Genomic DNA, 144179 nt, shown 5'->3' with positions numbered 1-144179 from the left:
TTTTCCCCAATCTGAGGCCTTGCTGATCTTGTCAGCAGAAAGAGAGCTCATCCCTTGGGCATAGTTATATATGTCAAGCTCAATGAACTAAGGTATAATACTCAAATACCAGTTTGTGAGTTTACCAGAATAAATGATGGCCACAGGGACTAGAATACTCAACCTCCAAGTGACCATTACATATTGTTGCTAGAGGCTGATCCACATGGGATTCCAAATAAGTATCAAAGGTTGTGAGAATAACGTGGAATCAGGACAAGGGAAGCCAGAGGCACTCAAGGTCTAATGGCATTAGCCTCAGATTCCCTGATCCCCTCATCTGTGGGTAAGGGTAGTAGTGCCTATGAAAATAGAAATAGAAAAGTCCTAGGTAGAAAATCTCTCCAACCTTTCCACATTGGGGATTCCCTTCTGAATAAGAGTTTTAGATTATTGGCTACATTTGAATATCCTTTGGAAAATGCTTAGATGTTGAATGCCTTTGAGATTCTCAACTCCTCCTTCTAAGTCTCATATTCCTTCTTAAAATGCTAATAAATTCCATCAAATACAAATCAGTTCTACTGGACTGTAAATTATTCAGACTTGTTCAGTGATTTTGCATATGTTAGCTGTAATTTTAATTTCCAAGGAGCAAACTCATTTTCCTAGTATTTAATTTGGGGAGGGCTAACAAACTGCAACCCCTACATAGTAATAGCACCAGGCTGGTAATACTAAATCCAGGCTGCATTTCATTTGTTATCACAACCAATCTTTGAGATAGAAGTTATTATCCATGTTTTAGTCACAAGAAAACAGAGAGCTTCAGTTAGGACAAGTTACTTGCTTAAGGATGAAATTGGAATTCAAGCCTGGATTTATCTAAGTCAGTGAGTCCTGTTCTCTCTAAAATTAACCCTTGAACAAGTTGAGATAGAAGCACCAACTCCCCGCACAGTCGAAAATTCATGTATAATTTTGACTCTTTAATAGCCTATTGTTGACTGGAAGCCTTACTAATAACATAAACAGCCAATTAACACTTTTTGTGTTATATGTATTGTATACTATATTCTGACAATAAAGTGCACTAGAGAAAAGAAAATATTAGGAAAATCATAAGGAAGAGAAAAAATATTTAGTTTTCTTACGTGAAAGTGGATCATCATATATAGGTCTTTATGACGAGTGGGCTGAGGAGAAGAAGAAAGAGGAGGAGTTAGTCTTGCCATCTCAGGGGTAGCAGAGGCAGAAGAAAATATGCATATAAGTGGACCCTAACAATTTAAACTTGTGTTGTACAAGGGTCAACTGTACTTTGTCATGCTACCCAAAAGTTACTGTATCAAGCTTCTATTTTAAAATTGATCTGAACAAAAGCTTTCACTACTAGGAAAAAATTTGACAACTTCTAAGGGTTTATCCACCTCCAAGAGTGTGTGATTCTCTAATGCTCCTGGCCTTGCTAAACCTCAGAATTGAGATCTTTTTCTAAATAAGTCTGACAAAAATGATTGCTCTTGGTTATTCAGGGGCAAGAAACTCTGCCTGAGTTGTCTTTCTAATTGCCTCTGTTTTTCACTTCACCAACCTTAGGATCTTATTATTACTCGCTGGATCTCCTTACTAATGCACACTGCACCAGATATTGATGTTTCACAAGGAATGAAAGTAACTTTCTAAAGACTGTAAAGGATCTAATTACCTGTATTGACTCTGCCCAGAAGCAACCACAAACAATGCTGTAATTAACTGAGTTTAGCTATAAATGGGAAACGTGGGTGATTTTTATTATAGAAGAATAAAGGCAAGCTCACTAAGCTGATGGGTAGCTTATTTAACATTGTGAAATTTGTTCAATGCTTCTATACTGTCTTTTTTAAAAATCCTTTTCCCTTCTTTGCTGCTTCTCTTTTTCCCTTCTCCCCTTCCCTATTAAAAATGTTTATTTTTTCCCAGTATAAAATTAGATGGTAATCAAAGAACATTTTAGAAAATACAGATTAAAAATATCTATTTTCTACTAATTAGAAATGACCACTTTAACCTTGTAAAATATATTTTCCTTTTTTGTTATTGTTTTGGCGTAGATACATAACATAAACCATTATTTAGGTTTTTTTCTTAAAGAACATCAGTAGATATCCTTGAGGATTCCAGCTATTTCACAGTCTCCTTTTCCTAGAAGAGATGACTTTAGAACAGGCTGGGAGGAGAGAGCCAGGTAAAGAAAGATATGCATGTATGCAAAGGCTGCAAGGGCCACAAATACAGGGCATCGGAGAAGCAAGCAGTGCAGGGGCTGGAATAGGAGGTGCTGGAAAAGGAGTGGTCAGGAGGTGAACAGGGCCAGATAAACATGGGCCCTGAATGCCAAGAAAAGAAATGTAGACTCTAGCCAGAGGCCACAGGGAGGGGATGGAGTGGGTGGTAGCTTGATCGGAGTTCCAGCACAGTGCCTGGCACATAGTAAGGGCTCAGTCAATATTTATCCAATGAATAAATGAAGAATAAATAGCAGCCATGTAGGAAGCTAGTTAGGAAACTCCAGTTTCCTAAGTTTTTAAAGGTCTGAAGTAAGGTTCTCGAAAATATAGATTATCAAGGTACAATGGGTTACAAGAAAGTTAAATAAGATTCCTCTCTCTTACCAAATTTCCCCCTTGCTGGGTAGGTAAGATACTTTTACTTGGTGCCCTTGTTGCTCTGCATAAGCCTCTGTTAGTTCACTTCTCAGATGAAATTGAATCTTCTAGTTTAATTGGCTATTCAATGAATTAGTGATTAAATTAACATGCAGAGAGTCTTTGTGGCTTTAAATGCAAATAAGCATAAGATGAATTTCTATCCTCCATGCATCCCATCTACCAATATCCTATAGATGCCAATGATTTGCCAGGTACTTGCTTGAGGTAGAAGCCCTATACAATAGAAATTTGATATTCTGAGCAAGCAAAAACTTACTCTTTGTGTAATACAAATTTAAAAACTGATTTTAAACACTTCAAGCCATAGGGTTATTTCATTCCTTGTGGCTATTTTAAATCCAGTTAATGACAAAATTGTGAGCAAGATTTAAGGGCATAAACATTTGTAGAAAGAAGCTTGCAATGAAGAATTCTCTAAACCATTTAGGTAGCACGCAACTTTTTTTCTATTTTCTTACTTTTGGTGGTGTTTCTGTATTATTATGTGTTTTAGGCAAAATATTTATTCTCATATGTATCAGAATAAATTTAACCAGCATATCAAACCTGTGATTTTATGGAGGATATTGCTAAACAACACCTAACTTTAATCATTTAAAAAAGTAATAGTCTGGATAACACTTAGTATTAACAAAGATTATGGCTGTGATACATGAATATTTGGAAGCAATTGCTGATCTCAAATTTCAAGAATAGGACTGACTCTTCCTGGATTTCTTAAGTTAATTCTATTAATTTTCTGGGAAGAGTTAAAGTTTATCATTTTATATTGTTTTTAACCTCAGTCAACTGTAAACAGTCTTCACCACCAGAATTTGGGTTTGTGCAGTCCTTAGACATCTCCTCTCTATTCAGTACTCCACTCTACAAAGTACCTACTATGTATGTACAAGGAGCTTATATATACTGTAACATTAGATTATCATATTTAGTTTCTATGTTGAACCAGTAAGAAATGCATTAATATTCCTGTTTTGGAGATGAGGAAATTAAGGAGCAAAAATGTTGTATAAACTTCCAAAATCGTGTAGCTAATAAATAATGAAGCTAAGATTTATATGAAAATCTAAATCAAATGTCCGCGTTCTTAGCAGAGTCTACTCTGCCTCCTCACCAACAAATCCTATGGAATTACCAGGATTTAGAAATTAGTATGTTATAGCTGACGTGAAAAAAAAAATATTCACCTGAGGGTAAATTCAGGACTGTATACATAAGAAGAGAAACAACATTTAGTAATAGCCCTTAAATTTGCATCACACTTTATTGTTTGCAAGCCTATCATGTATCACACCTTCATAATACCTCACATGGGGTGGAAATATGGGCATGGGTACTATTGCCATTTTAGATGAAGAAACAGAATTTTCTTAGGAAAATTACAGCAACTTGGCCAAGGTCACAGCCTAATTTAAGGCAGATTGAGAAGCAGAATCCAGGATCTGACATTGTGAGGTCTTTCTATGCATGGAGCAACTTCTAACAGGCTTGTACTTTAGTAGAGAGCAGGGCTAGAGACACTGTTGGAGTAGCCACCCCAGACAGATTTCACAGCCAAGAAGACAAGACAGAGGATTTGCACACAAACTATACCAGGCCTCATAGTCGGTTTTTTGTTGGTGGAATTTCAAACATCTCACCTACTGCTTATGTGTATCTTTTCATTTATTGATCTGTCTCATTGTTGATCCATTAATCTATCCATCCATCCATCCATTCTTCATCATCGTTGTCATCATCATCATTGACATTATTATTACTACTATTGAATAGCTACTTTATAAAGGTTAATCTATCCATCTATCCATCCATTCTTCATCATCGTTGTCATCATCATCATTGACATTATTATTACTACTATTGAATAGCTACTTTATAAAGGGACTATGCTAGGCTAGGATATGAAGTTATAAAGTCAAACAAGACCAGATCTCTGCTTTTAAGGATCTCATAGACCAAAGGAATAGATAAATATGAACAAATATTTGTATTATAAAATGGCATATCTAAAGAGGGGCAGGAAGAGAGTACAGAGACTTAAGGATGGAACAAGCAACCACTGGGGAGTGAGAGTGTAATGTAGGGAAGGCCCCAGGATGGAGGACATACCTAAAAGGTAAGTAGTTTGAGGTAACTAAGTGGAAAGGATTTTTCTGAGGGGAAGCTTGTACTAAGGCACAGAGCTACAGCATATTTTGGTTTGTTTAGAAAAATACATGTGTTCCTTAGTTATTGGTGAGAAAAGTGTAAGAAAAGGAGGGTAGGTAGTAAGCAGGCAGGGATAGTCCAGAGTCAGAGCAAATCTCACAGCAGGAGGGACTCCAGGAACCAGGAGAACCAATTCTAGAGGTGCAAAGCTCAGTTTGAATGGGTATTATCAAAGAGAAAGTAGGAAATGTGGCAATATTTTGTGTGTGTGTGTGTGTGTGTGTGTGTGTGATGTCAGGGCTCTACTTACTGAGAATGGATAGGGAGGAGGAAAAGGGTGTCAAAGGGTGTCATCAGACTTATCATGAGGTAGAAAGAAAAGTTGCTGGCTTTTTCAGAATTCTTAAGTATTTTTATATTAACATCTCTCCCATCTCCTTAATATTCTTCTTTAAGTTTTATAGTAATGTAACTACATATGGAAAACAAGGGAAAGAAGGATATATACACACACATCACCTATCATTTTGTTCTACAGTATTCACTGTTTTAGCGACAATATTGTGTATTTTTCTCCTGTCTTGTTTTTTTATCTGTTGTTAGAAAATTAAAGGTAAAAGAAAAGAGTTCTATATAATATACCACTATGAGAAATTTTTGCCAGTTATTTCTTTAAAAATAAAAAAGAGGTAGAATACACGGCCTAATAGTGACCCTAAGTGTGTAGTGGTTCAAATGACAGGCTTTGGAGCCAAAAAAGATCAAATACAGAATTCCAGCTCTGACATTTACCCATTATACAATTTATTTTTTGTTGTTCTTAACTTTTTTTTCTGAAACATTGGAATAATATTACCCAACTCACAGATTTGGTTGCAATAAATAGTAAGTTAATTCTTATATCCTTTTCTGTAAAGGTTGTAAGACATTTCTTTCCTTTTTTTTCTAAAACTGATTTATGTTTTTATTTTGAATTTACAAATTTAGCAATGAAAATTCTAGAAGTTTAATTAATCTTTATATATGGAGCACCTCTATTTCTAGCTACTCTACCTTTTATATAAATATATTTACTGACACAAAAGCTTTCTATCAGAAGACCAAATTTTTTCAGCTGTGAGGATAAAGTCTCATTTAGTGTTCTTTTAAATGTAAATCTAGCTGGGAGGAATGAGATACCATATAAAAAGCTAATTGTTTTAAGCAATTTTTGAACAGCGTTATTTTCAACAATACAACCACCCTTATTTGTTGTATTATTTCTATTTTTGAGATTGCTGTATGCAATTGTGAGATTCCCTTCTGGGACAGCGGCATGGTAGCAGGTTGTCATTGTGTAAAAGGGGTTATGATAGAACTGAAGGGACAGCAAAGCTATCAATGATAGTCTGTCATAATCAGTTTTTTCTTACAATCATCTCATCTCAAGACCTCATAACTCCGCGTTCTGATTGTGCCCATTAGGCACAGCAGATGGTACCATTTTACTCCGTGGAAGCAGTGAGCAGAGAACTTGCCTCCAACCACAACATTTGTGAGCGGAAAAACTAGACAGTCTTTTCCCCTCAGTATGCCCAAGCCCTGGCATTTTGTTGCAGTAGGCAAGTGATGTAAAAACCCTTTGATGATCTAGAAGAGGAAACCTAGATACTTTTATTCTAATGCATACTGTTGTGAGCCTTGACTATGAAGCACACTTCCTCTGGCTGAGAGTGTGGGTTCTCAAGCTAATTCATGTTTTCCAACCCTGCTTTGTCTTGCCATAGAAAAGATGGATCAGATATTTCTCCTAATTTTATGTAAGCTGTACATCTTTTCTGTTTATAACCATGGAAGAAAAACAATAACTGTGGCAAATGCAAAGACCTATGGCAATACACACTCTTGGTGCTGATTTGGGACATGTTACTAAATCAGTGTGTGACCTAGGCTATTCTCTTCCTTAGCTAGTTCTCAGATTTCTCCTCTGTGAGAATGAAGGGGTAGGATCACTGATTTGCTTCATCCTTGCCAGCAGTAGCATCCAATGGACTAAAGTGATTAATGTTGGGCCTGTGGCAAGTGCAGATTTTATGGGGTTCCACCTGGTGGCTTTGCTCTATGTTACAGTTCTAAGTGAGTACGGCATGGTTGTACAGAATACAGGCTTTTGAGGCTACAGACCTTGCTCTGAGTCCTGACTTTGTGCTCAATATCCAAATAAACTTGGGCAGCTTCTTAGCTCTTTGTGATTTGTTTGCTTTTCTATAAAAATGGAAAATAATACCTATTATATAGGGTGGTTATGAAGATTAAATGTTAGCACAAAACACAGGAATAAAAGTGAGGGCAGCATTATTAGATTCTAGGGAAATTAAAGTGATAGTTAAAAATAGTGACAACTGGCTGGTAGATGGGGACCTGCTGTGGGTACATGTCCATGAAACTCACTGTCTGTGCATCATATAAAGAGGCCAGCTAGACATAGGTAATATGTGTCTGCCCCTAGGAGAGGAACCAGGATAGTAAGTAGATATCAGAATAGTTGGTAGATACTCACACTTTAAACAGATCATATAGGACACAATGCTAGGATTCCCCAGAGCAGTGACAAGAAGCACCCGAAATAGGTAAAGAAAGAGCAAGACAGCTTGCCCAGCCGGGAACCAGCTAAAAGTCAGGAGAGCCTCCTGGACATGGGGAAATAGTAAAAGAGAAACCCCCGGGGTTCCAAAATCAGCTTTTACTATCTTGGCCACCAAAGAAACCCTTAACTCATTAGGGCCTTGGGCTTGACATACAGAGCTGGCTAAAGATTGCACAGAGATGTTTTTCCAGAAAGAGAACCCATACAAAATTTCACAGGCACCTGAGCTTGGAGCAGCCTCAGCTGGGAGCTATCTTGAGAGCCTAGATACTGGAGATCTACAAACATGGCTGGGGCTACTGCACTGCTCCAACAAGAGAAAGAAGAGGCTGGGCACTCCCATGCACTCCTAGGAGGGTGCTTGCTTCCCTGCTGTGGGCTGCTGTGAGACTGAGATGAAAGTGGACCACATTCCCCATAGCTTCTTGCCCACACTGCTAGACTGGAGGGTACTCTGCCCTCTCTGGTCCCAGGCCCAGGGTGGGTGCCATTTTGAGAGTTTAATGCTGAGCCATACGTCACCCTAGGCCTGAGTTCAGGCTGATGTGGTTGTAGCTGCCACCAGGCCAAGGAGGAACAGGAAGACAAAGGTATCCTATGCATATCTAAGACAATATTTACTTCCCTGCAACAGGCTGCTGTGAGATTGAGACACAAGTGGACTGTATTCTCCATAGCTTCATGCCCACACTGCCTGCATGGGAGGAGACCTACCCTCCCTGACTATAGACTCAAGGTGCCATTTTGAGAGTTTAATTCTTGGTTATCCCCTGCCCTTGAGATGAGTTTGACTTGACATGGTTTCAGCTAATGCCCAGTTAAGGAGGTATAGGAAAGCCAGGCTTCCCAATGCACATCTAGGTCAATACCCAGTGCCCTACTACGAGCTGCTGTAAGACCAAGACTCAAGTAAACTGCTCTTCCCATAGCTTCTTGCCCATGCTTCTTGCCTGAAGGGGCCCTACACTCCCTGGTCACAGGCCCAGAGTGCCATTCTGAGAGTTTAACACTGGGCTGTGCCCCAACCTTGGGCCAAGTTTGAGGTGACATAGTTGCAGCTGCCACCCAGCTGGGAGAGGGACAAGTGAGACAAAGCTCTCCTAAGCCCAGTTAGGACAATACTTACTGCCCTGCTACAGGTGGCTGTGGGACTGGAGACTAGCCCACCCAACCCATCACAGCTTCCAGCAACAACAACATGCACTGCTTGGGTCCCAGTGGGTTGCACCATCATTTCTCCTACCATCACCCATACCACATTAGCTACCAAGGGGCCTAAGAACCCACCCACACACTGGGACCACTGCTCTTACTATTAATTTCTAAGCAAGCCACCTAAAGGCTCAAGAATCAGCCCTCCCAGACTCACAAACACTAGAGCCAGTGTAAGTTGCTCTGGGGCCTGAAAGGACCCCACTGTTACCACCACCAGAGCCTGAAGACTGATTTAGTTGGTGTCCAGGTCACTAGCTTAATTCCACCACAACCTCAACTATTAGCTGTACCCTAAGTCACTGAGGAAATCACAGACAACACTGCCCTGTGTACTGCCAAAATATTCATACAAAGATCACAATACCATGAGCACCCAAAATCAAAGCCACAGTATCTTAACTGAATCAACAACATATACACATCCTCAGGAAAAAATTCTCCCCTATGAAAGCGATTTCAAAAACTTGGAAAAAGTGACTGCTATACAAGATGCACCAAAATCAATGGAGGGACACAGGAAACATGAAAAATCAGGGAAATATGATACCATCAAAGGACCAAAATTGTCCAATAACAGATCCCAATCAAAAATAATTCCTCTTTAAAAGTTCAGATAAAGAATTCAAAATACTGATTTTAAAGAATCTCAATGAGATGCAAGATAAACCTGAAAATCAATACAAAGAAATCAGAAAATCAATCCAGGATATTAATGAGAAATTTACCAAGGAGATGAACATCTTAAAAACAAATAGGATAGAAATTCTGAAATTAAAAAATTCATTGAAAGAAATGAAAAATATATCCAAAAGTTTCAATAATAGACTAGACCAAGAAGAAGCATCTCAGAACTTGAAGACAAGACTTTCAAAATAATCCTGTCAGACAAAAATAAGAGAAACAAAATAAAAAAATGAATGAACAAAGCTTTCAGACATCTGGGACTAGATAAAGTGACCAAATTTACTAATTATTGCTATTGCCAAAAGTGAAGAGGGATCAAAAAGTTTAGAAAACATATTTAAGAAAATAATCAATGAAAATTTCTCATCTATCAAGAAAGTTAGGCATCTAGATACAGGAGACACAGCAATCCCCAGGAAAATACATTGCACAAAGGACCTCACCACGGCATATTATACTCAGAATGTCTAAAGTCAAAGTGAAATAAAGAGTTTTAAAATTAGCAAGAGAAAAATATCAAGTCAACTATAAAGGAAATCCCATCAAACTAACTGTGGACTCTTCAGCAAAAGTATCACAGGCCAGAAGAGAATGAGATGGCACTTTCAAAATGCTGAAAGAAAAAACTTCCAGCCAATGATTTTGTATCCTGCCAGAATAAGCTTTATAAAAGAAGGATAATTTAAGTCACCCTCTGACAAGAAAGAACTGAGAAAAGTTTCCACTACTAGACTAGACCTATAGTAAATGCTCAAAGAGTCCTTAAGCAAGAAATGAAAGGTTAATATTCACCATCGTGAAAACACATGGCAATATACAACTTACAGTTTGTATTAAACAATCACACAAGAGAGGAATAGAAAGATATCAAAGATACCACAGAATTTCATTAAACCACAAAGACAAAACGAAACAAAGAATTGTTTAAAACAACTTGAAATCAATCAATAATAAGCCAGAAACAAAGCCTCACATATCAATATTAACCTTGAATGTAAATCAATAAAATGCTCCACTTAAAAGATAAAGATTGGCAGAATAGACAAAAAGCTCACAATCCAACTATATGGTACAAGAAATTCACCTTACTGAATTAGACTGAAAGTAAAGGGGTGAAAACTATATGGTACAAGAAATTCACCTTACTGAATTAGACTGAAAGTAAAGGGGTGAAAAAAGATATTCCACACAAACCAACCAAAAGTGAGTAGGAGTAGCTACGCTTATATCAGATAAAGCAGATTTTAAGTCAAAAACAGTAAAGAAAGAAGATGAAGATGAAGAAGGCCATTATGTAATGATAAAGGAATCAATTCAGCAAGAGGATATAACGATCCTAAGTATATATGCATACAACATTGGAGCACCTATATTCACCAAACAAATATTACTAGAACAAAAGAAAGAGACAGACAACAATGCAATAACAGTAGGGAGTTTTCATATCTCACTAACAGCACTAGACAGATCATTGAGGTAGAAACTTAACAAAGAAACATTGGCCTTAAATTGGACTTTAGAACAAATTGACTTAATAGACATTTACAGAACATTCTACCTAACAACTAGAGAATATGCATTATTTTCATCTTCACATGGAATATTCTCTAAGATAGACCAAATATTAGGCCAAAAATAAGTATTAACAGATTTTAAAAAATCAAAATCATATCAAGTACTTACTCAGATCACAGTAGAATAAAGCCAGAAATCAATGCCAAGGCAGTCTGGTAAATATACACATACATGGAAATTAAACAGCATGCCTGAATGATCACTGTGTCAATGAAGAGGTATAGCTGGAAATTGAAAAATTTTTTGAAATAAATGAAAATGGAAACACAACATACCAAAACCTGTGGGATACAGCAAAAGCAGTGCTCAGAGGAAAGTTTATAGCATTAAAAGCCTACATCAAAAAAGTAGAAAGATCACAAGTTAATAACTTAAATTGCACCTCAAGAAACTAAAAAAAGAACAAACCAAACCCAAAGTTAGCAGAATAAAGGAAATAACAAAGATCAGAGCAGAATTAAATGAAACACAGATTTAAAGAATACAAAGAATCAATGAAATGAGCAGTTGAGTCTTTGAAAAGATAAAAAAGTTAATAAACTACTAGCTAAACTAACCAAGGAGAGAAGAGCCAAATAAATACAACCAGAAATGAAGAAGCAGACATTATAACTGATACCACGAAAATACAAAAGATCATCAGATACAATATGAACAACTATAGTCTCACAAACAACAAAACTTAGAGGAAATGGATAAATTCCTGGAAACACATAACTGCCTGAGATTGAACTAGGAAGAAATAGAACTCCTGAATAGACCAGTAATGAGTGATGAGTTGAACATTTCCTAACCAAAATAAAGCCCAATACCATATGGATTCACAGCCAAATTCTACCAGACATACAATGAATATCAGTCCTCCAGAAACTATTCCAAAAAATCAAGGAAAGTGAAATTCTCCCTCACCATTGTACAAGTCCAGTACCACACTGATACCCAAACCAGACAAGGACACAACAAAGAAACAATACTACAGACAAATGTCCCTAGTAAACATAGATGCAAAAACCCTCAATAAAATACTAGCAAGTAAAATCCAACAGCACATCAAACAGATAATACACCATGATCAGGTGAGATTTATCCCAAGGATGCAAGGATGGTTCAATCATCCTTCAATAAATAAACAAGCCATCCATTCAATCAATAAATGTGATGCATCACATAGAATTAAGGACAAAAAACTTAGGATCATCTCAATGGAAATAGAAAAAAGCTTCAATATAATTCAGCATCCTTTCATGATAAAAATTCTCAACAACTTAGGCATAAATGGAACATATCTCAACATAATAAAGGCTGTTTAGGACAGACCCATGGCCACATCATACTTACAGGGAAAAGTTGAAAGCATTCCAAAAAGGGGAACAAGACAAGGTTGTCTACCTTCACCACTGTTATACAGTACAGTACTGAAAGTCCTTACTAGAGCAATAAAGAAAAGGAAAAAGATAAAAAGCATCCAGTTTGGAACAAAGTTAGTCAAATTATCTATTCTCATTGATAATATGATCTTACATCTAGAAAACCCTAAAGACTCAACCAAAAAACTAAAAAATTTGAGAAATAAATTTAGTAAAGTTTCAGGATATAAAATTAATGTACAGAAATTAGTAGCATTTCAATATAACAATAATGATCTAGCCAGGAGCCAAATCAAGAAGGTAACCCATTTACAATAGCTACAAAAAAATACCTAAGAATATATTTAACCAAGGCAGTGAAAAGTTTGTATAAGGTGAACTACGAAACACTGATGAAAGTAATCTTTCATGACGCAAACAAATGGAAAAACATTCCATGCTCATGGACTGGAAGAGTGAATAGAATTATAATGACCATACTGCCTGAAGCAATCTACAGATTCAGTGCAGTTCCTGTCAAATTACCAAGGTCATTTTTCACAGAATCAGTAAGAGCAATACTAAAATTCATATGGAATTTTAAAAAAGCCTGAATAACCAAAGCAATCTTAAGCAAAAAGAACAAAACTTGAGGCAACACATTATCTGACTTCAAATTATACTACAAGGATATCATAAGCAAAAAATCATAGTACTGGTATAAAAATAGACACAGAGACCAATGGAACCATATAGAGAATGCAGAAATAAAGCCACATACCTACAGCAAACTGATCTTCAACAAAGTCGACAAAAATATACACTGGGGAAAGGATACCCTATTCAATAAGTGATGCTGGGAAAATTGGAAGCCATGTGGAGAAAAATGAAACTGGACCCATATCTCTCACCATATACAAGAGTTAAGCCAAGATGGAATAAAGAGCTAAATGTATAACTTGAAAATATAAAATTCTAGAAGAAAACCTAGGAAAAATGCTTCTTGACATTTGCCTAGGAAAGAATTTATGACTAAGTCCTCAAAAGCAAACACAACAAAACAAAAATAAACAAATGGGATTTAATTAAACAAAAACCTTCTCCAAAGCAAAAAGAATCAACAGACTAAACAGACAAATGGGAAAGATACTTCCAAACTATGCATCTGACAAAGGGCTAATATCTAGAATCTACGAGGATCTCAAACAACTCAACAAGAGATAAACAAAAAACTCTATTAAAAAGTAAGCAAAATATGTGAACATTTTTTCAAAAGAAGACATGTAAGCTGCCAAAAAACATACTGACAAATCCTTAGTATCACTAATCATCAGAGACCACAATGAGATACCATCTTATACTAGTCAGAATTGCTATTATTAAAAAGTCTAAAAACAAAAGATGTTGGCAATGATGTGGAGAAAAGGGAACACTTATACACTACTGGTGGGAATGCAAATTAGTGAAACATTTATGGAAAACAGTATGGAGATTTTTCAAATAACAAAAAATAGAACTACCATTTGATCCAGGAATTTAACCTCTGGGTATATACCCAAAGAGAAATAAATCATTATATAAAAAAGATACCTGCAACTTGTTTATCACAGCACTATTTATAATAGCAAAGATAAGGAATCAACTTAAGTAGCTATCAACAGAGGACTGGATAAAGAAAATGTGTGTATATATATATGTATATATATAATATAGTGATATATACATGTGACATAAATATATATGATATACACACACCATGGAATACTACTCAGCCATAAAAAAGAATGAAATCATGTTTTTAGCAACAACATGGGTGGAACTGGAGGTCATTATCCTCAGTGAAATAATTCAGAAAGTCAAATACTACATGTTCTCCCTTACAAGTGGGAGCCAAGCACTGGGTACACATGGCCATATAGAGTGGATAATAGACATTGGAGACTACCAAAGGTGAGAGAATGGGATGGGGATAAGGATTGGAAAACTATCTGTTGGGGTGATGGGTACAGTAAAAGCATACTTCACAACTATACAATGCATGCATGTAAGATTCCTGCATTTGTATCCCTTAAACCCTGTGACAGTTACATCTTCTGTATGAAATGTTAAATATACCGTTCCTCAAAAAAAAGATCTCTTCTACTAATCAGATCATTGTAACTAAGCATTAATCTTTACTTAGAAACATGCTGAAATTCTGGTAAAATTTCCTAAACATTCTCTATATAAGGAACCCCAAACCTCTACACTTTGGAACACTGATTTTCGTTCTTAGGAATCTGTGCTTCCCATGTGGGACCATCTCAACCTTTCTGCTTGGAATAAACTCTCTTTAGAAACTAGAAAATAAGGGTGGAGCCAAGATGGCCGAATAGGAACAGCTCCAGTCTACAGCTCCCAGTGTGAGCGACACAGAAGACAAATGATTTCTGCATTTCCAGCTGAGGTACCAGGTGCATCTCACTAGGGATTGTCAGACAGTGGGTGCAAGACAGTGGGTGCAGTGCACTGAGCCTGAGCCAAAGCAGGGTGAGGCATCGCCTCACCCGGGAAGTGCAAGGGGTCAGGGAATTCCCTTTCCTAGCCAAGGAAAGGGGTGACAGATAGCACCTGGAATATCAGGTCACTCCCACCCTAATACTGCACTTTTCTGATGGTCTTAGCAAATGGTACACCAGGAGATTATATCCTGTGCCTGGCTCGGAGGGTCCTACACCCATGGAGCCTCACTCATTGCTAGCACAGCAGTCTGAGATCAAACTGCAAGGTGACAGCGAGGCTGGGGGAGGGGTGCCTGCCATTGCCCAGGCTTGAGTAGATAAAAAAAGCAGCCAGGGTGCTCGAACTGGGTGCAGCCCACTGCAGCTCAAGGAGGCCTGCCTGCCTCTGTAGACTCCACCTCTGGGGGCAGGGCATAGCCAAACAAAACGCAGCAGAAACCTCTGCAGACTTAAATGACCCTGTCTGACAGCTTTGAAGAGAGTAGTGGTACTCCCAGCATGCACCTTGAGATCAGAGAATGGACAGACTGCCTCCTCAAGTGGGTCCCTGACCCCTGAGTAGCCTAACTGGGAGGCATCCACCAGTAGGGGCAGACTGACACCTCACACGGCCAGGTACTCCTCTGAGACAAAACTTCCAGAGGAATGATCAGGCAGCAACATTTGCTGTTCAGCAATATCCGCTGTTCTGCAGCCTCTGCTGCTGATACACAGGCAAACAGGGTATGGAGTGGACCTCTGGCAAACTCCAATAGACCTGCAGTTGAGGGTCCTGACTGATAGCAGGAAAACTAACAAACAGAAAGGACATCCACAACAAAACCCCATCTGTACATGACCATCATCAAAGACCAAAGGTAGATAAAACCATAAAGATGGGGAAAAAACAGAGCAGAAGACCTGAAAATTCTAAAAATCAGAGTGCCTCTTCTCCTCCAAAGGAATGCAGCTCATCACCAGCAATGGAACAAAGCTGGATAGAGAATGACTTCAGTGAGTTGAGAGAAGAAGACTTCAGATGATCAAACTACTTCACGCTAAAGAAGGGAGTTCGAACCCATGGCAAAGAAGTTGAAAACTTTGAAAAAAGATTAGACGAATGGCCAAATAGAATAACCAATGCAGAGAAGTCCTTAAAGGACCTGACAGAGCTGAAAACCAAGGCACGAGAACTACGTGACAAATGCACAAGCTTCAGTAGCTGATTCGATCAACTGGAAGAAAGGGTATCAGTGATGGAAGATCAAATGAATGAAATGAAGCAAGAAGAGAAGTTTAGAGAAAAAAGAATAAAAAGAAATGAACAAAGCCTCCAAGAAATATGGGACTATGTGAAAAGACCAAATCTACGTCTGATTGGTGTACCTGAAAGTGACAGGGAGAATGGAACCAAGTTGGAAAACATTCTGCAGGATATTATACGGGAGAACTTCCCCAACCTAGCCAGGCAGGCCAACATTCAAATTCAGGAAATACAGAGAACGCCACAAAGATACTCCTAGAGAAGAGCAACTCCAAGACACATAATTGTCAGATTTACCAAGGTAGAGATGAAGGAAAAAATGTTAAGGGCAGCCAGAGAGAAAGGTCGGGTTACCCACAAAGGGAAGCCCATAGACTAACAGCTGATCTCTCAGCAGAAACTCTACAAGCCAGAAGAGAGTGGGGGCCAATATTCAACATTCTTAAAGAAAAGAATTTTCAACCCAGAATTTCATATCCAGACAAACTAAGCTTCATAAGTGAAGGAGAAATAAAATACTTTACAGACAAGCAAATGCTGAGAGATTTTGTCACCACCAGGCCTGCCCTACAAGAGCTCCTGAAGGAAGCACTAAACATGGAAAGGAACAACTGGTACCAACCACTGCAAAAACATGCCAAATTGTAAAGACCATCGAGGCTAGGAAGAAACTGCATCAACTAACAAGCAAAATAACCAGCTAACATCATAATAACAGGATCAAATTCACACATAACAATATTAACCTTAAATGTAAATGGGCTAAATGCTCCAATTAAAAGACACAGACTGGCAAATTGGATAAAGAGTCAAGACCCATCAGTGTGCTGTATTCAGGAGACCCATCTCACCTGCACAGACACACATAGGTTCACAATAAAGGGATGGAGTAAAACCCACCAAGCAAATGGAAAACAAAAAAGGGCAGGGATTGCAATCCTAGTCTCTGATAAAACAGACTTTAAGCCAACAAAGATCAAAAGAGACAAAGAAGGCCATTACATAATGGTAAAGGGATCAATTCAACAAGAAGAGCTAACTATTCTAAATCTATATGCACCCAATACAGGAGCACCCAGATTCATAAAGCAAGTCCTTAGAGACCTACAAAGAGAGTTAGACTCCCACACAATACTAATGGGAGACTTTAACAACCCACTGTCAACATTTGACAGATCAGTGAGACAGAAAGTTAACAAGGATATCCAGGAATTGAACTCAGCTCTGCACCAAGTGGACCTAATAAACATCTACAGAACTCTTCACCCCAAATCAACAGAATATACATTCTTTTCAGCACCACACCACACCTATTCCAAAATTGACCACATTGTTGGAAGTAAAGCACTCCTCAGCAAATGTAAAAGAACAGAAATTATAACAAACTGTCTCTCAGACCACAGTGCAATCAAACTAGAACTCAGGATTAAGAAACTTACTTGAAACCACTCAACTACATGGAAACTGAACAACCTGTTCCTGAATGACTACTGGGTACATAATGAAATGAAGGCAGAAATAAAGATGTTCTTTGAAACTAGTGAGAACAAAGACACAACATACCAGAATCTCTGGGACACATTCAAAGCAGTGTGTAGAGGCAAACTTATAGCAGTAAATGCCCACAAGAGAAAGTAGGAAAGATCTAAAATTGACACCCTAACATCACAATTAAAAGAACTAGAAAAGCAAGAGCAAACACATTAAAAAGTTAGCAGTAGGCAAGAAATAACTAAGATCAGAGCAGAACTGAAGGAGACAGAGACACAAAAAACCCTTCAAAAAATCAATAAATCTAGGAGCTGGTTTTTTGAAAAGATCAACAAAATAGATAGACCCCTAGCAAGACTAATAAAGAAGAAAAGAGAGAAGAATCAAATAGACACAATAAAAAATGATAGAGGGGATATCACCACCGATCCCACAGAAATACAAACTACCATCAGAGAATACTATAAACACCTCCACGCAAATAAACTATAAAATCTGGAAGAAATGGATAAATTCCTCAATACATACACTCTCCCAAGACTAAACCAGGAAGAAGTTGAATCTCTGAATAGACCAATGACAGGCTCTGAAATTGAGGCAATAATTAATAGCTTACCAACCAAAAAAAGTCCAGGACCAGACAGATTCACAGCCGAATTCTACCAGAGGTATAAGGAGAAGCTGGCACCATTCCATCTGAAAATATTCCAATCAATAGAAAAAGAGGGAAACCTCCCTAACTCATTTCATGAGGCCAGCATCATCCTGATACCAAAGCCTGGCAGAGACACAACAAAAAAAGAGAATTTTAGACCAATATCCCTGATGAACATTGATGCAAAAATCCTCAATAAAATACTGGCAAACCGAATCCAGCAGCACATCAAAAAGCTTATCCACCATGATCAAGTGGGCTTCATTCCTGGGATGCAAGGCTGGTTTAGCATATGCAAACCAATAAATGTAATCCAGCATATAAACAGAACCAATGACAAAAACCACATGATTATCTCAATAGATGCAGAAAAGGCCTTTGACAAAATTCAACAGCCCTTCATGCTAAAAACTCTCAATAAATTAGGTATCAATGAGACGTATCTCAAAATAATAAGAGCTATTTATGACAAACCCACAGCCAATATCATACTGAATGGGCAAAAACTGGAAGCATTCCCTTTGAAAACTGGCACAAGACAGGGATGCCCTCTCACCACTCCTATTCAACATAGTGTTGGAAGTTCTGGACAGGGCAATCAGGCAGAAGAAAGAAATAAAGGGTATTGCATTAGGAAAAGAGGAAGTCAAATTGTCCCTGTTTGCAGATGACATGATTGTATATCTAGAAAACCCCATCGTCTCAGCCCAAAATCTCCTTAAGCTGATAAGCAACTTCAGCAAAGTCTCAGGATACAAAATCAATGTGCAAAAATCACAAGCATTCTTATGCACAAATAACAGACAAACGGAGAGCCAAATCATGAGTGAACTCCCTTTCACAATTGCTTCAAAGAGAATAAAATACCTAGGAATCCAACTTACAAGGAATGTGAAGGACCTCTTCAAGAAGAACTACAAACCACTGCTCAATGAAATAAACGAGGTTACAAACAAATGGAAGAACATTCCATGCTCACGGGTAGGAAGAATCAATATCATGAAAATGGCCATACTGCCCAAGGTAATTTATAGATTCAATGCCATCCCCATCAAGCTACCAATGACTTTCTTCACAGAATTGGAAAACAACTACTTTAAAGTTGATATGGAACCACCAAAGAGCCAGCATTGCCAAGTCAATCCTAAGCCAAAAGAACAAAGCTGGAGGTATCACACTACTTGACTTCATACTATACTACAAGGCTACAGTAACCAAAACAGCATGGTACTGGTACCAAAACAGAGATATAGACCAACGGAACAGAACAGAGCCCTCAGAAATAATGCCACATATCTACAACTATCTGATCTTTGACAAACCTGACAAAAACAAGAAATGGGGAAAGGATTCCATATTTAATAAATGGTGCTGGGAAAACTGGCTAGCCATATATAGAAAGCTGAAACTGGGTCCCTTCCTTACACCTTATACAAAAATTAATTCAAGATGGATTAAAGACTTAAACGTTAGACCTAAAACCATAAAAACCCTAGAAGAAAACCTAAGCAATATCATTCAGGACATAGGCATGGGCAAGGACTTCATGACTAAAACACCAAAAGCGATGGCAACAAAAGCCAAAATTGACAAATGGGATCTAATTAAACTAAAGAGCTTCTGCACAGCAAAAGAAACTACCATCAGAGTGAACAGGCAACCTACAAAATGGGAGAAAATTTTTGCAATCTACTCATCTGACAAAGGGCTAATATCCAGAATCTACGATGAACTCAAACAAATTTACAAGAAAAAAACTAACAACCCCATCATCAAGTGGTCAAAGGATATGAACAGACACTTCCCAAAAGAAGACATTTATGCAGCCAACAGACACATGAAAGAATGTTCATCATCACTGGCCATCAGAGAAATGCAAATCAAAACCACAATGAGATACCATCTCACACCAGTTAGAATGGCCATCATTAAAAAGTCAGGAAACAACAGGTGCTGGAGAGGATGTGGAGGAATAGGAACACTTTTACACTGTTGGTGGGACTGTAAACTAGTCCAACCATTGTGGAAGTCAGTGTGGCGATTCCTCAGGGATCTAGAACTAGAAATACCATTTGACCTAGCCATCCCATTACTGGGTATATACCCGAAGGATTATAAATCATGCTGCTATAAAGACACGTGCACACGTATGTTTATTGCAGCACTATTCACAATAGCAAAGACTTGGAACCAACCAAAATATCCAACAATGATAGACTGGATTAAGAAAATGTGGCACATACACACTATGGAATACTATGCAGCCATAAAAAGTGATGAGTTCATGTCCTTTGTAGGGACATGAATGAAGCTGGAAAGCATCATTCTCAGCAAACTATCGCAAGGACAAAAAACCAAACACTGCATGTTCTCACTCATTGGTGGAAATTGAACAATGAGAACACATGGACACAGGAAGGGGAACATCACACACCGGGGCCTGTCATGGGTTGGGGCCAGGGGGGAGGGATAGCATTAGGAGATATACCTAATGTTAAATGATGAGTTAATGGTTGCAGCGCACCAACATTGCACATGTATATATATGTAACAAACCTGCACGTTGTGCACATGTACCCTAAAACTTAAAGTATAATAAAAGGAAAAAAAAGGAACTAGTAAATAATAAAAATGAAAGAAAAAAACAAAACAAAACAAAATGATGCCATTAAATTATAAAAGTTTGGCCTGGCATAGTGGGTTATATGTGTAATCCCAAAGCTTTGGAAATCCCAGATAGGAGGGTCACTTAAGTCCGCGAATTCTAGACCAGCATGAGCATCACAGTGACACCCTATATCTGGAAAAAATTAAAAATAAATAAGTAGATAAATTGTAAAATTTTGATATACCAGTAAAGTTACTTCAAAATTAATTTATAAACACATACGCAAGCAGCATTATACAAATTGAATAGTCCTATGTCTAGTGAAGAAATATGCCTGAAAATAAAAACTTTTCCACATAGGAAATTCCAGGGGCAGATGAGTTTAGTAATAAATTATTCCAAACATTTAGGATAAAAATAACACCAACATCACCTAAGATCTGTTGGAGAATGGAAAAAAAGACATATTTTAAAATTTCCTAGGTAGTACAATCTTGACAACAAAATCTGACAAGGATGTTAGAAGAAAGAAATGTTACAGGTTAATAGCTCTCACAAGCATAGATGCCAAAAATCCTAAATAATATTAGCTGATTACTGAATCAAGTTAGATAATGGTGATTTTATTTCAGGTTGTTTCAGCATCCAGAAATCAATATAATCCAGTATATTAAGGAAAGAAAGGAGAAATTATATGATTATCTCAACAGCTGCAGAAAAAAAGCATTTGGCACCACTCAACATCCATTTACATTAAAGTGTTAGCATAGTAAACATAGAAACAAACATACTTAATTTATTAAAGAACATCTACAAAACTCTTATTGTACACTTCCTGATTAATGGTAAAATATTTGACATTTACACCATAAGATCAGGTGAAATACAGGGTGCTCACTGTCATCTCTTCTATTTAACATTGTACTGAAGATTCTAGCCAGCAAGAAATGGCCCAAGTTTTGGAAAGGAAGAAATAACTCATTATTTGTCATGGATAACATGATTATAGGTATGAAAAATCCAAAAGAATTTATTGATCGACTGTAAGAATTAGCAAATGAATTCAGAAGTTTTAGCATTCAAATAACAATTTGCATTAAATTTAGCATATACATATCAATTTGCACACCAGCAGAAAGTAACTGAAAAAAAAGGTAAAACTCTATCTAAGGACTGATATACAACATTTTAGAACATAGAGCACGACACAACATTTTTGAGAGATTGTAAACATATTCAGAAAGAATCCAGATCAAAAGCAAACATATTCAGGCATACTGATAAATGTTAGCAGTAATTATACAGAAGCCACAACCTATTAACTGCTCATCATAGGATAGCTGTCAGGAAATGTCTATAAAAACTTTTATTGACTTCAAAGCTTTGATCATGTTTGGCGGAAAAGGTTGTGGTGTGTCTTGTGAATGTTTAGGACATCAGAGTAGCTGAAGACAATACTAGTAGTCTTCAAACTACAGATGAGGGAGGTCAGGAAAATAGGGACGAATAAATTAACTTATATATGTAAAGCTACCATGGGAATCCAAACAGAAGGTCAACTGACTTAGTCACCTATAACCAAGGCAGTGCATTAATAATTTCTGTCTTTTGATTCAATGCCAATATGTCCCCAGTGCTAGATTTGTGTATATGAAAAGTCATCGGCAGTCAGTTCTCTGACTAATTGAATTTATTGGGTAAACTAGGGCCAGGTAGTGATAAACATCAGGGCAATATTATTCAAAGCGTGGATAAAATTTATTTGCTACTTTTAGGTTTTGAATTTATTGAGGACCTTATTAAGTGTTATGTGCTATACAAGAGGTTTTAGATTCAGAGTATTTGTTAGATATTATTGTCCCTCATTTAAAGATGAGAGGAGACTGAAAGAGGATATGCAACTTATTCAAGATACCCAGATATTTAAGAGTCAAGTTTTGAGTTCAAACTTTCATTACTATGAACATCAGATCTTTTTATTATATGAGGATGCCTACAAGTTTGAAGTATGAGATAAGCAGTTTAGCTCAATATCTTATACATTATTACTACTCAGTAAATTTTATTAGCATTATTAAATATAACGGAATTAGGCACTTCTTGCACTGCTATAAAGAAATACCCAATGCTGGGTAATTTACCAAGAAATGAGGTTTAATTGGCTCGCAGTTCTTTAGGCTTTCCAGAAAGCATAGTGCCCGCATCTGCTTCTGGTGAGAACTCAGGGAGCTTTTACTCAGAGTGGAAGGTGAAGCTGGAACAGACATGTCACATAATGTGGTGAGAGCAGGAGCCAGAGGGGAGGGAGGTGCCACACACTTTCCAACAGCCAGATCTTGTGAGAATTCAAGCAATGAGAGATCTACCCTCCATGATTTAAACACCCAAACACTTCCCATGAGGCCTCATCTCCAATAATGGGGAGTACATTTCTTTTTTATTTTTTTCTGTTTTATTTATTTATTGTTTTGAGACGGGGGTCTCACTCTGTCACCCAGTTTGGTGTGCAGTGGTGTTCACTGCAATCTCTCCCTCCCAGGCTTAAGTCTCAAGTGCTTTTCCCACCTCAGCCTCTTGAATAGCTGGAACCACAGGTGTGTGCCACCACACCCAGCTAATTTGTTCTGTTTTTGGTAGAGATGGGGTTTTGCCATGTTGCCCAGGTTGGTCTCAAACTCCTGAGCTCAAGCAATCCACCTAACTTAGCCTCACAAAATATTGTGATTACAGGCATGAGCCACCATGCTTGGCCTGGGATTACATTTCAACATGAAATCTGGAAGGGACAAATATCCAAATCATGTTAATAATTGTCTCATTGAGAATTTTTTTTTTCTCTCTCCCTCTTTCTCTTTCTCTGTCTCATGAAGCAGAGCCTCAGTCTCTTATCCAGTAAGAATTCTTCTTGGCAGCACATGTTACAAAAAATTGTAAGAATAATGTAAGGCATGGATGAAAATTATTGCTAATCTTTCCTCTCAAGTAACAGTTATAATAATAAGTTGATATTCCATACAGAAGCTTTGGCTAGAATATAGCAAATTATGCACAGTGAGATATATTTCCTCTCTATGGTCCCTTGGTAACAAATCCTAAAAAATGTCTGCAATGCTTTTGGAAGTTTTGCTCTAAAACTCTTTCATTGACTTGAAAGCTTTGATCATGTTTGGCAGAAGAGGTTGTGGTATGCTTTGTGAATATCTAGGACATCAATGGAGCTGAAAACAATATGTTAATAGTGACCTTCAGAATGGAGATGAGGGAGGTCAGAAAGATGAGGATTGTTGAACTGCTTTATTCCTACAGGGTATTAGTCATCCAACAAAACCTTAAATTATTTAATTTATTTAACAGATAATTTTTGTAACAAATCCTGAAAGCATCATAAGTAAACTGCTACTATATAAATTAGTTCTTTCATCTTATTTAGATTAGATTCATGTGTCAATGGATTTACAATAAAGGAATCTGTTCCGACCTTTTGAGAATGTGACAGATTAGGTTGATCAGAAATAATTTATTCCTCATACTTGCATGAACTTTGTAATTTCACCTGAATAGGTATATTTGAAACAGTAGGATGATTATGGAAAATTACAACTAGTTTTAAAAGTTTTGCATAAGCTAGAGTGCTCAGTATGGCTAAGTCAAAAATGTTTCAAATCAAAATAAGGAGAAAAGATGCAAGTTCTATAATATTTGTTAAAGCAATACATCAAAATTATACATTAGCCTCGTGCAAACAAGGAAAATCAAATCTTAAAATTTGGCTCATTATAATTACTCAGTTTTTCAGGCAAATATTTTTGCTTTCTCACTTCTCATTTCTACCTGTCCAGATTCTACATATTTTCACTGCTCAGCTAAGCATCTTCAGCTCCTTTGAAGATGTTTTTTTTTCACCTGCTATAAATATTAAATCTTGTTTTGTGGTTATTTGTATCCCCACAAAAACATGGTTTCTGTATAAATACCTTTGTCATCACTGGAATATACAGGCCTTAAAGACAGTGATAATTTTAAAATTTATTTTTGTAATCCTCAAGCACTAACACAGTGCCTTCCATCTAGTAGGTGTTAAACAAATGTTGGGTTGTTGAATAATCAGTAAGACTACTTTGAGAAAAATGGAATAGAAATTAGAAATCGAAAAGGCAAGGTAGTCTTTTTTGATATTTTTATTTATTTTTATTTTTCATTTATTTCCAAAGCTTATTGGGGAACAGGTGGTGTTTTGTTATATGAGTTAAATGTTATTTTTATTTTTCATTTATTTCCAAAGCTTATTGGGGAACAGGTGGTGTTTTGTTACATGAGTTAAGTGTTTAGTGGTGATTTGTGATCTTAAGCTCTCTGTGGGAAAGCATATTTTTCTTTTTTTCTTTTCTGAAAAAGAGACAGCAATGGATATGAAAAGGGCCATTTGAGATATATGTACAATAGTATGTATGGAATAACAGGAATGATACCATGATATTTCTAATTTACCAATAATTTTCAGAAGAGGAAGGCAATTTTTTATTTAAAAATAAAATTAAAAATAGTATCCACATGTGAATACACACATTGTGGATTGTCTGTGACAAATATATCATCTCTAGCTATCTTTTTTCCATGACACTTCATATTTAGGTAAGCCATAATTCTATTAGTCAGCATATTTATTGATATGGCTTAGATCTGTGTCCTCACTCACATTTCATGTTGAATTATAATCCCCAATGTTGGCGGCAGGGCCTGGTAAGATATGATTGGGTCATGGGGGTGGATCTCCCTCTTGGTGCTGTTTTCATGATAGTGAGTTCTTGTGAGATATGGTTGTTTAAAAGTTTGTGGCACCTATCCAACTCTTCCTTCTGCTCCAGCCATGTAAGACATGCCTGCTTCCCCATTGCCTTCCACCATGATTGTAAATTTCCTGAGGCCTCCCCCGAAGCAGAAGTTGGTATACTTCATGTACAGTCTGCAGAACAATGAGCCAATTAAACCTCTTTTCTTTATAAATTACCCAGTCTCAGGTGGTTCTTTATAGAAATGTGAGAAAAAACTAATAAGGAAAATTGGTACGGAGGAGTGAGGCATTACTATAAAGATACCTGAAAATGTGAAAGCTGCTTTCGAACTGGGTAATGGTCAGAAGTTGGAAGAGTTTGAAGGGCTCAGAAGACAGGAATATGAGGGAAAATTTGGAACTTCTTAGAGACTGGTTAAATAGTTGTGACTGAAATGCTTATAGTGATATGGACAATAAAGTCCAAGCTGATGAGGTCTCAGAGGGAGATCAGGAGCCTATTGGGACCTGGAGCAAAGGTAACTTTTGTTATACATTAGCAAAGAATCTGGTGGTATTGTGCCCCTGCCCTAAGGATCTGTGGAATTTTGAACTAGAGAGTGATGATTTAGAGTATCTGGAAGAAAAAATTTCTAAACAGCAAAGCATTCAAGATGTTGCTTGGCTGCTTCTAACAACCTAAGTTCATATGTGTGAGCAAAGAAATTATGTAAAATTGGAACTTATATTTAAAAGGAAATCAGACCATAAAAGTTTGAAAAATGTGCAACCTGGCCATAAACAGTAGGCCATATGGTAGAAAAGGAAAGCCCATTCTCTGGGGAGGAATTCAAGCCAGGTGCAGAAATTCACATAAGAGGAGTCAGATGGTCATAGCCAAAACAATGGAGAAAAGGACATGAAGGCATTTCAAAGAACTTCCTGGCAGCCCCTCCTATCACAGGCCAAGAAGGCTGGGAGGGAGGAATGGCTTTGTGGGCCACACCCAGGGCCCTGCTGCACTACAGAGCCTGCAGACACTGTATCCCAGCTGCATCTCTCCATCCCAGCTGCTCCAGTTCCAGCTGTGGCTCAAAGAGGTCCAGGTACATCTCAGGAAGCTGCTTCAGAGGGTGCAAGCCATAAGCCCTGGGGGTTTCTGTATGGTCTTAAGCCTTCAGGTTTGCAGAGTGCAAGAGTTGAGGCTTGGAAGCCTCCACCTAGATTTCAAAGGATTTATGGAAAAACCTGGATGTCCAGGCAGAAGCCTGCTACAGGAATGGAACCCTCATGGAGAACTTCTACTAGGGCAGTGCAGAGGGTAATTGTGGGGTTGGTGACCCCACACAGAGTCCCCACTGAGGCACTGCCTAATGGAGCTGTGAGAAGAGACCCGTCATCCTCCAGACCCTAGAATGGTAGCTTTACTGGCAGCTTGCACCCTCAGCCTGGAAAAGACACAGGCACTCAATGCCTGCCCATGAGAACAGCTGCAGAGGCTGAACCCTGCAAAGCCACAGTGGTGGAGCTGCCCAAGGCCCTGGAAGCTCACCCATTGCATCGGTGAATGTGGGATATGGAGTCAAAAGAGATTATTTTGGAGCTTTAAAACTTAATGACTGCCCTGCTAGGTTTTGGAGTTGCACGGGGACTGTAACCCCTTTCTTTTTTCAATTTCTCCTTTTTGGAATGGTAGTATTTACCCAATGCCTGTACCCCCATTGTATCTTTGGAGTAATTAACTTGGTTGTGATTTTACAGGCTCATTAGTGAAAAGGACTATCCTTGTCTCAGATGAGACCCTGGAATTTGGACTTTTGGGTTAATGCTGGAGTGAGTTAAGACTTTGGGGGACTGTTGAGAAGGGATGATTCCATTTTTCAACGTGAAAAGGGCATGAGATTTGGGAGGGGCTGGGGCAGAATGACACAGTTTGGATCTGTGTCCCTGCCCACATTTTATTTCACATTGTAATCCCCAATATTAGTTATGGGGCCTGGTGGAGGTGATTGGATTATGTGGGTGGATTTCCCCCTTGGTGCTGTTTTCATGATAGTGAGTGAGTTTTCCTGAGATCTGGTCATTTAAAAGTATGCAGCACCAGCCCCTCACCCTCCTCCTGCACCGCCCATGTAAGATGTGTGTTGTAAGGACAGACTAATACATTTTTCCTTGTGAAATGCAATCTCTTTTTTAATTTAAGGCTAACAAAACACAATTATTATTTCTATGATTATTCTTTTCTGGACCCATTTTATTTCCCACAATCTGACAGGCACTAGTGCTGTGTTCCCACTTTGTACCTCTTTCTCACAAATCTCGTCTACTTTTGAGAACTCAATTAGCACAATATATAGGTGGCTGCAGTTTCAACATTTATGTTTATCCTAAGCTCGCCCAATATCTGTAACTGTCATCAACAGTGCCACTTGAATGCTCCACTATCATCACAAAATCAGAATCTGATTAAATGGACATTAAGCACCAAGTATGTGCTAGGCACTTTCTAGCCATACCCAGTGCTGTAATCTAATTACACAAACAAAACAAAACTTAAACTTTAAACTTATGATCTCTCCACCCTATAAACCATGTTTTAATGCTATCAGAGCTACGGTATATTGGGCCATCTACTGGGATCTATGTGCTGTACCCAGGATCCCTTAAATATATGAATACATACATACAGATATAAATTTTTAAAATGTAAGTATCATTATCTTCACTAAAAAATGATATTTAGACTCAGAAAATTTCATTTGCCTAAGACTTCATATGATAGAGAAAGGATTCAAACCAAGATCCTTAGGATTCCAAAGTTTAAGCTCTTTACACTATTCCTCACTTCCTCTAACCTCTATTCTTATTCTTAAATATAGGGTAGTAGTGAAAACCATTTACTGGAGTCAGAGTACTTGAGTCTGAATTTTAGATGTCATACTTACTATGCTAGTAACCTGAGGGCATTTTACTTTATGTCCCTCTCCTTGTTTTTAAAATCAATTTTAAGTAATAAATATTATTTTTAGTATAATGGGGCTAATACATACACATACTTCACTAGATTATAAGAATTAAATGAAATATGAAGCATGTGAAATAGCAACTCATACATGATAAGCTCTCAATATATTAATCCTGGAAATCATGTAGTAGTCAGAATGTCTTATCAATTCTTTACTACAATTCTTCTCTATCCATTTCCATCTTTTCAGGTTTGATGTTGATGGTCCAAATGGAGGAGTCCATCATGTCAGATGACTGGTCCATTTTCTATCCTAGCAACCACTTTCAACCCTTGATCTGCAACCTGTTTTGTGCTATACTTCACTCCATGAATAGCCTGCCAGTTCTTCTCTATCTAATTTGACCTTCAGGCCAAGCTCAAGATTACCTTAATCAAATTCTTCTCTAATTAATCCAATCAGAAGTCATAATTTCCTCTTCCTATTGAGAAACCAGAAGTTGACCCTTGTTTTATGATTAGATAGGGTTTAAATTCTTGGGTAGTCTGAACCATGACTGTGACCTCAGATATACACTACTACTGTCTGCACAAGACAGCCTTATAGCTCTGTGCCCACGTTCACTAAAGCACAGATTTCTGTGATCTTTGATTCTCAACAGGCCTTAAGGAAAGATCCTTGGATACTTGGAAATCATTCTCTACTTAGTGTTACCAGTCAATGCTTCATAACAGTCAGTTGTGAGTATGATGCATATAATTGCTCATATTTTCAGAATTTTATGAAAAGAGAGGCTGTGTATTCATGAGGACAATTAACTCTAGCTTCTGTGGGAAACAAACTCAAATTGCAGTGGATTAAAATAATAAAGGTTTATTTTTTGCTAATGTTATAATCCGCAGAGGTTCAGGTGATTTGCTATGGATTTTGGGTGTGCTAACTTCCAGATGATTCAAGCATATTGATTTACATTATGCAGATCTGGAATCTCAGAATCATTCACTTCTAGCAATAAGGTCAGAACAAAATTAGATAAGGAATAATTGAGGCAGTTAATAGCCAGGCCTACATAGTGGTATACCACCCTCCACATTTTATTGGCCAGATATCAGTCACATGACCCCAAACCAACTGCAAAAGAAGCTGAGAAATCATTTTTGCTCTCTTCCCTGGAGGAAGAAATGGGATTGATCTGCATCTTGCTAGTCTCTGACAGGGTACCAATGAAACAACCCTCTTTCCTACTGCCATCCATTCGTACAATTATGCAGCTGTTTCATCCCTGTTCCACCTAAAAATTATATCAGATCTTATGACTGTCCCATTCCAGGGACTATCCCATTCCCATTCCAGATAATGAAACATTAGTTCCAAGAATAGTCTCAGTGTAGTAATCAAAATGTCCATTTTGAAAAATAAAACTGTGAAAATCATTTGAAACTAAAGTTTTCCTCTTCTCCAACTTTCACCTAAGGGAAGCTTTAATTTTCCCTTGTGCAATCTGTTGCATAACTTCCAGCCTTTGTGAAGCCCCAGAATTAAAGAACTATCCCACGATGGCTCTTGAGGTCTCTCAAGTTCCCAATTTGTTTTAAACCAGTCTTGTTTGACTGCCACAAGCTTACTGGTTTCTATTTCCCCACTGGAGGTTCTAGACCAGAACCAACTTCAGCCCTTAGCTTGGTCTCAGACTGGGCAAATGCCCTTCAAGGAAAAATAACATAAGATTATCAGCTCCGTTTCCAAAGGCACTCCTTTCTCTAAAATTTTAATCTAGTCTTTGCTGTTTTCACAGTCTTTTGATGTCTTTAAAATTAGGACTGGTATAATTTATTTAACTTTTTCAAGGCTTGTTTTTTTAAAGTGGAAATCCTGCTTTATTGATTTTTAAATGTTAAACTGATTAAATGTTAAAATTGATTTTTAAAAGTTAAACTACATTTATTAAATTAAATTTCCCCTAGTTTCATAAATCATTTATTGAGTTTGGGAATTTCTTGTATTTAGAGATATAATCACAAAAAGCATTTTATCTAAAGACATTATTCTCATTGTGAAATTAAAGTGATACCTTAGAGTAAAGAGTAGAATAGTGGCTATTGGAAGCTGGGAAAAGTAAGAGGGAGAGATAGTCAAAGATTGGTTAATAAATACAAAATTTACAGTTAGATAAGATGAATAAATTCTAGCATTCTTTAGCATTGTAACATGACTATAATTAACAACAATTAATTATATATTTTCAAATAGCTAGCAGAGCAGATGTTGAATGTTCCCAACACGCACAAAAAAGAAAAATGCTTGAGGTAATGAATATTCCATGTACCCTGATTTGATCATTACATATTGTACCTATGCATTAAAATATCACACTGTACCCCAAAATATGTACAATTATGAGTCAAAAATAATAATAAAAGCAAAAAAATGGTTTCTTTAAAATTAGGTCTGTTCATCTGTAAATATGAATTAATATTTGCAGAGTTATGAAAAATAATATACATGAAAGGGCTTTGGATAGTAAAAAATAGTATACAAATGTGAAGTTTTTTAAAAAATTACAGCATGGAGTTACCTGAACAATCTGAAAAGTGGGATGACTTCCCCTTATACTAATTACTTTTATAAGATATATAGAAATATGGTGTTTAAAGTACGGTCGTGAACACCTTCCCCCTGAACAAAGTCTTCTTAGACATATATTCATTCAGTTCCTAAAAACAGAGAAAACAATGTCATTTATTAAACATACATTTTTAAATCAATCATCTTCAGGTAAATTATCTGACTGAATTTTCACAGTTTCAAAGATATCCTATACATTATAAAACTAAGACAATTCTATACACTATAAAACTAAGACAAATCATTCTGGAAGTTTCCTTCTGGAGTATTACTTTCTCTCAACTACCAACTACATATTGAACGCACAATTGTACTGGTATGTTAGAGATCCATAGGGGAAGAAGGGTCTTAGCAAAAGTCAGTTTCCAGAAGGTGTAGAGACTGCTCAGAGACAATATTAAGAAAGTAGAGGACTAGACATAGGTTATTGAGGACAAAGTGGAAAGGTTTCAAAAGTTGAGGCCTAGGTGAGAAATGGGATCAGATGAGAGAATACAGCCCTATTAGAAGTTGAGAGTCCAGGGGAGAGCAAATGACCTGGAGGTCCTGAGCTTTGAGAGGTGACTAATAGGAACAGGAATGAAGGCACAGTGGAATTCATTCTGAAAAGCTTCAAGGCAGATGGTGCTAGGGTGGCTATGAATGTTGAATGGAGGGAGGAGTGGGTAGTAGATGAGGACTGAAACTAGCTAAAAACAGAATGAGTCCCCTGTGGGAAAGCAACCAGTGTTTGATGATACAACAAATCACAGAAGGAGGGGAGGACAGTCCCAATGAGAAAGCAAGAAACTCCTGTTGACTCATCTAAGAAATCTGAATTCAATACCCCAATTCTTCCGCCACAAACATTCGACTATCACTTATAAGCCCTTAAATTTGGCATAATGTTGCCATTTTCAGCTTCATTGTTTCAGCTATTAGATCTAAAGGAATATCACTGTCACCTGATTAATAAAATATAGTACTTCCCAGGTATGACATTTTAGTATGGCTCTCTTTTTCTTTACTAGAGGTCTATCACAACATATTCATCTCAGTTTCAATGTAGACAATTTAAAACCTTGCTGAGTAATTTCAAGGACATGGTAAAAGATAAAATTATCTGAGAGTTAGCTTAACTGTATTCACTACTCGCATACTTTAAGATCCATGTCTTTGCCTTACTTGCAGTGAGCCTATTTAACCACCACAATTGTATTGCAGGACATAAGGCAAACTATGATCAAACTACCAATCAAGGTAACCAGATGAAGTGTAAAAACGTAATGTTAACTTAATGTTAACTCCACAGTTCATATAAGAACACTTTGTGATATAATTTTTCCTTCTTTGGTTTTAGGAAGAAGATGATTCTAGTTAAATAAGTTTCATACATTAAACTAGGTACATTCAAATACAAATTTGGTCCCAGTAAACATATTTTACTTTTCTAGGTAGCTTATTCTGTTACAAAATTTACAACCTGTGCAGTTAGATTTTCTTTTTAATCTGGCTCTTGTTTTCCTAAAGCATGTGCCATCCCTTCTGCCTAGAATAATCTCCCTACCTATTCTGTTAGAAAATGTTTTTCAGCATTTAAAACTGAATCCAATCATTTCCTTTGTAAAGGCTTCCTTGACCCTCCTATCTCCACTGCTACGTCTCTGAAGTTAATCATTTCATCCTCTGAACAATTTATAGATATATTAAAAAATTACATATATAAATATATATTTTTATCATATTATTTTATAATTCATATACATGTCAGTCTCTTAGTGATTATTCATGGGAATACATTATATTATTTTCATTAGTATATCCACAGAATAGTAACTGTTCTAAGTACATGCTTAATAAATTTTGTTACATTGAACTATGTTTGGGCTTATGGACTAATTTGTCACATCCTTAATTTTAGCCAATTTTGCAATGGTGTTTACTGAAATTAATATATATGGTTAAATAGAGTGCAAGAGAGTCACTAATCAGATATGAAAACTTCCTTAGGGCCATTAGAGTCTAGGGCAGAAAAAAAAAAAAAAAGCATTGCCACCTCTGAAGTATCTCCATTACTAGAGATTTTTTATTGATTGAGAAATTTTTAGTTGGTATATTTCCATCCTCCTTACCCCATTCTTCTTCTTTCTCCTGGATCCTACATCTTCTGGTACTTTTCCCTTCAAAAGTTGGGCATTTCAAAAATGTAAAGGAACCCCTCTTGCCACACACTTAATTAAGAAAAAGATTCTATGTAAGATTGTTTCTCAAACTTGAGTAAAATATAGACCTTTCTTAAAATGAAAAAAATTTCATCTATTACTAGTGTTGGCTTAACTGATATTTGTTATGTTACTAAGATATGTATAAGAATAAGAAAGAGTAGGTACAAACTCATGTATTATTTTAGAACTAAACAAACCGAAACACATTTCTAAATTAAATACATAAATCTAGGACTTACTTAATTAAAATCAATATATTAATTAAATGTTATATAAATGTCACTGTTTGACATTTAAATGTCAATATTGAATTCAATAGTACAAACATGCATTTTCTTGTCTTATGTTTTACTTTTTGTGGACTTAATTTTGTTCTCTTGTACTGCCTAGGCTATTCTGTGTATATTTTCCATTATTACTATCATTTTACTTTCTTTTTTAACAGAAACATTTTTGTAACTATGAAAACATTATTTTAGTGGACCAATTAAATTAATGATGCATAATAAAATATAATAATGGAAAATTTAAAGGGCCATTTAACAAATATTTCTTCATTTTATATTTACTACTCTACGTTTTGCCAGTGAGCTTGTACAAGTTGGTAGAGACAAACAAATGGTTTGCCCAACATATTTGCTTGCAATCTGAACTAACTGTTTTGGCACAAGTCCGTTTGAGTTCAGCATGCCTCTGTTAACATGGTGCTCTGATAACTTTTAACCATCACATAGCACCAAACTGATTATAAACCCAAAAGCAAACCAGAGCACAGAAATCTGTTGGAAAATTAATTTTTAATTTGGTTCTGCAGATGACTCATTTACTCCTGTGTTTTGTCTCCCAGATTTAATGGGACTTTACTGCTGCGTCTTGGAAGTGTCTAGGAAACCTCATTGGGTAGTGTCTCCATCAAGACGTCTTCCCACTGTTGGTCATTGCTATATATAACACACTGTATGATCAAGAAGCCACTTTATTTCTTGACTTGAGAAAAGCACAGGTAGCATAGTAGCATTCGCCACCTAAGTACTTTCGTCTCAAAACATAAAGATTACTGGAACCCTTTTTTTTTTTTTTTTTTTTTTTTTTTTTTTTTCTTTTATTATTATTTATTATTATTAAACTTTAGGTTTTATGGTACATGTGCGCAATGTGCAGGTAAGTTACATATGTATACATGTGCCATGCTGGTGCGCTGCACCCACCAACTCGTCATCTAGCATTAGGTATATCTCCCAGTGCTATCCCTCCCCCCTCCCCCCACCCCACAACAGTCCCCAGAGTGTGATGTTCCTTCCTGTGTCCATGTGTTCTCATTGTTCAATTCCCACCTATGAGTGAGAATATGCGGTGTTTGGTTTTTTGTTCTTGCGATAGTTTACTGAGAATGATGATTTCCAATTTCATCCATGTCCCTACAAAGGACGTGAACTCATCATTTTTTATGGCTGCATAGTATTCCATGGTGTATATGTGCCACATTTTCTTAATCCAGTCTATCATTGTTGGACATTTGGGTTGGTTCCAAGTCTTTGCTATTGTGAATAATGCCGCAATAAACATACGTGTGCATGTGTCTTTATAGCAGCATGATTCATAGTCCTTTGGGTATATACCCAGTAATGGGATGGCTGGGTCGAATGGAATTTCTAGTTCTAGATCCCTGAGGAATCGCCACACTGACTTCCACAAGGGTTGAATTAGTTTACAGTCCCACCAACAGTGTAAAAGTGTTCCTATTTCTCCACATCCTCTCCAGCACCTGTTGTTTCCTGACTTTTTAATGATTGCCATTCTAACTGGTGTGAGATGGTATCTCATTGTGGTTTTGATTTGCATTTCTCTGATGGCCAGTGATGGTGAGCATTTTTTCATGTGTTTTTTGGCTGCATAAATATCTTCTTTTGAGAAGTGTCTGTTCATGTCCTTTGCCCACTTTTTGATGGGGTTGTTTGTTTTTTTCTTGTAAATTTGTTGGAGTTCATTGTAGATTCTGGATATTAGCCCTTTGTCAGATGAGTAGGTTGCGAAAATTTTCTCCCATTTTGTAGGTTGCCTGTTCACTCTGATGGTAGTTTCTTTTGCTGTGCAGAAGCTCTTTAGTTTAATTAGATCCCATTTGTCAATTTTGGCTTTTGTTGCCATTGCTTTTGGTGTTTTAGACATGAAGTCCTTGCCCATGCCTATGTCCTGAATGGTAATGCCTAGGTTTTCTTCTAGGGTTTTTATGGTTTTAGGTCTAACATTTAAGTCTTTAATCCATCTTGAATTGATTTTTGTATAAGGTGTAAGGAAGGGATCCAGTTTCAGCTTTCTACATATGGCTATCCAGTTTTCCCAGCACCATTTATTAAATAGGGAATCCTTTCCCCATTTCTTGTTTTTGTCAGGTTTGTCAAAGATCAAATACTTGTAGATATGTGGCATTATTTCTGACGGCTCTGTTCTGTTCCATTGATCTATATCTCTGTTTTGGTACCAGTACCATGCTGTTTTGGTTACTGTAGCCTTGTAGTATAGTTTGAAGTCAGGTAGTGTGATGCCTCCAGCTTTGTTCTTTTGGCTTAGGATTGACTTGGTGATGCGGGCTCTTTTTTGTACTGGAACCCTTTTTTATTATGCCAGCTTTTTCTGTGTTGGCCAAAAGAATTCCCTGTCTCTATTTGGTCCTCCAAAACATTTTTGTTTCACACAGTCATCCAATTCTTGTCTCTCTTTATGTAGTATTCCTAATTTGTTACGCACATGCAATTAATTATAATTAAAGGTAGGGAGTTATAAACACTGTGAGAGTTTTATAACATAAAGTTGTAGAAGACTTCAGATAAGTGAGAGATTCCTTTCATCCAGGGTATCTGAAAGGGCAACTTGAAATACAGTAAATGAACAATATCCATATCCACAATCATATGTTGCTGTTGTAGTAATTTTCTGGTTCCACTCATCCCTAGCTAGTACTCAGTTTCCTTCTCTTTTCCAACAAATGTCTGCTTAACCACCAGGATTGGAGCCTAAACAAAGATATATGGCAGCTGGCAGCTCCCTGCAAATTACAGAAAGTTTCCCATTCTTTCCACGTAAATGTAGCTCAGCACCAGACTGCATAGTTTGGTAAGCAGGGCACATGCTGATTTTAAGCCCTCATTTTTTCCCCCATGGTTGAGTGCTCCATTTCAAAGCATGACCTACACAATTGCCTATGATGGCATTGACCATGATTCACTCAGACACTGTCACATAAACCAATTTAGATTAATAAAATACAAAAAGAACATTAATGGGGGCTTTGGAAAATTAAAAAAAAATTATCTTTGTTCTATGGAATCTACGAAAAAGGCACTTTGTCTTACTGGACATGAATAAGAAAGCAGATACTTTTCGTTCCTGCAGGTTGATATAATAGGGCCATAAAGTCTTGGGATTAGCTTTAATAGGAAGCTATATTAGTTAGGCTATAACAAACAAAAATGACTCAAAAACAATATGGTTTATTTCTAATTTAAATAAATTCCAAGTTTTTGATTGCTTTTTATATTTTCAGGGATAAAGGAGCCTTACATTTTTAAAAACAGCTTTATGGAATTATAATTGATGTACAAGAAACTGCATATATTTGAAATAGACAAATTAGAAAACTTTTGATGTATATATTTACATGTGAACATTCTAGCTCATTCTAGATTATTCTTTTTTTCCAGCCCCAGATAGTCTTCTCACACACATTTGTTGATCAGTACTTTGCTGAACACTTAAGGTGTACCCTCTGCATATCTCCTTAGTTCTCTTTCTGTGCAGCACTTTCCTTTCTATTACGCTGTTTTGCGAACTCCATCTGCCTGGGTCCCTCCCAGACTTATATCTGATGCCTCATTTTAGAAAATATGCTGGAATCTGCTTGGGTTCCTGCTCCCTGAGCTGCGTCTTGCAAATTCTCTCAAGGCAGTAAACTGGAAAAGTTGTAGGACCCACTTGTTTGTTGTTTTTTAAGGATTACTAACTATCCTTCAATATCTGACTTTTATGTCCAATACATAGAAAACTATTGCTTCAAATATTTTGTAAAATTTATTCATTGTTTCAGAAAGGAAGATATATCTATGCCCTTTCTCCCATTCTAGTTAGAAGCAGAAGTGCCCAGTCTCCTTATATCTTGTGGCTCCTCCATTCTCAACATACAGCTTGCGTGATCTCTATGCTCATTTCTGTCAAGCCATGGAAAGAGAAAGATCCACATGATCCACATGAAGAATCACATGTGAGTACTTTCTGTGAGTCAAGTCTAAAAGTGGTCGCTAACTTCTGCCACATTTTGCTGGCCAGATCTTAATCACATGGCTGCACCTGACTGAAAGGTCAATGGGAAATAATACTCAAACTGTAATTACAGGAAAAAATAGGAAATGCTTTTTGGTAAATGGCTAGCCAGTCTCTAACACATTGTGCCTTTATAGGCATCAAACATATATTTTACCTCTCCTCCCACAAAGTACAAGATACTCATTTCATCTCATGGGAGACAACCTGTAGTCATATACAGTTATTTATGATCTTCCAGTACTATCCTCTTCTCTTCATCAAGCCTGATTATTATCTCTAATAATCCTGCAGCATTTGAAGCAAAAATTACTTATTTTCTGCTCTATATCCACTCAATAAATAGTATTGGAGCAGGGATGGGATAATTAAAAAGAAAAAGTAAAGAGTAGGATTTCTACTACAGTCAATAGTGCACCTAATAAATGGAGAAAATTCCTTGATTAGACTTATATTTTGCCTTCTGAAAAGAACTTTTTCACTCCGTTTTCTTCAGGCTGACTTCTCTGTCTGAGTATTTCCTATTAATTTCTCCAGCACCTTTCATGGTGACATCTTATATTTATAACAGCCTATTTTAAGCTAATAACAACTTAATCATTGTATATATTAAATATGTATAGCTTTTTGTGTATCAATTATACTTCAATAAAGTGAGCTTATTTTTTTAAAAAAAATTAGTATGTTTATAGGCAGATGAAACTATCTGGAAGCAAATAAGTTTACTATATTTTGAGGAAATTGAATTGCTAAAGGAGCCGTGAACCAATACAAAAAAAAAAATGCCTTGACCAGTCAAGGCTTAAAAATCTGGAAGACTACAAGATAAGGAAAGAGGAGCAAAATAACTACAAAAACAGACAGAAAACAATGAACAGAATGGTACTGGTAGGTCCTTATCTATCAATAATTACTTTAAATGGAAATGGATTAAACTCCCCAATCAAAAGACATAGAATGGCATAATGGATAAAACCAGATCCAACTATATGCTCTCTACAAGAGATTCACCTTAGATTTAAGGACACACAGACTGACAGTGAAGGGATGGAAAAAGATATTTCATGTAAATAGTAACCAAAAGAGGGCAGGAATGGCTTTTGCCCTCTTAGAGGGCAAAAAATAGATTTAAAGTTAAAAACTGTCATAAAAGACAGAGAGGGCTATTATATAATAAAAAAGGGTCAATTAAGAAGATATAACAATTATAAATACATATGGACCCAATATCATAGCACTTAAATATATAAAGCAAATTTTTATTTATAGATCTAAAGGGAAAAATAGACAGCAATACAATAATAATAGGAGATTTCATCCCATTTTCAATAATAGATAGAACATCCAGACAGAAAACCAGTAAGAAAACAGGAAACTTGAACAACACTATAGACCAAATGGTCATGACAGATGTATACAGAACATTCCACCAAACGTCAGCAGATCATACATTGTTCTCAAGGGTACATGGAGCATTCTCCAGAATAAAGTTTATTTCTAGATATAATTCTAAAGCCTGATTCATTTTTATTTTTGATTTATCATCCCTATATCTGCCATTCACAATAATGATAGTTAACTGGAAACCATTTGAAATAGTTTGTAGCAATAATACACACTATTAGGCCATTGTTGCTTAAAGCCTGTTTATAATCTTATCCTTTACTGTTTGAAGTCTAGAATTAATCATCTTTCCCCTTCCCTTTAGGTCCTAAATTCTGGAATCTATATATTGTCTTTCGATTCTGACTGAAAACTGACTTTTAAATAGGCTAATCTCTTTCTTCCAATGATTTGTCAGCAAAGCAACAAATAGTAGCAACACATACTCACATTGTATATCTTTTCAACCACTTTTCCTAATGTTACAGGCTCATAGTCTACCTTCTATATTACTGAAGCATTTGCTTTATTAAATGTCTTTTTTCTATTGTATACCATAGATCACTATTTTTTTCAGCATGTTTTATTATTAATCCAACTACAACTAAACCAGTCCTATAAAGTTTAGGTTGTTCTTGAGGCATCATTCCACTTCTGGTATCAATATTTTAATGTAAGTCAGTAAAATAATATAATGGCTCAAACAGCATAACAATTTATTTCCCTTTTACATAAAGTTTAAATAGGTATTCATCATTGGAAGTGGCTTTCCTGCAACTGGCTTGAACCTGGGCTTGCCACATACAGTTTCTAAGATTGTGATGCCTTTCTTAATCAGTTCGTGGAAGGAGATAGCATGAAGACACACACATAGGCTAGACGTGGAAGTAGACAAAATTTTGCCCACTGTCTCCTGGCCAGACTTTAGAGACATGCACAAATTTACCTATAAGGAAGGCTAGGAAATACATACAATCCAGTGGTGTCATCAGGAGAAAGAGCTAAAAATTTTAGTGTATAACTAACCATTTTATACACAGAAGCCAATACTATGGAAGATAGAATAGGAAGACAGAAAAAACTGGATCTTTCTTGACTTCTTTGAGCTACTGGATCATGTTTCACCATATTGCTAGACTGAATGTTTGCTAACATTCCTTTTATTGTTGAAGGTGATTTCAGTTGGAATTCTGCTACTTGCTATGCCAAATCTTATGATTAATGCAATTGCCAAATGAATTTCCCATTAATATCAACTAACAAACCAAACACCACCTGCTGCCTCCCTGTTATCTATTTGTATGATGCACAGTATGAATGTTTGATGCTTCAGTTGCCAATGAGTACCTGATAAAACATCAGGTCTGCATCCTGAGAGATTCAGCTTGGTCCAAGAGATGAGGCTTCAAAATACATGAGACAAATGTTTGGGGTAGTCTAACTCCGAGTCTGAAAGAGACCTTGGAATTCATGTTTATTTGAGAGTCAATCTTGTAGTAGGAATGTGGTCTGTGATAATCCACTAAGGCCTCAGTATGTACTGCCACACTTTGAACTTTCCTAGAGCAGAAGAATTTCCACAAATTAGTCCCTGGTTTAAACTTGACTCTTGTTTTGTTTGTTCTTTCCATGTTAAAGATCATCTGAGCCTAAATCACACTTCTTGATGATAACCAATCTGAACTCAGACCTTCAACTAAATTCAAAATATTCTAAGCATTAACTATTGAACTAAATTCAAACCAGTCCTGGGTCAAAATAGAGCAAAATACAGTTCCTACCTTCTGATGTCTTCCTTATTTTATTTCCTTTATAAGAATAGAAGGAAGCACATTTTACCATTTCTTTCTTCTGTTTTGGGGAATAATTCATTCATTCATTCCTTTAGTTAACAAATGTTTACTAGATGTCTACCATGTAGCAGACAATCTGAAATGAACTAGAAAAAAGCTAGATTAAGTTACTTCAATAAATCACAGGGAAAAGCACTTAGAACCTTTAGGCAATGATTGTAGAATGATGTAGAATGATTGTATGATATTATGGGAAAAGCACAGGCTTTGAACTCAGTTACTACTGAGTTTAAACCTCAGTTCAATTTCTTACAGGTGATGTTAATTATGAAATTAAGCAATCCTTTTCTGAGCTTCAATTTCATTTGTAAAATGGAGCCAATATTTATATTTCAGGATTAGGCTAATAGTTAAATGCTAGTAAAAAAGCTTGACACAAAGTAGGAGTACAATGAATATTCCTTCCTTTCCTGTTTCCTTTCTTTCTTCCTTCTGTCTCACCTTCCCTCTCCTTTCTTTTGCCTTCTCTTCTTCCTTTCCTCTTTTCTGTTTTTCTTCTTTCTTTTCCGACATCCTAATTTTCTTTTTTCAGGTAAACATGCTAATTGACTAAATTCCCATCCTCCAAAATTACATTAAAATCTCAACAGTACTCCTTAGCACAAATGCCCTAGATTATATGCCTTTTGAATACACTATTAATTGAACAATTTAATCACTTTGAATAATATAATCAGGAATATAAATAAAAATACATTTTATGAGATATGTACTTTCTTCTCTTCCTAAACTATTACATGGATAGTATCTTCTGATTCTAAAAGTAGCACATCAATGAACAATTTTGAGTATGTCCATTGCCACTTCCCAGACATATCTGACAGGTATAACTCATGAAGAATATTTAGACATTCAAACTAATAAGCACAAAGGGTTGAACACTAAAAAGATGGTAGGAGAAAATATTTTAAACAAGATGCAGAAGAACATGAGATTTCAGTAAAGTCAATAAACTTGTTTGTTTATCTAATTGACCATTCTTTATTTGAAATACTACTAGTTTGATTTATTTCATTTTAGTAACTATAGCAGATAAAATGGAAATAAATGGGTTTTTCTTGACTCAATTTGCTTTTATTCATCTTGAAATGCAGTATTCATTTTAGTGCTTTAAAAATTTAGTCTAGCCAGCAAAACCCTCCCCACAAACACCTCACCCCCACTGCCATCACCAACAGTGTAAGGGTATGCAGGAACATTGCTACCCTGCTCCTGACAGTGCCCTGTATGTGTACCCTGCTGCACTGCCATGGCTATTGGCACACAAGATCAAGCATAGATCATGCTGCCACCACCCTGTTGAAGTGCTTTGGCCAGCACCATACATCAGAGTGTTATGGCCAGCAGACCAAAAATACCTCAGTCTCTTTAGTGCAGCGGTTTCCTAACATCAAGGGGCCAGAGAACAAAACTAGCATCCCTGTACTACCACCCAGAGTTAGAGCACATAGCTCAGGAATGCCGAGCCAAGCCTTGGCTCCCTAAAATCTTCCAGAAATGAAGCTAGTCAACTGAACCAATCTTATACTGCAATTCAATCTCCAAGGTCATATAAGAAGACAAAAGCAAACAACCTCATCCAAAGGTCAGCAACTTCAATAACTGAAGGAACATTAGCCCACACACATGAGAAGGAACCAGTACAACAACTTTGGCAACTCAAAAAGCCATCATGTCTTTTTGCCTCAAAATGACTGTACTAGTCCCCAGCAATGTCTCTTAAACAGGCTGAAATGTCTGAAATGACAGACATGGAATTCAGAATATGGGTAGGAACAAAGATCATTGAGATTCAGGGGGAAGTCAAAACCTAATCCAAGGAATCTAAGGAATGTAATAAAATGACATAGAAGCTGGATCATGAAATGGCCATTTTAACAAAGAATCAAACTGATCCAACAGATTTGAAAAACTGACTTCAAGAATTTCATAATTCGAGTATTAACAGCAGAATAGACCAAGCTTAGGAAAGACTCTCAGATCTCAAAGACCAGTTCTCCAAATTAACTCATACTGACAAAAACAAAGAAAAAAGAATAAAAAATAATGATCAAACCTCTGAGAGATATGGGATTATGTAAAGGGGACACATCTATGACTCATTGATGTCCCTGGAAGAGAAAGAGAGAGAGCAAGCAACAGAAAAAACATATTTGAGGATATCGACCATAAAAATTTCCCCAGTCCTCACTAGAGAGGCCATAATTCAAATTCAGGAAATGCAGAGAACCCCTACAAGGTACTATACCAGATGAACATCCCCAAGACAAATAGTGGTCAGATTCTCCAAAATCAAAATGCAAAAAAAAAAAAAAATATATTAAAGGCAGCTAGTGAGAAGAGGTAGGTCACCTACAAAGGGAATCCCATCAGGCTAACAATGGACCCCTCAGCAAACACCCTACAGTCTAGAAGAGATTGGAAGCCTATACTCAGAATTTTTAAGGAAAAAAATTTTCAAACAAAAAACATAAGCAAAGCAGAAATAAGACCCTTTACAGATAAGCAAATGCTAAAAAAGTTTGTTGCCACCTGACCTGCCTTACAAGAGATCCTTAAGGGCCTGCTAAACATGGAAAGGAAAGACCATTACTAGTCACCACAAAAGTATACTTAAGTACATAGATTGTTGATGCTGTAAAGCAACTATACAATCAAGTCTGCATCATAATCAACTAACAACACAACAACAGGATCAAATCTGTACATATCAATACTAACTTTGAATGTAAATGGGCTAAATGCCCCAATGTAAGACACATAGTGGAAAGCTGGATAAATACGTAAAACCCAACTGCTTGCTGTCTTCAAAAGACCCATCTCACATGCAGTGATACCCATAGCCTCAAATTAATGGGATGGAGAAAAAATCTACCAAGCAAATGGAAAGCAGAAAAAAGCAGAGGTTGCTCTTCCATTTCAGACAAAACAGAACACAAACCAACAATCATTAAAAAAGACAAAGAAAGGCATTACATAATGGTATACAGTTCAATTCAACAAGAAAACCTAATTTTTCTAAATGCATGCACCCAATACAGGAGCACCCAGATTCATAAAACAAGTTCTTAGATACCTATGAGGAGACATAACCACAAAATAATAGTGGTAGACTTCAACAGCCCACTGACAGTATTAGACAGTTCATTGAGGCAGAAAACAAAGATATTCAGGACCTGACCTCAATATTTGACTAAATGGACCTAACAAACCTCTCCACCCAAAAGCAAAAGAATATATATTCTTCTCATCAGCACATGGCACATACTGTAATATTGACCACACAATCAGACATAAAGCAATTCTCAGCAAATGCAAAAAATACCTCAAAATCATACTAGTCACACTCTCAGACCACAGTGCAATAAAAATAGAAATCAATACTAAAAAGATGGCTCAATACCATACAATTACATGGAAATTAAACAACCTGCTCTTGAGTGACTTTTGGGTAAACAACAATATTAAGGCAGAAACCAAGAAATTCTTTGAAGCTAATGAGGACAAAGATACAACATACCAGGATCTCTGGGACACAGCCAAAGCAGTATTAAGGGGAAAGTTTATATCACATAGCATTAAACCACCAGCATCAAAAAGTTAAAAAGATCTCAAATTGACAACCTAACATCAGAGGAACTAAAAAAAAACAGGCAAACCAACCCCAAAGATAGTGGAAGACAAAAAATAACCAAAATCAGAGCTGAACTGAATGACACGGAGATGTGAAAAACCACACAAGATCTCTGAATCCAGGAGTTTATTCTTTAAAAGAATAAATAAGATTGATAGATCATCAGTTAGACAAATAAAAAATAGAGATTGAAATAAACACAATTAGATATGATAAAGGAGGCATTACCACTGACCCCCCAGAAATACAAACCAAACACCCAGAGACTGCAAGGAACACTTCAACACACACAAACTAGAAAACTTAGAAGAAATTGATAAATTCCTGAATACATACAAACTCCTAAATTGAACCAGAAGAAACTGAATCCCTGAATAGATCAATAACAGTTCCAAAATTGAATCAGTAATAAAAAGTCTACCAACCAGAAAAAGCCAAGGACCAGTTGAAACCACAGAAAATTCTTCCAGATATATAAATAAGAGCTTGTATCATTCTGCTGAAACTGTTCTAAAAAGAAAAATGAAGATCAGGAACTGCTCTCCACCTCATTCTATGAGGCCAGCAGCATTCTGATAGCAAAACCTGACTGAGACACTGCAGAAAGAAAACTGCAGGCTGCAGGCTGCAGGCTGATATCCTTGATTAACACAGATGCAAAAATCCACAACAAAATACTAGCAAACCAAATCCAGCAGCACATCAAAAAGGTAATCCATCATTATCAAGCAGGCTCTGCCCCTGGTGTGCAAATTTGATAAACATGGTAAATGAATAAATGTGATTCATTACAGAAATAGAACTAAAAATCAATCCACATGATTATCTCAATAGATGCAGAAAAGGCTTTCAATAAAACTCAACATCCTTTCATGTTAAAAACCCTCAACATCTAGGCATTGAAGGTACATCTATGACAAATCCATAGCCAATATCATACTGAATGGAAAAAAGCTGGAAGCATTCTTCTTGAGAAAGAATCCACTCTCACTACTACTATTCAATATGATATGGGAAGTTGAATAGCCAGCTTGATCAGACAAGAGACAGAAATAAAAGGCTTCCAAGTAGGAAGAGAGGAAGTCAAACCATCTCGGTTTGCAGGTGATATGATTCCTCATACAGAAAACCCCATAGTATCTGCCCCAAAGCTCCTAGATCTGGTAAACAACTTCAGCAAAATTTCAGGATACAAAATCAATTGCATTTCTATATACCAACAATGTCTAAGCTGAGAACCAAGTCAAGAACACAATTCCATTCTCAATAGCCACAAAAGAATAAGATACCTAGGAATACAGCTAACCAGGGGGGCCAAAGATCTCTGCAAGAATTACAAAACACTGGCAAAAGAAATCAGAGATGACACAAACAAATGGAAGAACATTCCATGCTCATGGATAGGAAGAATCAATATGGTTAAAATGACCATACTACCCAAAGCAAGGTACAGATTTAATGCTATTCTTATCAAACTAACTATTGACATTCTTCACAGAATTAGAAAAAAACTATTTTAAAATTTGTACAAAGCCTAAAAAGAGTCTGAATAGCTAAAACCATCCTAAGCAAAAAGAACAAAGTTGGAGGCATCACGTTAGCTGACTTCAAACTATACTACAAGGCTTCAGTAACTAAAAAAGCATGACACTGGCACAAACACAGACACATAGATCTGACAGAATAGAGAGCCCAGAAATAAAGCCACACACCTACATCATCTAATCATCTACAAAGCTGACCAAAATGAGCAATGGGGGAAATGAATCTCTATTCAATAAATGATGCTGGAATAACTGGCTAGCCATATGCAGAAGATTAAAACTGGACCTCTTCCTTACAATATATAAAAAAATCAACTCAAGATGGATTAAAGATATAAATGTAAAACCTAAAATATATAAAATATAAAAACCCTGGAAGATAACCTAGAAAATAGTATTCTGGACATAGGTCTTGGCAAAGATTTCATGCTGAAGATGCCAAAAGCAATTGTAACAAAAACAAAAATTGACAAATGGGACCTAATTAAACTAAAGAGCTTCTGCACAGCAAAAGAAATGATCAACAGAGTAAACAGACAACCTACAGAATGGAAGGAAAAATTGGCAAATTATGCAACCCACAAAGGTATAATAACCAGAATCTATAAGGAACAAAAACAAATTAACAAGCAAAACACAAACAATCTCATTAAAACGTTGGTAAAGGACATGAACAGACACATTTCAAAAGACAACATACACATGGCCAACAAGCATATGAGAAGATGCTCCACATCACTAATCATTAGAGAAAGGAAAATCAAAACCACAGTGAGATACAAAGTCACACCTGTCAGAATACCTATTTATCAAAAGTCAAAAAATAACAGGTGCTTTTGAGGTTGTGGAGAAAAGGACACACATACACTGCTGGTGGGAATGTAGATTAGTTTAGCCATTGTGGAAAGCAGTTTGGCAATTTCTCAAAGAACTTAAAATAGAACTCTCATTTGACCCAGCAATCCCATTATTTGGTACATACACAAAGGAGTATAAATTGTCCTACCATAAACACACATGCAGGTGTATGCTCCTAACAGCACTATTGACAAAAACAAAGACATAGAATAAATCTAAATGCTCACTAACAGAAGAGTGGATAAAGAAGATGTGATACATATACACCACGGAATACTATGCAGCTATAGAGAAGAATAAAATCATGTCTTTTACAGCAACAGGAATGTAGCTACAGGCCATGATCCTAAGTGATTTAAGGCAGGAAAAGAAAACCAAATAGCTCGTGTTCTCACTTTTAAGTGTGGTGATAAACATTGAGTACACAGGGACACAAATAAGGGAACAATAGACACTGAGGCTTACCCGAGGGTGGAGGGTTGGGGGGAGGATGAAGATCAGAAAACTACCTGTTGGGTACTATGCTTATTATCTGGGTGACAAAATAATCTGCACATCAAACTTTCATGACACGCAATTTACCTACATAACAAACCTGCACGTGTACTCCTAAATCTAGAATTAAGTTAGAAATATAAATAAATAAATAAATGTCAGTGGAACACACACAGAGAATTAAAATAAAAATTGAGTCTATAATTATATATTATCATATGTATTAAGTTGGTGCAACAGTAATTGCAGTTTTTTGCCATTACTTTCAATGGCAAAAACCGCAACTACTGTTGCACCAACCTAATAGTATCTTATAAAGAATTTGGCCAGGCACAGTGGCTCATGCCTGTAATCCCAGCACTTTGGGAGGTTGAGGCTGGAGGATTGCTTGAGTTCAGGATTTGGAGGGCAACATAGTGAGACCCTGTACCTACAAAAAGTTAAAAAATTAGCCGGGTTTCAGCATCCCTGTAGTTCCAAGCATGAGATTTTGTTCTTATTTTTTAACACATTACATATGAAATGCATGAGTGGCTGAGGTGGGAGGATTGCTTGATCCCGGATGGTCGAGGCTGCAATGAGCAGTGATTGCACCACTGCACTCCAGCCTGGATGACAGAATGAGATCCTGTCTCAAAAAAAAAAAAAAAAAAAAAAATTTGTGGGGGTAGAATTTTTTTTTTTTTTTGGCGGAGTCTCGGTCTGTCTTCCAGGCTGGAGTGCAGCGGTGCAATCTCGGCTCACTGCAAGCTCCGCCTCTCGGGTTCACGCCATTCTCCTGCCTCAGCCTCCAGAGTAGCTGGGACTACAGGCGCCCGCCACAACGCCCAGCTAATTTTTTGTGTTTTTAGTAGAGATGGGGTTTCACCGTGTTAGCCAGGATGGTCTCGATCTCCTGACCTCGTGATCTGCCCGCCTCGGCCTCCCAAAGTGCTGGGATTACAGGCGTCAGCCACCGCGCCCAGCCCCTTGTGGGGGTAGAATTTTTTGTTGTTGCTAAATGTCACCTCAAATTAAATCTTTAATTTAAAAAACCTAAGTTTTTATCAAGTTGTGTGAATTGCTTTGACACACTCCAGATGAAAAGTGCTAAGTATAATTAGATGTAGATAATTTGCATATGCTAAAAATTATGTTCAAAGACCACAATGATATTTTTCTAAAATTTGCACTTTGGAGAAACTCCCAAGATACATAAAACATAATGTATATAGCTTAAGAAGATTATTTTTATTACTTTCTATTTCATTTTGGAAAAAAGTGGATGTTTTTATTATCGTTTGAGAAAGGAAATGATATTTTCTTAAAATGCTGTTTCCTGTGATATATCACTTCATATGTAATGTGTTAAAAATAAGAACAAACTCTCATTAAGATTCTAGTGCTGTTATATTTAAAAAGCTCTATTTGGGATCAAAAACGATAATTTGCTGAGCTTTATCTTAAACATGCTTTTAAGGGACAATGGACCATGACTGAATGAACTGCATTTCATAATGTTTGAAGCCAAAGAAATCTTCGTTATATAAACAAGTAGAACTAAGAAATATACCTACATATGTAATATTGTTTTAACTGTACTTACATATCTACATATACAAGAGAAATAAATAATGGAATAAAATGCAAAAAATATTGACTGTGATTGTGCTAGATGATGAAACTATGAGATCTATTTTTTCTACATTTTATATTTGCCAAACTTCTTGAAAATGCATCTGCATGAATGTATACTAAAAAAGATAAAAAATATCCCCTCTTTTGTCTGAGTGGTAAATGAAAACTCAGAATTTTATATACGCATTGGCAAAAGCACTTATGATTTACTAATAACTCTAAAAATAAATTATTTTCTTTTTTGCGACTATATCTTGCTTCTTCATAAAGTGGACAGTAACATACAGATTGGTGAAGAGAAGGTCAGAAAATTGTTGCTGTTCAGCTATAATAGTTCATATTTGTTAAGCACTTACTCTAGTAGTCTATATACAATAACTCAGTACTCAGAACAACCCTATAAGGTAGTACAACTTTTATGTCCATTTTATAGGGGCAGAAGTTGAGGCACAGAGAGGTTAAGAATCATGCTCATGGTCACACAAGTAACAAATGGCAAAGCAAGAATGAATCCAGGCACTTTGACTTCAGGGCCAACAGGCTTATTATGCCTGCCACTTACCAAATGTCTACTATGTGCTTTGCACTTTTGATTATGCACCATTGCTTAATGGAAAGGATGATGACCTCAGATCTAGATGGTTCTGGGTTTAAATTCCAATTCCAATAAGTTCAAGAGATCTATTGTACAATGTGGTAACTATGGTGAATAACAATGTATTATATTCTTAATAATTGCTAAAAGAGTAGGTTTTTAAGTGTTCTTACCATAGAAAATGATAAGCATGTGAAGTAATGCATATATTAATTAGCTCAATGTAGCCTTTCCACAGTGTAGACATATTTCAAAACAATGTGTTGTACATAATAAATATAATTTTTGTGAATTAAAAATAATACATGCATCATAAAAAACAAATTTTAACTTAAGTATTTACATGTTATATGTCTTTAGAAAAGAAACCCAGCCTCTCAGCCTGTTTCTTCATAAATAAATGCAATAATGGTACTATCTGATAATAAAAAAGAATAGATTTGAATTACATATTAGGTACGTACACACAAAAACTCTGAGGCACATTAAGTAACTTCCCCAAAGATCATACCAGTAGTGAGTAGTAGAGCCACAGTTCAAACTCAGGTCTGCTTGATGCAAGGCAGCATGTGCTACAGAGTTTCAGAGAGGCTGGGGAATCACTTCTAGTTGACAATGTTCACTGATACTTTCATAGAGAATATTGAATTATTTTAATTTTTTAGTTTTATAGCATGGGTAATAGAGTTCTTTTAGTCTTACAGTGTAAATCTTATGTTTAGTCTTAGAATATTAGTGTCTAGTCTTACTGAAGAGTTTTTAAAATCTTATAGCATGGGAAAAGAGGCATAGTGAGAAATTGTGACTTAACTTTTCTATAGTGATCTCTTCAATGTCCTAACAATTGCTCAGTTACTTATCTGATGTAATTTTCACCACTACGGAGGGTGGATAATATTCATCAAATTTTACTGCTAAAGAGCCTGCAGCTCAGAGAGAACCGATGACTGCTCAAGATTACACTTCAGATAAGCTGTAGAACTAGTACTAGACCCAATAATTTGTATTTTTCAGTAAGATTTGAAAAGCCATGAATGCAAAGTTAAGAGTTTGCCTCCCAGCATACAGTGTCCCAGGGATCTGCTACAAATGTTTCCTACTTTCTGCAAATATGACCATCATTTTCCTTGCTGAGACCCATAATTATAGCCTTTTCAGTCATGCTTGTCAGCCCAGTGTTCCAAATCTTGTTTTTTTCTAGTTCTGCTAACTTTTCTGTATAATAAATGCCAGGCAGCACTAGCTAATTAACAAACAGCAGACAATGCATGTTGATACATAACTCTTACTCTTCCAAGCCCATATTTACTTCCAGTGACTTGTGACCTCACTGTGAACCCAAGTGGCAATAAAGCTACCACTGTGATTAGGGTTAGAATAAATGTAATCTGCTTAGCCTTAGTTGAAACTGTGAAAATCTTTTTCATCTTCAATTATTATCTATTTGGCCCATTTCTCTGGGGGGCAAGGGGCTGTCTAATCTCTCAGGCTGAGCCTCAGGAGTCTGTAGCAACAGGAAAGAATGCCAGATCTGCATACCAAAAACTGGAAGTCTGGGCCATAAATCTAAGAGGCCACGACCCCAGTGGGGGTAGAGATAAGGAAGTTTCAGGAGCATGCTTGTTTGACAGTTATTCTCTAAAGGAGCTGCTTTCAAAATGGATCAAGAAAAGTTCCTAGCATTGTACAATTTTTCTAAGTGGAGGAGAATAAATAAACTGTACTACCTTTAGAAACAATACATAATGTAGAGTAAACTGAGACACTGCAGAGTGACTGAGGAGTGACCTAGCTAATTGAACTATTGCACTCCCAAGGGTTCTAATGTCAGCAAGGCAAATATGTGCCTTGGAGACTCACAGGCATTATTCCAGAACTGCCAAGAGTGTTGAAAAATGTGTTTAAGAAGACCATATGCCCAGATTAGATTACCTTGGAGGAACTCAACTTTAATCAGTAAATAGTAAAGTTTTGGCCAAAGTATCCTTGCCTCAAATGGAGAAAGCATTTGGGCATGGAGACTCATGCTTATAATCCCAGCTATTTGGGAAGCCAAGGCAGAAGGATCAGTTGAGGCCAGGAGTTCAGTCCAGCCTGGGAAATACAGAAAGACCCTGTCTCTACAAAAAAGAAAAAAAAAATTGCTGGGCAAGTTTGCACACAGCTATAGTCCCACCTATTCAGGAGGCTGAGGTGGGAGGACCACTTGAACCCAGGAGTTCAGGGCTACAGTGAGTTATGATTATACCACTGCATTTCAGCCTGGCTGACAGAGTGAAACACTGTTTCAAAAAAATAAAAGGTGAAATCAGCAGCAAACACTTGTTCCATGGGTCTTGGAGTCTGCGATGTCTACAACCCTGATATTCCTGAGACTAATAGTACCAAGCAAGTTGGAAGAATTGGTGCCTCTTTTTGGATTTATCATGGGATTATCAACCTCAAGCAGCCCAATAGCCATGTCTAGGGGTCCTCAGGTTTTTCTTATGTCTCTATTCCCTCTAACATAGACCAATTTGTGCAACAATATACCTTGCTTGGGAAAGATGATTGATTCCAGCAGTCTTTATAAGTATCTCTTTTCCAAGGTGAACTGGTGGAATGAGGAGGCACCAATCATCTGTATGGTTTTGCAAAGATCTGGGAAACAAACTCTGATCAATATAAAAACATCGCCAAACACCTTTAACTGGTAGACGTGAATCTAATAGATCAGAACTAACAGTTTATTTTTCTTTCATAAGAAAAAAAAAATCAAACAACAGCAACAACTAAACCTCCCATCTTTTCTCTTTGCCTGCATTTTCTATCTTTGTTTTGAGTTCTTCTTAAAGTTCTAAATATAGGGTGGTCATTAGGTGACTTGGGGGAAAATGGTAGAAACCAGCCAGTTTTCCCTTCCTCCAAGGTTGCCCCTAGTTCAGCTCAGCTCACTGAAAGGATCTTCCAATATTAATACAATTTAAGAATTCCTGCTCCCCATAGGTCATCTATTATTTATTTCACTAAACACCTAGGTTATTGTTGAGGTTAAGATATGTCAGAGCTTGCACATCTATAGGCAACATAAAATTTCAGTGCTATTTAAATACTTCTTATATGGTGAGTGAAGGTGGGGAGCCTGTATTAGTGTTTTTACACTGCTGATACAGACAAATCCGAGACTGGGCAATTTATAAAAGAAAGAGGTTTATTGAACTCACAGTTCCACATGGCCGGGGAGGCCTCACAATCATGATGGAAAGTGAAAGGCATGTCACACATGGTGGCAGACAAGAGAAGTCCTCCAGGCCTGTGATAGAGGGGGCTGCCATGAAGACCTCTGACATGTCCTGGAGACATTTTCCCCACTGTCTTAGGGATTAATATTCATCTCCTCATTACTTATGCAAATTTCTGCAGCCGGCTTCCATTGATAACCAGTTTCTATTGATAAATATTTAGGTTGCTACTAAAAATAATGCTGCATTAAATATCTTGTGCATTTCTCATCAGAAAATGGGGTTTTCTTTTCTATCGCATTGTTAGGCTGCAAATTTTTCAAACTTTTATGCTCTACTTCTCTTATAAAACCTAATACCTTTAATAGCATCTAAGTCACCTCTTCAATGCTTTGCTGCTTAGAAATTTCTTTTGCCAGATACCCTAAATCATCTCTCTCAAGTTCAAAGTTCCACAAATCTCTAGGGAAGGGGCAAGATGCCGCCAGTCTCTTTGCTAAAACATAACAAGAGTCACCTTTGCTCCAGTTCCCAACAAGTTCCTCATCTCCATCTGAGACCACCTGAGCCTGAACCTTATTGTCCATATCGCTATCAGGCTTTTGGTAAAAGCCATTCAACCGTCTCTAGGAAGCTCTAAACTTTCCCACATTTTCCTGTCTTCTTCTGAGTCCTCCAAACTGTTCCAACCTTTGCCCCTTACTCAGTTCCAAAGTCACTTCCACATTTTCAGGTATCTTTTCAGCAGCACCCCACTCTACTCGTACCAATTTCCTGTGTTAGTCTGTTTTCACACTGCTGATAAAGACATACCTGAGACTGGGCCATTTACAAAAGAAAGAGGTTTATGGACTCACAGTTGCATATGGCTGGGGAGGCCTCACAATCATGTTGGAAGGTGAAAAGCACATCTCACATGGCAGCAGACAAGACAAGAGAGATTGTGTAAGGAAACTCTCCTTTTAATACCATCAGATCTCGTGAGACTAATTCACTATCACAAGAATAGTACAAGAAAGATCTACCCCCATTATTCAATTACCTCTGACTAGCTCCCTACAGCAACATGTGGGAATTTAAGATGAGATTTGTGTCGGGACACAGCTAAACCACATCAGGGCCCTGGGGGTATACATTTTGCAATAGTTTTTTTAGGAAGCTGCTATGACATTATTATCAAAAATACATAAAGAAAGTTTAATTGATTAAGCTGTATATTTATGTTTTGGGAAGCTAGCACTTTTTAAAAAGTAGATAAATAGATCTAAGCATCCTTCAAAATCAAGTTGCTAATTTAAAGTTTTCAATGAAAGACTTTGTAAACCAAGTTGAGCAAGTCTTCCAGAAAGTAGCATACAGAGACAAAAAGAATGAAACATTGTTTAAAAAGTCTTAATGGTGTCCTAGAGTTAGACTTTAAAATTTTTGAGAGATTGAGAACAAATAAAAAGAGAGATAAAATTATCAAAGAAATAATGCAAGAATGCTTCTGCTAAATGAAAGGCATCTGTGTCCAGATGGAAGAGACCACTTGGTGACTCAAACCAAGATGTGTTAACTGTAAAATTTCAAAATATCAAGAATAAATAAAAATAAATAGTAAATCCTTAAAGATTTTCAAAATAATTACATATTAATTTCATTAATTTTAAAACCAATCCATATATATCCTAGATAATTTAGAAAAGTATAAAGAAGAAAAATGTTTGTTCTAGTTATATGTATAATAATGTACATATATTTATAAAATCTGGATAATTTATATATGTATGCACATATATATGTAATTTTATATTTAGCTTTTTTCCAAATAATACAATAGCTTGAATATTCATTCCATTAATATTCTTCATAAACATGATGTTTAATGGCTATAAAATATTAAATTTTATGGATATGACATTGTCTATTTAACCAGTTTCTATTGATAAATATTTAGGTTGCTACTAAAAATAATGCTGCATTAAATATCTCATGCATAAATCTTGGAAAGACTGCCTGATTATTTATTTGGGACAGATTCTTAGAAGAGGAACAACTGTTTAAAGGATACTTACTAGTTGTTGGGTAATTACACCTATCTTTAAGACCCTTCATGTATATGACCTGGTTGTTTTTGAGAAGGTGCTATCAATTTAGAGAAGATACTCAAAGGAGGTTAAAAGGGTGTGTGAAATAAAGGGATCAGGCTGACTCTGAAATTAGTGGCAGAGTCAGTAAGGGAATGCAGCCAGATAACTTCCACACTAGCAGTCTTTGTGCACTCATCTTACCATTGCTTTTTATGGATGCCAGTAGCAATGTTCAAGCTTCTTATAAAAAAAAAATAAAATAAATAAAACAAAATGCCAGGTAGCTTACTGCATTTCAGGCTCAAAATTGTTGCCAATAACATAAGACATGGTCTTGCATGATTCATATTTTTCATTGTCATTAAAAGACTTACTGAGTGCCTGTACAAGACATTAAATACAGTCTGGCATAAACAAGTATGGACCATTTCTTGAGCATGCCAGTATCATGGAGCAGGCTGCACCTTGTGCTGGTAGGGTATATGCTTCTGATTTCATGGGCACAGTCAAAGAGGAGGGCAACAAAATCTACAAAAAGAATGCTGGCGAGAGGTAGAATGGTGAAATGGCATACATATAAACTGCTATTACACAGGCATGCTAAGCAGAGACATGACTTCTTTCAGACTCAAGTAGATTTATCATTTAAGATTTGGTTTGGCTGCATAAACAGAAAATCCAACTCACCAAAAGGTTAAACAAAACAATGTATTCCTCTCACACGTAAGTTCAGAGGTTGGGATAAGAGGAGTGAGTGTCCTATTGCAGTAGTAACTTTATTTTATTTTACTTTTTAGAGGCAGGGTCTTGCTATGTTGCCCAGTCTGGACTTGAACTCCTGGGCTAAAGTGAACCTCCCACTTCAGCCTCCCAGTAGTTGGGACTGCAGGCAGATGCCAACATGCCCAGCTTGTAGTAATTTATTTTTGAAGATTGATCTCGGGGTGGTAAAGGATAGGAAAAAGCAGGGGAAACTGAATCAGGAAGATGTCCTTAGGGAAGAACTACTTGATGAGATATTAAGAGGGACTGAAATGACAGCATGAATGAAAGAGACACTGGAGAGAAGAATTTGCAAGTTGGCATCAAAATGGAAAAGTAGGGCACAAGCAGAAAAAAAGTGAAGATGATATCAAGGTTTGGATATTGGTGACCCTGGTGGGAATTTCAATCCAAATTGGGGAGAGATAGTCAATTCCCTTTCAGGCACATGGAGCTTGTCCTCATGAGCTAAGCCAGGGCTACTGTGGCAGAGACACTCCAGGACAGCGTGAGTACCTTGTCTAACTGGTTTTGGAGTGTCAGCCTGATCATGCCACCCATGAAATAGTGCGTTGGTTCCCTTAGGAGGGCACACCTCTCAGCGCTGATAAGATTAGTGTGATCAGAATGAGAAAGGTTGGCTAGAAAAATACTGAAACCTAAAACACCCAGCACTTGGTGGCCAGACAGGAAACTTCATTGTCTCTACACATTGAATGCTGACACCTGGAACAGGAGCCACTGGAAATCCTCATCCAAGACCTATTCAGTACACATTTGACTTTAACTTTGTTTTCTTCTTTTGATATCAATAACATTTCCATAAAAATGAAATAAATATAGAAAAGCAGGAAAATATATAAAAAAGAAGCAATAATCTCACTATCCAGAGATAAACTCTAATATGTGGGTACATAATTTTCTGTACCTTGTTTCCATCAACAATGTGTGCGTGTCTGTGTAAAATGGAAATTATGTATTTTATGCTAAATTGGGGACTATAACTTTTTGTGATTTGTTGACCTCCCATTTAAAAATGTTATGAAAAAAATTGTGAACATTTTTCCAGCGGCAATATTTTCTTTAACATTGTTTATAAAGGCTGTATAATGTGCCAGCACATATGTATACCATTACAATATTTAATCTCATGTGTATTTAGGGAGTTGTGATTTTTTGTTTTCATAAGCAACACTGCAATTGGAATTCTTAAAGCTAAATCGTCACATACATCTTTAATGATTTCCTTACCATAAATTCCTAAAAATGGAATTAACGAAGGGCACATGCATTTTAAGGTTTTTGATACATATAACCATATTTCCCTTTACCAGCTTTTCCTTATGTTAGTCCCACCACAGGATCATTTTTTGCATTCTCATCAAAATTGGATATTTTTAGTACTAAAATATATTTGTCAATTTAAAAAGTAAAAAATGGTATTACATTATTGCTTAATTTTCATACTTTTATTACTATCCTAGTGAAAAATACACTTTTCACATTATTGGCTTTTTGTTTGTCTTGTGTGGTCAATTGCTTATTTATATCTTTATCTAATTTAGTGTTTAAAAAATTATTAGAACAATTTAATATGAGATATATTTCCTTTTGCCTGTCTTAAATGTTGCAAAATTGTTCTCATTCTGAAAGTATCATTTGTCTTGCTTCTGGTAATTGTTAATGTCTACACATTTAGGTTTTTTTTTTTCTTTTATTATTTCTGCCTTTCACATAATATTTAAAGGTCCTTTCTCCACAATAATAATGCATAGATATTCACCTTTTTGTTATAATAGTAATTTTGTGAAGTAGCGGAAATGCCGTCAGGATTTTGTCTGAGATGGGTAACAAAGAGAGAGGAATCAAGAGTGACTGAGTTTTTGAGCTTGGTAGACTTTGGTGAGGGTGGAACCACTGACCAAAAACCAGGAAAACAGGAAAGGGAACAAGTCTGTTAGGGTAGATAATGAGTTCAGTTTTGCACATGTTGCATTTAAACTGTCTGCCAGAAAGCCTGGTAGAAATGCCCAACAGGCAGTTGGAACAAGGGTATGGAATGTGGGAGTAAGGTTGTGTTTTAAATACAGATATAGAAATCATCAGCAGATATTTGATAGTTTAACAACATGTTCTTTTCAGTGCATATCCTGGGCCAAGCACTATGCTAAGCACTTCACAGAATTTTATTTGGTCTTCTCAAAAAAAATAGGAGGTTAAAAGTATTATCCTCATTTTATACATGAAGGGACAAGCATGCAAAAGTTAAACTACTTTACAAAGTTCTTATGACTGGGTAGTGGTAGAACTTGAATGTGAAATCACGTAAGCTCACCTGATTCCAGAGTTCCTGACCCCATTTGCTCTATTGTCACAGGAGTGGATGAGCTCAAGCAGGGAAAGTCAGAGTCCCAAGGATGAAGAATAGCAAACTTCAGTGGATGGGCAGAAAAGAAGGGAAGTTGTGAAGGAGTCTGAGAAGAAGGTCAGAGTGGAAGGCAGAAGGCCATGTGTATACATGCTGATGCTTTAACCAGAATGGAAGCATTTTTGATGGTAGGGACTTATATCTTATACACTCTTTGAGATAAACGTGAGACCTTTATTCTGACCCTGATCCTCAGAAAAGTCTGTTACAATGCTTTGTACATAAATATTTCTTCATTTATGCTGTGGTGGTCTGTCAGTAATTTTCTTGCGTTAACCTTCTGAGGTAGACCCTACCAGTCCCTCTGTCATCACCCATTATGGAATAGGGGTTCATTCACTGGAGAGCCTCAGTACTATCCTATCGCCTTCTCCGAGAGCAACAGGAGTAGACTCCTTGTATATGCTCTCTATGTGCACTGGGTCAGACCTCTCCCCACAAATGCACAGCATGCCACTTTTACTTGTGTTGACTTTCTGCCTGAGTTGGTGAGAGATTATGGGATATATCCTTTTATCTTTGAATCACAGATTTTTCTTTTCTTCCTTTATTGGCTGTTTCCCTGCATAGTTAGGACTTTATCAAATGGATATAGAATCAATCTCTTTTCTTTATAGCCTGAATATTTAGTAGCATAGCAGAAACAAAGCTACAGTAGAAGCCTGGACCTGGAATTTATCACATGCTAAAGGAGTGTGGTATAGTAGAAAAAGCACAGATTTAGGAATTAGTGGTTACGATTCTCATGCTGTCACTCCATATCTGTGACTTTGGAAAAATTATTTAAATTATTTGAGCCCTATTTCCCTCATTATAAAGTGAAGCTACTTGCTACAGAGTGGTCGCGAAGATCAAATAAACTTACCAAGATAAAGGGCTTAGCTCATTGTAGGTTCCCAGGATAAGGAAGTTGAAATTCTAGCACATACAGAATCATTTTTCTCCATGTTCTCAGATGCTTGCCTTTCGGCCATTCCATAGCTTATTTCCACTCATCCATGTTAGATGTGTTAGTAGAAAAATAAGCCCTGTTTCAGCCATGCCTGTCTGGCACAGCTAAGGCACATAATTTTAGTTGGTGATAAATACACTGCTGAAAATGGTTTAGGTCATACTCTGGTTTTCTTGATTCATACTACTGGTGGGTTAAAAAATGCACTTGCAATCAGTTTCTCATGATAACCCATAAATATCCTATTGTAGTCTTTCTTTCTGGAAAAAAATCTAGCCAGAAATTTCTCATAGACTGAAGAGTATTTATTTCAAGAACATCCCATACAGAATCCATCTTGGCCTCTCTCCAAATAACCCGAAAGTTGCTTCCTACTTCTAGACATCTGCTGCAATCCTGAATCAATACTAGATGACTCCAGTTACAAGTTAGCGCAGGTTTCAGACAAGCCTAGTGGGTAAAGAGAGAACTTTTTGAAGACAAGAAAGAAATAAGCTGCAACTTTAACTTGGCAGACCTATTTATTAAAATTGTGGTTTAGGAGAATTTTCCAAAGCCCCTATAGCTATAGATCTCATTTGAGAGCCTCAACTTCTCCTCCCTTTTCTTTAGGAATTAATATTTTTTAGGAAAGTCCTGGCTTGTTCCTGTTGTTTGGTGTAATTATTCATAGTGCCCTCTTTCACTCATAAGAATCATAGTTTGAACAATAAAATATATGGTCATTTCTTCCAGGCCTTTTGCAGAGTAAAATTCATCTGTTTTAAGATATATTTCTTGTATTAATCTAAGAAAAATTAAATTATCTTTTCTATAACAGAGCCCTTGGGACCCCATCTTGCAATCATTTACATATTTCTTCAGAGCAATAATTAAAAGCTCACATAAGCTAATGAATAACTCCCCATGGCTCTCTTAATGGCAAAAGCAAATAATGTAACTTCACAGGGGCTCACCAAATACAGCAGCTCTAGGAGGAATACATGAGGGTTTGTCCCTACAAGTTTACATTTGCAAAGCAATTTGCAATCATTGTAATTTTTCCATTTCATAAGACTAAGTACTCATATTGGACAGAAAGGGAATGGAGACTAAGAGAAACCTAATGCTGTGCCTTCTGGGATATCATTCTTGGCTTGAATTCTGAGCACTTTGTGGTCTTACACACCTTTTACAAACTTGAGTCACCAGCCTTCCCGACCTTGGTGAGAAGATGTGCTGTGGTTTAGCAATTTGAGGGTAGTAAGCTCGTCAAAACATCACCAGAGATGTTTTGAGAATTACTGTGGAGAACGGGTTTCCATGGTGCAGTGTGGCTGCTGGGAGGGGGACGAATGGCACAGCTGTTCTCTCCATGGGGAGGAAGCACTGGCTCTTTTGTGTCAGAAAAAGCTGAGATCCTCCTGATAATCCTAAGCCGTCTTGACAGGTGTATGTTCAGGTTGGGGAAGATAGGTTCTGAAGAAGCATCGTAATTGCAGGGGACAGGGTTGAATAAAAGAGGAGGCAAGAATGGTCTAGCTGCTTGATAATATCCTTTCCATCTACTCACTATCTGGCTTGATCCAGTATATAGTTTGTCCCTGGCTCCCTGGGTCCCTGTCTGCAGCCTAGTTCTGAGCGTAGGAAATAAGTTCAAAGCAAGGAAGGGGAGTACATGAAGGTTTGTCCTCCAAAAAGAATGTTCTTGGATTGCCTTTGTCTCGTGGGAAAATGTACAGCAGCAGAGGAAAGAATAGCACCATGAAACCAGAGGAGAACTATGGCATCATGTTTGCTTTGAGATGGCCTTTCTTCCAAACCTAAAAGAGGAGAGAAAACATCACCTCTTTGGCAGTGGTGCTCTTGTGGGGTGACTAGAATCAACTAGGGTGTCACTCCTACCAGATGATGTCTAGAAGACCCAGAATTCTGATATTTTAGAGTCCAAAGGACTTTCCAGAGATCTTGCAACCTAACTCCCTCATTTTACCCAGGGGACTTTCAGGTTCAGAGACCTAGGCGCCTTTTACAAAGATTTTACTGAACTGATAGGCTGGGGTGCTTACCAAGCTACTGTAATCTAAAAGCCTTAAAAATATAAACCGAGAGTAATTTCTTCCCACTGTGAAGAATGATCATGAGACCTAAATGAGTACGGCTGGAAACAAACTGCACATACTTCCTGCCTGGCCAAGGAGCTTGCTCACCATGGTTGACTGCTGTCCTTGAGAGAGGAATCTCCTACCCCCAGAGAGGCAATAAAACTGAAGCTTCAGGATCCCTTCCAAGGCCCTAGACCTAATTATATGTTTTTGATTTTGCATTCTTTTGCTCAAAAAGCTACTTCCTCCAATTTTATCAGCTTCAGGACCAGAAATCCTGAACTTTGCCTTGCCTGTCCTACCTCATAAATCCAAATGTCTGATGTTCCAATATGCTCTTGCTCAAAAGAGGAGAACAGGTAAGGGTGAGGATGACTCTGCCGGGACCAGGCTTGGGAAAACAGGCCGGGGCTGGTGAGAAAGTTGGGTTAGGTATAATTTTGAAGGCTGGCCCACAAGATGTCTCAAACTCCTACCTCGTTTCTACCCCAGGAGCTTGTTGGCCAGACAAAGCCTGTCTCTCAGATTTACAGACCGAGGATTTTAGAGCTGGCAAAGGTCTCATTTTGTCATCCTCCCTAATTTTGCAGGCATTTAGAATGGCTTAAGCATCTTGGGCTCCTGAATTCCCCTCCCTGGGAAGTGAGGTGACATTGTTGGCTAATTCTTTAAGCAAGTAGAGTATTTGTCTCACTTGTTAGATGTAATCTTATTGGTGTTGTCCCTGCATGGGTGGAAACCAGTAAATGAGGCCTACCCAGCTAAGCACTTCAATAAAACACAAACGACTGCAATTCTACACACTGTCACTTAGTGTCCATTCTGAGCAAAACTTCTGAGTTACTCTCTGAGGAAAGATGAAACTGCACAGGACAGTGCCTGTGGACAGTATTTTAAGCTTGTCCCTCATTTCATGTTAATAGCTACCATTTATTTACCACCTACTATGGACCCAGCATTTTATCAACAACTTCATTTCTATTTATTTATTTATGTATTTATTTACTTTGAGATAGAGTCTTGCTCAGGTCACCTAGGCTGGAGAGCAATGGTTTGATCTTGGCTCACTGCAACCTCTACATCCCAGGTTCAAGATATTCTCCTGTCTCAGCCTCTCAAGTAGCTGGGATTATAGGCACCTGCCACCACGCCCAGCTAATTTTTGTATTTTTAGTAGAGACGGGTTTCACCATGTTGGCCAGGCTGGTCTTGAACTCCTGACCTCAAGTGATTCACCCACCTCAGCCTCCCAAAGTGCTTGGATTACAATCGTGAGCCACCGTGCCCGGCCATAAGTATTATCATTCTCCTTTAGTTGATGTAGAAACCAAGGCTCAGAGGTTATGTGACTTGTTCCGGTTACACATCTTCAGCATCCCTCTGCTTGTTTGGGGCATGTGGAGGCTAAAGTTTAGGGTGTGTCAGGCCAGAGGAGGAAGGCAGAAAGACAATGTCCTTGCCAAATCTCCTTTCTCCCTTTCACACAGGCCTGTGTTTAAGTTCTAGTTCTAACACATACTAGTTATGTGTGCCCTTGAGAAAGCTGCTGTTAATCTTGGTTTCCTTATTTATAAATTGAAGAAAATAACCCACTTCATAAAGCAATTGAGAAGACGAAATGATAGAATGTGAGCAGAGCTCCTTCACAGCACATTCAGGTACAAAATAGCTCATTTTCGTATAAACTGCTCACCCCCTAGCCCTGAATGCCAAATTTCTCATTTTCCTTATGTCTTTACTAAATTGTCTCCCTCTTACTGAAACCTTCCCTGGCCACCCTATCTAAAAGGCAAACCCCATACAATCTCTTCACATCCCCTTTCTGCCTTATTTTATTACCAATTAATATATGACAAATTGTACTTATTTTGTCTTGTCCTGTCTCCACCCACAAGAAGGTAAATTTTTCTGAGGCCAGTAGGCATTGTCTGCGTTAGGAGGATGATACGGAAATCCTAACGCAGACAATGCCTACTGGCCTAAAAAAAATTTACCTTCTTGTAGGTGGAGACAGACAAGACAAAATAAGTACAATTTGTCATATATTAATTGGTAATAAAATGTATATTTGTCAAATGAATGAAAACAAACAAAAACAACAACAACAAAAAGTTGGGAACCTATGTTCGAATTTGGTTTTTTTCCTTACTATTTGACTCTGGGTCCATTACTTAAAATGTCTAGTCCTTAGCTTCCTCATTTGTAAAATAGGAAGAAAAATGGTATCTATTATTAAGACAGCTGGGATGATTAAATGACATAATTTATAAACCCTCTGGCATATAGGGAGTGCTCAATAAATGTTTGCCATTATTATTATTTGTAATAATCTGACCGATTGTTAAAACTGTCTTTCTGTGCAGCTCAGAGTTTTTAGGATATGAGAAGAGGCTAAAACTCACGAGTGCCCTTGGCATTTTCGGCCCAATTGTCCTCCTTGTTAACTGATTACCAGTTGAATGGGTGTGAAAAGTGCTCTGTGTTCACACCTCCAAGCTGCTGAGAGGTCAGCATTGCCATTCATTGAGAAATAACAGGCTGTGGGAGCTCAAATGACTTACTTATGGTTCCTCAACTTAAAAACCAGGGCACGCAGGAACCAAGCCCAGCCAGTATTGGGCTTCCTAATACTGTACTTTCTCTCTCCAGTGTGGGGTGGTTCGGAAGCCTGTGACTTCAGACCTGTGTTCATCGGGGCCTTTCACCGGCCATCTCCCGCAGAGTACTTTTTCGCAATCAGTTTTATCGCAAGCAAAACGTGGAAAATAAGATCCACACCTGACAAGTTTGTGCCCAGGGTCACAGGCGAAAACACCTCTTCGGAAACTCTAAAGCGCCGGATAAATAAGCGCTGCAACAGGCAACCACACGCGAACCCCTTTCAGCTGCCAGTCCCGGGACTCGCTCCTGTCTCCTCCCCTCTCCAAGACCGCGGAGTAGGAAGGAGGATTAACCCCTGGGGGAGGAGTTCCGCCCCCCCAGCCCCCGCCCCGCCGCCCACGCCTCTCTCTGCACCTACACTTGAGCTCCCCAAGTCTCCCTCGTGCGCAGAGCCGAGGCTGCGCTTCCCTGGTCAGGCACTGCACGGCTGGCCGGCCGCCAGGATGCAGGCCCCGCACAAGGAGCACCTGTACAAGTTGCTGGTGATTGGCGACCTGGGCGTGGGGAAGACCAGCATCATCAAGCGCTACGTGCACCAGAACTTCTCCTCTCACTACCGGGCCACAATCGGCGTGGACTTCGCGCTCAAGGTGCTCCACTGGGACCCAGAGACTGTGGTGCGCCTCCAGCTCTGGGATATCGCAGGTGAGCGCCGGGGGAGGGGGTCAGGGGGCTAGAGCGCCTCGCGGCCAGTTTCCAGTCTGGAGGCAGCGGCTTGCGGCCAAGCGTGAGATTAAAATCACTAGGTCGCGAGGCAGTTTTTCCTGGTGGGCTGGAAACTTAGTTTCAAAGAAAAGAAAAAAGTTTGAAACTTCAAGTGCATTCCCTGGCGCTTTTGGGCTATTGCTTTAGCTCCTTCCCGCACGGTCCCCTGGGATCTCTCTGCCCAGAACAGGCCTCCCCAGGGAACCAGAGGAAGATTGTCTGCAATTGCATTCTGTTCTCCACTCCAGCTCGTTTTCTGGGCGCGGGCATTTCTGCCAGTGACGCAGCCCAGTGTCACGCACGTCCTTCCGTGCAGGGGCCGACCGAGGGGAAGCCCCTAGGCTGGTTCACAGCGGAAACCGGGATAGTTCCAGGCTAGCTGGAGTTTGCCCATTCCTGTCTTCAGTGGCTCACTTTATTTCAAATTTTGTCACCTTTCTCTCTGCCGTTAAGACAAAGGAGTTTGAGGGTTTTTGTTTTGTTTTGTTTTTTTTGCTTTTTGCTTACAGTAAGCCAAGTACTTTTGTGTGTATATGTCAGGGGCAAAGTATTCTTTCTCCCTCTCTTTCTGTATTTCTCTCTCTCTGGCTCTCTTGTCTTCTGTGAAAAGGAGGTTGTGTGTATATTTTAAGGCCATTTTTATGTAAGGGCCTAAGATAGCCTTATGATTTCTTGATTTGGCCCTAAAGTTTTCATTGAGAGATCTGGAAAATGAGAGGTTGTTTGTTTTTGTTTTTTACAGTATTTAAAATCAGATTTTGACTCCACAGGTTTGTACCAGAAGTTAGGCCTAGTCAAAAGTGAGGGTGCAATGTATCTACTCCAAGTGTGAATCCTTGGACAAGGCTGTTTGCAACCTGGTCATGACCAACTCCTCATTACAGATTTTAGCCCTGCCACTAACTAACCTGTTCAGTGGCTTTGGACTAGTCTCTTCAGCTCAGTTGCATCACTGTTAAGTGGAAAGGAGTTGGGCAAGGGTCAAGGATCTTCCTGCTCAGAAGTTTTAAAGTCTTCTGGGATTCTCCATGGGAACAACTTCAAACAGTCTTATTTCATGGTCTGTGACACCAGGAACCTTTCGTTATAAGTGCTGGACCCAAACTAGCCACTTCTGTTTCAGAAAATGGATTCATTTTAGCTGATGCATTTGATTGGAAACTCTTTATCATGGCTTGAAACCAGAACAAAAGTGGAAAATTTTTGAAAGGGCATTTGTGATCTGGGGACTTCATGCCTCTTTAATCATGAACTGCCAGGCCTTTTTCTTTTAGTATGTGAACAGTGAACAGATTCATGCATTTGGAGTCATCTTCAGCTGCTCTAGTAGCAAGGGGGTTATCAGAGAACAGAAAATGTTATCAGCCACTGTTGGATGGGGCTTTTTCATCTAAAAAATTTCTCTCTGTGTACTTTCTTGCTGCATGTCATAATGTCTGAAAACCCTTCTGGCTGCCCGAAAGTCCTCAGGATTCAGATTTAGAAACAGCTTACTGTTTAAACAGGGATGTAGCTGTAATTTGGACTTTTATGTACAATCCAGGTAACAGCATGACAGCAGAGAAGTTCTATGTCTGTAGATTTCAATCTCCTCACATAAACAGAAGAGATGGAAGGCTATAGTGATTAATAGCTCAAATTCCAGAGTTGAACTGCCTCCGTCTGGATCCTTACTTTACTCTGCATGTAGTAGGCAATCTTAGATAAGTTCTCTAACCTCCTTGTTTTAGTTTCCTTACTTGTAAACAGAGAGAATGCTTTCTTCCAATAGATGACAGGTAAGCAACCAACAGTGCTAGCTGAAGGTGATCATGCCTGTTCTCTAGGAGATCTGCAAGGATTATTATCACACTAGCTACCATTTTTTAAGCCTGTATAAATGCTAGGCAAGAAGGATATGATATACAAGTGCTTATTAATTCCTAATAAATTGTGATCCCAATATTACATATATATTTTGTCCTCAGGTTATCACCATTTTCAGCAATTTAACTCCCAAGCTCGAAAGCACTTCGTTAGCCATGTTTGTAGACTGAAGTTGCAGTGAAGACTATAGTCACAGAAGTCTGTATAAATAAGAAATCTGAAGTCTTGGGAAGTTCTTTCTACAGATATTGTGGTGGTGTTACGTTCAACATCTCAGTAGAGGAACTTGTTTTTCCCAGAGCTCTAATGCTCAGTGGTAACCTGTCTTTAGCAGCCTTAAGCCCAAAGGCCCTGTTAGCTGAATTAGAGATTGGACAGCAGGCACAGTGAATTGGGTGAAAGCTAGGCCACTGTGGGAAATGGTTGGAACATGCATGTGCTCCACGTTTCATGGTTTAAGCTGCATAGGGAGCCATGTGGGTTAGGAGTTCATGTGAAATCCAGCCTCAACTGCCCACCCAGACTCCAGTCAGCCAGGTGTACCTTATAGTACTTTCAAATCACAGCCTGTCTGTCCACAGATAAGAATGCATCTCTCCCTCCTTAGTGTTCAACTCTGGTGTGTCCCCAGAGAGAACAGGTTGTAGAGGTTAGTGGGCCTAGCTTTGAGAAGGTTGTGGGTGTTCAGTGAGATAGAGAAGACCTGCACTGTTCTGATAGGATATCATATACATTTGTTATTAAGGGAATCTTGGCTCAGCTAGACTCTTGATATCATTTGGTTCAATGCCAAATAGGGCCCTTTTTAATCCACTAAATTCCCATGATGTATCTCCTGTAGCCATGTGGATTGGCCAGTCTGATCTTGAAAGACTCCAAAAAGTATCTGTGGGGTCTTGTGAAGTAGGCCTTGAAACAAGGTGATAAATCCCACCAAACCCCATAGGGGACAGCAGTTGGCCTGGATTCCAGTGATTCCATGCTAGAGGGTCACCTGGGTCAGCTGTGTGTTCAGAGGCTCTTGATAGAGTCAGAGAAATGAAATAACTTTGCCTGAGGCCACCCAGCTAGTAGAGGAAGAGCCAGATTTGACCCGGTTCTGTTTGACTCAGAGTCAAGCAGTGCTGTTTGCACTTGCTGGCCTGTGAGTGCCTGGCACACAGCTGGCCCACAGGGATTATGCCTTCTTCCTTTTTAAAGGTGTTGTTTCATTAGTAGGTGGGTTAAACTTATCTTCTCCTTTCTAACTGGATTTTTGATATTATTAAGTACCACTGTGCATTCAGTGAAAAGGAATGAATTAAAATCTATTTCTGAAAATTTTATCTTGATTAGGATGTGAATTTATAGAGTTTTTAAAAAATAGGTCAATTAGGGAAAATGAAAACAAAAAGTTCACACTTGAGACTCCACTTTTTTATTACTCTCCAAATCCAGAGACTATAATTGCTCATTCACCCTTTCAAAAAGAACTATACTATTTTGTCTAGAACTCTTGATGTGCTTTGGGACTCTGATGCAGGCATTGGGACATTTATAGGGATAGTAGCTAATATTTCTTAAGCCCTTATTCTTATGAATGTCCAGGCATATTTAATCTATAATTTCCCAGTATAATAGCTGGTTAGGCCACTAGAATTTAAAATTGACCATTGAATCTGTTTTCAAAAGATTTGCTCTACTGTCCTTAATTTAAAAACAGAGGACTTCAGACATAGTTTAAATATATTCTAAATTATAGATACTCTGAAAATGTAATTAGGCAAACTGTGAAACCTTGCCAAACCTCAATTGCCTCATCTATAAAATGATGATTATTTAATTTTCCTGTGATACTTATTTTATCTTTTGTAGTCTCTGTAAGCAAAAGGTTATATTATCACTGTCCTCAGGGTATAGGTAGCACATGGTCATTTATTCCAGCTTCTTTACTTACTAGCTTTGTGACTTGTGCAAGTTACTTAGCCTCTGTGCTTTGGTTTTCTGTCTGTAAAATGGGAATAATAACAATACCTGCATCTTAGTATTTTTGTAAGAATGAAATGAGTTAATTTATGCAAAGCTGTGCCTGATACATAATAAATGCTGAATGAGTGTTAGCTATTATTCCTGTTGTCATAATTGTTATTATTACAGACTATTTTCACATACATTTTCCCACTTCATCTCCCCAGCATTGCTGAGGGTGTAGACAAGCAGATGGTCCTAAACCCAATTTTATTTAAAAAGATAAAAAATGAGAGAGGTAAGAGAGTTGCCTTAGATCATAAATGGCAGAGGAGAATAGGAACAGTCGGCCTGTTTAGCTTCAGCTTATTTGTATGAGCAAGATAACCAAGTCTGTTGGTAATCAAAAAACCCAACTCCAGTTTTATATTGCTATAGTAGAAAATAAATTAAGTTGGCAGACAATTTAGAGAGTGTTTCGACTGTTTCTTTGCCATGTAAAAGTTTGACTGCAGAGCTCTGCTAAATAACAAATGTCTCTAAATACTTAAAATAAGATCTACCCCATAAGAAAAATATTTCCACTCAAGGCACAACTATACCAGCTTCCCTCACCTAAGCCATGTGACATGGCAGCAGAAGAATACATTAACTGTCCCATAGACAAAGTAATAGGATGAAGGCAGCCTGGGCCCAGTGTCAGGAGTCCTTGGGCTAACTGACTCTTCACACCAGCAACTCGGACACTTATTTGGGTCACAGTGATATGTTGTTTTAGAGTTTGTAAAGTTCTTTCAGGTTGTGAAATTCAACCAAATATAGGGTTCGGACTTAACTATCTCTTTAGTACCGATTTCTAAAAGACTATTTCTTCAAGCAGTTGTACAAGATGGGTCTTAAATGTCAAAGTAGTAGGTCTAGGAATGTAGAAAGAGCTAAATTTGGCGATGAGTGTGTCAAATAAAACCCCCCAAAATGCATATCGAGTCTGAGCCATGCTCCACTGGGCAGTTTATTGCCTTGTTTCTAGCCTAGCTAATTACAGATTTTCTAAATGCCACGTGAAATAACATGCTATGTGCTTACGGGTAACTAATGTGTACAGTGAGCAAAAATGGTGAACTTTCAAAGTAGGAATGAGGGATATATGGAGAAAACGCCTGAAGGCAGGACATGTCGTGTTGTCTGGGTTTTAGAGGACTGATTCTGATAGAAAAGCAAGTAGCAGCTTGACCAAGGAAAGCTAAGGCATTTGAGAGTGGGAGGGGATTGGAAAAAGTAGCTCTATATGTGTGATTGGTTTCTTCAGCAAATATATGTACGTATATATAAAGTGCCTGGTATGTGAAAGTACTTAGGTGAGGGAAAAACAAAGAAGGATAATAATTGAATAAGATTTAATTCTTCATCCCAACTTCATCAGCATGATGACACAAAAACAAATCACTGTAACAATAAGTAAAGAGCATTGATAGACGTAACTTCAGAACACTCTCATGGTGCAGAGATGTTGTCCACACCTCGTTCTCCTACTCTCTGAGACTAAATCTGAGGAAGTTGACAAAACCTCAGGGCTAGTGTGATGTTTCTTGTGCTCTTACCTAGCACCAGTCATTCCCTGTGAGTGTGCCAGGGCTGCACAACTTGAGACAGAATTTCATCATCTGGCCCTCTAATTCGATCTCCTTTGCTTGAGGATCTCATGCATTCCCAGGGCTTTAACTCTATGCAGATGACTTTAAAACTGTGCCTATATCCTTGACTACTCATGAGCTCAGGCTTACAATTCCATCTTCCTGCTGAACATCTCCTCTACAGTATCTCACCTATACTGCCTGTGAACATATGCATAACAAAGTGTGTGAAAACAGGATTGTTTTTTCTATTAATAAAGTAATATGTGCTCAGTGTAGCAAAGCTGGAAAACAGAAAAGAAAAACAAGAAAGAAATACAAACAATGTATGCATATTTGCCTCCACTTAATGATAAGTAGTAAATGATGCTATTTGTAAGTCTAAACTAGACATTTGTCCACATTCACCGGACTTTCTAGTTTGTGTTAACCAGAATACCTTACCCCCAGTTACTTAGACTTGAAACCTCTGCCATCTTTTCTCTTTTGACCCTCATATGTCACCAGTCTCCAAGTCAAATAGTACATATGCCTCTCTTTTCCCACTGCCATAGACCAGAGACAGCACTCTTTTACATGCCTGTTCTGGATCATAGCCTCTTAGCTAGCTCTAATCTCTGCCTCCTCCAGTTCTCAGGTGTATGAAAGCCAAATTTATCTTCCCAGAACATCTTTCTTTTCTATTGGCTATAGATGACACATGCTGTGATGAGAACAATGGAGGGGATGATAATAAGGTATTAGGGGGGCTGATAATTAGAAAATTAGAAATAAGATAGATCCAAGTCATAGAGAGATTGAGGAATGGGTTTGTGAAATCCTTGAATTTAAGAAGTGACTGGAGTCTTTGAGGCCTGGTGAAGTCAAAAGGAAACCCAGGATGTCTCTCCTATTGTGGTCTTCTTGTGAGGAACAAAGAAACTGTCATTAAGGGCTCAAGTGCTACTTAATTTTTTTGTTTTATTTTACTACATTTTATATAAAATGCAGTTTTAAAACTTGAAGATTTGAGAAATATAAGATCTTGCCTGAGAAAATTTATTAATTCACTTGATAAGCAGAGAAATTTAGGGGTGATCGAAATAGGTTGATCTTTGCTCTTACGGACTTTTAGAGTCTGGTGTGGCATAAAGATATTTATTTCAAAATAATTATTTAGGCATTGAAAAGTGATCTGATGGGAAAGTATCAGGTGCTAAAAGAAAGTCAACCAGGGGGCTTACCCTAGCCATAACATGGAGATGAGAAGACATCATGCGGGCTTCAGTAATCTGACCTAGCTGAAGATTACAATGTGTGAGGAAGGGGGTGTTAAGAGGGATGCAGCACACAAATTAGGAAAGGTCATATATGCCAAATTAAGTGTTAAGAATAGTGAAAGTGAAAATTCCTTACATTTATCAGTTTATCAAAGCAACATTTGCAATTTAAATACCACAGTAATTCTAACAAATAGGTCCTCTTACTTCCAGTTTCAAAAATGAGGAAGTTGCGCCAAGCATAAGTAGAACATGACACCTGGTACATAATTGTTGCTTAGTAAAAGTAGTTTGGTGTTAAGCAGTCACTGAGGTTCATACTAAAGTCATCACTCATCTGGTAAATTTTTGAGAATAGATGTTTTGAGTTACACTTAGAATCCTTTCTCTCCCTCTTCTGATGATTCACTTTGGAGATTCCTTGAAAGCTTTCAAACCATTGAGAAGCTTTATTTATGTTACTTTCTTAGATTCTGGGATGCATATTCCCAGAAGAATACGGCAGACCTATTGCTCCTGGGGTGGGAATCAGGTTTGTTCCAGCAAGGGATGATCCTTGTCTTCTAGGATGGTGAACTAGACTGATGTCCTTCAACTTGGCAAGGTCAAGTCTGAGACTCTAGCCCGGAGTTCTTAATAATTGAGTTTTACTCATTTTTTCAGCTGTTCAGGAATTTAAGAAGTTATGTGATCTTAAATTACTCTTTGAAAATAATTCGGGTTTTAACTTCTACCGTTCTCTCCTTCCTTTCATTGCCCACTCTCAAGTACTAATTAAATTTTGTCTTTTCTACCTTGTAAAATAAATATCTCATCCATCTTTTCAATAGCCACATCTTCTTCACAACTCGCCGGAACTGTTGCAGCAGTTGCCTCCTGCCCATCCCCTCCTCCAGCTTCCCTGCCCATCAGTTTGTAATCAATAGTGGTGATACCCCTCATCATGGTGTTTGTTGTTCTCCAGTTGATATTCTCATTTGGGACCCATCAGTGGAGCCACAGCATTTTTAGAATTAAAGGCTGAACTTTTTAGCATGGCAGTCAGGACCATCGTAACTGTCACTCATTTGTCATTCATTCCAGTCTTATCTCTCACATCTATGATTTTTACATTCCGGATATCTTACAGTGGCCCCAGTATACCTACCTTCCCCTTTATGCTGTGGCTCACACAGTTGTCTCTGGCTAAAAAAAAAGCACATTCCTCTTGTTAACATAGATAACTCCTATGAGTCCTTTTCACTCTATCAATATCACCTCCTCCAGAATGTCTGTTGAAACCATGAGACTCAGGGAAACACTTTCTCTCCTTCCATAAAGTTCCATGATTACTCCAGATAGAAATAGTTTACTATTGCATTGGAATGTCTTTTTCCTCTAAAGTGTATCCCTGGGTCCTAACATAGTATTTGGACATGTGGTAGGGACTCAAGTAGTATTTGTTCAATAAAGTTTTTCAGTCAACTATTGCATCAGTGCCTTAATTCTAAGACATATCATTGATCTAAATATTTCTTCAATAAAAAAATAGACTTCTGTTCATGATTGAAAAACTTCATAACTTTATAAACATTAATATATAAAAGTATAATTTAGAATTGAGAAATATGGCAACCACTTTTCTTAAGGAGACATTCTATTTTCTTTTCCAACCATGAAAACTGGGAAGTGTCCTTAAATATCATTCTTAAAAGCTGTGTTTTTGCATTTAACAGTCTCCATAATTTGAAGTGAAATGTCATTCATTTGGATGTCAAATGGCAAAACTATATCTTTTTTATAATTTAAGGGTATATTATATAAAATAATAACTTTGTGAAAGGTAATTTTACAGAGTGAAAACCCTGAGTACTCATCAAAACCGTATCAGTCATTTTATGGATGAGCAAGCTTGATCTGGAAGGGAGGTGACATTAGTTTCTCAGGCCCACAGAGCTTGTTAATGGTAGAATTAGAACCAGAACACAAGATTACCTGGCTTATAACCAAGGAAGCTTGAATAATTAAAAACGTATTTTTTAACACTAGGTGTTTGGGTGCTGTCTTCAGCATTGAGTTACAATGATGATCAAATTGGGAAGGCACCCAGCCCTGTGGAAGTTCATGCAGTGGAGAAGAGGAGATAATGGCATAGCACTGGGGACACCCAAAGTCATCCGCAGTTTGGCTTTAAATAGCATTTCTAATATCATTTTCTCCCTCCCTCCATGATGAGGTCTAAATTTCAACCATTTGAACTCCTTGCCATTCCTGGTTCATTTCCGTGCTTATTGCCTCTGAGGCTTTGCTCCTGCTTGCCCTGCTGGTTCATGTGTCCTTCCCTTTGGAAGCACGTCCAAATCCTACCTGGTGTCTAAGACCTATCTGAAAAGGCAACTCCTCTACAGAGACTTTCCTAGTTCTCTCTGTCAGTAGTAACTTCTTCCTCCCTTGAGTCCCATGCAACTTTTCTTTCCCTTGTTTGTAGCACTTCTCTAGTTAAGCTTTGTGTTACAGTTATTTTCTACCTACCCAAATTTCCTTCATGATTTTTAGTAAATCCTGCCATGAGTTATTTGCTGCATAATTTAATGAAATTACTATAGAGTCAGCAAAGAAGTAGAGAAGAAGAAACAGCAAGAATGAGGAGAACCTAGCAAGGGCAGGCTTTTGGAAGCAAGAGGTAGACAATTTAAGAAAAGGATAGTTAAAAGTTTCAAATGTGTTATGACTTTTTGCTCTGAGTCTCTGCTTTTTGTAGTTGTGTTATTCTGATGTATTATTTAACCTTTGTGCCTTGTCACTTTTATTTAAATATAACTTTCAATTAGTTTATCAGCCTTGCATAAAACTGCTCTTTTAAGAAGAGTGATGAAAACTTATTGATTTACTTTATTTTTGGTTAGACTGTTTTCCCTATAACATGCTATAAATAGCCACCAATTATTAAGTGTCAGGCATAGTTTTATGCATTCATATGCATTATTTTATTTACAGCTCATAATGAGCTTAACTGATGGACACTGTTATTAACCCTACTATAGAGATGAGAGAACTATACACAGGCCAGAAAACAGATAAACAAGCTAACAAGCACAGAAAACTTTTCAGAAGTCTTACCAATAGTAAGAGGTCATGCTGGGATATGCACCGAGATTTGTCTAACTACAAATCCTATTTTCTAGCCATGCTATTCTACTGTTTCCTAATGCATTATAAACAGCATAATAGTTTTTACATCTCGTGGGTTGTTATACATTGCTTTTAGAAGGTGCTCATTATATATTTTAAAATAGTAATTTATTAATTTTTAACCTGTATACTTTTGGATAGATCTAATTATTGAATGAGTTGAATTTTTTGCATGCATCATTGCTGACACCATATGGTTGGTTTGACTTATTAACAGTCATCTTCATATACTACTTTTAGGCAGGAAAACCACTGTGCCTGAGGGACAGAAGTCTCTAGTTTAAAAATTAAAGCTAAGAATAGCTGTAGTGCTTGTTGGTATCAGAATACAAAGATTTATATGGTGGTAGAAGGATCTGTATGCATGTATTGTGTGGTGTGTGTGTCTTAAAAAAAAAATTACACTTGACTAGCGGCTACAGCACAAGTTCTCAAACTTTCTCAGTTCACCGCATCCAAATCCTTAGTGTTTTGGATTTTTTCATTGTGCCTCTAGGCCAAAAGCACTACCTAACAATCCTGTTCATTAAATAGCACCAAACAACTTAATAAGTGTTATGTTCTAACAACTTAATAGCCATAAGAAAAAAAAAAGAGAGCATATAAATTAAAAGAAAATTATTTTTGTTTCATTGTTAATCTCTACAGTTTACTACAGGCATGTGTATGGCTTTGGCCATGAAACACCCTCTCAAACCTTTGAGCCAGAGTGGATGCCACTACCATACCACCGTCATTTCCTTTTTCACATTGATTTTCACATGATTTTTGCTTTTCATCACAGAAACTTCCAAACTCCAGTTTCAAACAGATATAATGACATCAAAAGGAATATAGTGTTAACACTGTGAACTACCTCAAGCTAGTAGTTCCTGGGGTGTCTAATGGATCTTGAGTACTACCGTATTTGCCTTGAAAATTTAAAATATCCTGTTTCACCCATGTGAGTTCACCATGGCACCCCCCAGAGCACCTTGGCATATATTTTGGGAGTTATAACTCTAGAGGAATCTGGAAATTCCTTAAGAGTGAAACCTTTAGAGTCCAGGATCTCTTGGGGGTTATTTATAAAATTTTATTTAATGGCTGCTGACTGGTATTGTCTCAAATGCCAAATAATTCAAAAATAGGTTTTTTATGTAATACATTTGAGCTTACAGTTCAGAGGTATTTTAGGTTGTTTATTTAATTATAAACATGAGATGCTGGTACTTCTGTCTTGATTCACTCCAACCTCTCATCCATGACTTGGTTTCCTTCCTTCCCCCCCTTTATCCACTGTTGCACCATACATTGCTAGATGATCTTTTATCTCCATCCACATGAGTTATTTGCTTAAGCTGGTAGCATTGGGCTCCAGTCTAAAATTATTCTGACAAAAAATCTGTTGGGCTACTGTATTAGTACTCATTTTCACATACACACATATATATCACATGCACTGCCTTAAATTTAAATATACATTCAGAATTTAATGAGAATACTTTCGAAAATGTATTTCAAAAGTAGATCACTGTAATCCATCCACCTTTTGTTCTATAAGGTAATTATGAACAACAATAAAGCCAATATTTACCTTTTATGCCATTTTATTCTCTTGTTCACTTTAGCTTACTTAATTCAATGTACTTCATCTAGCTTTATCTTCTTGTTGAATAGAGACAAAATTTGCCTGTAAGAGGTGATAACTAACAGTAGGGTAAAATAAGAGCCATTGTTTATGGGGGAACTAAGGAAATTGCCAAAAGAGTTTGGGTGGTTCTGAATTGTGAACAGATATTTTTCAGATGGGATCTTAAAAATGGCAAGTTCAGTAGGCATAAAAGTAAATGAGTTAGATCAAAGATCTTCTTTTATTCAGCCTACACCTTTTCCTGCTGGAGTTCCCTCTTGCAAATAAGAAATAAGTATTAATTGTTATTTCATTATGCAAAGAGTACTTGTATTACTAGTTCCATTCTATTCTGGAAGTGCATTGTGAGCATAAACTAACAGCCTCTCAGGATACCTGTGTTATGAAGACACTGAGTATAGTAATTGAGTAATTCTACACTGGACTCAAGGAATCAACAGTGTAATTGTGGACACAGGCTGCACAGGTTTGTAGCACATAAAAAGCAGTACAAGGTAGGGCCTGATCAAATGGTTGAGTGAGTGATCCAGTTAGTCAGTGCTGTGGGAATATGGAAGAGCGAAGAGATGAGTGTGAGCCCAGGCAGTCATAAAAGTCTCCAAGAAGGTGGAGCTTGGGTACAACCTTAAAGAATGGGTAGAATCTGGTTAGGTGAAGGATGAGGGAGAGGGCACCTTTCAGTGGGAGTGGATTTGCCATGGTATGGGAGTAAGTGGAAGCAAGAAGCAGAACTTAGTAGAGCCTAGCAAGGCATAGGTTGAGACAAAACCTTGACCTCATTCTGAAAATTAGCCTTTAACTTGTAGATCTAAGTGTGCAACCTCAAAAATCCCACAGGAGGTCAGAGGGTGGAATGGAATCATCATGAAGGCAAGGATTTTTTTCTAGTTATTAGAACAAAACTAGTAACCAGCTGTATGTTCTAGTTATATGTTCCTAGTTATAGTTCTGGAAAATTATAGGGATTAAATTTTTTTGTTAAATGAATGAATGAGATTAGACGAGATGAAATTAGACAATCTTAACTAAGGTGATTTCAGTGGGAGTGGAAAGAAAGTGATGAATGCAACAGACCAGACATGACAGAAAACTCTTAAATACCTAATAAGCCTGCAAGTATCCATGGGGAGAGGAGTAAGGAATTAAGAATTATTCCTTCACTCAGCATGGAGACCATATTGAATGCTTACTATATAGAGTGCAGTGCTTGTCACAGGGGCTGCAGAAATTTGGTTCTGGCTATAGGGTAACTTGTTATTTTGTAGGGTAAGATTGTACCAGGTAAGTTCTAGGATATATACCTAGGTGACTTGGAAAAATGGTGATTAATTTATATGTTTCTGTCATTGGTTTGATGGGACAAAGTCATGAAAACAGATGAAAGAGTTTCTGAACCACCACCAGACTGTCAGATAGGCTTTTATTAAAAACTGGAAATAACCACCATCACTAGGATGTCAGCCTGACTCTGATTTCAGTATGTGGGTTTCCGCTGAGCTTTCAAAACCAGCATAAGCCATTATGATGTCAGTGTCCTTTTGACCATTGCAGAAATTATAGTTTGATTTTTTTCTTCTAGATTATTGTGCAAGGTCCGTATTTACTGTTGATTATATATTTACTTTATGTTTTCCACACTGTTACTCCCTAGAAATATAGAGAACATGTTGGTGTCACTCTTAGGTCTACTGATTGTTCTATGACCTCAACACATGTATCATTTGGATAGAGTAAATTGATTCCAAGGTAGTATTTCTTAAGAAAATGAGAATGATTATGAAAGCATAATAATCCAGGCTGAAACTTGTTACAACAGATATGCACAATAATGTTAATTTTCTCCTTCAATAACCATCTATTGATTATTTACTGGAAGTTGGATTTGAGTATAGAGTAAGTTCATCAGTATGCAGCACTAATTCACAAATACACGATAAGGCATTTTAGAGGAAGAAGGAGCCTTAATTTGAATTTATTTCCACCATAAAATCTTGAGCTCTTATTGTATCCTAAAGGTGGAGAAATAAGCCTCGGGTTTTGCAATATTGAAACATGGTCAGTCTGCTCTCCAGGATTTTCAGTGCCATGGTTAGAGATCCAAGCATGAATGCACAGCATAATAAGTGTCAGTGGTGTAGAATTTTTAAAATTCTGTGGGTTCATAAAGAAGAGATTCAGTGATTCCAGCTGTCAGGACAGGGAAGTATGCACAAATGTGGTGAAATTTAAGGGCACGTTTGAAGGATGCATAGGATTTTATTGAACAGAGTGGGAGCAGAGATGAGGAGGGAATTCAGGCTTTGGGCACAAAGATGTAAAAAGGCAAGAGAATCTGGAAAGTAAATTAGGATGCATTTTAAAAAGAACAAGTAGTCCAAGGGACTTGGCCATGGAGCACTTTGAAGGAAGTGACAAGAGTTTGAAAAAGTGGTCAGAACCAAAAATGTACTACATTACATGACACATCAATGAAGGTGCATTTTTCTTGGGCATATAAGAGTCACTGAATAGCTAAAACAGCAGAGAGTAATGGTAAGATTTACCTTTTGATAGTGGATTCTAATGGAGATAGAGGTTTTCTTTTCTTTTTTCTAAACTTTTATTATAGATTCAGGGAGATACATAAGCAGGTTTATGACATAGATGTAGGTATATTCCATGATGTTGAGCTTTGGGGTGCAAATGATCCCCTTACTCGGGGAGTGAGCATAGTACCCAATAGTTTTTCAACCTTTGCCCCTTCTTCTCTTCTCACTCTAGTAGTGCCTGGTTTCTGTTGTCATTATCTTCATGTCCATGATTACCTGATGTATAGCTCCCACTTATAAGTGAGGACATGCAGTATTTAGTTTTCTGTTCCTGCATTAATTCACTTAGGGTAATGGCCTCCAGCTACATCTATGTTGCTGCAAAGGATATGATTTTATTCTCTTTTTTTGGCTGCATAATATTCCATGATGAATAGGTACCACGTTGTCTTTAACAAGTCCACCATTGATGGGCACCTAGGTTGATTCCATGTCTTTGCTATTGTCAGTAGTACTGCAATGAACATGTGAGTGCACATGTTTTTGGTAGAATGATTTGCTTTCTTCTGGATATATACAAAAGAATGGGATTGCTGGATTGACTAGTAAGTAGTTCTGTTTTAAGTTCTTTGAGAAATCTCCAAACTGCTTTCCATGATGGCTGAACTGATTTTCATTCCCACTAAAATGGTATATGCATTCCATTTTCTCTGCAGCCTTGCCAATATTTGTTGTTTTTTGACTTTTTAGTGAATGGTAAATCATTCTGACTGGTGTGAGATGGTATCTAATAGTAGTTTTGATTTGCATTTCTCTGGTGTTTAGTGATATGGGATATTTTTTCACGTTTATTGGCTGCTCATATATCTTCTTTTGAGAACTGTCTGTTCATGTTTTTGCCCATTTTTTTAGTGGGGTTGTTTTCTGCTTGTTCAGTTATTTAAATTCCTTATATAGTCTGAATAGTAGACATTTGTTGGATGTGTATTTGGTGAATATTTTCTCCCATTCTGTAGATTGTCTGTTTACTCTGTTGATAGTTTCTTTTGCTGTGCAGAAGCTCTCTAGTTTAATTGGTTCCACTTGTCAATTTTTGTTTTTGTTGCAATTGCTTTTGAGGAATTAGTCATAAATTATTTCCCAAGTCTGATGTCCAGAATGGCGTTTCCTAGGTTTTCTTCTAGGTTTCTTCTAGCTTCAGATCCTACATTTAAATCTTCATTCTATCTTGAATTAATGTTTCTATATGGTGAAAGGTAGGAATCTAGTATCATTCTTCTGCATATGGCTAGGCAGCTATCCTAGCACCACTTATTGAATACGGTGTCCTTTCCCTACTGTTCAGTTTTGTCATCTTTGTTAAAGATGAGATGGCTGTACTTGTGAAGCTTTATTTCTGGTTTCTCTATTCCGTTTCATTGGTCTATGGGTCTGTTTTTGTAATATTACCATGCTGTTTTGGTTACCTTATAGTTTGAAGTTGAGTAATGTGATGCCTTTGGTTTTGTTCTTTTTGCTTAGTATTACTTTGGCTATTGGTCTTTTTTTTTATTCCATAAGAATTTTAGGATAGTTTTTTCTAGTTCTGTGAAAAATGATGTTGGTAGATTGATAGGAATGGCATTGGATGTGTAGATTTTTGGGGGGCAGTGTGGCCATTTTAACAATATTGACTCTTCCAACCTATGAGCTTGGAATGTTTTTTTCTTTGTTTATATCATCTATGATTGTTCTTAGTAGTGTTTCATAGTTCTCCTTGTAGAGATCTTTTACCTTCTTCCTTGGTTAGATGTATTCCTAGGTATTTTATTTTATTTTAATTAATTAATTAATTAATTTTGCTGCTATTGTTAATGGGATTATGTTCTTGATTTGGCTCTTAGCTTGAACATTATTGGTGGATAGAAATGCTATTGATTTTTATACATTGATTTTTGCATCCCAAAATTTTACTGAAGTCATTTATCAGTTCTAGAAGCCTGAAATTTTACTGAAGTCATTTATAGTTCTTGGAGTCATTAGGGCTTTCTATGTATAGAATCATATTGGCCATAAAGAGAGATAGTTTGACTTTTTGTTTTCCTATTTGGATTTTTTTATTTCTTTCTCTTGCCTGATTGCTCTGGCTAGCACTTCCAGTATTATGTTGAATAGGCACAATGAGAATGGGCGTCCTTGTCTTGTTCCAGTTCTCAAGGAGATTGCTTCTACTTTTTGCCTCTTCAGTATCATGTTGACTGTGGATTTGTCATCGATCACTCTTATTATGTTGAGGCATGTTCCTTTGATACCTATTTGCTTGAGGGTTTTTATTATGGAGGGATGCTGGATTTTATCAAAAGCTTTTTCTGAGTCTATTGAGGTGATCATATGGTTTTTGTTTTTAATTCTGTCTATGTATTAAATCACATTTATTGATTTATATATGTTGAACCAACCTTGCATCCTTGCACTATTTGATCATAGTGAATTAACTTTTTCATGTGCTGTTGGATTTGGTTTGCCAGTGTTTTGTTGAGGAATTTTGTGTCTATGTTTATCAGGCATATTGGCCTGTAGTTTTCTTTTTTCATTGTGTCTGTCAGATTTTGGTATCAGGGTGATGCTGGCTTTCTAGAATGAGTTAGGGAGGAGACACTTCTTGATTTTTTGAAAAAGTTTTAGTAGGATTGATACCAAGTCTTTTTTGTATGTCTGGTAGAATTTGGCTCTGAATCCATCTGGCCTGCAACTTTTTGGTTGGTAGGTTTTTTATTGCTCATTCAATTTTAAAAGTCATTATTGGTCTATTCAGGGTTTTAATTCCTTCATGATTCAATCTTGGCAGATTGTGTGTTTCCAGGAATTTATTCATTTCCTCTAAACTTTCTAGTGTGTTTGCAAAGAAGTGTTAGTAACAGTCTCTGATAATCTTTTGTATTTCTATGGGATCAGTTGTAATGTCACCTTTGTCATTTCTGATTGGGCTTATTTGGATCTTCTCCCTTTTTTTCTTTGTTAATTTAGCTTGTTGTCTGTTGATCTTGTTTATTCTTTCAAAGAACCAACATTTGCTTTCATTGATATTTTGTATGTATTTTTTGAGTCTCAATTTCATTGTTCTGCTCTGATTTTAGTGTTTTTTTGTTCTGATGTTAGATTGTCAATTTAAGATCTTTCTAACTTTGTAAAATTAGCCATTTAACACCATAAGCTTTCCTGTTAACAGCATACCAGAGATTTTGGTATGCTATGTCCCTGTTTTTATTTATTTAAAAGATTTTAAAAAAATTATCCTTTATTTTATTGTTTATCCGAAAGTCATTCAAAAGCAAGTTGTTTTCATTTCCATGTAATTGTGTGGTTTTGAGAGATTTTGGTATTGATTTCTATTTTTATTCCACTGTGGTTCAAGAGTATGATTGTATGTTTTCAATTTTTTTCAAATTGATTGAGACTTGCTTCATGTCTGGGCATGTGTTCAATCTTTCTATGTTCTGTGCAAATGAGAAGAATGTTTATTCTGTGGTTGGTGGGTAGAGTATTCCGTAGATGTCTGTTAGGTCCAATCAGTAAATGTCAAATTCAAGTTCAGAATTTCTTTGTTAGTTTTCTGCCTTGATCATTTGTCTGATACTGACAGTGGGATATTGAAGTCCCCCACTATAATTGTGTGGTTGTCTCTGTCTTTTCAGAGGTCTAGAAGTACTTGTTTTATGAATCTGACTACTCCAATGTTGTGTGCATAATATATTTAGGACAGTTAAGTCTTATTGTCGAATTGAGCCCTTTATTATTATGTAATGGCCTTTTTGGTCCTATTTGACTGTTGCCAGTTTAAAGTGTGATTTATCTGACATAGGAATGACAACCTGGGCTCTTTTTTGTTTTCTGTTTGTGTGCTGGATCTTTCTCTAATCCTTTACTTTTAGCCTGTGGGTGTCATTACATGTGAGATGGATCTCTTGAAGATAGCATATGGATGGGTTTTGTTTTTTGTTTCCAACTTGCCATTCTGTGCCTTTTAAGTGGGGAGCTTAGGCCATTTACATTCAAGGTTAATATTTATGTGTGAGGTTTTGATCTTATCACGAAGTTATTCGCTGGTTTGCTTTAAAATATAAGTTTCTATTGTGTGGTTGCTTTATAGGGCCTGTGGGCTCCGTACTGAAGTGTATTTTTGTGGTAGCCAGTATAGTTTTTTCATTGCTATATTTAGAACTCCCATAAAGATTTCTTATAAGGCTTGTCTAGTGATAACAGATTCCCTTAGGACTTACTTGTTTTGAAAGATTTTAAAAATCTCCTTCACTTACGAACTTAGTTTGGTGGGAAATGAATTTTTTTTTTTCTCGAGACAAAGTCTTGCTCTGTCGCCCAGGCTGGAGTGCAGTGGCACAATCTTGGCTCACTGTAACCTCCACCTCCCAGGTTCAAGTGTTTCTCCTGCCTCAGCCTCCCAAGTAGCTGGGACTGCAGGTGTGTGTCACCACACTCAGCTAATTTTTGTATTTTTATTAGAGACGGGATTTCATTATTTTGGCCAGGCTAGTCTTGAACTCCTGACCTCATGATCCGCCTGCCTCAGCCTCCCAAAGTGCTGGGGTTGCAGGCATGAGCCACTGCGCCCAGCTGGGATATGCCATTCTTGATTGGAATTTCTTTTCTTTAAGAATGCTGAAAATAGGCCCCCAGTCTCTTCTGGCTTGTAAAGTTTCTGCTGAGATGTCCACTGTTAGCCAAATGGGGTTTCCTTTTTATGCAATTCGGACATTTTTCTTTAGCTGCCTTTAAGATTTTTTTCTTTAGCATTGATCTTGGACAACGTGGTGACTATATGCCTTAGTGATGTTCATTTTGTATAGTATCTGGCAGGTATTTTCTGGATTTTTTTGTATCTAAATGTCTACCTCTCTAGCAAGGTTAGGGAAATTTTCTTGAATTATCTCCCCAAATATGTATTCCAAGTTTTTAAATTTTTCTTCTCTCTCAGGAATGCCAAAAATTTGTAGGTTTGATCTTTTTACATAATCCCACATTTCTCAAAGTCTTTCTTCATTTAAAAAATATTCTCTTTTTTTATGTATGTCTGACTGGGTTAGTTCACAAGACCAGTTCTCAAGCTCTGAAATGGTTTCTTCTGCTTGGTTCAGTCTGTTGATAAAGCTTTCAATTGTATTTTGAAGTTCTTTAAGTGAGTTGTCCAATTCTAGAAGCTGTGATTTATTACTTTTTAAAATTTATCTCCTCCTTCATTTTCTGGACTGCTTTAGACATTTCTTTTCAATCTTGTATTGGATCTCATTGAGCTTCCTTGCAATCCATGATTTGAATTCTTTATCTGTCACTTCTGAGTCTCTATTTTCATTAGGGACCTTTGCTGGAAAGCTAGTGCAATCATTTGATGGTGTCACTGCATTCATATTTTTCATAGTATCAGGATTTTTGTGCTTGTTCCTTTCCATTTGGAAATTTTGGCACTTCTAATTTTTGTAATTATTTTCATGTTTGTAGGATTTTTTTTTTCTTTATTTCCCTATCATACTATTGCTATTTTTTTCTTTCTTTTTTCCTTTTCCTTTCCCCCACTCCATAGGGTCTTTTGGTTTTGCTTTTGTAGCCTTATGTACTTATTTCTGCAGGTTTTTTATTGGGCTGTGCAGTTTGACCTATAAGTCAGTAGACAGTGCTTATGCATGATAGCAGGCTATGGCCAATGTGGCTAGGTATGTACTTGATCCTTGTTTACTGGCGGAAGCTCTCTGTTGCCTCAGGCAATGGGCTGATTCTTGGAATGCGCAGTGGTCTGAGCTCCCTGCTCAGCCAAGGGGATTGGGGGCCACAATGGGTGGGGCCAGACCAGGTAGGTTCATCTACAGGTCCCCTAATGGCAGGTGCAAGCAACTGTGCTGAGGGAGAATCTGGGGGGCAGCCACCAAGTGTCCAGTTGTGTACCTCGGCATCAAGCTGGGAAATCTCCTCCGCCCCAGCTGCATGGGAAGAGTAGCAGCCTATAAACCCCTAATCCAAGAGAGTAAGTGCTTCAGATGCCTAGAGAGTTGCCTGGATGTAGAGCAGAGAGGCTATCCTTGCACCGCAATCTTTTCACAGGAGGGGTGGGATGGCTCAGGCTGCCAATTCAGGTGAGCTGGTGCTTCTAATGGCTGGAGATTTGCCTGGTCATGGAGCAGAGTGCCTTTTTGCATCATGGTTTATGTTCAGGACAGGTGTGGTGGCTCAGGCTGCTGAGCCAGATGAGCAGGTGCTTTGAATGCCCAGAGATCTGCCCTGGTGTGAAACAGAGTTAGCTTCCCAGCACCAGGCTAACTGCACAGGATGAGTGGTGCAGGTCAGACTACTGCTCCAGGTGAACAGGTCGTCTGAATGCCTGGATATCTGCCTAGCCATGGAGTGGAGAGGGACTTGCTGTACCACGATCTATGTCTGTCATGGGTGGGGCAGCTCAGGCTGCTGGTGCAGGCAAGTGGGTGCTCCAAATGCCTGGATTTCTGCCTGGGAGTAGAGCAGAGAGGGCCCTGCTACACCACAATCTCAGGGGAGCAGGCTGGACACCTGCAGATTGGTTCCAGATTGCCAAGCTGGCCCTAGATACAAGTATTACTGCCCAGTAGAAACTGCAGCTTTATCAGCTCTCCTCCTGTTCCAAGGCTGTGACAGAGGAGAACACAATTCTAGCACCTACTACTGAGGGGCTTTCCACAGTTCTGGCTGTGGAGGCTCCTACGCAGCTCTAGAGTGAGTGCTCTGGTCTCTGGCTAGAGATTAAAATGAATGGTTGCCTTTCTATGCACTTGGATTAAAAATGGCATCCTGATCTTGGTCCTGGGTCTGGGAAAATGTCTGCAGCTGTTCCTCACGTCTTTCCCTCACAATGTCTCCAAGAAACTCCACAAGTTAGCTCTAGGGCTTGGGAGAAACAAAGTGCTTTCCCTTGGCATGCTTTGCTGGGATCCCCAAAGGAAAGGCAAGTCACAGAGGGAGGCTTTCTGCCTCTCTCACGTACCTGAGATTCTCTCACTTTTATTAGCTGAATGCCATCAAAGGGGCTGTTTGCCCATGTTCCCCTTCCTGGGATTTGGGGTGTCCTTCAATTTGGGTTGTCCTGGTGGATTCCCATTTTCCTTCTTGATATAAAGCCCACACAGTTGGTCTTTATGCACTATCTTGCTATTTCCATGTGGCTGAGGCATGCTAAAAGGCTCTAATCTACTGTCTTGGGGGAAGAAAAGAAATAGCAGTTTTAAGACTAGGTCATACACTAACATCACTTAGAGATGGCTTAAAAATACAAATTCCTGATCTCTGCACAAAAACAACACAATAATGAATCTCTGAGAAGTGCAACCCAACTAGGGATGGGTATTTCTTAGGTGCCAGAGGTGATTTCTTATGCTGCCAGAATGGCAACTGCCTGAAGACTTGTGCTTACATTTATGTTTATATTTGGGGAGAGAGACATTGATGAGAGCCTAGATACTGAGATCCCCGTTTAGGGAGCTGCCAGGGGTCCAGGTGAGGAGCAACGAGGGGCTGAGGTGGAGCAGGAGCGGTGCTGGGGGAGAGGAGGGGTAGAGACAAGGGCTACCTCTGAAGTAGAAGTGTTAGTTGGATACTGGAGCCTCTTTGGTTGAAGGAGTGAGGAGGGAGTTAGAAGATGACTTGAAGTAAAAATACTGCTAGATATACATTTTAGCTGTGATGCTTGTGTGTATTTTTAGCTGAGTCTATGACACCAAGTGGACCATTTCAGGCTGTTGGAACAGAGGGCCAAAGTTTAATCTAAGGCAAGAGGAAGGGGCCTTTGAGATCAGCCACACCAAGTTCATTTTATAGATAAGAAAACTGAGTCTCAGGGAGAGAAATACATGTTTCTGAGCCTGTTCTGGTAACCAGTAAGTAAAATTAAGACCATGTCTTCTGACTTTTCAAGTTGGTGTCTTCTGCTGTAAGATTATCTAAATAGTTCCTGCAGCCATTATATTAACTTTTGTGATTTGGTTGATTGCTTCCCCATTTAACACCCTTCGTAGCTGAAAGCTGAATCATGAGCCACATCTACACTGCTATGAAGTGTGTGTTTAAGAGCATTGGGGACCTATGTGGAAGTGGATTATTTTCAGTGCAGTAATCCAGTGTGACAAAACTTAGTTTAGAAATTCCTCCTGGGCAAAAACTGTATTTCCAGCACAAACTATAGTGCTTTAGCCACATTAGCTATTCCATAAGTGTGTGTTGAATAAGTGATCTAAAACCAAGGAAAGTTTTTGAATTATAGTCATTTTTAAAAAAGTAAATTTAACTATGATGAATTCATCAGGTCTCTACTTTGCCCAAAAGTCGGCACTCACTCTGAGTCACATGGTTCTCATTCTTTGAATAAGAAAGAGCAAAGAGGACTGTCAGGTGACAAAGGAAGGAAAAAATGTGAGTGCTAGAAATGCTCTGATCTAAGTGTGACCTCTTGCTGGAATGCCAAAAATATAAACTTTCCAAGTGGCCTGGCTCAGTGACCTGAACATATAAACATCTTTTCTTTCTAGAAACAAGCTGTCTTCTTCTTATTTCTGATCTGACACACATACATTCACAAACTCAAACACACACATATATATACACACACACACACACACACATATATTTTCCTTTTTGATTCTCTATGAAGGTATAGCCTATGTATTGCTTTTTGTATGGTCTTAAAATAACTCTTTATCATATATTTAAAGTGCAAAATCTTTATTCTTCAGGACCGCCTTATTCTACTATGAAAACCTCTGGACAAGCAGATTATTGAATAACCCATGACTTTGCTCTTCATCTGATTATATCCTTGAAAGAGATCATAAGACATCCTTTAAAAGCCTAAAGGCCTTGGAAGTTCTGAATAATCACAGAAGGCTTTTTTCCCGTTTTTCTGAAATGTCATGGCCACCCTGGGCAGTATCAAAGGAGATCACTGTTTGCACCAGGAATTTAAAAAGAAAAAAAGAAATTTAAAACTTATTTGGGAAAACTAAAAGTTCCTCTGTGGCTTATGTGTCATGTGGATAGTATTTTGCCCCTTTCCTTCATTGACTAGACAACTGTGGGATAAAAAAATTCATCTCTGGTATAACCCAAGTAAGAAATACTGTAAGATTGTCATGTGCTGGCTGTGACAAAATACTCTTTTTTTCCAGTGATACTTGCTTGTGCACACAGGCTCACACACTGGGACCAGAGCCCTCGACCTTCGTTCATTTTCACTAAGTGTTTAGGGAGCCTTCTCTTACAATTTCAATGCTACTACCAATGTAAATATAACCATCTACAAAACAGCTTGCTAACTTGAATCAAAACTTACCATTATAAAGTTTTTAGCTCAAAATTAAGGGTAAAGTGTTCTTCTTAGAGATATGTTAACCTATATTTTCCTAGATACATCCCAGTTTTAGCATTTTACCCTTTCCAAGAAAAGTCGACTTGTTAAATACACACTTTGTTTTAATTTATATAACTTTATAAGACTCTTAACATAAATAAATTCCCAAATCAGAATAAAAAGGCTTTGTCTGGTCACATAATTCTGGGGTTTTGACTTCAGGAAATACAAGTCTTCATTAGCTCCTGTCTTCAGCAACCATTAATAGACAGAATTAGAAGTAGTAGGATTTTGTTCATTTTTGTTATTCAGCTGAAATACTTGTAATTTTTTTGTCACAAACTCTGATCTGAAACTCTGATTTCAGAACTTGTGCCATATTGTCTTTCATGTTACTTAACATGCTGCCAAAAGAGAAGGAAAACTCAAGTATAAGGTACTATACTGGGTGCTTTGCATATATTAATTCACTTCATCCACATGGCAACACTCTGCAGTACGTATTATTATTACCAATTTGCAGATAAGGAAGAATAAACTTAGAGTGCTTAAGAAACTTGACAATATTCAATCAGAACATTAAGCATCAGAGCAAAATTGATTCCAGCTGATTCTAATTCTAAAACCAATCCTTATCCTAAACAACAACAACAACAACAACAACAACAAAACTTATTTAGTGTTTTGCTGTAGGAGAGCTTTTCTTATTCAATAGGTTGTAGAGTGTTTAAGGGTAGAGACTATCTAGTTTACTGTTACATCCTGAGCAAGAGTCCAGAAACTGGCATCAATATAATAGATGTCCAATAAATATCTGTTCAGTCAAATTCAATGGGATGATCCTCTGGTCCTGGTATCTAAGCCTGCAGAAGAGAGAGTACAAGCCTATAATTTAGTAGTTGAGAGTATTTAATGTTGGTAAAAGACTGTGAGCTCTAGATTCAAACAGCTCAGGTTTGAATTATGATTTCTTAAGCTTACTATCTGTATGATTTGAGAATGTTACTTAGACTAAGTCTCAATTTTCTCACTTTAAAATGGGGGTAATAATTGCACCTTAATGATCACTTATGTAAATCACATTTCTCATGGTTAGTAAACATGAATGAATGATAGCTAGTATTATAACCTTTAATTGGACTAGATGGTGGATCACTTTTAAACAAACTCCATAATTTTGTTATTTATTATGTTTATTGTTTAGAATCTTTCTTCCCATTAAAATGTAATCTCCATGGTGGCAGGGATTGTTATGTTTTAATCAGAGTATCCCAAATATTTAGAACAGTGTTGCCCAATCGAATGTTCTATACTGATGGAAATGTTTCATTACTGGCATAGTCTAATACAGTAGGCACTAGCGACATGCAGTTACTGAACACTTGAAATGTAGCTAGCTAGGGTGACAGAATACTTGAATTAAAAATTTTGTTTAGTTTTTGTTCATTTAATTTAATTAGCCATATGTGGCTACTGGAATACTATATTTGCATAGGTCTAGAATATTACATGGTACACAGAAATTTCTCAGTACATATTTGTTAAATGAATGAATTCCCTTCTGAACTCAAAAATCAAGAACAAAGCTGCATGATTGCATATTTAGTTCATTCTTTAAAGATTATCAATAAAGATGAAGCACTTTACTGATTGACTTGCTCATCTTGGAGGCTTCATGAAGTTCTAATATGATTCAGTTTGCAATTTTAATACATTTTTATTTTTATTTCTTTTTGGTGTCAGGCCAAGAAAGATTTGGAAACATGACGAGGGTCTATTACCGAGAAGCTATGGGTGCATTTATTGTCTTCGATGTCACCAGGCCAGCCACATTTGAAGCAGTAGCAAAGTGGAAAAATGATTTGGACTCCAAGTTAAGTCTCCCTAATGGCAAACCAGTTTCAGTGGTTTTGTTGGCCAACAAATGTGACCAGGGGAAGGATGTGCTCATGAACAATGGCCTCAAGATGGACCAGTTCTGCAAGGAGCACGGTTTCGTAGGATGGTTCGAAACATCAGCAAAGGTAATGTGACTTTAAATAATAAGCTTAATATAAGCAAGGTTCACAAAGAAAATGGCACATAATCATCACCATCGTCATAATGATAATAATATGTTTGTTTAGTGATTTATGGTTTTCAAATTGCTCTAAGCTCTTTCTCATCTCAGTGCAATGAGTAGGTAAGGCAGGAATTATTATCTACAATTTAAGATCATTGTGGCAAGAGGAGCAAAGCAACTTGTACAAGGTTACAATAGTAATAGATGATAACTGTTTGCTTTTTGAGGTCTTACTATGAGCCAGGCATATTTTGCATGCATTTTCCTATTTAGTCCTCACCACAACTTTATTAGGTGAGTATGGTTTTATAGTAAAGGCCTTATTCATGTGTTAGTTAATTTACACAATCAATATTTAATATGTTCACCTGTACATCAGGAATTGTGCTTGCTCCTAGGAAAGAAAAGATGGCAAACACTACATTGGGCATACCGGAATAGTGGGGTAACAGAGAATAGACAGCAAGCACAAATGTGAAGAACACAGCATAGCTTGGCCATGCTGTTTCCCCTGGATGGCAGAAAAGTGGCAGGAGGTGGAGCTGAGGCAGGGCTGGAAGATGAAGGACCCTGTATGGTGTGATGAGGATAATATACTTCTCATTGTTCCCTCATGTTGCCATCTGATATGTCAGGTGCCTGGCTTTTGTTCTACTCTCTTTTTGTTTTTGCCTGTATTTTAAAAATCTCAGTATCACAGGAGAAAAAAAAAAAAAACTTTCATGGCAAAATTTGAAAATCCATAAAAAACCGTAACTAAAATTTTAAAAGAATAACCATTTTTGCTGTATTTTCTGATTTTTGTGTGTGTGCATATAATTACATTATTAGGATTGCATTTTACATGGTTTTATATCATGATTTTTCCACTTTTATTCAAATATTAAATGTTTGTAGAGCACAGGTACTGCGCTAGTTTTTGGGATTCAGCTGTGAATAAGATAGCCATGGGCTCCGTACTTATGGAGTTCACACTTTGGCCTTATAGTGAACATTTGTGCACCTCATTAGCAAATGGTTTGAAAATATTGCTGGAATGGTCATCATTCCAATAGGCTGAGGAGGAACCTCTAATAGGTTTTCTGCTGGAAAGTAGAATGGTCCAGTTTGCCTTGGAGAAACTATAGGAAGACGGATTGGAGGGCGGTGGACCAGGAGACACAGTGGCATGGTAGTTACCATGTTCTATGGGAACATAATGAGACCTTAAGCTGGAGTAGTGGCTATAGATAGGAAAGAAAACCTGGATTTGAGAATACCACCAAATTACAAAGACCAGCACAATTAAGCAAGCACTTGGATTGGAGACGATGGAGAGGAAGAAAAGGGCAGTGGTGCCACTTTTTCTGTCACAGTGGGATGTTCTTTTGTTTGAACCATTCCTGGAGAGCCTTGATGCCTGTCTCCTTGCTCTTCTGTCACTAGCTTTTATGTTTGGAAAGTTGTTATTGCTCAGTTGCCAGAGTTCTTGTCTTCCTTGTGAGGCCCGAGTGTGCCAGTGTGCTTTTCCCTTTCATTCTATTTAAAATTTTGATTTCCCCTGTTTCTTGGGATTCTTCCTTTGGTTCAGGATACATTCCCCATCATTTTATATTTCTTGACTCTCATTGAACCTCTTTAGTTTATGTGGTTGAAGGATTTCTTGCTGTGAGGGGAGACAGCACAACTGAAAGGTACCATTAAGTTACAGAAATTTAACAAGCATGGTATCTTTTTGTAGTCTATTTTCTTTTTCTTTTTTTTTTTTTTGAGACAGAGTCTTGCTCTGTTGCCCAGGCTGGAGCGCAATGGCGCGGTCTCAGCTCACTGCAAGCTCCTCCCCCCAGATTCAAGTGATTCTCCTGCCTCAGCCTCCTGAGTAGCTGGGACTACAGGCACCCGCCACCACACCCAGCTATTTTTTTTGTATTTTTAGTACAGATGGGGTTTCACCGTGTTAGCCAGGATGGTCTCGATCTCCTGACCTCGTGATCCACCCGCCTCAGCCTCCCAAAGTGCTGGGATTACAGGCGTGAGCCACTGCACCTGGCCGTCTATTTTCTTTTTTGAATGTTAGCTGTTTTTTTTTTTTTTTAAATTCCAAAATGTGGGTAAATTCACTTATTTTCATTTCCTTTTAGCGTCACACTCAATTTCACTGCAAAGTTCCTGAGTATTCCTTCAAATTGCTTTCTTTCAAAAAATGTCACTCTCAGCTCAGAAGCCTCCAGGCACAAGGGAGAAAGAGTAGGACTTTGAGAACTCCTTTTCTCTGTTGATTACATTACATTGTAAGTGCAAACTAGGCTGAATGACCCGTATTTACATGGGGAGAGGAGTCTTCTGTTATTCATTCATTCATTCAATCAATAAATATTATCAAATACCTATTACATGCCAGACAAATGTTCTGGGCACTGAGAATGTAGAAACTTATGAAGCAGATAAAACCTTGCCTTCATGGATAAAAACAACAATAAAACATAAATAAAATATACAGTGTGTGATAATTATTAAGTGCTAATAAGAAGAAAGGGAAAAAAGAAAGGAAGAGGCCTGTGAATCTATAGGGAAGCTTGAAATTACCTGTGAGTCAAAAGACCTTCTGAAGACATTTTTCACCTCACTCTGACATTCCTTGCTCAACCACTATAGTGTTAAACTGCCTGATTAAGGATACAATGTTTAGTACCTTTAGGACTGGCTGACCCACCTTACTTAGGTACTGGATTTCTAATCCTCCAAATCCCTCTAAGTGTGAACTTTGAAGAGAAGCTTTGTACGGTGTTGGGGAGGGGGGGACATGAGATTTCACAAGCTAATATAATCAAGAGAGTACAAGGCCTTACTGTAAAATATAGAAGGCACGTTCAACATCTCTTTTCCTTCTATACATAATGCTATTGAGGTTGTCCTTCTGAATGTCTTAACGAAAACGGCTTGCCTGTGCCAGGTTAGTATTCAAAGTCAACACTTAGAAGCTCAGAAACAATCCTGCAGCATTGACAAACTGGAATGTCAAACTTTTTAAAAATTCTTTTAAAAGATCTCTGATAAAGTTCTGCTAACTTTCTGACTATAGTATTACAACATTTACAAAACTGAGGCCTAGATTAAACTGTCTGCCTGAAGCAGAGATGGTAAATTTTGGGGATAGCTATGAATTCCTTCCTTCATTTTGAGATCAGAGAACATTTCCCACAGGTACCCTTCTTTTAGACAGTCAGTCTTCTAAAAATTAGAGTCCCTTTGAGTGACGACATAATGTCTGGTGATAAATACCTGATTTCCTTTCTTCACATTGCTGAAACTTCTGAGTCAAACTTCTGGCTTTGTCCCCATGGGCACATCCAGCAGAAATCCTTCAGGTATCATCATCAGCTTTGACATCTCTGCAGTTGAAACTTGCAGGATTTTAGATGAGTTAGTCATTGAAACCAGCCTCCATCTTACCACTGACCCCACTGCTGAGGGAAATTTACCCTCTTGCTCTTCAGTCCTATGGAGTAACTTTCCATGAGAGTTTTCATGACTAATGCTGTTGCTGGAGCAATCACGGTAGCCCCTGCTGGCAAGTGAATTAAGAGAGAAAAAATAAAAATTAAATACATGTTGGTGTCTCTGGTTTTTCACATTATCTCTTCCAATATTAAAACCAAAGGAAAGAAAATAGTCTTTTCTGAGTCATATTCTTTGGGTTTTAACCTTTGCATTCTTTTGCTTTCTTGGCTGTATTTCCTTGAATTCTCTCTGTGGATTCTCTAGGTGATGTATAATTGGGGTAATCATGTGTCCCATTTTGCCCCCCAAATTCCTGGTTTATACCTGCTGTTCCAGCATAATTATTAATAATACCTTCATTTTTAATTTGTAATTTAAATTTACATGGTCACCCTGTAGATCATGAGCTCAACTTATTTTACTCTCTACATCATACTTTAGCTCTAATAATGGATATTTTAGTATTCCTGTGCCCATATCCCATTTTTATAATCTGCTTTGGCAGATCTGTTTCTTTAGGGTAAAGACCCTGCCCTTCTCTTGTTAGTATATCTTCAGGGCCCATTTCAGAGGCTGACTGGGTTCTGCTACCTGCTGAACAAATTACCTGATACATTCTTGGTGCCCATTGCTTGAATCTCCATCAGTTGCTGTTTTTGAATTCACTCTCTAATCACACCCACTCACCTTCTAGAGCTACTGTGAACATTAAGAGATAATGTGGCTGGGTGCGGTGGCTCACGCCTGTAATCCCAGCACTTTGGGAGGCCGAGGCAAGCGGATCATGAAGTCAGGAGTTCGAGACCAGCCTGGCCAACATGGTGAAACCCTGTCTCTACTAAAAATACAAAAATTAGCCGGGCTGGCAGCGGGCACCTGTTAATCCCAGCTACTCAGGAGGCTGAGGCAGGAGAATCGCTTGAACCTGGGAGGCGGAGGTTGCAGTGACCCGAGATCACGCCATTGCTCACCAGCCTGGGCGACAAGAACAAAACTCCATCCCCTGTGACAAAAAAAATAAAAAAAAAGAGATAAATAATGTATGTGGGGCCCAGATGCATAATATCTGTTCCCACCACACGTAGACACACACTTTGCACACCCTACACCATTCCTACTGTCTCTACCCACAGCCCATACGCCGATCTAGCTGTGATGCACACAACAGCCATACTCTGCTGAAGAGGTCTGTTTTTGTGTCTTAGCCCTTTCCAGCCTGCTCCATTCTGCTCACTTAATGGAGTGGATGAGGTGTGGCTATGCTCAGAAATACACCACCACAAACACTAGTGTAGGTGGGAAAGAATGGAGCAAGTTGTACCTATGCAATAGAGGGGACAAAAGTCAAACTCACAGAAAGAACCTCCAGTGCCTCCAGCTCTTGCTCCCCTACCCCAGTCCTACTCCTGACAGATATCCTTGTTTCTTTCTATGCTATTTGTAGTGACTTTTTGGACCCACCCTCTCTCCCAGAATGTTCTAAGAGCAACAGGTGCCCTGGGAAGAAGCTTTCTTATGTTAAATTATACTCAATTTTTGCCTCTTCTTTGAAGCTAAAAATAAAAATGTTAATGTGTATCCTTCTGCTGAGAAAAGGCATATATCCAATACTGTTCTCTATAAGATGGTATTAGTTTCTTTTAGGGAGAGGAATGGATGTTTCACAGTGTAGTGGATATTTCTCGTGTTGTTTGGCTTTCTAACAACTGTTAAATACATTTGCTATCTTTGGGGAATTTCTAGCCGTAGGAAGCTCACCTCTCCAGGAAGAACTCATGGAACTTTCTTTTTTTGCTTCCTTTGCAGCTAGGCACAGGCAGATGAACTAGATTCCACCAATTGTAGGTTGTAGGCATCCATCTCCAAATAATTTAGATGAAGTTATAAGATATACCTCCACTGACTTAATTTGTCACGGCACATTTAACCCTGTATTTTTAGCTGATCTGATTTGAGCTCGTTATACTTAGGGACATAAAGGGCGGGCCCGATTTGAAATCTAAAACCAGAGCAAACTTAGAATCATAATATACAGGAAATGATGCCTGTGTTTAATAGTGATTTCACATAATGTCCACCAGTCTGTAGTACAACTATTTGAATCATCACTTCTGACAGATTATTGATGCCCTACATGAAGAATGAAAATTGTTTTCTGAAGTTGGGAATAGGTGAAGTGTAGGAGTCTCAAATTCAAGCTAGTTATCTATTTAAGGATCAATATAAATTAATAACAATATTTTATCTTCAGCTAATCGATTCTCTAGAGGTTCCCTACATCAATGCTTATAATTTACTAGACAATCTGAGATCCAACCGTGACTAAGATACTGTATAATAGAATAGAAATGAATGATCAGAGGCTATAACCATAGTTTAGTTTGTAGAAGGCAGGGTGTTGTATATGTCATTCTATTCTGCATGGTTCATATTTTCACTACTTAGAGCTCAGATCTTTCCTGTTTCATGTTTGGACAATCATAATAACCTGACTCCAGACTTTGCTCAAAGTAGTGTTTTGCATGCTGTTAAAAACTTAACCTGCTCAAGGGATGACTTTGATTTTGTCACTGCCTAGTTCAAGAATCTTCTGATTTAAATTTAGACAAACTATGATCGGTGGGCCAAATATGGCCTGCCCTGTATCGTAAATAAAGTTTTGTTGGAACTCAGCTGTGCTTATTGGTTTACATGTTATCAATGGCTGCTTTTATATTACAACTACAAAGTTAAACAGTTGTAACAGAGACCTTATAGCCTGCAAAACTTCAATTATTTACCATCTGACCCTTTATGCTTCAAAGTTTACCACTGATGTCTCAAAATAAGAATAGCTTCTCTTTAGTGAACCACTGTTCTAGTGGCTTTACATACATTTTAGCTTATCCTTGAAATAATCTTGTACAGTAAGTACTGTTACTTTTTCTGTTCACAGATGAAGCAATTAAAGTTTAAATTAGAGAATGACTAGTTAAAGATCTCATTGTGGTATGTAAAAGAGTCAGGATTTCAAGTTAGATGTGCTGACAGAACAGCTTAGCCACCCAGCCACCACATTGCACTACCGTATAACCTTTTCTAGTCTGACCTTATATAACAACTATTTATTGAGCAATTGATACATGGTAGACCAGGGACTGTGATAGATAAATGAGTAAAATGTGATCCTGATCTCTAGGAGTTTAAAGTCTAATGACAGATATACAGATGTGTAAATACGTCTTCCAAGAAATGTGACAAAATGAAGCAATTCACATGGAATTGTTGGGTGAGTTGGATAAGGGAAAGGCCTTTTCTCACATGTACTTTTCGTCTAGCCATTGTAAGAACTACCTATCTTTTTCTCATTTTTCTGCTTTTGTCCATGATGGTCACGCTGTATGGGATTTATAATGCAGTGGACATTCTTTGTCTGTATTTCATTTTGCCCAACAAAGTCCAGCTCTGGATGTGAGAGAAGAAACATAGAAAAATATCGTGGCTTTAGTAGTAAGGAGTCTTTAGAACTCAAATTAGAATCCCTGATTCTGATACTCTGCCCCCAACAAATAATTCTTGCTCTGGCTAAGTATTAACTCTTTCTTCAGGAATTGCCTGACTCCAACACATTTTTCTACAGATACCTATGGAAAAGGACTTAAGCAATTCATGACACCATGGGCTGGCTGTAAAAGAGGATCCATGCTTCAGTGCACAGGATGCTCCAAGAATCTCTTGAAATTATGTGTGCAACTTTAATTATTTGTAGAGAGGGCGATCATTTATTGCATACTAACAACCTTCCAGGCATTTCACAGCTATTATCACTAATTTCTACAATAATGAAGCATTATCCCCATTTTCCATGTAGAAGAGTTGTGGTATGATTAAGGGACTTGCTCAAAGCCATGCAGCCTTGTGTCATGATTCTGACCCCTAGCTGTCTGGTCAAAGCCCACATTTTCCATGATCTGCGAAAGTGCTTCCATGCTTCTCAGCAGTCTTTCTCAGATTCAGAATTCCTTGTGACCCTAGAGCTGAGTCTAGTTGAGGAAAGTCCTGTTTTTCTGAGGTCAGAAGGATGCAGTCACTCAGAGAGCTATCTATACCGTGGCCTCATCTGTCTAGGCAAGGACCATCCATCAGAAGAGAGGGCTGAACTGTACTATATGAGCTGGGCTGGCATATATCTATCTCCTAGGTAGTACCAGGCATGTCGGTTGGACAGAGGACACCTCTTGAGGAAACCTGTAGAGGCCATATGATTTATGAGGGTAGGAAGGTAGGAGAGGAACACAGACTTGTAAAATCTGTAGAATTTCCAAAGGCAGAGAAGGAAGGAGAAAGGTATTCTAGGCAGAGGAAACAGCATGTGAAAGGCACGGAGTTGAGAAATAACAGAAAATGCTGACAATGCTGAGGTTCAATGAGGCTGAAGTATAAGGTGGAGGGGAAACAGAGAGCAAAGTTTTGCAGTGTGTCAAACCATGTCCATTAGCATAAACCCTTCCCGCTGAGAATCCTAATGGACTGTGGAAGTCTGAACTCAAAGATTCAACAGTTTCTTAGTAATGTCCAAAAATCAAAGGATGACCATATTTGATTTTTATTAAAAGACAAATGCCAACTAAATAACAACTCTTACGAAATTCGTGCCTTTTCCTTAGAAAATTTGGCAAATCCTAATATAAGGCGTAGGGTTTTTCAACCTCAGCACTATTGCATTTGGGGCCAAATAATTCTTAGCTGGGATTGGGAGGGAAGAGTGTGTATACTGTGCAAGGTAGGATATTTAGAATCATCCCTTGTTTCTACCCACTTAAGATCAGTAGCACCTAACACCCCAATCAGTTGTGATACTCAAACATATCTCCAGACATTGCCAAATGTCCTCTGGTTGGAGGGGCAAAATCACTCCCCACTGAGACCACAATTAAACCGTCATCAAAAAATTTGTCTTGTGCCCAGTTGGTTCTGCTGTTTTCTAGGGGGTAGGGACAGAGTCAAGTCTGCCTTGATTCTATCTGAGAAAAAAGAATCCTTGTAGGCCTGTTTCCATGAGTCTGTGGGAGGAAGAAAACATCTAGAAAGTAAGGCGTGTTATCTTTGAGCCTGGATCTTTCCTCCTGGATCTCTATCTCTAGCCATGGACTTGTTTCTAAAACTTCAGACTTCCATATTCTTCTGAATCTCTACTTGGCTATCATTCAGAGAACTCCTCAAACCCAACATATCTGAAACGGAATTCATCAGCTTTTCTGGAAATATAATTATCCAATTTGGAGACCTACATCCACACAGACACTCAAGCTGGACACCATATAACCAGGTCACACATTCTTTAGAAACCCCTCATTCTTGAGCACAGAAGACCCCAATAGTGAGATTTTTTTTCTGCTTCTCCAAGCCTATCTCTACTCCTTCCATTTATTCTATGGTTGTGTTAAACTGTATCAAGTCCCCCATCACACCTTGGTATTTCCCCTGCCTGGAACATGCTTCCTAGCTTTATGCACCTGTCTCTCACTCTTCCTTCAGGACTTGGCTCTAGCATTACCTGTTACAGTCTCTCCTATACCTTACCATGCTATGTTAAGATGATTTCCTTATGGGGCTGGCCCCTGCACTGCATTGTGAATCCTCCTGGTCATTACCCAGCACAATGGCTTGTGTGCAGAGAGTAATCACTTGGTCAGTGTTTATTGGATGGAAAAGAATATTTTGATGCACTGCCTTTTAAGGAATCTTTCAAAAGATTATTTTATTCTATTATTCTTGGCCCTGCCCGTGCGGGGTATTTATGTCCTTAGATAACTGTGTAGAAGCAGAAAAATTAATTTACTGCTGTAGTTCCCAGGAGGACTCCACATTATGTAACTCCTTTCATCCAGAAAGCTCTTTAGAAACTGCACAGGAGGGAGATTGTAGTGCCCTGCAGTGTGGATGGAGAAGTAAAGAAGAAAAATGAAGGTGAGGGAAGCTGCACCCCCTACCTTAATGCCTTGCCTTGGGCCCTTGACTGAGATTTGCAAATTCTTTGCTTGGCAGTGCCACATAACATTCCATAAGAATCTAACATTAGCTTGTGCACTGAATTATGCAAGTCATTCCTCCTTCACACTCCAGGACCAGAATATAGCAATTTTCTTCACTGAAATTCTTATAATCCTGTTTTACATGTATCTCTCATTTGAGTTTTAGCTACTGTCATTTGAGCCACCTGCAATGGCTGTCAAATTTGTCTTTTTTACTAAGAAAGAAACAGAATTCTGGAGAGGATTTTCGATTATTTTCATTGGTGAGACCAGGCCTAGACTTCAGATCCAGTCTAGCACTCTATCTATTCCATGACAGTGATTCTTGTAAAAGTTGTGCATCAGGGACATGTAAGGAGCTTGGTAAGATTGCAGGTGCCTTGGCCCTATTCTCAGAGAAGTCTAGAGGGGCTTAGAATATATGTTTTTGGAAAACACTCGTTTGGTGATTTTGACTTGCACCCTGGTTAAGATGCATTGTGTTGTAATTTGTTAACTCATTTATTCGTTCATTTATTCATTCTCCAAGTATTCTTTGAATACCTACTACATACTCTAGTAGGCAGTTTGCTAAACACTGGGGCACTGATAATACAGGACACAGTTTCTTACTAGGTTTAACTCCCGGAAGACACCCAAATAAACAAATATTTACAATACAGTATGAAGTTTCAGATAATTTGATGGCTTTTACAAGAGCAGTGAGAGCAGCTGAAGAAAAAGCTGTTACCTTCACCTGTGAGTGATGCAGCTTCTTTGGTGTTTAATCTGGGTTGCCAAGAGTAAGAGAGGCCTCAAAGGAAGACTGAAGGGAAGCACTGAGAACTCCTTTTTAATGGATATTGTGCAGCGTGGCATTACGAACCCACCTTTAGGAATTCCTGGGTATTTCATTTTTAGAAAGCAAAAACAAGCTTCTCATCATTTTTCTAAGATATCTAATCAAGAACGTGTTGTTACTGCCGAGTTACCTGTCATTATCAGTCATCATAAAATTGTCAAAACAAGACCACAAGAATCTTAATATTAAGAATAATAGGCCGGGAGCAGTGGCTCACGCCTGTAATCCCAGCACTTTGGGAGGCTGAGGTGGGCGGATCATGAGGTCAGGCGATCAAGACCATCCTGGCTAACATGGTGAAACCCCGTCTCTACTAAAAATACAAAAAAAATTAGCCGGGCACGGTGGCGGGCGCCTGTAGTCCCAGCTGCTCGGAAGGCTGAGGAAGGAGAATGGCGTGAACCTGGGAGGTGGAGCTTGCAGTGAGCCGAAATCGCGCCATTGCACTCCAGCCTGGGCCAACAGAGTGAGACTCTGCCTCAGAAAAAATAAATAAATAAATAAATAAAAATAATAATAATAATAATAATAATTGTATGTATAAAATGCATGTTTAACAGGTCTTGTGATAAGTGCTTTATTTATTTCATTTACTTCTCACAATCTCTTATGAAATAGGTGCTATTACTATGCCCATATTGTATTTTAAGGAGCTGAGACTTAAAGAAGTTGAACAATTTACCGAATATCCTATGGTTAGCAGGTGACAGAGTCAAAATTAGAACCCAACTATCTCTATTCAAATCTCTTCTTCCCTATTTTTTCTTTTTACTTCTCTGTGTCTAAATGATAGTCTTATATTGCTATTTCTTGATTTATTAGATTTCTACATACTCATGAATAATTTGCTTTTCTAGATGAGAATTTAATTTTCTTACCTACTTCCCCGACTTCCCCATCTTTTCAGTAAAATTCTATCACTACTTTTGATTGAATCATGACAAAAATAGTGGTTTATATCATTAGATATGAAAATATTATTCACTCACATAATTTGCTGTCTGTGCTTATTTTCAATGAATATTCCTTAATGTTTTAAAAAATTTCCATTATATTGTTTATTCTGTTGAGACTGGTTTTGTCTTGGAGATCTCCATCCCAGAATCCTCTACTTTCCTTATGCAATTTTTTTTTGAATGCTCTGTAGAGCCAGCACACGGCTGTAATCCTGGGACTTCGCTTTGACATTCTTGTGTGTGGGATTGCCTGCTCCCTGGATTCCAATTATTTGTCCTGTTTTGTTGGAACATAGCCTCCTGCTACTGCTTAGGAAAAGCTGAATGACATTTCTGGGTATTTGATATCTCCAGATATGTATTTTCTAACCCTCACACAATTTTAACTCTCTAGATGGGTATAGATTCCTCAGTTTAAAATAATTTCCCCTTATAACTTGAAGGCATTGCTTCAGTGTAACATAGCATTTAGCATTACTCTTCAGAAGTCTCATACCATTCTCATTCTTAAAGCTTTGTGCATAAGCTGTTTTCTTTTGTCTGGTAGTTTTTAGAATCATCTCTTTACCCCTGGTAATCCGAAAGTCCACAATCCTGTGCTCTATATAAACCTTTGTTCATTTATTGTTCTGGGCCCTTTGTAAGCTCTTTCAACTTACAAACTCATGTTCTGAAAAATGTTATTTCTTTGATAATTTTCTTCCCATTGTTTTCTGTGTTCTTTCTTTATGAAACTAGTTTGGTGTAACCTGAGCTAAGTCTATGAGCTTATGATTTTTTCAGCACTTTAGCAATTTTTGTTTTATTCTGTTTACTAGTTTGCTGCAATTTTCCAGTCTTTTATTATAATTTTTAATTTCAGCAATCATAGTTTTAATTTTGAATAACTCAATCTTATCCTGATTATTCTTTTTCAAAAATCCTAAGAATGAAATAGTTTATTATATCTGTGAAGATACTGAATTATTTTTCTGAAGATTTTTCTGATCTTTGCATTATCTATTTCTTTAGAATTGTTTTTTCAGTCCACTTTTGTTCTTCTATTTTATGTTGATGGTCCCTTTAAAAATTTTGAGAGCAAGGCAATCAAAAGCAGATACTGAGCTCTGTGTGTCTAGGAAGGCTTGTTGAATAGTGGCTATGGTGAGTGTTGATTTATGGGTTTTGCTTTAGGTTGGTTTTCACTGGGGACTGCATGTCAGTTGTTGAAGGTCTTTTCTCTATAGAAAAACTCTTCTTTCCCACTAAGGGTGAAGATGTTAGAGTTCTTAGTAGAGGGAAGGAGTAGCCCAGCTGCCATATTTGCAGCCTTTAGTTGATTATTTTTTCCATCTCCATACCACCTACAGGGGCATGCTAGTTGGTGTCTCTTGAGTCTCAAGTCTCCTTTCTTTAGTTTATTCAGAAGATAAACCAGAATTTGACTTGGGGTGTAAATGTCTGACTGTTGGTATCCTATATGGAAGAATGGAGAAGGGACAGGGTTGATGTACCCATTTGGACTTCCAACCAGTCTCCCTGATTTCAACTACAATTACTGTGTAAGTGTTGAGCTTCTTGGATTTTGAGGGAATTAATTAGCCCTACTATTTTCCATATCTCCCTCTATACACCCTTTAGACCATACTATCTATACTCTGCTAAACCTATTACTACTTCTCTATTACTTTTAGATTTCTAAAAATGTATGCAAATCTTTTGAATGCTGATGCACATGTTCTCATTCTTTCCAGCTTTCTACTTTTAAAAGAAAAGCAGTAGACAAAGGCACTGTCTCTTCTGTCAGAACCAATAACTTTCTTGATCTTCAATCCTGGGCGGAGTGGCTTCCTTGTTTTAGAAAGGGTTATGTTACTAAGACATGTTTGCCATCTCCTTCTCTGTTACTTTACTTTTTTAGTATTGATTTTGTCTGACCTCTGTTTTGTGGTCCTTTGCCTTCTCTGATGTGTCTTGTTTGCCACATTTGAAGCGCCCTTAGATTTGTGGATGACAGTCCTACCCTCCCAAGGCCTCCTGTTTCATCTCCATCTACTTCACTGCTACCGAGATATTGATTTCTTGAGAAAGCCTGCTGAGACTAGGGGGAAAATCAATATCCCATTAGACAAAAGTGAGGAGCAGTAGCAGCTCCTCTGTAGCTTGTCTGCGGACCTAACATGCTAGGGGAGTGCTCAAAGGCTGAGTTAGCCTGTGGTGTCCAGAGATATCCTAAAGTGATGGAATAGCCCTAGGGACGATGTAGAAAAGCCAATGACAGAAAGCTCAAGATTTGTAAATGCATTTCCTTGAACTAAATGAAGTGGAGTCACTTTTTGAGAATAATTTTGCTTGTCAAAGCTTGCTCCGGAGGAAAGAAATTCTTGAGAACTGTCATAATTCCCGGTCACTTTGAATTTTCTAGTGTAAGTAAAATTGTTGGTTAGCTGTAAGACAAATTATTTAGCTTTCATTTCCCCTGGGGTTCTCAAAATGAAAGGGGAATGACAGCACTGAGATGCCAGGATACTATGTGTTTCTGAAACATTATGTTGTAAATCCCATTTTTAAATACCATCCCAAAAGGCTCATTATGGTAGCTCTTCCTGGATGAGTCTCTTTAAAAAAGAAGAGTTTCTTTGAAAGACTATCATCACCTTCTGTTTCATCTGGTTATAAGTTTAGATTTTGTGTTTCACATTTTTGTAAAGGACAGTCATGAGCAGTAAATGCAAACTATCAAAGTTGAAAGAGATCTAGCATTACCACAGTAGTTGAAACCCATGTTTAACCCCCAAAGTAGCATGCCATTATATATCTTCTCTACCATTTGCATGGAAACACAAGAATATTAGATTTGGCGAGCACTTTAACTTAACCTGTGGTCTAAGTACTTTACTTTACGGTTTTATCTATGCATTTATTCTTCAAATAATCATTGAGCACCTCTATGTTACAGGTACTATTTTAGGCATTAGGGCTATACCAGTGGACAAAATAGATAAAATCCCTCTCACCTTGGAACTTGCATTATAGTGAGTAAGGACAGGTTATAAAATGGTAAATAAACATAATATATAGTTTGTCAGGTGGAAATAAGTGCTAAGCAGAACACGAAAGCAGGGGAGCTTGTGTGGGATATAGGGAGGAGTACAAAGAGAAGAAAGCAGTTTTAGACAGGTGACCAGGGAAGGTTTCATCAAGAGGGTATTTTTGTTGTTGTTGTTGTTGTTTTTTAAGTTAAATATTTGAAAGATGAGCATTATTGAGCCATATAAATTCACAGAAAGAAAATGGTTGAGGAAGTGGGTATAGCATGAGCAGAGGCACTCTGGCAAGAATTGACAGCTGTATTTTTGGAACAGCAAGACAGCCAGTGAAGATGGAGCAGAGTGAGCAATAGCAGAGCGATAGAGGTGAGGTCAGAGAGGTGATGTGGTCCTGTTGAGTTTTTAGATAATTGTAAGAATTTTGGATTTTTGTGAGAGAGAATTTTGTGTGCAAGAAGCCATTGGGTTTGATCAGAGATGTGATAAGATTTGATCTAAAGGATCATTGCAGTGGTTTTGTTGAACCTGAATTATAGTGAGAAAGGTTGGAAGCAGATCAGCTGGGATGCTATTGCAGTATTTAAGAATGAGATTGTGAGAAGTACTCATACTCTACCTTGTATTTATGAATGTTCTTCAGACACAGGATTTCCTAGCAATTTAAGTAAAGGTAATGACAGAAAGGGAGGATTTAAGGATGTCTCAACAGATTTCGGCCTAAGCAACTGTAAGAATAGAATTGGCGGCCAGGTGAGGTGGCTCACACCTGTAATCCCAGCACTTTGGGAGGCCGAGGTGAGGGGAATCATTTAAGGTCAGGAGTTTGCGACCAGCCTGGCCAACATGGAGAAGCTTCATTTCTACTAAAAATACAAAAAATTAACCAGGCATGGTGGCAGACACCTGTAGTCCCCGCTACTCAGGAGGCTGAGTCAGGAGAATTGCTTGAACCCAGGAGGTGGAGGTTGCAGTGAGCCTAGATTGCGCCACTGTACTTCAGCCTAGGTGACAGAGCAAGACTCCATCTCAAAAAAATTAAAATTAAATTAAATTAAATAGAGCTGGCAGTTTTTGAACGGGGTCCTGAGATACAGAGGGATCAATGGGGAAGAGATACAAGATTCTTGTTTTTGTATGTTAAAGTCTAGAAGGTTACTATACATCTAAGAGCAGATATAAAGTAATTAGTTATGTATGATTCTGCAGTTCAGGAGAAAAGTCCAGGCTGCAGATATGTTTGGTTGTTGTGAATATATAGGTAATATTTAAAGATCCCTGGGGAATGAGATTACTTTGGGAATGAGTATAGATAGAAAAGAGAAAAGGACTAAGGACTAATCTCTTGGCATTCCCACATTTAGATGAAAAAATGAGGCCCCAGAGAGGGGAAGTAGTAGTGGTAGCATAGGTGTATTTCAAAATAGCTAAGACTAGAACTCAGTGGACTCTCCTCAGTAGACAGCCCTAATAAGATTAGTCTTGAGTAGCCTGACTTTTCACTTATTTTTTTCTATGCTATTCTTCTGAGTAGTAAACTGGGAAGATTTTGGACAAGAAAAAAGTCAGATTATACGTCATTTGTTCTCTCTTTAAATAATCAAAACTTGCATTCACTTACTGTGTTTCTGCTAGTTGGTGGGTCTAAAAATTAAAATAGGAAAATAAGGTTATTAAATGATTATCCCCCTCTATTCTGTCAACAGTGTATTTTCTTTTAAATCACTGGGAGGTCTAGCATGGGTCAGAGGTGTCTAGGGTGTAATAGGAGCAAGCTTTGACCAGATTTTATAGTAGTTAGAGATTTTTAAATCTAACTTAAAGAGCATAGTAGCAAGCCTAAATTTCAGGTCTACAAAAGGGCCAAAATATTCAGAAACTTTGTAAATGAGTTCATCATCTAGATTGAAAGTCAGCTTTTGTCATTTGCCAAGAATGTTCAAAATGTTAATATATAACATTTGTATAAAACTTTTGAATTTTGGAAGTTTCCAACATTTATTTTCTTATTCGGCGCTCACAAATTCCCAGCACAGAATGACTTTTCACTCTTTGGTAAGACTTGTTTATTAAGAACTCCTGCTGTTGTTCAAGTGAATTGGCTTTGGGAGCCCTTCCCATTCTGGTTGTCTTACCTGGACACTGTAATCTGTCCATATGCCAGTTTAAATGGAGTGGCCAGATCTGTTGACAATATACTAGATGTAGACTGAACAGAGCATGGGATAATGGGACTCTAACCTATCTTTCCTAGTCCACAATATTTCTATTGTATGCAGTAGTTCACTACATTAATTTATTTTCAACAGCTGTATCAAACTGTTAGAGACATGTTGTACTTATGGTCAACTAAAAATCGCTTATTTTTCTAAATAATATGCTGTCAAATGAAATCTTGTGCATTTAAACTATTGATAACTTGAATCACATGTAGAATTGTATTATTAATATCTATTAAATATTATTCTGTGGTTTCAATCTATAATTCCAATTTCATTTTTAATCTATTATTTTTACCCTTAAAAGTAAAACATCTAGGTTGGGCGTGGTGGCGCATGCCTGTAATCCCAGCACTTTGGGAGGCCAAGGCAGGTGGATCACATGAGGTCGGGAGTTCAAGACCAGTCTGACCAATATGGAGAAACCCCATCTCTACTAAAAATACAAAAAATTAGCTGGCCATGGTGGCGCATGCCTGTAATCCCAGCTACTCATGAGGCTGAGGCAAGAGAATCACTTGAACCCAGGATGCAGAGGTTGTGGTGAGCCGAGATCGCGCCATTGCACTTCAGCCTGGCCAACAAGAGCGAAACACTGTCTCAAAAAAAAGAAAAGTAAAACATCTGTTTCAGTTAGAGTTGTGTTCATCTACATTTGAAAGAGACCCTAAAAATAGTGACTTAACCAAGGAAGAGCTCATTTATAACATGAAACAAGTCTTGAGGTATGTACCCGGGGCTGGAGCTGCAGTTCGAGGACATCATAAAGGGCTCAACTTCCTGGATCACCAGCCTCAGCACATGACTTTCTCCCTCATGGTTATAAAACGAGGACATTTGTTTCTGTTTTCTTTTCCTGTGTAATGCATTGCCATAAACTTGGCAGCTTAAAATAACACACATTTATGGTTTCACAGTTTCCATGGGTCAGTAGTCCTAGCACAGGTTGGTTGGGTCCTCTACTCAGATTCTCATCATGCTAAAACCAAGATGCTGGCCATAGCTGTGTTCTCATCTAAACCTTGGGATCCTCTTCCATCCTCATTCAGGTTGTTGGCAGAACTCTGTTCCTTGTGGTTGTAGGACTGAGGTTTCTGTTTTCTTGCTGGCTGTTGCCTGGGGGTTGCTCTCAGCTTCTAGAGGCTGATCTGAGTTCTTAACCATGTGGCCTTTTTACAGCATGGCAGCTTACCTCTTCAAGGTTAGAAAGAGAATTTCTCTCTAGTTTGCTACAATGAAGTCTTATGAAAGGTAGCCTAATCAAGGGACTGACTATGCTGTCCTATTCATAGGTCCCACCTGCACTCAATGGGCATGACCCTAGGAGGTGGGCATCTTGGGAACATTAGAATTAGAATTCTGTCTGTCATATTAGTTTCTGGGCAGGATTAAGTATCCTGGAAAGGTTAAGAGTAAAAGGCATGTAACAACTAACTCTGCCTGCCCTTCTTTTTAAGTTTAGAAATCAGATGAGATCAAGCACATTCAAAGTGGTATGGCTGTAGATTAAAGTTCAGAAATTGATAGGTTTATCAGAAACCCTACTTAGTAGACTTCTGTTTATATTTCAATAGTATAATTGGAATTAGCACAAGGAAGCCAGGGATTTAACAGCATTCTGTTAAAAAGGAAGAGGAGAGATTGCATATTGACAGCCAGGGTAAAATTTGAAATGCCAAAGTAGAGAAAATAAATTTGTCTTGTTCAGGAAAAATGGAAATTAATAATGGGAAAAAAATCACACAGAAATTCCTACCCAGGATTAATCACTGCTAACATTGTCATGCTTCTTAATTATATCATATTGTGTGCAACTTAAAAAATGTACTATAAGGATTTCTATGGTAAACTATTTGTAAATATAATTTTTAATAACTGAACAATACCATATTATAAGGATGTTCATAATATCCCCTATCATTAACCCTCCTTTTCTTACAATACATTTTTAGTTTTTACTATTTTAAATAATGTAATGATGGGTATTTTTGTACATAAATTATTTTATTTATTTAAGATTTTTTATTAAGGCTTACTCTTAGATTTACTAGATCAAAAGGAATGGACATTTTTATGTTCTTGTCACATATTTTCATAGGTTTTCAAAAATGATGAACTAATTTATAATTACCAACAATGAACTGAGATAGTCATCACTCTGAGAACATTCTAAAATTCTAATTTCATCCCTCATGTCAGTTTCACTTCTTGCCTTTGGGTCTAACAAAAATTTGATAAGTATGCCTTTTATGACTTCATCCAATCTTCTGATAAAAATGAGGCTACTTCTGGACAGGGGTTTGAGCCCTATACTACCACCTGAGAAACTATTCTTTTTTAATGTAATTAAATAATTAATAGTCTTCAGGCACAGTTTGAGCCCATACAAATCTAGCCATTTTACTTTGGAACCAACCCATAGTCACCTTGTCAGCAGAGACATTAAGAGGGGCATTATACTAAAGATCAGCTATTCAAAGCAGTCTCCTGATTGCTCAGTCTGAAATCCTTATTATGGAAGAAAATGAAGTTAGTTTATGTGTTCAGGTCTCCATTCTCTGTGTCCACAGTCTGCTAAACTTGTAGTGCTAGTCCGTCTCTTCAGTGATAATACTTTTGCTCTGAATAAACTCCAAAACAGTCTTTTTCTGCCTTTAGTATTTTCTTCAAGTTTGTCCTTAGACGTCATTTTAGCTTCCTGAGCCCATGTGGATGAGTTCAGACACCGCTCAAATCTGTTCTGCATTCACTTCCCTTCTCCTTCTGTCTTTTGTACATGTTATTTTTAAACTTGGTTTTACCTGAGATGTTCCTGTAGTCAAACTAGCTTCTTTTAGATGGGTTTCCTTTTTCTTCTTCCTTGGATTACTCAGGATTGTATAGTTAGAATTTCTGTTTCTGAGCTTCCTGTCCTTATTTTTTTTCCACACTCCATTTTATGGACTGTTTCCCATCTGTGAGAATAACCTACACAGTTTTCCATTCATTCTTAGATATTTCTATTTTCCAGTTTGTGGAATACTTCCAAATGTGCTGCTCCCTTCCTATTTTCTGGGCTTCAAAGGCAAAATAAAGATAGAACTTCCTACACTATCCTTGGTTCAAAATTTATTGCTGTTTTTTTTTGTTCCACACCTTTGAATATGAATATTAGAATTGCATATGCACTTTATAGAGAACTTAGAAAATGATCACAATTATAAAATATAAGATTAAAATTATTTGTAATCAAACCACTAATTCATTTAACTGTTAACATGTTTGTTCTGTTTCATTCCATAAGAAATATGTGTGTATGTGTATATTAAAAATAACTCCATCTTATTCATTTTAAGCCATATTTGTCCTTAAAATGTCAGTCTATAGAATTGGGTCATTAGTTATAGACCTATAATTACATATACATAATAACAACTAGAGGCAAAAGAGAAAAAAATAAAAGGTACTCAGGATGTGTAAGAAGAGCCATATTGTCTTCTGAATAATGTTTTATAATACAAGAAAGCATGTAATATATCATAAGTGGTTCTCAGCAACAAAATTAACATTTTTAAAGTTCACAGTTAAAGCAAAAACATCTTTACTCTGACAAAGGTATTGTCCTTTTGAATCTATTTGCATCAGTGGAATTCTATAAAAACAACCACAAAATCAGAACTGAAGTTTGTTTGTTTGTTTGTTTGTTTGGAGATGGAGTCTCACTCTGTCACCCAGACTGGAGTTTAGTGGTGCGATCTCGGCTCACTGCAACCTCCTCCACCTCCTGGGTTCAAGCAATTCTCGTGCCTCAGCCTCCCGAATAGCTGAGTTTACATGCACATGCCACCATGCCCAGCTAATTTTTGTATTTTTAGTAGAGGCAGGGTTTCACCATGTTGGCCAGGCTGATCTTGAATTCCTGACCTCAAGTGATCCGCCCACCTCAGCCTCCCAAAGTGTTGGGATTATAGGTGTGAGCCACCACGCCCAGCCATTTCTTAAACTATAAGAAATTTCTTTCATTTCTTTTTCTTTTTATTTTCTTTCAAATTTATTGAGCAACTATTTTATACCTTTCTGATGAGAGGTGCCTTTCTTCAGGTCATTTATGTTTCAACTCTACTTTCCTTATCTTGCTTTTTTGCATGTCCAGTATTATAGCCTCAGTTTTCTACTTATTCTGTATATGTTAATGTACTCAGGTGCCACTAGATTTGATCTGTTTGATAATGTGTAAGTTTACGGAAAAATATTTTCTATTTCTTTTTAAAATTATGCATTGCTTATGTCTATCTAAAATGTAAATGCATACATCTACATTGGTATAGATATACAACTGTCCATATAGTGATATAGTAAATACAACTGAGGGTTTCCAGATTCAAAATCATTGAGCCATGCCAGGTTTGAGCTCCTCCTCCCAACCATTCCTCTTCCTCTCCTGCTAGAAGTTGTCCCAGTAGAAGTTGCCACTCCTACATACTGTGTCTCTGAAGTCACTGTAACTGGCCAATAGTGTCCACATGATCCAAGTGAGTCCACTTGTGGTACCACTGTCTCTGGGACTTGGAATTTTTCTAGTCTTGAGTATGAACATGTGCCTGAAGCTAAAGTCATCAGAGTCCTTCCTCAAGATTTCTCTAACTGAGGTTGAGGGTAGGAAGCCTTCTCTCTTTAGTGGCAAAACTATGAGCATATGAATCCAGAAGCTCTGAACTTCTTTATTTGCAAAAACCTGAGGGCAGATAGGAAAAATTAAGGTGATCTGATGGTATTTGAGAGATTAATTTTATTTTCTAAAGTTCCTGGAGTAGCCTGCGTCTTTCAGCAATTCTGTTACTCCTGGGAGCTACCCTTCAGATGGCCTAGGTGATTCAATGGGTTTCTGATTTTTGCAACCAGTAACTTATGGCTAATCAAGTTGACAGAGTGCACTTGCTCTAGATAATGATGGCTTAACAAATGCCTTATATTTAAACTCTCAATTTGAGAAATCTTTCCCATTAAGGGAGCATTATTCTCAGCTCTCCCACAAGTTTAACTACATTAGACAAGAGCTTGAGATAGTCTCAGGAGTCACCTTCAATTCTGTCTGGAAAAAGGGAGAGTATAAATTATCTCCCTTCATAGCTGGTGAAACGGATGCCAGAAAGAGGACTTAATCTGCTCATAGTGACCAAGATAGTTTGTAGCAACATCAGGGCTAAGACTCAAGTCTCCTAATTCCCTGTCCTAAGCTCTCCTGAGTGTAAAGAGATTCAGTGTAATGCATATCAGCATAGAGAAGTCACAATTTCTTTTGTGCTTTTTAAATTTGAATCAGCTGATTTTTCTCTCCCTTTTACAGAACAGTTCATTCATAAATTGCATTGTAAGCACTACATGCCAACAGGCTCTATGATAACTGCTGTCAAGATAGACACTCCAAGTGTGTGTCAATTCTGCTCTCAAGAAGTTTATTATCTAGAGAGAAGGTAAATTTTAGAAAGTAATTGTACATGTGTGTGACCATAGATACTATAGGGGACTGTTAGGAGCCACCTAGGAGGTTGGTTAGCAGCCAACCCTACCTTGCTGGGGTTCTGGATTGGGGAGCATTGGTCTATCAGAGAGGTTAATACCTTATCATAACCAATCAGATCTATTGTTTCCAACTTTGCGTTATATCATCTATTCTGTTAAAATCATATTTTAAAAAACACATGTATTTCATTTTGGGCTAGTCTCAGGAAAATTAGAGAAAGGTAAAAATGGGGGTAGCACTACTTAGGTGAGGGTATAAAAAACACACAGGGTAATATAAAATCTGTTAATGAATGTCTCTATCCACAAACCCCTCTACTCTTAACCACTCCCACATATACCACCACTATTTCCAGATCAGTAGTTGTCAAACTGTGTGAAGAGGAACATTAGCTCTCTGAGATATAGCATTAGATAAGAGTTCTGTAGTCAGATAACTTTATGACCACTGCACAATCATTCCCTTCTTTGAGATGGGAGGGAGAAAGAGAAAGCCTGTTCTCCCATCCCAACTTGAATCTGCCTTATTTCCATTCACACATAATTGATACACATCTTTCCCCTCTGCTCCCAGTTCATTATGGTGCTTTAGTTCCCCTCATGCCTTCCAGCCCAGTATGAGAAACTGCTTTTCTGTTTAATGTAAAAAATGTGAACACATGGCACATTCCATGATCTTCTAAAAGACTCTGAGAAATCCTATGATTAAGAAACACTTTTGTATTATTTTTAATTTAACATCTAAAATCATTTAAACATAAGATGACTTTTCTCCCATATCATCCTATGAAACTTCAGAACCCACTTGGAAATATCTTACTCTAATGAAGAAGTTCATTTGCCCCTCCAGTCTCATATATGACTTAACAATAATACTTGGGCAGTGTTGTATTGTTTTCCAAGTGTTTTGTTTTCAGTGCCTATTGCATGCCAGCACTATTGCTAAGTTCTTTCATATATCTCCTCTCACTTTATACACATCCTCAATAACCTTGTGAAGTTGGCATTATTTTCATCATAGATTATATGTAAAGAAACAGGCTGAGAGAGAGGTTATGATGACTTCCTGGAGGTTACACGAGTGGCAATATGCAGAGCTGGGATAGTTCTGAGTCTTTCTTTTTTTATTATTATTATACTTTAAGTTTTAGGGTACATGTACACAACGTGCAGGTTTGTTACATATGTATACATGTGCCATGTTGGTGTGCTGCACCCATTAATTCATCATTTACATTAGGTATATCTCCTAATGCTATCCCTTCCCCCTCCCCCCACCCCACAGCAAGCCCTGGTGTGTGATGTTCCCCTTCCTGTGTCCATGGTTTTCATTGTTCAGTTCCCACCTGTGAGTGAGAACATGCGGTGTTTGGTTTTTTGTCCTTGCGATAGTTTGCTGAGAATGATGGTTTCCAGCTTCATCCATGTACCTACAAAGGACATGAACTCATCATTTTTTTATAGCTGCATAGTATTCCATGGTCTATATGTGCCACATTTTCTTAATCCAGTCTATCATTGTTGGACATTTGGGTTGGTTCCAAGTCTTTGCTATTGTGAATAGTGCCACAATAAACATACGTGTGCATGTGTCTTAAAAAACTACTCAAAAGTTCATATGGAACCAAAAAAGAGCCCTCATTGCCAAGTCAATCCTAAGCCAAAAGAACAAAGCTGGAGGCGTCAAGCTACCTGACTTCAAACTATACTACAAGGCTACAGTAACCAAAACAGCATGGTACGGGTACCAAAACACAGATATAGACCAATGGAACAGAACAGAGCCCTCAGAAATAATGCCACATATCTACAACTATCTGATCTTTGACAAACCTGACAAAAACAAGAAATGGGGAAAGGATTCCCTATTTAATAAATGGTGCTGGGAAAACTGGCTAGCCCTATGTAGAAAGCTGAAACTGGATCCCTTCCTTACACCTTATATAAAAATTAATTCAAGATGGATTAAAGACTTAAATGTTAGATCTAAAACCATAAAAACCCTAGAAGAAAACCTAGGCAATACCATTCAGGACATAGGCATGGGCAAGGACTTCATGTCTAAAACACCAAAGGCAATGGCAACAAAAGCCAAAATTGACAAATGGGATCTAATTAAACTAAAGAGCTTCTACACAGCAAAAGAAACTACCATCAGAGTGAACAGGCAACCTACAGAATGGGAGAAAATTTTTGCAATCTACTCATCTGACAAAGGGCTAATATCCAGAATCTACACAGAACTCAAACAAATTCACAAGTTCTGAGTCTTTCTATGGCACTTTTTCCCTTCACATTAAATAAATAGAGACAAATAATAAAAATTCAAGATACCAGACAGTTCTGAAGCTACAGGATATACTGAACTTCATCCAAAAATTCAAAGCAGAATGTCAATCGGTTAGATGTTAGCAGCTAAATACTTCCAAAAAAGTTATGTTTGTTCTGGAGGGGCAGGGGATCTACAGATAGAGATGGGAATAAGACTAACTCAAGCAAAGAACACATTGAGGGGTTTATGGTCTAGTTCAGTTGGAATCTAGTAGAGATGAAACAGGAGAGTTCAGTTGTAGCCATGTTGGTTGGGCGCCAGTTTTGTGGTCTGAACTTATTCTGAGTAGGCAATGTGAGCCCACAAGATATTTTTTCGATGAAGTATAAATGTAATTAGACTTACACTTTAATCAGAGTAGTTAAGAGACAGTCTGGAAGGAATATGGAGGATGATTGCAGTGAGAGAGAAGAAACTAGAGGCATGTGATCAGAGAGAAGACTACACAGGACATGAACTGGGGTAAAATGTTACAGTCACTGTGAGAAGAGAGCACGTCATGTCCATCATCATCTCTAAGCAGAAGTTGAAGAGCCCTGGACTAACAAGACAGTCACATAACTGATTGTGTAGCAAATTAAAGCATGGGTTGTAAAGCCTTTGATGAATAGTGCCTGGTCCATGAAAAGTGCTCAATGATTATTTGCTGAATAATAAATCATTTCATCTAGTTACATGATATTTCAAGTATTATATAAGAACTTCAAATTGATGTATCTCCTCTTTTTAATTTTCAATTACAAGTTTGTGGAATGAAGAAAAATAATGTTTTATTCCATATCTGAAAGTAGAAAATTATATAACATATTCTAAGTGCTGCCCCAGGGAGGTTACCCAGGCTAAGAATGAGTTGTTATCTGACTATGGAATTTAGGAGTTAGACGTCAGGAATTTGTGAGGGTTGGGTCGACAGGTTCTATGGTTGAGGCCAGCATTTTGGTAGTTAGCTAGTATCTCTCTGATGGCCAGTGATGATGAGCATTTTTTCATGTGCCTTTTGGCTGCATAAATGTCTTCTTTTGAGAAGTGTCTGTTCATATCCTTCGCCCACTTGTTGATGCGGTTGTTTGTTTTTTTCTTATAAATTTGTTTGAGTTCTTTGTAGATTCTGGATATTAGCCCTGTGTCAGATGAGTAGATTGCAAAAATTTTCTCCCATTCTGTAGGTTGCCTGTTCACTCTGATGGTAGTTTTTTTTTGCTGTGCAGAAGCTCTTTAGTTTAATTAGATCCCATTTGTCAATTTTGGCTTTTGTTGCCATTGCTTTTGGTGTTTTAGACATGAAGTCCCTGCCCATGCCTATGTCCTGAATGGTATTGCCTAGTATCATTGACACTCCAAATACAAAAAGTGACTAAAATATTAATTTATTTAGCTTTATCAACACATCCATTTTTACACATGGTTCTTCTTTCTATTTGTTTTCACCCAAGGTAACATTATTCTAACAATGCTGGCAGAAATAGTTTCATTTATGCTATCTGGAGAAGCAAGAGCTACAAACTCTCTACTAAAGAGTTAAGGGCTAGGGCATAAGAATCATATATAAGAAAAAAATTAACTCTCTAGTTTGAGAGAGAATTGAATTTGTTAAGCTAGAATTGGGTCTTATCCATAAAAGTTCTTAAGAGAGGAAGATGATGTTAAAATCATTATATGTAGTATATGGTCATAAAAATACATAATATTACTCAACTTCTACTTTTGCTCCCAGTAAAATATTCCTAATTCTCATAATTCTGCCAGATGGGTATTATCTCTGCCTTATAGGTAAGGCCAAAGAAAATTAAATATTTTGCCTAAGTACATTTAGTTATTAAATAGCACTGAAATCATTTGTGGAGCAACAGAATATAAAGAATACTTTTAAAAGAACAAAATTAAGACTTCAACCTATGTCTGCTTTACTGCAAAGCCTACAGTAGTTCAGCTCAACTTTTATAAACTGGTTTATTCAGTCTTCCTTCCATTTCACCTAAAAGAATGGTATCAAATAATAACTGGAAAGCAAAATAAGGACAGGCAGTTGGACCTGTAAAGTAAATTTTCTTGTGAGCATGTTTTCTTTTTTACTTTCTGCAGAAATCACCGACGTCTAAAATTATTTTCAGTGAAAGCTGAACTGGTCACTCTTCCAAAGTCCTTGTTCATTCATTTATTCAGTCAGTCATTCGCTTAGTCTGTATGTCTTCTGAGTGCCTACTGTTTGCAGGCACTGTGCTAGACACCAGGATGGGGCAAGGAAACTCCTGGAAGCTCCCAGTCCAGTAGAGGATACACAAACAAAGCATTACATACTGACCAGTGATAAGTGCCAGAATAGAGGGATTCCTGCTCAGCCTCGGGGAGTCGGGAGATTTCCCATGGGAGGTGATCACTGAAGAATTACCTGAAGGAAGAAGAAGAAGGAGACAGGAGATTATATTCATTGGAGGACCAACTACGTAATGTCTAGGTATTTCATCTGTGTATATCGTTTAACAAGAATCTCATGAAATATAGTGATGATTGGCCTCATTTTTAAGTTAAGGAGTAGAGGCTCAGGCTTTTCACTTGTCCTTTGTTTAACAATAAGTGGCAAAACCAAGTTTTAAAGCTTGACTCCAACATGCTTTCTCTTTCCGTTTTATCCTACTGTATTTGGGACAATGATTTTCCAGTCTCAGTCCTCAGTCTTCGCACATAGAGGTGCCAGAATAAAAGCATTTAATTATCATAAAAATAAATTGTGAAACTCATAATTTCTGTCATTTGTACCATAGATAGCACTCAGTAAATAACACTTTGAGTTGAATAACTCTCGCAAATACTGTGGCTAAGTAGTTTATCCTATATGTGTCTCAGTCTCCTCATCTGTAAAACAGAGTTAATAGTTTATCCACCTCTCAGGGTGTAGTAAGGGTTAAATGAGATTATGTATGTAACATACATGGCATGGTGCCTAAGTGTTCAATAATAAAGTGTTCAATAATTGTTAGCAATTATTACAATTAATATTTTGTGTCTGGTTGACCATTTATCTTTTCAAGCTGATTAAGGAGAAAGTAGTTTAACTAAAGGCTGCTGTTTTTCATGAATGGGGTTTGTTAAGTCTGGCTAAACATAGTCTTTATGCTTATCTTTATTCTTTGTTTTCAAGACTGATTATTCAGTACCCCAGCACTGTTTCAGTAAAAGACTCACATTGAGAACAATTAAAAACTTACTGAATTAAAAACAAAATGTTAATAGAGGCAATATCTATGAATATTCTGGTTCTTAATGGAAATTATTGGCAAGCCATACATTATATATTGGATTTGGAAAACGTATCTCAGGAATAGTAAACTGTCAAAAAGACTCAAGAACTGTGTCTGCCTAGTATTAAGGTTATGGGGTCTGGTGGAGAAAAGGCAAGGATGTTGAACTCAGATTATTTTCGGGGGCCAGGAGCTTAACAGAAATACACATTTACAGACATTTACACATAAAAATAAATAAATAAATTGATCAATTAATAACTCTGGGCCACATGTAACACATTGTGGACTGTTTGTTCATAACTTTTGCTATTTAGAAAGAAGCAGTAGCCAAAAACTTAGAAAACATGGGTCCTGATTCCTTCAACAAACATTTATAGGGAGCAGTGGGTTAAGAGCCTGGGCTCTGGGCCGGCACGGTGGCTCATGCCTGTAATCCCAGCACTTTGGGAGGCCGAGGCGGGCGGATCACGAGGTCAGGAGATCGAGAGCATCCTGGCCAACACGGTGAAACCCCGTCTCTACTAAAAATACAAAAAATTAGCCGGGCGTGGCGGCGGGCCCCTGTAGTCCCAGCTACTCGGGAGGCTGAGTCAGGAGAATGGCGTGAACCTGGGAGGCGGAGCTTGCAGTGAGGCAAGATGGCGCCACTGCACTCCGAGAGAGCGAGACTCTGTCTCAAAAAAAAAAAAAAAAAAAAAAAAGAGCAGGGGCTCTGTTCTTGAGTCGGGCTTTGCTATTTGACATTTGTGGAACTTTCAGGGATTGTATTACGAGTGTCTGAACATGGGCTGCAAAACCAGGTGCCAAAAGTTTGACTTGCTGGCTGTGTGACCCTGGGAAAGTTATTTAATTTCTCTATATCTCTGTTTCCTCACCAGATTTTGTGAGTACGAAACTTAGTACCAGTAAAATACATGCTATCAGGCTTATAATAAGTTATCCACAGGCATCAGCTATTTTTGGTAATATTACTGTTTAGATACCTCATATGCATTAGGCACTGTGCTTGGATCTAGGAATACAAATATAATAAAAGATAATCCTTGTTTTCAAGGACAGAGACAACAGGCAGTTAGGATGTAGTGGTGTCAGTGGAGGTGGGTACGAAGTACCAGGGAACACTAAAGATAATGTTTCATGGTGCTAAGAGATGGCTACTCAATAGAGATATTTCCAGAAACATGGAGGTATGCAGGTAGCCAGAGCTAAGAGGTGAGGCGCATTCTATAATAGCATATTCCCTGTGAGGCTCAGTGGCCTGTGTGATGCTAGGCAGATCACTTTCTGTCTCTTTGCCTTAATTTCCTGATGTGTCAAAGAAAGCAGGGCGAATTAGTGATACCTAAGTTCCCCTCCTCTTCAATATTTGGTGATTCTCTGTGAGCTTGGGGATGTTTCATGGCTGAAACAGAGCACTAGAGGTGGCTAGGGTGATGGGAGGGAGATCTCTTGGTATGTAAGCGGGCAGACCTAGAAGGTATAAGCCCTAGAGCTACAGAAAGGAGACAAGAAAGATGTGAAATACACTTTGACATCTAAAGAATAAAGGACAGAGGCTGAGGTAAGGCCGTGGTGGGGATGAGGGAGACATTGTCAGAGGGACACAATCTTAGGAGCTGCCTTTGTGAACCTTTCTCTTCACTATACCCCATTTCTCCATGCTGACAATGTGACTTTATCCTATGTTAAAATAAGTGACAATGTGGCTCAGTCTGTCCTTCCCAATGCCTGTTACACCAAACTCTGGTAACTTTCATACAATAGGGCATCACTGAGACCTGGCTTCTCTGTGTCACACTCACCATGTATGCCTTATCTTCATGGAGATACCATGGTAAAGTGCAAAACTGTGGGCTTTGGATTCAAAGAGACATTGGCTTGGACACTAAGAAAATGTAGGCCATAGACTGTAAGAAGAGAACAAGGAGAAGAGAAAGAGAAAATGTAGGCAGAAGCCAGGTTCTGACCCTTACTATCCCTGAGACCTTGCACACATCATGTAGCTTCTCTGGACTTCACTTTTGTCATCTGTTAAAGGAGGGCAGTAGCTCCCATCTCAGAGTTATTGTGGTGATTAAGTGAAATGCCATATTCTGAGAACAATGTCAGAAACATAAGGTCAGTTTAGGGGAGCCCCAGTAGAAGCTAATGATTGCAGTGGAGGAAAGCAGGTACCTGAAGGAAATGGGAGGTTGATATGAGGGATGAGGGAGGACAGAAGTGCTTAACAGACAGGTGTCCACTACACTAGCACCCATGTTAGGTATTAGTGATGATTAATAGAAAGCTAGCAAAAGCTTTGCCACTTATGTGCTCAATAAACAAGTGCTAAATCTTCTCAGAGAAAGGATTTTTAAACCCCTGCTTCGTGTAATACTTTTTGTACAGTGGTGTTATTATCTAGTAGGCCATCTGCTCTAATTAAAATTTCACAGGGCTGGGGAATTTAGTGCCCTAACCTTGGAGTCTTGGGTACAGTTGGTGTTTTGTTTGAGGTTGATGTATTTGGAAAGATTATGGGAGGATGAATTCTTTGCCAGCTTCTAACTAGGCAGATGTGAAAATTTTCTGCTAGGATTTTTTTTTTTTTTTTTTTTTGGCTCTCTAGTGCTGGGGGTCAAAGATTAAATACTTTGCCACAAGACAGATGTTCTGAAGAGCTAATTAAAAAACTGACAAGTAACCAGGACCTCTGATGGTTAGTTGTATGTGCTTTCCTCCACCAAAAGATGAGAATCACTGTGGCTGAGAGTGATTATATTAAATTATATTTCCAGAAAGTTCACAATTTGAATAAAAAGGACAGTGTCTTTAAAGACATTCTTAATTATATGAGTATGTCTCAAAATTGGCTACACATTTTAAGTGTAGAATCTTTTTAAAAATTATGAACAACTTTATTTTTAAAATTAAATTTGCTTAAATTTCAGCTTTTAGATACAGGTGTACAGGTGCAGGTTTGTTATATGGGAATATTGTGTGAGGCAGAGGTTAGGAGTATGGATCCCATCACCGTGCCTAACTGGGAATTTTTTTTTAATGCTCATGCTGGGGCCCCATGTCAGACCAATTAGATCAATGTCTGGAAGGAGAGCCCTGGTAACATATTTGTTTTAACTCTGCAAGGGATATGAATATACAGCCAGGATTGAGAAGTTATAATTTATAAATAATATCCTAGGATCTGTTTTATTCCTAGGATTCATTGTAATGTAATGTATGGGGAGTAGGATGGGAACTGGAATTGGGATAGTCTTGGTTGAAATGACAGATTGGCTAAAATAATGTTCTGCTCTGGATAAGTTACTTAAGCTTCTTTCTAGCTCCCTTACCTTTAAAATATGACCATTAACTCTCCAATAGATGTTTGTGAATATTGGATGTGAGTATTATTTAATAAACAAATCACCTGCTTAATTAACTCCACTTGTTTTTAGTAAAATTCTTTGTTAGGAATTTTAGCCTGTTTCTGAGACTTGCTTATCAGTATAAATGAAAGATTCTGAGCAGTGGCACAAAGAAGAATACGCATTACCTTGAAACAGTAGACCATCTTGTCATACTGCAGATGTAGAAATAAATTACAGTGATATCCAGTCCAATTTTACATGTCCTGGAAGTCAGACTATATACATTTCCTTTCTAACAAAAGATGCCCCTGGAGATGTTGTGACTACTCCCTATAATAAATGCAAATGAAAATTTCCATGTAGTGTTTTTCACTTACGCTGCCAACTCTGTTTCTATACAATTACCCAGAAAATGTGGGCTTGACTGTGTTGATTTGGATGCCAAGTAGCTCAATCAATTATATTGCAATCTAATTGCCCAAAGGGTCTGAACCTGTAATTCTATCAGGCAGGGTCTGATTATCCATGCTGACCTTGGGTTAATGGGGAGAGGGAGGTTTGTTCTATATTGTTATTTCTTCTCCTAGCCTAGGCCCTTTGGCTGTGACCTGATTGGTATATAGAAAGTCAGAAAGACCAGATATGGTTCAAAGTGCCAGTAATACAAATCAGCCTTGCCTGATTCCTGGTTGCACGCTCCTCCCTTGCATGCTGGAACCAGGTGCTCTGCCCATTGTGTTCCTTTATTTATTTTGGGATATATTTGGGGGGGAGCTGAGATAAGGATTTGGCTTCAAGCTTCTGCTTTAAACAGTATACATCTTGTCTTTTGTAGTAATCATGTGGTAAATATTAGTATTTATTCTTCTCCCTGAGCTCACAGCTGGCCATCCCAATTACTAGTGTGTGACTTGGGGCCAGTCACTTTCCCTTTCTGAAAAGCTCAGTATCCTCAACTGCAAAATGAAGGAATGGAAGACACACACACATTGTGTTCTTCTGATGATTAACTTGTATGAGGAGAATATATAGATAACATTTATTGAATGTGTACTGTATGCCTTTCACTGTTCTAAGTATTTCATGTTTCAAGTATTAATATATATTAACTTACAATCATTTGTGAGGTAAATTTTTAATTCTCTCTTTTACAGATGAGGAAACTGAAGCATGAAGTGGTTAAAGTAATTTTTCTGAGGTCATGCAACCAGAAAGTAGGGGAACTAAGATAAGGGTTTGTCCCCAGGCCTGTACTCTAAACACTATACCCCTTGCCTTTTTGTAGTGTGCCTGTGGTAAATATAGTCAAAAGCGTTTGCAGTTCTTCCTGGCTTTCTCTTAAAATTTCTAATCTGAAATATGTATACCATGACAATCAGCACCTTGGTACACATGTATTAGGTATTCACTAAATAGTTACTGATAGGTCGGCTGTTAAAGTGCTAAGGATCTGTACAGGCTTGTCTAGTAATGGACTTTTATAGTACTGTGGTTACTGACATTTTACCTGCAAAAAACCCTCAATGGCTCTACTTGGCAAATTTAGTATTCAAGACTCTACAGTGATCTGGCACCCTGATGCCCTTTTCAACCTTTTTATGCTTTTGCTATTTACACAAACCCTGCTAGTGGGTAAGCTCAGTCAGGGATGAGATGTATCATTTGTATTTTGGTATGCCTAGTGCTTAGTGGAAATCTAAATACTATTAATTGGATGAATGAACCTGACTCAGTCACCATGAACTGCTACTCTTTGTACATGCAGTCTATAAGCAGTCATTCCTTGGCTCTGCCTGTTTCCTTACTCTAGAGCCCATCCTTCATGGTCCGCTCTCCTAGGCCTAATACCATCTAGACTTTACTTGGTGTGTTAAAACTCACAAACAATTTAAACAGTGTTATCTTATATTTTCGCTAAAATGACCCTGCTAGGTTGCCACTAATTTGAGCTTAGATTTCAGTTCTTTTTCTCATAATGATAATGGATTTTCATTGATTTTCCCACACTAGCATTGAATTCTCCTCATTAGTAGATTTTGTCAATTTGCACATTATGATGAAGGAAAACCTATTTAACTGGCATTTAATATATGAGTGGAGGTTTAAAAAATACTACTGGCAAATCTAACTTTCATCATATATGAAGAAGGGTCCTTTCTAATGTTTAAAATTGTTTTCCTGTCAATAAATGTGTTTTTATTATAATATATGGAAGAGAAGTAAACTAGCATTATTTAACACTTGCTGGGTATAACACTAAAGAACTAACTTTTATTTGTGATTGTTCCTGGTTTTCTGAATAATCTGGAAAAGGAATGCAGCTTAGCAAAAGCCAGGCTTTGATGTCAGAAAGACTCAGTGTAAGCTCTGGCCTCCCAGCCCACTTGCCGTGTGATCCTGGGGAAGCCTCTTAACCCCTTACAGATAAGCTTTCTTGTCTGTAAACATATATGGTAATATCTCATGTTTGGTATTTGGGGTATAATTTTGTTGCCTCCTGCTGCAACACACAAGCAATAGCCAAATGGGAATCAAAGTACTGGCTTATGAATGGCCGGGCAAGTACATTAAAGCCATTCAAACAGGGCTTCTCTAACAAAATGTGGTGGCCCTTAAGCCCAAGGCCTGGAAGGCTGAGTGAGGAGACCCCTTTTTACCTTCCTGAATGGGAGACAGTAGAGGACCATTGGACAGGCTTCCACTCAGTCACATAGCAAGTGGCAGGGCTCCAGAACAAAGTGTTGAGCTGGGTCTGTTCCAAAAAGCAAGGCCCTGCCTAGCTCAGTTGGTTGCCTGGGAGCAGGGGGTTCAAGTGTGACTCTTGGACATGACACTAGGAAGAGGAAGAGTGGCAGAAGACATGCTAAGCACAGGCCATGACTTTAAGGCACAGGAAGTTGCCCAACAGGGGATGGGGCAGAAGCATTGCTGTTCTCTCAGGACTGGATTCCATACAGTCAGGAAGATACTTGAGCTGAAGGAAGAAATGCCATCCCCACCCTTACCCCAACAATAATAACAAAATCCATACGGACAAAAAACTTAATCTTTATCTTAAAGGGTTTTAAATGGGATTAAATAAGATTACTTATTTACTATTGAAGTCCCTAGCAACTTCACATTGTGAAAGCAATAATGTCTGCTGCACTCTGTCAAGGGAAGCAAATTTTTATTAGGTAAGTGTTATCATCAAGACCATTTTATAGCTGGGGAAAGGGAGGCTTAGAGAGAGGAATACTTGTCTGGTAAAAAGCAACAACAATAATATAATAAGCAAAAAGGCGACCACGCCTTTACCTTGTGTTTTGGATTTAGAAACCCTGGGAAACATTTTCTTTAAGGCTCTCTAGAGGGGAGATAAATAATCAGGCTATACTTGTCTGGAACTCCAAAGTTACCTTAAGCTTTCATAGCTGGTGAACTCAGTTTCGGGCTTGAAGGATGGGGAACCTGCTAATGAACATTTACAACTAAGATCATTAGTCATGGATGCCATTTGGAAGCCAACACTACTTCTTATATTTTCCAAGTAATATGACTTCATTCAATGATCTCAAAATATATCAACAACTTTGACATACATGCAAAAATCAGGGATAAGTACTTCCACTTCAGATTGGACAAAAAGGTTCTGTAGTAAAACGTTTTAACAGTGAGAAAGCCTTGTCTCTTTACATTAAGGATGAAGAAATACATCAAAGAAGTTCTACAAATTGTGATTAAAAACAATCAAATTTAACTTTACTGGAGATCTTTAACTACTTTTTACCTAAGCAAATATATTTATTTTAGTACACTGGTAGTATATTTTCTGTATTTCTTAGGTTTCTGACCAGCAGGAACAAAAAAAGCAGTTTAACTTATACTACTGACATATTTTAGATTCAAATGTTTGCTCCATATTTTTTCCAAATTCAAGTTTATTTCATTTTTGAACCTAAACTTATATTTCCAATTTTACTTTTTTCTTTGAAGAGTTATATCCATCTGGAATGTCTAGATAATGCCAGGGTTTATTTGGGGTAATAACCTCAAATCTCAGTGGGTTAAAATAGCAAGGTCATCATTCTCATGCACACTACACAGCATGGGCTGATTGGGATACTTGCCTCTACTTGATTCTCACTCACAGACCTTATCCAAAAGAGTTTCCATTGCTGTGCTTCCACAGGGAGAAACAGAGAGAAAAAAACAGGAAATTGAGCACTGGCTCTCATTGCTCCTATATGAAAGTGACACACATTACTTCTCACATTTTGACGCCCAACAAGTCACATGTCCATGGCTAAGTTCTGACCTCTTTGAGGAACAAATAAGAGTGAGGGGAACAGGAGGGCAATGCATATGTAGCACATAGGAAGGCATATTTAAATGAATTGTCACATGTAAGTCTCTTCTTTAGCATTATTTCAGAGTATTGAATAAGAAAAACTGTTTTATTTTTTCCCTCATAGGAAAATATAAACATTGATGAAGCCTCCAGATGCCTGGTGAAACACATACTTGCAAATGAGTGTGACCTAATGGAGTCTATTGAGCCGGACGTCGTGAAGCCCCATCTCACATCAACCAAGGTTGCCAGCTGCTCTGGCTGTGCCAAATCCTAGTAGGCACCTTTGCTGGTGTCTAATAGGAATGACCTCATCATTCCACGAATTGTGCCTCTATTTTTACCATTTTGGGTAAACGTCAGGATAGAGATACCACATGTGGCAAACCAAAGATCTATGCCTCTATTTTTTCAATGAGAGAGAAATAGCAAATGTTCTTTCTATGCTTTCCTCACCATCATCACAGTGTTTACAAACTTTTGAAAATATTTAGTCTGTTACAAACTTCTGTCGTGTAGCTGACCAAAATCCTGCAGGGCCACAGTCAGCCCTGTTATTTTCTTCTTTTAATCAGCAAACGCCTCAAGTCTTAAAATAAAAGGGGAGAAGAACAAACTAGCTGTCAAGTTAAGGATTGGCTTTCACCTTGCCCTGGTGTCTTTGTCCAGATTTCAATATATTCTCTGATGGCCTGACAGGCCTATTAAGTAGATGTGATATTTTCTCCCAAGATGACCTCCATTCTCGACAGACCTAAGAGTTGCCTCTGAGTCAGCTCTTTGGAATCATGAACACAAGTGTGCTATATTTTCCTTGTCCTAATTGTTACTTGCCATAGCCTGAATGTTGGCTTAACTGAATATTGTATGAAAAGACATGCCTCCATATGTGCCTTTCTATTAGCTTTCTCTGACTCAAGCTGTGGGGCTCCTCTATACATGTACTATATATTATATATATTTTCGCAAGTGAACAATAAAACATTAAAAGATGCTATTTCCCTATTTATGAAAGTGCTTTAAGTTTCTTAGTATTGTGAAGGGGTTTTTTTTTTTTGGACAAAGTAAACAGGGTTCTCAAGATCCATTTCTAAAATTTTATTTCAATGAGGAGATGAGAAATGTATGCTTAAAGAAACTGCTGGACACTATTAAAACTGGGATGAGTCTATGCCATCTGCATTTACTGTTCATACTGACATTTAGGCCAGAGAGTATACAGTGCATATATATATTTTTAGTTAATCAGAGGAATATGTCCTCATAGATTCTGATGAAGAAAGGTGCCAGATCAATCAACATAAAAAGAAACAATAAAATATGCATTGTGACACCTTGGTTTACACAGTGGTTGTGGTGCTGACACGTGCAGGTAGCTATTATTTTTTAATGTCATTATTTTATATTAATATTTGTAATACACTCACAGGAGTCATATATACATTTTTTTTTTTTTTTTGAGACGGAGTCTTCCTATGTCACCAGGCTGGAGTGCAGTGGCGCGATCTCAGCTCACTGCAACTTCCACCTCCTGGGTTCAAGCGATTCTCCTGCCTCAGCCTCCTGAGTAGCTGGGACTACAGGCATGTGCCACCACGCCCAGCTAATTTTTGTATTTTTAGTAGAGACGAGGTTTCTCAGGATCCTGCTACTTTCCTGTAAGGGTCTTGACTTTAGTGGAGGAAACGTGGTAGCTCTGTCAGCTTGGCCTCTTACAACTCTGCAGGATCCTGAGATAGAGGATGAGATATGTGGGTACATATCCTTAAGAGTCTTGAATCCCCAAATTCTTTGGAAACTCTGACCTAGAAAAAGAGGACTTCTACTCTTTCCAGTGGGAGAACAGTTAATTGCTACGTAAAAGCCCTGCATCAGTAGGAAGTTTTAAGGTGAGGCTTGCCCATATCAAGTTCTGCCCCCATTTCCCCTCGTTGCTTCTAGAAAAATAACTAGGGCCAAGTCTCAGCATGATCTGAGTGGAAAAGGATGATCTGTGTTGCAGGATGAAATGGATTATTTATCAAATGAACTACAGAATCTGGCTAGTAAATATTAGTAGTAATCTAGAGAACAATCCAAAGAATTGGTCTTGATATACTGAAATACTGGATCATGGAGATAAGGCCGGATAATAGATACTCTACTTATATGAGGAAATACTTTCATGAGTTAATTTTTAACATTCTGGCAAGTCTACCTGGCATTGATTCTAATATGCTATTGGAATGGCTTGGCTCCTTGAAGCTTATAAATGATGCTGGCCTGAAATAAATGATGTGGACATGCCAGAACTACATTGGCAAAATACTGGAGAAGAGATCCAGTGTCTCATAGAAGTGGAAATGTTAGAATGTACTTATTTTGAAAGGCTGGAGAATCTGCCAGCTCATTGTGTTCTCCAGGAGAGCCTAGAAGACAATCACTTTACTAAAGCAAGAAGTTTTCCCAAAAGAGGGATACCCTCAATAGTGACTTTTCTCTATTGACTAGGCTTGAGATTATAGAGATGTTGCTCTGTTTTTATGGGAATGGCTTCCTTCATATTTAAGGGTCATTATGTGGTAGACTATTAAATGGTGCTAGCATATTTGGTTCTGTGTCTTAGACACCTAGGACCAAAAGATGGAAATAAGAGTATAGCCTCTCACTGTTACTTTTAATAATCTACTTAAGAAAATGAGTTTCTCCTTGCCAGAACTTCAGGTTTTCCATAATTGGAGGTCTTAATACTTCTACCAGAAGATGTAGTAAGGGTTCCAATAAATCTACAGCTTTAGCTGCTGTCTGATTAATTTTGGCTCCTTAGGCCTATAGACCAGCAGTTAGAGAAGGTAGTTACTATACAGGCAAGGGTCATTCACCATAATGATCAAAAGGAAATGGCGTTGCTACTAGATAGTGGAGCAGAAAGTAGTGTGTCTGGAGCTCATGGGATTCACTGGGGTGCCTCTTGATGCCTCCATCACTGGGGATATCTGAAAGGGCAGTTGCAGCAGCAACATCTTGATAAGGACGAGAAGTTAGGGACTCATACTCTCAGGGATAAATGTCTGAGTTATTGCACTATGCAATGAACCTTTATTAGAAGCAGTTTGATCAAGGGAAGGGAAATGATGAATATTAATTATGGCATCACTTATGGTGTCAGGATTAACTATAACACTGGAGAATGTAGCTTATCTCACCAACCTTCCTGTTAGTATTCTTACTGTCTCTGTCTTTTTTTGTTTTTCATTTTTAGTAGAGACAGGGTTTCACCACATCAACCATCCTGGTCTCGAACTTCTGGCCTCAAGTGATCCACCTGCCTTGGACTCCCAAAGTGCTGGGTTTACAGGTGCGAGCCACCACACCCAGCCTAAACACTTTTCTTTTCTTTTCTTTTCTTTTTTTTTTTGAGATGGAGTCTCACTCTATCGCCCAGGTTGGAGTGCAGTGGTGCGATAGCTCACTGCAACCTCCACCTCCCAGGTTCAAGTGATTCTTCTGTCTCAGCCTCCCAAGTAGCTAGGACTGCAGGCATGCATCACCACACCTGGCAAATTTTTGTATTTTTAGTAGAAATGGGGTTTCAACAAATTGGCCAGGCTGGTCTCGAACTCCTGACCTCATAATCTGCCCACCTCGGCCTCCCAACATGCTGGGATTACAGGCATGAGCCACCGCACCTGGCCTTTTATTAATATTATTATTATACTTTAGGTTCTGGGATACATGTGCAGAATGTGCAGGTTTGTTATATAGGTATACACCTGCCATGGTGATTTCCTGCACCCATCAACCTGTCATCTACATTATGTATTTCTCCTAATGCTATCCCTTCCCTAGCCCCCCACCCTCCAATAGGCCCTGGTGTGTGATGTTCCCCTCTCTGTGTCCCTGTGTTCTCATTGTTCAACTTCCACTTATGAGTGAGAACATGCAGTGTTTGGTTTTCTGTTCCTGTGTTAGTTTGCTGAGAATGATGGTTTCCAGCTTCATCCATATCCCTGAAAAGGACATGAACTCATCCTTTTTTATGGCTTCATTGTATTCCATGGTATATATGTGCCACATTTTCTTTATCCAGTCTATCATTGATGGGCATTTGGGTTGGTTCCAAGTCTTTACTATTGGGAATAGTGCTGCAATAAACATACATGTGGATATGTCTTTATAGTAGACTGATTTATAATCCTTTGGGTATATACCCAGTAATGGGATTGCTGGGTCAAATGGTATTTCTGGTTCTAGATCTTTGAAGAATCACCACACTGTCGTCCACAATGGTTGAACTAATTTACACTACCACCAACAGTGTAAAAGTGTTCCTATTTCTCCACATCCTCTCCAGCATCCGTTGTTTGCTGACTTTTTAATGATCACCACTCTAACTGGCATGAGATGGTATCTCATTGTGGTTTTAATTTGTATTTCTCTAATGACCTGTGATGATGAGCTTTTATTCATATGTTTGTTGGTCTCATAAATGTCTTCTTTTGAGAAGTGTCTGTTCATATCCTTTGCCCACTTTTTGATGGGGTTGTTTTTTTCTTGTAAATTTGTTTAAGTTGTTTGTAAATTCTGAATATTAACCCTTTGTCAGATGAATAAATTGCAAAAGTTTTCTCCCATTCTGTAGGTTGCCTGTTCACTCTGATGATAGTTTCTTTTGCTGTGCAGAAACTCTTTAGTTTAATTAGATCCCATTTGTCAATTTTGGCTTTTGTTGCCATTGCTTTTGGTGTTTTAGACATGAAGTCTTTGCCCATGCCTGTGTCCTGAATGGTGTTGCCTAGGTTTTCTTCTAGGGTTTTTATGGTTTTAGGTCTTACATTTAAGTCATTAATCCATCTTGAGTTAATTTTTGTATAAGGTGTAAGGAAGGGGTCCAATTTCAGTTTTCTGCATATGGCTAGCCAGTTTTCCCAACACCATTTATTAAATAGGGAATCCTTTCCACATGGCTTGTTTTGTCAGATTTGTCAAAGAGCTGATAGTTGTAGATGTGTGATGTTTTTCCTGAGGCCTCTGTTCTATATATCTCTTTTGGTACCAGTACCATGATGTTTTGGTCACTGTACCCTTGTAGTATAGTTTGAAGAGCAACACTAAGACACATAATCATCAGATTGACCAAGGTTGAAATTAAGGAAAAAATGTTAAGGGCAGCCAGAGAGAAAGGTCAGGTTACCCACAAAGGGAAGCCCATTAGACTAACAGTGCATCTCCCTGCAGAAACCCTACAAGCCAGAAGAGAGTGGGGGCCAATACTCAATATTCTTAAAGAAAAGAATTTTCAACCCAGAATTTCATTTCCAGCCAAAGAAGGCTTCATAAGCAAAGGAGAAATGAAATCCTTTAGAGACAAGCAAATGCTGAGAGATTTTTGTCACCACCAGGCCTGTCTTACAACAGCTCCTGAAGAAAGCCTAAATATGGAAAGGAAAAACTGGTACCAGCAAAAACATACCAAATTGTAAAGACCATCGACACTATGAAGAAACTGCATCAACTAACAGGCAAAATAACCAGCCAGCATCATAATGACAGGATCAAATTCACACATAACCGTATTTACCTTAAATGTAAATGGGCTAAATGACCCAATTAAAAGTCACAAACTGGCAAATTGGATAAAGAGTCAAGACCCATCAGTGTGCTGTATTCAGGAGACCCATCTCATGTGCAAAGACACACATAGGCTGAAAATAAAGGAATGGAGGAATATTTCCCAAGCAAATGGAAAGCAAAACCAAAACAAACAAACAAACGAAAACAAAAAAACAGGGGTTGCAATCCTAGTGTCTGATAAAACAGATTTTATATCAACAAATATCAAAAAAGACGAAGGGCATTACATAATGGTAAAGGGATCAATGCAAAAGAAGAGCTAACTATCCTAAATATATATGCATCCAATACAGGAACACGCAGATTTATAAAGCACATTCTTAGAGACCTACAAAGAGACTTAGGCTCCCACACAATAAGAGTGGGAGACTTTAACACCCACTATCAATATGAGACAGATCAATGAGACAGAAAATTAACAAGGATATTCAGGACTTGAACTCAGCTTTGGACCAAGTGGACCTAATAGACATCTACAGAACTCTCCAACCCAAATCAATAGAATATACATTCTTCTTAGCACCACATTGCACTTATTCTAAAATTGATCACATAATTGGAAGTAAAACACTCCTCAGCAAATGCAAAAGAATGGAAATCGTAACAAACAAGTCTCTCAGACCACAGTGCAATCAAATTAGAACTCAGGTTTAAGAAACTCACTCAAAATTGCACAACTACATGAAAACTGAACAACCTGCTCCTGAATAACTGCTGGGTAAAAAACGAAATTAAGGTAGAAATAAGTAAATTATTTGAAACCAATGAGAACAAAGACACAATAGACCAGAATCTCTGGGACATAGCTAAAGCAGTGTTTAGGGGGAGATTTATAGCACTAGATGCCCACAGGAGAAAGTGGGAAAGATCTAAAATTGACACCCTAAAATCACAATTAAAAGAACTAGAGAAGCAAGAGCAAACAAATTCAAAAGCTAGAAGAAGACAAAGATAACTAAAATCAGAGCAGAACTGAAGGAGATAGAGACACAACACCCCATCAAAAAAATCAGTGAATCCAGGAGGTGTTCTTTTTCTTTTTTTGAAAAGATTAACACTTTTCTTAACAACAGTGAGAGGTAGTGTTGTTGTGAAATAATACATGTAAAACACTTTGTATAGTGCTAAAACATAGCAAGTAACCAATACATGTGGATATTATGATACTACTCTGTCTGCTTATTTTTAAAATTGAAGAAGTAGTATAAGCAAAACTATTAGGTAAAAAATGGTAGATATTTTTGGATGTGTCAAATATGGGACCCTAGGGTAAATCAATAGAAATGCAAAGTTGATTAGTAGTCACCTAGGCTTCGGAGGGTTTCATGGATGACAGATAAAGCGTATGGGTTTTCTTTGGGGGATGAGAAAAATGTTCTCAAATTGATTGTGGTTATAGTTACACAACATGAATATACTAAAATCCACTGAATGCTATACTTTAAATGGGTAAAATCTATGGTATGCAAATAAAAAATAAAGCTGTGATAAGAAAAAAAGTGGAACCACAGGAAAAAGCAGTATAAAACTATTGTTTCCCCTGACGCATCACTTTAGCTTAACGATGGTGTGTAGTTCTGGTGTTTGTTATTCCACGGGAGGGAATTTTAGAGTGTGCCTCTTTATCACTGCTCTTCTCTGCCTAGTACTTCATCACTTCTGAATTCATGACTTGCTCTCAGATGTTCGAACTAGCATTTTGTATGAATTTAAACTTGGCTGCATCTGAGCTGTTTCTGTCTTAAAACATCATTGGCTTCCTGGAATTCCCAAGCACCGGAAAATTTCCCAATATTGGAAAAGAAAAGATCATGAAAAATCCTAATAAAAACGGTCAAAAATGCTGATAAACTAAACAAAGTCTTGAAGACAAGGGTAAAATGCCTCTGGGAAGTGTGTCCAAAACTGTTCACTGCATTGATGAGTCTGAAATTTTCCATATCATCAAGCTAACTTATTTTCTTCAATTTGATTAACTTTTAGAATATCAACCTCCAGGCACAGGCAGTATATACCTAAATGCAGTGTACTCACTGAAACTGTAACGGTAGACATAAGACTCTGGAAGTTAAAATTCCAGATAACCCAGGTCATGCTTTATATTAGATCAAAATTATCTTTCAAACAGCTCAAAGAAACTTTATGAAAGTGTTTTTTTTTGTAAATATCAAATATGAGAAAGTTGCTATTACTTGTAATAAAATACAATGTTTTCTGTTTTGTCTTGAACTGAACTTTGAAGAAGTTACCTTATGCCAGATGTGTAACATAAATTTGTATTCATTGGACTCCTTAATCAAATAGCTATCAATTGGCTGCTCTGAGCAAGTTGTTGTGTTTGGTTCATTAAGTAAGTCACTTGTCAAGATCTCTAACAAAATGCATAGTGCTTAATATATGTTAGTTTCTTTTTTTTCTCTCTGTGATAGCTGTTGCCATGGAAACCAGAAATAAAAAAGTCACAGGTCTCTGCTCTTTAAGTCTACAGTTTCATTGGGGGAAGGGAGAGTGGGTTAATAAGAGGCAAAAGATACAGTTGAGGATCAAGAAAAGAAGACTTTCTGTTTCCACTACATGACATTCTGCATTTTATTTTATCATTATAATAAATGTTAGAAGCTATAATTCATTGTTCAGATCAGATATTATATCTTTTCAAAACATAATGTCATTTAATCATCATTACTACCTCTATTGGGAGGTATGATTACACATTTTATAGATAAGAAAACAGATTGTTAGATATAAAAGATCTACATGTATCATGTGATTCTGGCAGGATTTCTTGTCAGTGCATCTGCTTTTCGGGCCACAATAGGCTAATCAGAGTACTTCATTCTTCCTGGCTCAAGTGACAGGTCTAGAGTTGTGCTTGTGATCCAAGCTGAACTATGCAGGGTCTTTGGCTGTGCCTTTTTTCCAATTCTTTAGAAAAGGGGCCTGTAGGAAATGGCCATGATTTTCTCACTCCACGTGACAGCTGGGTGAACACATAACCAATACATAGAATCAAGCAGTTAAGAAAAACAAAGGCAGGGAGAAATGAAGATCCCATCTGAATCTCTTAGTTTAACTGTGTATAAGTCCTGATTTAACCTTTAACTTCCCAGTTACAAGAGGCAATAACTTCCTCTTTGGTTTTGTTGTTGTTCATTTGTTCAGAACAGATTGCATTGATTTTTCTATAACTCAAACATTCCTGACTAATATAGCCATAGATTTGTATAGGTATTGGCAGCTTTACTTCAAATATTCTGCTAGTAAAAAGTATATAAAGACATGGCTGATGGAGGAAAAGATGCTAATCCAAGTGAAACAGTCAGCAGCCCAGAAATAAAAAGGTAAATAGTGACAAGTGGCTTATAGAATAAAAATAAAGCACATGAATACTTTTTTGGAATAAATAATGTTGTTAAATTACTATAGAGGAAGGTATATATTAATTTATATACATGTGATGTTATTTACATTATAAAATTAATATGAAAATGCTTTAATCAGAGTGTGTTTCCATACAAGAATCAGGAGGTAAATATTATTAAAAATCTATAAAGTAAGGTCTGGAAATTTCTAGAGAAGAGAGAATATTGAGAGTCATCAAAGAAGGATGGAAAATAAAAATGTTGTGAAAGTGCAAAATAATATGGGGCCATGGAGTCTTCCAGAAGAAGCTTGAGAAGGGATTTGATAAATGCTTTAAATACTGATTAATTTTGAGAAGAGTGATTTTCAGCTATTCTCTTTGGCAAAGGAAACAAATATTGAGAGGACAAAGGATAAGCAAGGTTCACAAATGCTTTGTTTGGCCCTAACCACAAAAAGAATTACAGTGAGTTTATGGAGAGACACAATCATTTGAATATGACAAGTAAATGAAATAGTGCTCAATCACAGGCACTGAAAAATCATCATAGTGAATTGGTATTTAAAATACTGTTTATTTAGTGGCCATTTTGTGCCAACTATTGTACACATGCTGCTTAGTCATCACAGCAACACCACAAGATAATCGTTATTAACCTGATTTGAGAGATGAAGAAATTATAAAGCTCAGAGATCTTTAGCAACTATTTCAAGGTTCACATAGCTAGAAAGTGACTGAGCTGGTACTCAAACTCAAGACTGGCTGGCTCAAAAGATTTTGTTTTACCATGACTCAAATGACACATTTTCAATCTGCCTCTATCTGACCATATTTTCATATGACCATAGTTTAGATGGCACCACTTTTCAAGATTATGTATTTATTTTGTGTAAGCATCAGTTAAGTTTCACTAAGGGACAGACATTATGCAGTAAATTGAATAAGGGACATTTAACGTAAGAAAATAACTAGTAAAAGGAGATTAAGAAGGATTGGTGAAAGAGAACTCTAAAGAATCCAGCAATAGCAAATGCTGGGAAAAGCCACCACTTCTATGGCTGAGGGAGCTCATCCAAAGAGGGAAGAAACTTGGCAGATCCTCCCCAACTTCCCACCCCTTGCTTCGAGTTGAGATTCAGACTTTGTTGGAGAAATTGTTGCCAAATCCCACCAGATAGGGGAAAAATTCAGTTAGGTGCCTCATGCCAGGGCAGATGATCAGGAAACCACTCTCTGGGAAGTCACTGAAACTCACTGGGGGTTGTGGACCGCTAGGTCTTCCACCCTCACTGCCAACGCCTTCTGGCAAGAAAGCTGGCTGCTGGTAAGGAAGGACACGTGTCTTCTGGCAGCATACCATAGAAGCCAGAAAAAAAGCACTGAATCTGGGAAGAGAATCCCCTCCCTCCTGCAGGATCTCACTAGCACCCTCTACTGACAAGGCTTTACATTGTGCCTACTGGCAAAGGAGAAATGTTTGCAGGATTTCCCTTCGGAATTTAAAACTAAGGAAAAGAGGGTGGCTTTGGAGCAGAGAAGCAATGAATTGAAAACTGGCACAGTGTATTAATTAGAGTAAGCCATGATAACTGCAGGAACAACTCCAAAGTTTCAATGGCTTGACATAATAAAGGATTCCTTCTCACTTAAAACGTGATCTGGTGCTAGAAACTCAACTATTTAGACGCCTTGTCTTGTGTGGCTCTACTATCTTGGAGCCCTTTGTTTCTGCAAACTAACGGTAGAGCGACAATATATAAGATTAGAGGCATGGTTTAAAGCCAATCCTATAAGGTGTATATATAATTTGCCCACATTGTGCTGACCAGAACATAGTCAGAAGACTCGACTTTTATGAGAAACTGGGAAATGTACTAGAGAAAAATGAAATAGACAGTAAACATGTAGCCTTATCTCTGACACACTAGATTTCAAATGCTTGTCTATTAATAAGTTTAAGTTACCATATGTCTCAGAGTCTTAATTAATTCATCTATAATATAAAAAATAAGATGTCTACTTCAAAATAACACTATGGTATTTAGAGCAATATTATGTAAAGAATTAAACAACAGAGCCACTGCATACTTAGACATTCAGTAAATATTAAATTTCCTAAATTAGTAATTATCAAGGGTGAAAAAAGAAATGGGATATATATCAAAATCTCAAAGAAATGGTGATAATAGGGAGAATAGTCAGTCTTATAGTTTTATATTTGGAAAACCAGGATATCTAATATTTTGGTAATAGACATCTTAGATGATTAAAAAATCTTCTGTATTGGGATATTTAGAGGTTAAATTTACAGCATGCATTTACAAAGGGAAGGGCGTGGCAGATGGGATTATATATAGGAGGAAGTGGAAAGGGCACTCTGTGGAATGACATATCAGAATCTAGTGTTTGTGAAACTAATGAGGGAAGGGAGGAGACGGGAATAACAATGTAATATTTATTAGAAGAGAGTGGGTTAAGAAAGGTTGAGAAACTGCTGTAAATGCTTGTTAGGTACTTGCCTGAGATTCGTGCAAGCCTGTATCATCGTGCCTATTTGACTTAACTCATATGCTGGAGAGGAAGTTTCAGAGCAAGGGAGTTTGTCTGAAATGACACTGCCTACATTCAAATGCTAGCATTATTACTTAATATTCACGTGTTCTTGAGCAATCTACTTAACATCTCTGTGGCAGAGACTGCTGGTTGCCACCTAATAACTTTTTCTCCTTCTTACATGAATGTATACTTTTTAGCTGGGTATTTGAACTCTCAGCTAAATAGTACACTTCAGTCTCCCTTGCAGATGAGTATAGCCATGTGATTAAATTGTGGTCAATGTGAAATCAACAGAAATTGTGTGCAATTCCTGAGCTTTTTCCTTCAATGAAAAGAAAGTATCGCCCATATTCCTTTGGAATGCGGACATGAAGCTGAGAGCTAGAGCAGTCATCTGGAACTGCAAAGTGGAAGCCTCACTGAGAATGAAAGAGTAAAAAGATAGAAGGGTTTAGGTCCCAGATAATGGTGAGTTGCCCTATCAACAGTGGACTACCTGCTAGAATATTTTAGGATAGAGGAAAAAACATGATATCCTATTGAAGCTATGGTATTGGAGGTGTCTGATATAACCTAGCATGTATCCTGAGTAAAACCTAATCCTCTGGTTTTATAGTCTGCAAAATTGATATGTTAATAATAGAGTCATACATCCTGGTTCTTGTGAAGATTGACAACAAGGATAACAATGGCAATATCAGATGCTTATGTAGCCCTCACTCTGTGCCTGGCACAGTTCTAAGACCTTTATTTGTACGTACTATATAGATTTTTGCTATCGTCGTTTTTCTACTTTCTCCATGATCTCCAAGGTAACCATTCCAATTCCTCTTTCACTCTTTCTTCACTAAATGCCACTAGAATTACAATTAATATTCAGAGTGTCTATTTCTATATGGAAAGCAGTATAAATATGTTAATAGTATATAAATATAATAATGTAATTATAAATAGAGATTATATAATTTGAATAACATAATTATGTATATTATTACTTTTATGTGTTGGTTACTTAAAACCAGCTGTTGATAATATTATTATCAACCTTGTGGTCATGAAAATCAAAAACATTTTTTATAGTGTGAAACAGAAACCATGTCTTTATAACATATTTCCTCTTACAACAAATATAAAATATGCATATTAAATAAAATACATAAAACGAATACAAAATTCATGAGTGATACACTATTCAAATTAACCTGCCTTTTTGTCTGCCTAAATGGAATTGTATTTAACATGATGTTTTGGGACCTAATTTTTTTCTCTTTGTAATGAACATTTTTCTAATTCATCAAATATTTTTATACAGCGTGAATTTTGAAGGTGAATATAAATCATATTATATTAATATATACTGTGGTTTATTTAACCAAACCATTAATGCTGGATATCTATGTTGTTATAAATAATTTGCCTTTAAATGATGTTTCAAAGATAAATGTTTGTTTACTCAATTAATTCCTTGTAATAGATTCTTAGAAGTTAAATTGCTGAATCAAAGATTATGAAAAAATGTTAAGCCATCTGAAAATTATTTTCAGAAAGCTTGTATTAATTTCCACTTCCATCAGTGATGTTTAAAAATATCCAAAGAGCACAGCAATTTATGACCATCTCTCCTACACATACTTGTAACCATTGTGGATACCCAGCAGAAGGCCTTTCCAGGTGTGTGTTGGGGAGGGAGTGATAAATACATGAGGAGAAGGAAAACATTTGCAGACACCAAAAACCTGATGTCAGATTACGGCAATGTCATTTTCAATAGGAGAACAGATTAAACTTGTATTTTAGTCTCCTCTTTCCTCCTTTTATTCAGTATCCTTGAGAAAGATCGTCTTATTCCCTAGCAGTTGGGGAGAAGTACTATGACAGTAAAAAGATAAAAGGTAAAGTAAAAAGTAAGTAAATGATAGGGTTTCCTAAGAACTATTTTGTCTACTTGAAATTATAACCTACAGGCTCCTACAAAACCTGCCTGCCCATAATATTTCTAAAATTAATGTCAAGTCTTTGTGTCTTGCAGTTTTAAAAAGACATTTATTCTACCAAAGTATTATTACAATTTTCAACAACTAATATGATCACCTTAGTTTGTTTTAAATCCATGGCAATAAAATGTACTTTCCACAATGCTATTGAGGTTTACACCTTAACTTTGCATCAACTATAATTCTAATAACAGAATAAATGTAGCCATGAAAATTTCCCCCAGAAATGTTTATTAATCTATTTTAATCACAGCAGGGAGCCAGATTCTTTGATGTATTGGATTAGTGGAATATAAAATATGAAATATCAAGGACAATTGGACTATGAATTATAATATTAACATGCCATTATAAAGACTTTCTTACATGATTTTCTTACAGTTTTACAGTTCCACACAATCTCACCACTCCCTCCTCTTTTCTGGCACCCTTCAGGAATGCTAGCTAGGCTCCCTTAAAAGGGCCATTCCACAAATGTTTTCGATTTATGTTGGCTGATCTTGAATCAGAATTTATGGCATCTATCAGTATTGTACTATTCTTTTTCGTTGGATTTGGGTTAACAGGCAGGGTGACTTTTCAACTTTTTAGGTGTTTTAAAAAATGTTTGTTTGTTGTTTGTCTTTGTGTGTGTGTTTTATTGCTATTAAGGAAAACCATCAAAAATCACTCGTGATTAAACACTTTTTTTAAGATGAGTCAAGTGCACTAGTGAGAAGGGAGGAGAGTAAAACAAGGGGTTTGATCTGTAACTGACTGTGAATAATCAGTTAAGATAACTCATTACCTTCAGACCAGCCCAAACACTTTCTGATAAAACTGGAAGAATGAAGTTCTTAATCATGGAATTGCTAAATAGGTTAAATGAGACAACCTATTTGAAGTATTTAGAAGAATCCTTGACATCTTGAACTGTGAAAATATTATTATATTAATAAATTATTATTTCAATATAAATTGAAATTTAAATATCACCAAGCAAAAGGCATGCCTTGACCCTATGTACTAAGAGTGTGCTCTGTAACAATCATATATTTAGATTTAGAAAGATTTGACCCAACACTCTTGTCCTAGGAGGATATCAAATATTACTGGTGTTGGAGGTGGCTTAGCTAGGACATCTTAACATATTCTCCTACACACTAGACTCCCATGAGTAAGGCTTTGTGTTTGGGTGAGGACGTGTGCACATGACCACAAGTGCCCCTATGTTGTGCTTGAATTCAACTATGCTTATATTTTGGATTGATTTACTCCCCTTAGGAGATTCTAATTGATAACAATGGAATGTTAATGTGACTTCAAAATAATTTCCACTTGTGTCTATTTGAAGTTGTCTTTCTCTCCCCTCATTTTGATTTTTGGAGTGTCACATCAAGAAAACCTGTGAGACTTAAGAAGAGGTGATGAATTCTGTGAAAATTAAAAAAACAAAATAACATAACAAGGAAAGGGATTTCCTTGAGCTCTAGGGCATAAAAGTCATTAAATATTTAATGATAAGCCAGGCTTGATTTAAATCCCAAGAGTTCATTTTCACCATTTTATTGCATTTTTTACATATTATACATAATCAGTTTGCATAAGATAAAACTGCATAAATCAATTCCTCACTCTATTTCAATTACGTTTGATTTTTAAGGATCAAATATAGTTCTATTGGTTTTTAATAATTTTTAAAACAAACAGAAATGATTAAAGAGCTTTATTTCAAATAAAACAAATGTATAAGAACACATTTTTATTTCCTTTGGTCCACTCTGTGTCCAGTTAAAAATATACAAGATTTAGGATTTAATTAGCTTTTATAAAAATAATCTGCTTTTCTTACTAAAAAATAATAATTTTCTTACAACAAAAAGAAAACAAAAAAAATATTTTTCAGTATCATGCCTGGTAGGAAGACTCAACATGAAAATGGGCTGTTTTTAAACAATGTAGGGTTTGTTTGGTTTTTCTGTACCTGGAGGAGATACCACAAGTATAAGCAACATATAGGATGCCCTTAGCTATTATCTAATAAATCAAGGTTCTAATAAGAATAGCAAGTTGAAGTAAGCTGTAAAGCACACTTACTGCGTGGCGTTGGGTTTGTTTCACTTATTGAGTCTCAGAGGTGCTTCTGTAAGGCTTTAGTAAAATAGAAAATCCAACCTATTTTACACATTCTTTCAAAAAGTTAGGTTGCATTAAAAACAGAGAATGGAAAGATCTTCAGGTTATTATCCCAGCACTCATAGGAATGAAACTGAAGTCCAAGAATGTTCACTGGTGTTAATAAGGTCATGCAACTAGCTAAGATACAGAATATTGGCTAAAAGCCATATCTCCACTATTCCACTAATATGTCCTGCTACTGAGAGAATGTTGGGTACTGGGCATTCTACTTACATTACTTTATTTAGTTGGCATAGCAAACCTGCAAAGTAGACTTAAGTTTTTACTTAACAAATAAACACAGACTTAGAGAGGTTGAGTTACTTGCACAAGGTCACAGAGTAAGGATGAATTCAAATCCTGTTCTGGCCTCAGCATTTGTCTTTCTGGTACCCTGTCCCACCTCGTTCATAGCAGGCTCTCTATTCCATCGTCCTTTCTAGTGTTGAAATATGTGTCCCTTTCCTGTTTGCTGTGTACCAAATTTCTGACAAGAGGCCAGGAAGCCACCACCAAATAAGACTCTATTTATTTGTTTATTTATGTATTACTGCATCTCTACCCCAGCTGTTCTACAGTGGCTCAGAAGAGGCTCTGAAGCAATTCTGATGTTTAACCATTCCCCTTGATAAATCAAATCACAAGGACAGGTAATGGCTTCCTAGAGAGGCTGACTTTGGAAAGAAGAGAAGCATGAGCAGTTAAGTATTAATAAAGTGATACTCTTGTAAATTGGTAAATATGTATTTGTATTCAATTCTGAAATCCAACCATTTTACTGATGAGAAAACTGAGGTTCTGCAATAGTAATGAATTAAGACCCCTGTTTTCCAGAGACACAATCAGAACATATTGTCCTTTTTCAGAAGCCCTATCCTGTCCTTTTCTAGATTTTTAGGACTTCTACTTGTGTAGGAATTTCATTATACTTGGAGGAGGTACAGGTTGAGTATGAAAATGTAAATGCTAAATGGCGAGTTAATGGGTGCAGCACACCAGCATGGCACATGTATAGATATGTAACTAACCTGCACATTGTGCACATGTACCCTAAAACTTAAAGTATAATAATAATAATAATAATAAAAGAAAATGTAAAGCTAACAGAGGAAATTAAGGGATGAAGGAACTCGAATTCTTTCTGCAGTAGCGAATGGATTTGGTCTGGTGTCCTCAACATGTCCCTACTACAGCTCCTTTGTGAGTCACAAAGCTGAGGGCACCACATGGCACACAATACTTCGAGGGGATCAAAGCATCCTTGAAGCATCCTGGCTGTGTTTTGGGAGGGTTCCACTCTTTATTCTTGGTTACTCTTTCCTCTGTGTTTCTGCAGAACTAGGCACAGGCATTACTCACAATCAAAGATTGTTTTAGAATCCAAACGCAGACTCAGGAATTTCTTCCTGACAGTTTATAAACTCTTTGGTGCACAGATGGAGTGCTTTGTTTCCTCTGTACTTAGCTCACAATCAGGTAGATGCTAAATGCTTGCTGGTTGTCTGATTGAATTTGCCCAAGCTTTGCATCTGGAGTTGGACTTGAAACATTCCATTCGCTATAAAGTAACAGGCACTTCATGGGGTATTTTGGGATATCCTAGAAAGCCCGGGGAAATAGGAATGGAAAGGAAAGTCTCTTGTCTATGTGCAAAACAAGGCCTGTTTTAATTTAGAGAGTCCTGTATTTGAGCTTGCTGTGTAGAAAATGAAAACATATGGGGATATAGATCTCTTTTTTTTCTTGTATAATTTCTCTTAAGAATTGTTTTTCTATTTAAAAATGTTCACAGGTAAAAGTGTCCATCAACAGATGAATGGATAAAGCAATGTGTTTTTTTATTTTACAAAATAAAACAGATTTGAAAAAAGAGTCCCCCCTCGCCCCTGCCATGACCACACCACTGAAATATTTACTCTGTTGACATTTTGACATATGTTTCTAGAATATTTTCTGTTTATATTTTTTCTTTTATTTTTAAAATTTAAAACTATGGTGTGAAATTATATATGCATTCTTACCACAAATAGAATATTTTCTACATACAGAACATTTTAATAAAAACACACTGGCCCGTTTCTTTCTTGCTTTATTTCCTTCCATCATTCCTGCTTCCTTTCTTTTTTTATTTATTTTTGTTGTTAAAGAATTATTTCTTCAAATACAACTCATTTATCAACAACTTCTTAGGACTGTTGAGATTGCTGCAGATAAAGCAGTGTATAAAGCAAAGGCCCTGCTCTCATGTAAGTTTCACTGGTCTACGTGACCATCTACAAATATATATATAATATGTTAGGTGTGAATGAGTTTTGCAGAGAAAGATAGACACATAAGAGCGAGAGACAGTGATTGTTGGGGTGCTATTTTATGCAGGATAGCCAAAGGAATCTTCTACGTGGAGATGACAATTGAGCAGAGAACTGGGGGAATTGAGTAACCAAGCTATGAAAATATCTGAGAGAAAAAACAATTATAGACAGAACAGGAAATGTGAAGGCCCTGAGGGAGGAACATGCTTGGAGTTTCTAAGGAACTGTAAAGATGCCAATGTGACCTGAAGACACTGAGCTAGGGAGAATAAAGTGAATGAAATAAGAAAGGTATTTAATAAATGGTGCTGGGAAAACTGGCTAGCCATATGTAGAAAGCTGAAACTGTATCCCTTCCTTACACCTTATACAAAAATCAATTCAAGATGGATTAAAGACTTAAATGTTAGACCTAAAACCATAAAAACCCTAGAAGAAAACCTAGGCATTACCATTCAGGACATAGGCATGGGCAAGGACTTCATGTCTAAAACACCAAAAGCAATGGCAACAAAAGCCAAAATTGACAAATGGGATCTAATTAAACTCAAGAGCTTCTGCACAGCAAAAGAAACTACCATCAGAGTGAACAGGCAACCTACAAAATGGGAGAAAATTTTCGCAACCTACTCATCTGACAAAGGGCTAATATCCAGAATCTACAATGAACTCCAACAAATTTACAAGAAAAAAACAAACAACCCCATCAAAAAGTGGGCAAAGGACATGAACAGACACTTCTCAAAAGAAGACATTTATGCAGCCAAAAAACACATGAAAAAATGCTCACCATCACTGGCCATCAGAGAAATGCAAATCAAAACCACAATGAGATACCATCTCACACCAGTTAGAATGGCAATGATTAAAAAGTCAGGAAACAACAGGTGCTGGAGAGGATGTG

At 37.6% G+C, this 144179-nt stretch overlaps 1 protein-coding gene across 1 annotated transcript; it reads left to right on the top strand.

Annotated features, from left to right (window-relative positions):
- The first annotated feature begins 64148 nt into the window (after positions 1-64148).
- RAB38 (RAB38, member RAS oncogene family) lies at positions 64149-129893 on the top strand. The gene is made up of 3 exons (XM_002822334.4): positions 64149-64469; positions 89669-89949; positions 125404-129893. The coding sequence occupies exons 1-3, from the start codon at positions 64268-64270 to the stop codon at positions 125554-125556; spliced, it is 636 nt and encodes a 211-aa protein (XP_002822380.1). The 5' UTR covers positions 64149-64267; the 3' UTR covers positions 125557-129893.
- The last annotated feature ends 14286 nt before the right edge of the window (positions 129894-144179 follow it).

This window comes from Pongo abelii, chromosome 9 (assembly GCF_028885655.2).
Source record: "Pongo abelii isolate AG06213 chromosome 9, NHGRI_mPonAbe1-v2.0_pri, whole genome shotgun sequence".
In the NCBI taxonomy this organism is placed as follows: Eukaryota; Metazoa; Chordata; class Mammalia; order Primates; family Hominidae; genus Pongo; species Pongo abelii.
This window is presented reverse-complemented; position numbering and strand designations above follow the sequence as displayed.

What these genes read in the sequence shown, in the direction of transcription:
- RAB38 (XM_002822334.4), top strand. Translation starts at nt 64,268, where the DNA reads ATGCAGGCCCCGCACAAGGAGCACCTGTACAAGTTGCTGGTGATTGGC. An exon ending in CCAGCTCTGGGATATCGCAG is followed by an intron (nt 64,470 to 89,668) that starts GTGAGCGCCGGG and finishes TTTTGGTGTCAG; the next exon opens with GCCAAGAAAGATTTGGAAAC. An exon ending in GGTTCGAAACATCAGCAAAG is followed by an intron (nt 89,950 to 125,403) that starts GTAATGTGACTT and finishes TTTCCCTCATAG; the next exon opens with GAAAATATAAACATTGATGA.